Here is a 144179-nt window from a genome sequence, read left to right as displayed (position 1 = left end):
CTTTCTTTATAGAAGGGGAGACATGTTGTGTATAACGGAACCCACCTTGCGAGTCGTGACAGATGACAGATGTCGAGGATGAAAGGCAGAAAAGTGCGCTTACTTCTTGGTTTTTAGGTTAAGAACCATGTATCTCTTGTAATCTAAAATAAAGTCAATTTCATCATAGTACGCTATTTAATTCAATACATATCAGTATGGATTTTTAATAAACTCCTCTAAAGCCTTTTTCGTTTCTTCATATTTTTTCTGTACTTGTTCGTAATAGTTAGATGTAAAATATTTATCATCTTTTGAACCTTTTCCTACAATTTCATTATGTTGTTCCGCAAAGTCATTCCACAATTCTTCAACTGTCTGCCGCCTTATGTTTAAATATTCTGTAGTACGCTTTTCTTTGTTCAGTTTTTTAATATTAGTCAAGATTTTTGCAATTTCCTGTCCAAGTTTTTCTTGTTCTGCGTATAATGTCTTCATGTTTTAAATATAAACTTGACCTATATTCAAAATAATGTCTCAGCACAAAAAACCTTTCTCAATAATAAACCAACGACCTCAAAAAATGCTGATTTGTACAATGAAATAATTTCACTTTTAAACCCGAGAAATAATATAATTCTTTATAAAAAAAAATGCATGTGCGACATAAATATATATGGAGTTGAATAAACGCAAGATTGTAGTATAAAAATAACTTGATTTATTAAATGTGTCAGTATGTCAAGATTTTATATATGTGTAGAAAATCAAATGTTTTAAAAGTTTCAAATTATAAGAATCAAAATTACCAAATATACTTAATATCCAAATAATCAACTGTTAGATTTGAATTAGACAAATTATTGCCAGTAAATATTTTAAGTAAATAGATATACAGTATACAGAATAAATATTTCAATAAAAATTTGTAAAATTCGATGCTTAAGTTTCTTTAATAAATTTTTTACTTTATAAAAAAAATGCACTGCCCTAAATGATAATAAATATTCAAAAACTTACAGTTTTATCCCGACGTTCACTTGTATGTCACCGGGTGGGCCTGGAATCTGCTGCGCTGCTTCTTTCTTAGAACTGCAACTGGAACTGGTGAGCTGGATCTCTGGATGCCGCTAGATTTTTCACCTCCAAACAGCTGGAACCGCAGACTTAAGGACTGCTACTCAGGTTCTCTGGTGCTCAAAGGTTCTCGAAGGCTTCTACTTCTAATTTCGGTGCCTTTATATTTTCTTTTCTCCACACTTCACAATTCGATCGTCGATCTTGTACGGAACTGGGGAACAGCTATTCAGGTCGCTAAGGGTCGTCTCCTTCGAAGCTCCAATCCAATTAACGCCCTTTTGATGTTGTTTTGTCGAAGGACCAATGGACAATTCGACGTAGATCTCAGGATCGAATTGCTTTGTGATGCCCCTTTTTCCGCTTCTTCTCGATCGACGATGGTAAATAAATGTTTGAGTGTGGAGTAAAAATATGGTTTTATTGACAGCTATGTAATTACACTATAGATGATGTTCAGGTAACTTTCTATGATAGACTGCCTTTAATGACAGCTACTGATAATAATTACACTCGGCGTAACTTCTAACAACGACTTACGCACTTGTTAACGAGGTAACTATTTCAATTAGACTGCCCCCAAAATATTCCCTTTGGTTAATTTATAATCTCGTCAAAATATACAATTCATCAATAAGTTGCATGACAACCGAACTACGGACTTTGCATGTTGAAAGATTGCAACTATAGTTTAACGGAAGCTATTGCAAAACTTATAAAGTTCAATTGGAAAATAAATTATTTGGCAATTTACTAAGTTTGCAGGTTTAATGGACTCTAATTATTAAAATATTACTCGATGTTTCCCAATGTTTCAATTATACATGGTGAAACTATAAAAGTTTAGGAAGTTAAGAAAAAATGTGAGATTACAAATTAAGGGACTAATTTGAGATTGAACATAGTGACTTAAGCTGATCAGCGTATTAGGATGATAGTGTGACTGCAATAAGCAGCTAGTAGATGTAAATTTATGTCATGTTCGTAACACTTTCCAATCAGTTGTGTTAGTAGGTGAAAGGCGTCTATAGTCGATTTTCCTTTTCTGGAACCTCTTTGGTGTTTCTATAGTATATTTTCGGTTTATTTATTTTCTTATATATATTCAACAGTAATTTGTTATTCTTGTTCTCATGATCATTTTTCAGTGCGTCACAGTTTTTCGATTTCTCTCTAATGCATTAAGTTTGATGAGACGGAAAAAGCGGTAGCTCCGTGATTAAACACAAAAATAATGCAGCATTACAATGGTTATATACATAAGATGTCTATTCCTAACCTACGTTTGATTCGTTGATATTTAGAATGCGCGTTTTTTCTAGCCAATCAAATACACGTATTACGAACATTTGACGAAAACTTCGTCCATTCTGGCCAATTTTTAGAAGTGTCAAAGAGTCAAGTGACGGTTATTATTCAGGTCAGTATTTTGTGTACCTATCATTTTGAAATTCGAATTCGACTTCCCTTGTGTTTCACAACGTTTTTGTGCATTATTTTGTGTTTTGGTTTAGAATTTAGTTCGTTAAAAGTTAGTTTTGTATTTTGGTTTAGAATTTAATTCGTTAGAAGTTAGTTTATACTCCAGGTTATTATGCAAGAAAAATATCCATAGTAAGGAGACGTAACTCATGGCTGAAGAACCTTAGGAACTGGTTTGGATGTAATAACAATGAATTATTTAGAGCCGCAGTTTCAGAAATAAAGATCGCTCTGATGATTACCAACTTTTGAAGCGGAGACAGCACCTAGAGAAGAAGATAAAAATACAGTTTATGGATAGTTTCGTGTCATTTTTGAATGTTTCCATATTTATAAATTTAATTAACAATATTGTTTACTTTCTAATTTTATTCCCCTTTATAAAAAATACCTACATGTTAACATATTGTGCAAAAATAAAATCTACTAAATTACTAATTAGTTTAATTCCACAAGCTTTTCACCTATGGCGAAGTACGATTCTGGCATCTGTCAGATTCGTCAATAATTACATGAAATAAGTCTCGACACACCCAATACAGTATATGACGTCATAATTAATGACGCACTGAAAAATGATCATGAGAACAAGAATATCAGTCGTGACATTTATCTGTTAAACCCGGAACTTACTCGAGGTTTTTTTTTTGGAAACCGTTTGTTGTCCTGAAACCGGTCGTATCTTACGGCTCAGGTTTTAGTGTTAACGAATAATAATGTATCCAGGACCAACCACTTTACGTGTCATCCGAAGGACGGTGGCGGCTCAGTTAAATTCCAAGGCACCAGGAATTGAAACATTTCTGGTGCCTGTACTGGGGATCGAATTCGAGCCGTCCGGCTTGGTACTCCAGTACATATACTGTTCTATGGCCGTCACTGATGTCAAATTCAAAAGAGTTTGCATATATATATATATATATATATATATATATTTATGGAGTGTAAAAAAACTTCAACAACAAAAAAAGAATACATATATTATTGTTTATTTAGTTCCAATGCGGAAAAATATTAGTAAATTCAATAGGTACTGAATCAACTTTAACACATTTCAAAGGTATTGAAACCCTCAACATCTTTTCCTTTTCTTCGATATAGCTTCTAGCAAATTGAGTCGCTAATGCTTCTAATTCTCTTAGAGCCTCCGAGGGTTTTAAGTCACATGTTATCAGCCACATTTCATGATTATTGTCCAGCAAAAAGTATCCTAGAATTGTATTTATTGAGTGACACCTAATGAAACTAAATAATTATGTTAATGTATATATTACTGAATAGAGAATTAAATAACCTTTCAAATGAGATATCACATGACCCCTATTCTCATTAAAAAATCATCGATTACGTCATCACGCCCAGATGGATGACGTCACTAGTATATATGATATATATTCCAAATATTAAAAATAGAAATCGACCAGTTTCGGGATTTATTTCCAAAAACGCCCATTCATGAAAAAAATGAATTTATTTCGCCGCCTGCACTGGCACATATTCAAGTTTAGGTTTTATAAATCAATTTTGTAATATAGTGAATTCTAATAACCCTGATTAGTATGGCCATACTTATACAAAAGTTTTTAAAAGAATTGATGAATTTAAAGGAAATTATAAATATTTACAATATTTTTACCAAAAAAAGTACTCAGTTTTAACGTTGGTTTTAATAAGATTTTACTAAAATTTACAACTTTTTACAAGATTTTTAATAAAATATGAATACCTTACAAGGTTTGGCGAGATTTTTTAATTATGTTGTTAAATTTGTCTACATTTAACAGAAAATCACTGTTTTCTTGCCACATAATTTGTTTTATAAAATTTTTTGGGAAGAATCTACACTTACTGTAGTGTAAAACTGTAGCTAGAGATTCAATTTCTTGTGCAATCAATAAAAGCAGTTTTAAACGTTTTAGATTGTTTGTAATGTGAAAGTTTAAATTGAGCGTTTTTTTAGGCATATTTCAAATGCCTCATATTTGTTGCCAAAACTCAAAATCGAAATTCCATGTTACCTATAGGTTTTGTTTAGAAGGTTAGACTCTAACAACGGAAATTCCATAGCGATTGGTCAATGGAAGTGATAAATTATATTGATCTTAGGAGAATCGTAAAAAATGGCAAAACTCGCGCAACTTTTAACAGCTTTATAGAAACTAACTTCATTTACGGCAAACACAAAAGTTACATACGAAAGCTGCTCTCTTCACACATTAAAACGCATTTTGATTTTTGTCAATGGGACAACTCTAATCAAAAGATCAAATTTTTACCGTCGAGTTGATACAAAGGACACCACACACACATCTTATGGAAAATATAATGTCACTCAAATTCAATAAAATTTATATGAATAGATTCGTTTCAAATTAACGGTCATTCTTATCATTGCGCCAACTCTTAATTTTCAATAATAAGAGCAAAAATTGATATAAATAAATCTGAAATCAAATATGGGCACGTAGGTGCATAAGTTAGAGAGAAAAAATATTTTAAAATACCCAAATTATCGGTACTTCATAAATCTTCTCGGGCTATTAAGCATCTTATTATACTAGTTTCACTAATCCGCTTAGGCCCAGAGGGGTTTAAGCTGTTTTGAATAGCACCCAGAGCAAAAGTGATTGTAACTGACACTTTTATAGACTCCAAAAATGTGATTTCGATAAACTTTAATTGCAATTTGCGCCGTAAGTAATCATAATTAAGAGTTAGCGCAATGATAAGAATTGACCGTTAATTTAAAACGAATCTATTCGTATAAATTTTATTGAATTTGAGTGACATTATATTTTCCATAAGATGTGTGCGGTGTCCTTTTATTTCAAACAAGCAATTGGACTTCGTAAGTCCTATGTTGTCACCCAATGTGACCGGAAGTGGAACAGCAAGTCGATATTTGAACTCTTCGTGTAACTTTGAGTCGATTGATATACGGTTTCACTAGTTTTAAGTCATCTTTGCAAAACTTCCGGTCATAAGTTTTTAACCGGAAATTATATCAAAACCGGAAATAAATGTTCGAGCTCGACTTTTCAATACGCGATGACTTTATATCCCATGTACTATTTCCGCGACTAGAGTGTGGCACTTCCGGTTACATATTTTTAACCGGAAGTGATATAAAAACCGGAAGTATATATTTGTTTTCGTCTTCCTAAAGTGCGTAGAATAATATATTGCTTATACTATTTTAGTGACTTTAAAACAGTACTTCCGTGAACACTAAAATCGGAAGTCTCAGGTCAAATAATTTCTCATCTTTAATGCCATACACTCAGTCCTCTTGGACAGGGAAATGGGCAGGGAAGTGGGTAGCGTGAATGTGTAAATAGCTCACTCGCGCTGCTGCTGCTCATGCTACTGCCATTGCACGGCGCTCCCTCAAAAGTCGGTTTTCGAGATGGAAGTCAAAGGACTGACAGCGCGAGCCCAAGTGAGTATTCACATTCAACTACTCTCTCTCTCTCTCTCTCTCACTTGCCGCTGGCAAGGCGGCAAAGTGAGTAAGGGAGCAAGACGATGCTGTCGTCACATTCCATTCTTGAGAGTCGTTCGGTAAATGAGTTGTGAGGACAGGCGAGGAACTGATGTGAACACTTCACTCGCGTCGATATCGTATTTCGGGCAATATTTCCGAATATAAGCTTTCATTCGACCCCTCATTTGTCAGTCTATCTGTTTTAATAACGGAGGAGTTATATTCGCGGACTGACTGAGAGACAGGCATGAAACCGGAAATATATATTTGTTCTGACTTGCTAAGGAGCGTCAAAAATAATATACAGCTTGTACTATGTCGGCGACTTTAAAACAGTTCTTCCGGTTACAATTCGAAAACCGGAAGTCCGAGGTCAAATTTCTCACCTTTAATACCATCCTTGGATTATAAGCTTTTATTCGACACCTCATTTGTCATTCTACCTGGTATAATGACGGAGGAGTTGTGTTTACGGACGGACAGACGGACGTGGATAATTCAACGGTTTCACCTTTTTTCAAAAGAGGTGAAAACAAAATGGATTTCGTAACTGACATTTAAAATCGCCGTTCGGTTCAAGCGTTGATTCAAGAGAACGGTTCATTCTGCACAAAAAGTGCTAATAAACATTTTTGTTTAAAATCACCTCATAGTGTAGGAAACAGAGGTTGAACCTCGCAAAATGGACACAAGTCCGGTTTTATTTTTTTTTTCTAGTATATCAAGGGGTGCTTATTATAAGACTAACTTTTTCTTAAAAAATTTCGCCCCGGACCCCCTTTTCATCATATGCTTTCCATCATATACATATGCTCCATCAATAGGGTTTTTCATAAATATATATGATTATTGCAACATCCCTGCGGAAACTACCCCTATCCTTGAAAATATACTGCAGAAACTACCCCTACCCCTTGGAGAGCAGGTTTTGACGATTTTCTCATTATCTATGCATTTTTTTTAAAACAAAACTTTTACAGAATTAAAGACCACTATTTTCTCTGCAAATAAGGTTCTATGCATTTTTTTCGTATAAGCAACCGTTACGGCACAGTGGCGCCGTAAACCTCAGAAATGTTTTGGCGGGCTCCAGTTTTTGTTGTTTTTTATCACCTATTCATTTTATGGATAACGTGTTTAAAGAAAATAAAAGAGCACACTGCCTGCTACGTTATTTGCTTGCCTGCTTTTTACTCTAGCATAGGCGGTTCAGATGGTATAAAAAGGGTTTTTCTAAAATGTAACACCCTGTAATTAAAAAATTTGCAATTGAGCCACTTATTTGTGATTAATTGCCGCAGGGCTTCTTCTTCATTTTCATTAAAGTTAGGAAAAATATATTTTTTTAAAATATCTTTTTAAAAATTTGTCAACTTTGGGGCGCCACCCCCGCTAAACTGTGGGTGATAGACATATGCTGTCGGGAAATAAATAGTAGGAAATATAGTCCTCTTATCATTTTACTATTAAGTAAATTTTTTGCAAAACGTACAAGAAGGGCTACGTTTCGCAAAAACCACAAATTACCCCCTTTAAAGGGATGAAAAGGGGGTTCCGGGGCGAAATGTTTTAAGAAAAAGTTAGTCTCATAATAAGCACCCCTTGCTTTACCAGAAAAAAAAAAATAAAACCGGACTTGTGTCCATTTTGCGAGGTTCAACCTCTGTGTCCTACACTATCAGCTACATTTCTTGTTTAAAACATTTTTTTATACGGCGTACAGATTTTTGTTAAATCGATGTTTTCCGTTGCCCTAACCCCCGCACGAGGCTGGTTTTAGGGGGAATCCTGGGGGTAGGAGTAGCAAACATTTTTGTATTTTTTGGGTCCCAAAAATGGCATTCTCAGCAAAACTCAGCTTGTTTGTATGATTTATAGGCCCGGTTGTACAATCGAAGTTCAACTCCGGCTCAGCGCCATTACCGAGTTCAGGGCAAGAATAAGTGCGTTGTATGTACCGGGTGTCCCAATAAGAATGGCTCTCGGCCATATCTCAGGAACCGTTTATACTACAGCTTTGGGAAAAAAATTTTTATAACAAAAGTTGCCCCGAGAAAATCCTGGAAATTATTTTCGTAATTGTAAGTCCACCGCTAGAGGGCGTAATTGAGTATCAAAAACTAAAAAAATTGAAATTTTACAAAATTTGCCTAATGAATGGGCACTGGAAATCCAATCATCGTATTCTTCATACAATTCTGTGCATATTTTATTTCACAAGTTTAAGTCTACCTGTGCAAATAAGAGGTGGGGGTGAGTGGGAACCTTGTTACGAAAAAGTCCGGTTCTGCTTAATCCATTTTTATAAACTTGGTCTTGTTGAAAACAGCCCTTTTTCGTCAATGTAATAGTTATAATTTGGAAACAGCCTATTACGTAATATGCCGGCTAGAAGGCGCTATTTATTGTTTTTTAGAAATCTAGTTTTCTTTGGAAAATATTAAATACAAGTATGTATGTTTTTCCCTGTATCACAAAATTAGACTAAATTAGCAACAGAATACCGAAAACCGCATGTCGATACCTTATTTCTATCTCGAGATATCTTAAGATACGTGTAAATTTTAAAAATAACTTTTGCTGTCATATAAGTGGAAATATATAGAAGCACGTAGTGTGCTATGAAAAAAAAACAAAGGAACATTGTCCAGATATCACCGTATATAATGAATCAAAACAACAATAAGACAAATAACACTATAAAATATAAAAAAAGGGTGTGTGTACTTTGTACGCGAGTAAGAAGTTATACTTCTACTATTATGATTTTAACGAAATAAATATATTTTAAACATTTTAATTTTATTTTTGTTTAAATATTACACTAATTTTAATACTTAAAATAATACAAAAAAATTACGTTAATATGTAAATTTTTATGAATTGTTGCCTCCGCGCATTTGCGTTTCTCTCGATGAATCGTAGAAAATATAAAAACGTCAGATTTTCTACACAAATTTTTTTATTTTTATTTCATTATATTTTAATATCAATTATCCTATTCCCAACTAAGATAAATACATAACTGTTATTGTCACCGGTAAACTAAGTTAAGGAAGTCAAAGTGGAAACAAGTAGTGTGCTATGGAAAAAATAGAACTATAGGGCTTTTCATTTACAGTCATTTGTTTCGAGCTTCTGTCAAATGTCGTATAATCCGTGTATATTAATATTATACACAGGTTATACAACATATGACAGAAGCTCGAAACAAATGACAATCGATGAAAAGCCCTATTAGAAGTATTAACTTCAAAAAGTCATCATGTGTCAAATTATGTGTCAAAGCAGTAAAACATAAAAATTTGTTCATTGATGGTTTGTTGCGGTTTGTTTCTATTAAAATTTATATAAAATTTATACAGAGTGAAATTCAAGATTATTCTTACAAACTAAGAAGCATTTGACATGATAGCCACATTCTTTGAATGCATAAGAAATGCAACTGTTGCGGCTAGAATATATGCAATGAAATATCCCCAAAGACGTCACCCCAGTAGTAGAGTTTTTCATATTTTGTTTTGATTTATTATATACGGTGACATATGGAAAATGATTCTTTGTTTTTTTTCCAAAGCACACCACTTGCTTCTATATATTTCCACTTATATGACAGCAACATTTATGTTTAAAATTTACACGTTTCTTAAGATATCTCGAGATAGAAAAAAGGTATAGACATGAGGTTTTCGGTATTCTGTTGCTAATTTGGTTTAATTTTGTAATACAGGAAAAAAATACATACTTGTATTTAATATTTTCCAAAGAAAACTAGATTTCTAAAAAGAAAATGAATAGCGCCTCCTAACCGGCATATTACGTAATAGGCTGTTTCCAAATTATAACTATTACATTGACGAAAAAGAGCTGTTTTCAACAAGACCAAGTTTGCAAAAATCGATTAAGCAGAACCGGACTTACAGCGATTTTTTCATAACAATGTTCCCACTCACCCCCACCTCTTATTTGCACAGGAAGACTTAAACTTGTGAAATAAAATATGCGCAGAATTTTATGAAGAATACGATAATCGGATTTCCAGTGTCCTTTTATTAGGCAAATTTTGTAAAATTTTGATTTTTTAATTTTTGATATTTAATTACGCCCTCTAGCGGTGGACTTACAATTATGAAAATAATTTCCAGGCTTTTCTCGAGGCAAATTTTGTTATAAAATTTTTTTCCCAAAGCTGTACTATAAACTGTTCCTGAGATATGGCCGAGCGCCATTCTTATTGGGACACCCGGTACATACAAGATTCGAGATTCAGTGGTATTTTCGTCTTTGACGACTGGACTATAAAGAGAAAATATAGTGGGTGCATTCAGCAGACACAATCGCTAACTAATCGATTAGTGATTTTCTGCTGAATGCCACATAAATTGTGACATTCAGCATGTAAATCACAAATCGATTACTAATCGATTAGTTAGCGATTGCGTCTGCTGAATGCACCCAGTGAGTCTGAAAGATTTTTGGAACAACTGACAACATAACCTCAAAATTCAAAAAAAGGTTACCAAAACAATACAGAAATGTAAGATGTAAGTTTAATTTATTGACTCAGTGCTCAGTAATCCCCAGAATTACCAAAAATATAGTACCTACATACTTAGAACACTTACCTGGCACATCGTCAGATATAGATAGATGAGACTGTAAAAATGGAAAAGCTGCCACACAATCTTTACTCCGTAAAGGATATTCCACTTCTGTAGCTGAGAAATCCCCAATAATTGTATTTAGAAAGAACAATTTCGGTGAATAATTACACACTTCCTTAACGTGCCAATATTCACTAGTATCTCCTTCAAACAAAATATCCTCTTCAGTTTCTTTCATCTCTAATATTTCAAAATTTTTCCAGGAATCTACATAATTTCTGACTGTATTACCCAAACATGCTCCTTTGACTACTGCATCTAGCTCATTTGTAATCTGTGAACCTTTCCAAATATATATAATCTTCTTTTGTGGTACTGCTATAACAAACACTCCCCTACTTCTTAAGTTTTTCTTCATAAATGATACTTCATATAAATGCAACTCCTTGGAAAGTTCACCAAGTACAATAAATAAATGTGGACTTGAAGGATCAAAATTGTCTTCGAAGACGACCATACGTTTTTCTTCCAACAAATGGAAAAATACTGGAGGTTCACTCCATTGGACGATTCTATTGACAATAGCAGTCTCGTTATCAACATCTGGAGGCAATGGAGAAAGCCCTGAAACAACATACACCTAACATATTATACGGTAACTTAAAATTAACATTCACACACCTTTGGGCGCTTTGGATCCCTTCCAATAAAAGAACACATTCTCTAATATCAATTCCATTTGTTCATAGACCATGGTAAAGGCCCAATGAACTAGATACGTATTAGTATTATCGAAAGCGCCAATAGATTCTACTGGTACCAATTTATCGTCAACAATTTGTGAAACAGACAAAGAATGGGTCTGTACTATGTAGTTAAGTATTTTTTTATCTTTGGGGTCCTTTGTAAATCCTCGCCCGACGTTAGTTGAATCGATGTTAAGGGAATTGACCACAAAGGAAGGCTCTTCATATTGCTTATTTAACAGTTGAACAATATCACAAGTATTCATGTTGGATTTCGGTATTTTTACCTACCCACAGTACCCACCACCTACTATTAAGTCAATTATATTGATTTCGCAATAATATGAAATAAGATAATAAATTAAATATTTCATTAATTTAAAATATCACATTTCCTACCAATGGTAGGCAATACTAATTACGAACGTTTCGTATGAACTTGTTTTTCAAATTATTTTATTATTATCAACAAATATGGTATTTAATTTAATTTAGAACGTTTTTATCAATGATTATAAATAATAATATATATGTACATTATTAACTAACTTAATTATCTAATTTAACTCTATATAAAAGTCAAAGAATACATATCTCCCAAGAACCGACACAAACGGATTATCTATGAACTAAATTTTTATGCGCATGTGCCAGATCGGCCATTTCTCAATTTGTATGAATAGCAAATAATTTTGGTGGCATTTGTCTTGTACAGGATCGGCGTCTGTTATCACAGTTGTTTGTTTGGCTTGGCTTGGCGTTAGTATTTTGTTTTTGTATCAGTTTGTAGCTCATAATATTTTGTATAGACTTATTTTCTATATATATTTTCTTATATAGCCTACAACTATTAATTGTTATTTTCCAACATTTATACAATTTAATTCTTTTTGAGATATCTTGATTATGTGAATTAATTATTTTAAGCTTTTTCATGAACTATAAACTATCGTATAAAAAATTAATTTTGTATTTATTGGGATTTCACAAAGAATTTGAATCTAAAATATCATACAAATTCTCTAACCTTTCTTTGACCTCTACTGTACCAAATGCATCTGCAGGAAGAGCAGGAAGTTGAGAATCCAATACTCACAAAAACTTCCATAAAGTACTTTTATCAGCAAACCTAAATTAAATTTAATAAACTATGTTTCATTAAATTGTTTCTGTAGTTTGTATAAAACAATAACTTAGGTCAAATATATAAAACAATTTATGACTGACTACTTGAAATTCAGGATTTTCAGGAGTAACATTATATAATTTAGCTAATTCAAAAAGTTTGATCCAATATCACTTGAAATTGTTTCAACATTCAAGTAAATGCTTGATAATTGACAATACACTCTTCATAATAGGTTTACATTCTCTTGATTATACTTGCGTTCCAACAAAAAAAGCTAAAGGCTGCTTTCATATGGAATATAAGCTTCTGACCATAATGATCAAAACGTTTCCATATATATATATATTAATTAAAAAAATTACTTTTTCTCTTTTCTCGATTGCTTATTAGTTTTTATTGTATATTATATATATTTTTTCAGTTATTACATCTTTATATTTATAGAAATAAAATAGTACAATACTTATTGGTTTTTTATTTATTTACCCCGATATTCGACTTTAAAGAATGTACTGGCTGCTTTTGGCTGGAATGTACGGAATGTTTTGGCTGGTTTCCAAGACAATAAAAATTGAAAATATTGACATTTGTCATCCAAAAAGAATTGGATTCCGTGACGGTTACAACGGCTGTTATTTTTCGATTATTTTACGAAATAACGAATATAATGAATGAGGAAATACCTCGACAAACAAGTAATTGGTCCTAGGTTTTCACCCAAAGTAATCGAAAGCAGAACTGGAAGTCGATATTGGAACTCTTCGTGTAACTTTGCGTCGATTGATCTACGATTTTACTAAATTTGTCATCTTGTTCTACATTCATATCATATTTTGAGTGACTTTAAAGCAGTACCTACGGTTGTAACTCTAAAACCGAAGTCCGATGTCAAATTTCTCATCTTTAATACCATCCATGGGTTATAAGCTTTCATTCGACACCTCATTTGTCATTATATCTGTATTAGTAACTGAGGAGTTGTATTCGCGGTCGGACGGACAGACAGTCATGAAACCAGAAGTACATATTTGTTCTCGTCTTGCGAATGCGCGTCGAATAATATATCACTTGTGCTATTACGGTGACTTTAAAAGAGTACTTCCGGTCGCATTTCTAAAACCGGAAGTCCTAGGTCAAATTTCCCACCTTTAGTACCATCCATGTATTATGAGCTTTCATTCGACACCTCATTTGTGATTCTACCTGGTATAGTGACGGAGGAGTTACATTTCCGGTCGGACGGACAGACAGTCTAGGTCAAATGTCTCACCTTGAGTACCATCCATGGATTATAAGCTTTCATTTGACACCTCATTTGTCATTCTACCTGGTATAGTGACTGAAGGAGTTATATTCGCGGTCGGACGGACAGACAGCCTATTAGGTCACACCAAGTCGTTCAAATTCTCACCAACTTGTTCACACTTTTTCAAAATTGGTGAAAACAACGAATTATATTTTGTATCGTTGTATCAATATAAGCCAAAAAGAATAATTAGTGAATGTCACGCCACTATAATATATTTTATTATTGGTCTTTCAATGCTAAAATCAGGATAAAAAAGGTATTTTATCCATGGTTTTAATCAATATAATTCTCACCATTACTTTGTGTTGTATTTGCAACCTTCTGTAAATCAAAAATAATTCCACCATATTAAGAATGTCAACAAAAGCCGGCCCTGCATGCAACCTTTCTCTCAGTGCAACTAAAATTTTATTGATACACGCCAGAAATGTGCGAGACTTTTCTCAGTGTACTCGCGTGTACACTTGCCAACTCGATACTAAAATTAAGTACATGCTAACAACAAAAGAATCGCCGTCCGTGTCGGTTCTTGTGAGAGATATGTATTCTTTGTAAAAGTTAACAAAACACTACTGACTAGGCAACACTAATTATATAATACAATAAATAGTTTACGTAATATTATATTATTATGTGGATTAAAAATCCCGTTAATTAATTATTATTGATTTGGTGCTGTTTTTACGTTAAATAGTTTTATAACACTTGAATACACACAAATTAATTTATAAGTAGCTAAACACCCACTGTAGCAAAAGGCCAGAGATGACATGACAGCTGACAGCAAAACAACGTGCTGAGAAAGTGAGGTTAAAATAGTTTATCTGTTTTCGTATTTTTCTTAAATTTAATTATTTTATAATGGAAGACAGCAGATTTGCTCATATTAAAACGGATCCAAAGTTTCGACGGATACCAAAAAAGGAAAGGAAAGTTAAAATCGACAAGAGGTTCCAGTCTATGTTTAAAGACAAACAATTTAAAGTGAAATATACAATTGATAAAAGAGGCAGACCAGTAAATCACACATCTAACGAAGATTTAAAACGCTATTACGAACTTAGTTCTGAATCAGAAAGCTCCGTAAGTGAATCGGAAAGTGACGAACCAGCTGAGGTTGGTAGATATGTGAAGAGGCCTACAGATGAGGAAGACACTGAGCTCAAAGTAAAAGATAAATCAGATAAGACTTTAACGGATGACGTGAAAAAGAAATTGCGCAATCTGAGTGTAGATTATGCGAGAGGAGAATCAAATTTACTCTCTGAAAGCTCCTCTGATGATGAAGAATCAGACGAAGAAGTCTCAGAAGCTGAAGAAATTGACCACAAATGGGGAGAATTAGATGCCGATGCTGAAAGTACAGATGAACCGACAACAAGATTGGCAGCCTGTAATATGGATTGGGACAGAATGAGGGCAATAGACTTGATGGTTCTTTTCAACTCCTTCCTTCCACCCGGAGGAGTCATAAAATCTGTAGGTATATATCCTTCCGAGTTTGGCAAGGCCCGAATGAAAGAGGAGGAGATTAAAGGCCCTACAGAGCTAGTGCAGGCAAAAGTAGATGACGAAGTAGAGGACGATCAGGAAGAAGGATCGAGCTACCATATGGAGAAGTTGAGGCAGTATCAGCTTAATCGGCTTAAGTATTACTATGCCATTATATCATTTGATAATACTGTTTCTGCGAATAAAATTTATACTGAATGTGATGGTATGGAGTATGAATCAAGTGCTATAAAGATGGATTTAAGATTTGTGCCAGAGAATATGGAATTTGATGATGAACCAAAAGAATATTGTGATAAATTGCCAGAAGTTAATAAATATCAGCCAAGGTAGGTAATTACAGTGGTACCTCGACATACAAGGGTAATTCGTTCCATAACCTTGCTCGTATGTCAAAGCAATTTTCCCCATTGAAATTAACTGAAATGTCATTAATCCGTTCCAGTCCCAAACAAACCACCTCAGTAGTTACTCATACACCTTGCTCATGTTTTTCAATGATTTCACGTTTTAATTAAATTGACATCATCTTCTTCGAACCCATGGTTATAAAACTAAATGTGAAACAACTTTATTAAAAATACTTCGAAAACAAGCAAAGCTGACAGACTAAGGTCTACTAGGTCTATACTAAAAATTTACACAGTGTAAATTACGCAAAGATCGAGAGTGCAATATGGTTGGAAAGGGAACGCGGAATACGAATTTTTGTCAGATTTAATTTACAATGTCTATTTAATTTGTTGGTCCAAGTAATAGTCAAGTACAGACCCATAAAATGATCTTTATGGCAGGGCCGTAAGGATCTATTATTTACCAGCAATACTACCTTTTATTTTATAATACAAGTTACAAGTAGGTAGTCAAAAAGGGGCATGAATTTTAATAAAAAGCGGTTCCTTATATCTCAAATTTTGCTCTCATCTCAAAGCAAAACATTGCTCGCTCGGCAGCTCATATCTAAAATCACTCGTATATTAGGGCGCTTGTATATCGAGGTACCACTGTACTTTTAAACTTTTGGGTCCACTATTTTTTGCCATTCTTCTGTTTTCATATTTTTCTCCCAGTCTGATATTCTTATGGTTATGGTACATCAGGGCAGGGCCCACTTATGAGCTCTTAAGACAGTTAGACCTCCTACGGTGGGTCCATTGTAGCACCCCTGTCTTACGGCGAGAGAGAAAATTGTGACTTAACACCCAAGTTTTCACAGCCACACATAACCAAATGGTGCACAAAATGGTTTTGTAAATCCTTATTTTTGTACTTCTAGCTATTAACTTAGAATTTATAATTTTGTTAGTGTTTCTACAGATTTACTGCCTTTAGTAATTATTTTTTTCTATTGTAGGATCTTCTTCGGCTCTATTTGTAATTGTCACTCAGAGGTATTCAAATTTATCTAATTTTTCAAAACAATATTCTCTACTTCTGCTACTTATTCTTAGATTAACTTCAAGCTTCATTTTCTTTGCTCTCATTTCAAAGTAATTTTGTTTTACTAGTTTCAATATTGTTTCCATTCTTTTAAATATTTTTTTAGTTCTGATTTTGATCATGTAATGATATATCGTCTGGAAAAGCAATAACTTGTTGGCTCTAGCAGTATATTGTACCAGTTGTCTCCATACCACCTTGTCATTGGATAGCTTTTAGGGTAAGCTTAAATACAGTTGTGAACAGTGGATCTCCTTGTCTTAATCCCTTCTTTATCGTAATAGACTCTGATAAACTTCTTTTAATTTCTTATAAGATTATTTCCACTAACTGAATAAGTTTTGTACATATTTTTAACAGACTTATATTATTAAGGCTATTTGTTAGGTTTTTTTTGTGAATTTTTCTTTTATGCCATACTTTTCACTATAAGAACCATCACTTGATTCATCTTTTACTTCTTTTCTTATTTTTATAAAATAAAAAAACTGCTTCTGATAATCAACTGACTAAACTACGTTTTTCCTCAATGAAACTTTGAGAACAACTGAATAAAATTGTATTTTATTTCAAAATTCTTTTTTTTTCAGATTTTTCACTACTACAGCTCTACAACAAGCAAAAGTGGACCTTACATGGGACGAGACTGATCCTAACAGAATAGAAGTCACAGAGAAATTAAGTTCCGGCAAATTAGATGACCTATCACAGAAAGACCTACAAAATTATCTCGCCAGTAGTAGTGGTGAAGAAGACAGTGATGTACAAGAAAAGGAAGAGTCAGAAGATGAAGAAGAAAGTAAAGAAAATGTTATAGACAAATACAAGGCTTTGTTATTAGATATAGAAAACAAGGATACAAGTAAGAATAATAAGGATTTAGAAATGGAGATATCTTGGGGAATTAATTTGAAGGAGAAAACTGATAAGCTAGCTAAAGATAAGAGTTCTGAGGACAAGACGCCATTCCAACAATATTTAGACAAGAAAAAGGAGAAGAGGAAAGAGAAGAAAAAGAAGAAAAAGGAACAGAAGCAGGATGATGAAGATTCAGATATGCCGTCAGACATTGATGTTAATGATCCTTACTTTGCAGAAGAATTTAACAATCCCGAGTTTAAGAAACCTAAAAAACAAAAGAAAAAAGTGTCTAATAGTGATGATGAAGACGATCAGAAACAGTCGGAACTAGAGCTATTATTGATGAACGAAGATAACAAAAATCACTTTTCCTTGAAGAAAATACAAGAGAGTGAAAACGATACAAAATCGAAAAAGAAAAGAAAGAACAAAAACAAAGATGATGGAAAGCCTGGAGAAGATTTCGAAGTTAATGTTAAAGATGAAAGATTCTCTGCTCTATTTACTAGCCATCACTACAATATTGATCCTACAGATCCTCACTTTAAAAAAACTAAAGGTATGGAAACATTAGTGAACGAAAAGTTGAAACGCAGGGCTGAAAAGGGACAAGAGGAGGTAACAGTAAAGAAGCCCAAATATAAAAATGCTGAATTAAGCTCTTTGGTGAAGTCAGTTAAAAGGAAAACAACTGAATATATGAATAAATAGTTTAAAAATACTGTGAAGTTTTATTTATTATCCTTTTGCGTCCAAAGTTGCACATAGGCCTATCCTAATTTATTATTATAAAAGTTGCAAAGTTGATTTTATTAAAACAGTTTAGGGGAGGGATGCTGAGAAAAATGCACAACAAAAAAAAATGATGTGAGGTGGTCAAGAATATTATTGGGCATTCAAATATGCAATATTATCAATTATTTCTTCAACATTTTTCAGCTGACTACCAAAAATAATGTTCCTACAATTTTATAGCCTTTCAGTCGTGGAAGAAGAACAGTAAAAAACATTAACCCATCTAGATCTGTAATATTAAACCTGTCTTTGTAATTGTTTTGGTACCAAACAATCGTTTTGTTTGCTTAGGAGTCTAAGTTGCTAAAGCAAGTCCCAAACTTCATTATGCCATGATAAAAAAATCATAAATAAAGTTAACATAAGCGAGATATTTTAAAATTTTCTTATATTCAGTTAAGTTTAATTTTCAAATTAGTGCCCCCTTATTTTTTCCTCAAGTTTGACCTTTAGGTCATTTAATAGAACTCTGTGTATTATCCCTATTTCACGCTCAACAACACCCAAGTTTTTTTTTAATTAAAAATCTTTACTTTTAGGGTTAATTCGATGAAAATGTTAATAATTTAATCCAAAAAACAAGTTTTTCGGTTTCCTCTTTTTTTAAAAAAATTAAATGGTGTTACCATATGGTAACGCTGGGCGCTTAAGGAATTTTTAGGATCGTTGAAACCAAAATTTTTAATTTTTTAAAATATTTATTTGAGAATATTTTCATCGTCTGGTCTGGTATCCTATAAAACAATTAACAAACAAACCAACGTTGCATTTTTTTACACATTGTTCGTCCAGATCTTTTACATCTGTCTCCAGCACATCGCCTTCTACTGCTTGATGTAACAAATGGTCGAAACGATCAAAACGAAGATCTAGCAAGTTCTGTCTATGTAGACTAGGTCTTCCTGTATATAAGGGACGACTTCCATATCTTGCGAGAAGAACTTGGGCCAATTCTCTCCTAAACGATAGCAAGGATATATTTTTTATATATAAATGCCATGAATTATGGACTGCAACATCCAACAACCATGTTACAATTTGCCAGTACCATTTTTTACTGCAAATTGCTACTCGGTAGGTTGAAACACCTTGACCCATCCAGTCGGTACCCACCATATTTTGTTGTATTCAGCAATATAGTGAGGCCGACTTACTTGAATGTGGCCTTTTTCTTCATGAGAAAATCTTTTTACCGTGCCCAATGCTGAACTATCACAACTCGTAGATGCTATTGTAACAACAGAGTTATCTTTCCATCGCACCAGTAACACTATCGCTTCTGCTAACAAAAATCCACGACTGAAAAAAAATAAGATTATGACTCCGTAAGCGCCCACCGCAACCATATGGTAACGGCGTACTTTGACTATTCCTACCGAATTCACTACATTTAATTGTTGATAAAATATAACAATTTATAATAAGTTGGGGTATAATTAGTGTGACCAACTCCAATTCAGTCGAATTCGGGACAAGGCTGAAAAAATATACCTAAAATCCGGGACGTTTCGAAGAAAATCGGGCCATTTTTTTAATATGAAACTTTAATATTATCATTTTATTTATTATTTAACATTTTTGTGTTGACACTGATATTTTTGATGGGATTCAGCCACAATTGAATGTTAATTACATTTTTGTTAGTATTTGACGTTTCGACTTCCAATCCGAAAATTGTTCTCAAAAAAGGAAAAATTAGAAAAAAAATCAACTGATGTTGGATTTCCATGTAAATATAATATAACCTTAGGTTAATATAAAAATGTATTTATATCATTACAAATTACAACCAATGGTGGCTTAATCCCATCAAAAATATAATTTTAAAACATGCCAAAGGAAAATCGCTCCAGAAGATTTTTATGTTGATTACTTCTTACTATTATATGTTGTTTCTTAAAATTATATTTGTCTTGCGATGAAATATAATACCACCATTTAAAACGTAGGTATGCATTTTGGATGTGGTATTAGAATATTACACTCTAGAAATTGTCGACTTTTTTCGTCTCACCAATTCAATTTGAAATGAATTCTTAGAAGAATAACGTAGTCAAAATTTGAAAATAAAAGTTTACCAAAATGTTGAAAATTCGGATGGCCCGGAAGCCTTGTCCGGGACGCCGGGACACGACTTCGTAATTCGGGCTATGTCCCGGATTTTTCGGGCTAGTTGGTCACACTAGGTATAATAAACTGAGTTTTTTTAAAAATATGCAAATATAGTTACTTGAAGACTATCAAAAATTGCTTACGCAAAACGGACGTCCACCTTTTTCTATAAATTTAAACCACACTCTCATATGATTATCTCTCGACGGTTGAGAAAAGGCTAAAATACGAATCCGTTACGTTTTATAGGTGCCTGAAGTATTCCTAGAAACGATAGTTCGCAAAATATGTGGCTGACTATATAGTTCCATGGGCATACTGCAGAATTTTTAAAAATCATGTGTTTTACGTTACCATATGGTAACGCTGGGCGCTAATGGGTTAAGTATAATTGTATAAAAACAAATGATTCTTCTTTTGCCATCATAACCCTGGATGGGTCTTTGCCTGTCTGGCTATGTCCTTACATTCAGATCCCTCTTACGCCCTTTTCTTTTTCGCCGTCCCACCGGTTTCCACTGTAATATCTTTGTCGTTTTTGTATCTTCTTGTCGCTGAACATGCCCCAGACATGACAGTCTTTGACTTTTCACAAATCTTACAATATCATACCCTTCATTCAGTTCATTAGCCTCGTCGTTTCTCCTGATTCTCCATGTGTCGTCTTCCTCTTGCACTGGGTCATATACTTTTCTCAATATCTTTCTCTCGAATGTCCTGAGTTGGTCTTTTTTCGTCATTACCCAGGTTTCGCAACAATAGGTTATTACGGGTCTAATCAATATTCTGTAGATATTCATTTTTAGTGATGTAACGAATGTCATTTTTTTGAACATTCGCGAATACGATTGCGAATATCTGCTACCGACATTCGCGGATGCGAATATTCTGTTTTTTTTTATTTGTGTCTATTTTTGACATGTTTTCTAAATTTATAATGAAAATTTAATTGATATTTAGTGTAAATCAGTCTGGATCTTAAGCTTTACTACATAATACCCAATACAGTAGAACCTCGGCATAACGAATCTGAAGGGTTCGAAAAAAAAATTGTTATATCGGGAATTTTTCAATAACGGGGTTCGTTATATCGAGCTTAAATGCGGCCAATATTCGTTAAAAAGGGGTTCTTAAAGCTGCATTCAAACCTGTATATAACGAATTTCTCATCGCTTAACCTTGGTTTAACAAATTAGTTACAGAATAACTGTAGACCTGCGTCTTATAAAGTATGCTATCAAAACAGGGGAAAAACGTAAATGTTTTTGAGAATAACGTAATTTATTTGACACCACACATGGAAAACTATTAACAATTTTAAACTGTGTTTGCAAGACAGTCGAACGATCTTTGCTGTTTTTGCCCCTGTTGCAAGGGTCTTCTTTCAACGCTAACTATTTTTCCGGTCCAGTAGGCACCTAAAAAATCCCTGTCTCATCAGCATTGTAGATTGCATTGTATCCACGGGTCAAGTCTGGCAATTTAGCTTTCCAATCTTCGCAAGTTACTTCATCCACGGCAGCACTTTCATCACAAACTTTTTTGAAATTAATTTCGTGCCTCTTTTTGAACCGATCCAACCAGTCATTACTTGCTCGAAAGTCTGCGTGCCCTAATTGTTCTGCAAACTGTTGAGCATTTTCTTGGAGTTTGTGACCTCCAATGGGTACACATTTTTATCCCGGCACTGGATTGTTTGTTGGGTAGGGGGGCGGAAAGCAGGTCTGATTGTTTTCATGTCTGGACTTGTCTGTGAGTCGCCACTCTATACTCAACTACGCTCAGAGCCGTGCGGTACATCTTTTCAATATGATGCAAGTCTTCGAAATGCCGCCCCGAAAATATTATTGAAACTTACTTTTTATTTTTATTAAATGCACAAAATAAACGAAAACTTCTATTTTAAAAACAAAACATACTTTAAATTAAATGAAACATGTATTAACATTAAATAACATATACAAAAATTACAATTTTACCCTTCTGACTTTAATTTTGGCAAACTCGTCAATCAGATTGGTGTATTCTAAAGTAGCTGTTAGTGATTACTATTGAAATGAGTGCTAATTTTTTTAGTTTGTCTTATGGAGATTCCTAAATAGTTTTTAATAATTTTTAATTTTGAAAATTTCTTTCTCCACTAGCTACCGAGACAGGGATGTTAATAAAATTCTTAGTGATACAACTACATTTGGGTATAAAGAAATTAGGTTATTTTGGCACAAATAGTTCAAAACCCCTAAAGGTTTCATGGGGTATGGTCTCATTTAGGATATATCATTCAATTCTTCTAGACGATCATTTGCCTCTATATCCGATTCTTTTTCTGTTGAAAGTATTGAATGAAGAATCATACAATATTTTTCTAGCGTTTTATCATTTATTTCTCTCAATTTAAAAATATCATCAAAAATTTATTTATTTATGAATTTCTAGAAGCGAAAATCGATCAATCAAAGAATTAATGGCAATATCTAAAATATAGATGAAAAAATTTATTTTAAATTTATATTCCTCTGATAAGAGGTCATCCACAGATTTTTCGTAATCAAATTGACGCTTTTTCTCCTGGTTATATAGCTTATCGAGATTTTTTGCCATTTCATTAGCAAAAATTTTTGTTTGGTCATAGCCAATTTTTCATTTTTAACTTTTCATTTTCTCAATAGTTTCTGACCGCATTTTTACACAATCTGACAAATTCATATTTAGTTACATGTTGCAACATCTTCGAGACTGAATTTATATGAAATAAAATATCATGCCAAAGAACTACACCGCATATTTTATAATTTTTAATATTTTTTGCTTATTCTCGTGCTTTGACTTAAGTTTCTGAATCTTTGTCGACTTCTTCTATTATTTCGAATAAGGCATCATGTATTTCACAAAATTGAAATCTGAAATGTTTCAATGCATCTATTCGACTTGACCATCTAGTATCACACCCGGTTTTAGAGTTAGTTGTGAAACATGTTTTTCAAAACTTCCTAACGCTTTATAGAACCAGAAAAAAGTGTACAGTTCTTGTATGATACAAAAAAAGATTGTTGTTTCTGTAGAAGACAATTTCTTCACTTTTAAAACTAAGTTTAAAGAGTGGCATGCGCAGGGCACGTAAAACGCTCTCAGATATTTTTCAAGTATTCTATTTTGCACACCGCACACCCTTTCTTATTCCTATATTATTTTGATGTATTTTGATTTTACTGATTATGCCGCCCCTTATGATGCCGCCTGATGCGACTGCCTCACCGCATCATAGCACGGCACGGCCCTGACTACGCTAAACCGCGGTTTGGAATGGAGAAATGCGTAATACAGGGGTTTCGTGCATTATATAGGGGTTTACTACCCCTTAATATTCATTATACAGGGGTTTTAATTTATCTCCGCAAATCGTAAAAATTCGTTATATGGAGGCTTAAACTCGAAATAGTTCATTATATAGGGGTATTTTTTACATTGAGTGTTACGGACGTTTAAAGATTTAAAAAAATCGTTATATCGGGGAATTCTTTATATTGGGGTTCGTTATATCGGGATTTCATTGTAATAAAATAAAGTGAAGGCTGATAATGTGATTATACAAGGTAAAGTTACCATTCATTAATATAAAGAAGATAAGAAATTAACAGATTTTGATTTTGTCAACCTAATATTATCTTCAAATTATTTTTTTTTCTGATATTTATATTCGCAAAACATTCGCACAAATTTCTTTTTTTTTTTTAACATCCAACGTTTATTGCAATCTGTCTGATCACAAACAATAAGCAATACATAATATTATTGAAAAATAACAGATGGAAGCCGCCCAGTGGCGAGCACCCAGTAAGACATATAACATTATAATTTTAAAATAAGACATAACAATTACTTGGAACATAATACATAGATAAAATTTAGTATAGTGGACAGTTCAGACAATAAAAATATGATTATTAAAAGTCTAAGGAACATGAATAAAAATACGAAAGAAGTTTAAAAATCACTAAAACTAAAACATGATTATTTCACTGCACTATGACACTGCACTCTGTTGTTGCTCTGATGTCCAGATGTACTAGAGGTCCAAAGGGTCAGGTCTTTTTAATCGTCTTTCATGAGAAATGTTGAGCAGGTCCGTGGCGAGTGGATTTGGATGGCAGGATAGTCTTGTCTTGTATCTAGAATTTACAGCAGATATTGCTTCGCTAACTGTTGGTAGCTGTAGGTCGTGGTGCAATCTCTGGTTCGTAACATACCAAGGGGCATTGCAGATCTGGCGCAACACTTTTGATTGGAACCGTTGAAGTTTTTGAATGTTGGTATTACTAGCTGTTCCCCATATTTGTGCTGCATATAGCCACACCGGTTTTAAAATACATTTATAAATCATAATTTTGTTCTCCAGGCTAAGATTTGATTTCCTACTCATGTACCAATACATTTTCCTGTAGATTAAGCAGAGTTGAAGACGTTTCTTCCAGATGTGGGTGCCCCAATTAAGTTTACTATCTAAATGAATTCCCAGGTATTTTACGGCGGTATTACTGGTAGTGGAGTGTTATTTATAGAAACCGGAGGCGCGACACCTTTTTTTTTAAAGTAAGTGTTATTTGTGTGGATTTTAAACTGTTGACTTGTACTCGCCACAACTTAAGCCAGCTCTCTAGTTCAGTCAGATGATTTTACAATACCTCGGATGCTTCTGTTGCTATAGGATTTGAAGCCATTATAACTGTGTCATCCGCATATGTAGCAATTGTTGTATTAATGGTGGTTGGAAGATCCGATGTGTATATTAAGTAAAGTGTTGGTCCTAATATGCTTCCTTGTGGAACTCCAGAACATATTGGAAACAGGTTAGTAATTTCCCCTCCTCTTTTGACTTGAAAAAATCTATCTGTCAGATAGGATCTTAATAGTGAACTTATGGGATAAGGAAATATGGATTTAATCTTGGAGATAAGACCTACATGCCAAACTTTGTCGAATGCCTGTGTGAGACATCTAGGAATGCAGCTGTACAGTAATTTTTGTGTTCGAGCGAATTTCTGATAGTTTTTACTACCCTATGAATTTGCTCGATGGTACCATGTTGTTTCCTAAAGCCAAACTGATAATTAGGTAAAACATTGTTGCTGTCTAATGTAGGCTCTAGTCTTCTCAGGAAAAGCCGCTCGAACACTTTAGATATAATAGGCAACAAATAGACAAATTTCTCGAATGCGAATATTCGTTACATCACTATTCATTTTGGTTCTTTTGTCTAATAATTTCGATGTCTTCAATCTTTTATTAGCATAGTATGTACGTGCATTATGAAATGAATGCAATGAAATACGTGCATCAATTTCGCTACTTACGGAATTCTGATTGATTTCTGTACCCAGATATGTGAAGGCATTCACACGTTCAATAGAATAGTTGCCTATTGCCATATTATTTTCATTCTCAGGTGTTCTTTTGATGGTCATATACTTAGTTTCGTTTATTTTAAGCCCTCTTTTTTGTGCTTCAGGATCAATTTCCTTGAACGTTTCCATTAGTCGTGTCTTGCTTCTAGTAATAATGGCGACATCGTCTGCATATGCAGTAATTTGTACTGTTTTGGTATTTATATGACCGGTTACATTAATTTTTCTGATGACTGCTTCAAGAACTTGGTTGATAATGCGTCTCCCTGTCTCACTCCCACGTTGATGTCAAACAGGGGAGACAGTTCTCTATCTACTCTAACTGCGGCTTTTTTAATGACAATAAAAACAAATGATCCTCCTCATTCGTTTCCTAATCGTGATTTCTTATAACACGAGCAACTATCTCTTTCCATCGGCTTCTGTCCTGAGCTTCCCTCATGGATTCAGAAAATGTTTTTCCACTGGCTTTCTGTACTTGATCCGTCCATCGAGTAGGTGAGCGACCTCTACTTCTACGCCCTTCAACGTTTCCCGAAATTATAAGCACCGATAAGTCTCAAGATTATCATCACTTCTTCTTGCAATATGGCCGTAAAATTTTAAGACGGTGGAGAGGCAAATAGAGGAAAGTCGAGTCTGAATATTAAGCTCTTAGAGGATTGAGTGATTTGTTGTGTTCCGTCCATGAGATCCGAAGCATTCTTCTCCAGCACCACATTTCAAAGGCGTCAATCCTTTTTCTGTCTTCCGATTTCATTGTCCATGTTTCGGATCCGTAATTAAATATGGGAAAAATTAAGGCACGTACTAATCTTATTTTGGTGTTCTTCGACAAGGAGCGATCTTTCTAGATTTTCGATAATCGACTCATAGCGATGAAACAAATGATAGAGCAAGGAAAAATAAGATCCAAAAGACATATTCTCCATTTTATTACAACACAGTAGATTGTAATGTCGAAACATTAAAATATATACAAAATTTTTATACATTTATAGACACAGTGTCTAAAAATTACATTCAAATAGAAAATAAATCAAAAAAACATTTATCCAAGCACACGAATATTACTATTGTAACAGATTAATAAATATTTTGCGTCCTTTTCGGTTTTCAGCTCACCGGAATCTTTCTGAACTCGCTTTTCTTTCGAGATTCCAACGAATTCCAATTATTGCCCCATTAAAATACGTTATTAACTATAATTAAGGATGTCGTATGGAGTTGAAATGATGAGAATACGCCTAATTAAGCTAATTAGAACGTAACATTGTGATTTGTCTAGTGAGATATGTCTCATATGAGCATTATACCACATTTCAACTACATTTCGGTTATTTTTGATTTAGATCAACCAAAACATTTAGCAAACACATAGCAAGGTGATGATTGCTCGTACTGAGAGACGAGAGACTGTCTAATACAATCAGTCATTATATCTACTTGTTAAACATTCAAGAGACCTGCTAAAATCTTACTGGTTTGATTAGAGTACAAAACAATCATGAAATATGAATATGTAATAAATGAATACCTGGAATTTATAATTGGCAGGGATAATCAGACTCATGCACTGAAGAGAAGAATCGGTCTTGGGTGGGCAGCATATGGAAAGCTGAGAGAAACTTTTAAAAGTGAGCTGCCAACATGCCTAAAAAGAAAGGTATTTATCAGTGCGTCCTAGAGAGTGCAACGACAACAACGATGTCTCAGGTACTCGACCTTCCTATTTATATCTGTTATAGTTAAAAACAGTGCCAATATGTATGACCATATATGGTGAGGTACTATACGTATATTAAGAATGACGTGTGCTTTCTTTGCAGTATTTCAAATGAGTTCAATACTTGGACTTTGCTACTATCGTAATAAATTATACAAATTGCAATTATAATATTATGACCTTATTTTTATAACAAATAAATTAGGAAAATTCCGTGAGGGTTGTCATGTACCATCACGTCTTGACATACGGCGCAGAAATACGTACCTTAACAAAAGTCTTAGCTAGCAAACTGAAGTCGCACAGAGAAGAATGAAGCGGTCAATGTTAGGAATAAGTCTGCGAGACAGAATAAAAAACTAAGAGACCAGGAGAAGAACCAAGGTGACTGACGTCATTGAAAGGATGGCTAGACTAAAATGGAGATGGACAGGACATATAGCCAGAATGACAATGGGCGATGGACAAAGAGGTTATTTCTTTTTTTTTCCTTACCTTTTACCTTTCTGCAAAACCTTTCTTTTGCTGCTGATTCTGAATTGCCAAAATCAGCGTCGTTTGGTAAATATGAATGGCCTGGAACCAAAAACGTTTGATCTATGACGTGGATTTTAGTCTCATCACACTGAATAAACCTCATTAAGAGCACAAAGTAGCGATCAACAGGTAGCAACAAACGCGGTCAAAGATTGCGAAAGTTCTGCGAACTTTCAAAAGTGAGGCAACAGTGCGTCGGTAATACGACACTGACAGTGACGTTTATACTATCAAAAACAATAATTTTTATACACATCGGCGCGAAATGTTGCCAAGTCAGTGACGTTCGATTTCTTGTTATAAAAAAATCGATTTTTAGTAGTTCCAATGTGACACAAAATCTAGGTACGGGATAAAAGTGTATTTTTTTGTGTTTCTTAATGGCGGTATAGGCTCCTTTTTTCAATATTTTATTTAGTTATAGAGTAATTTCCACATACTAACATATTTCTGAAATTGGGCTCTGTACCGCCATTCTTTATTATATTACGAATATGTGTGCCAAATATCTCGACAAAATATTCAAAATTAGAGCCGCAATCTTGGAACGCGTTTGTTGCTACCTGTTGACCGCTACTGTTTGCTCTTAATGCTAAACACTAATTTATGTTGCGATTTTGACCTCCGGGTATTGCAGTAAATAGTGTCATGCTTTTTAATGTTTGCATTAAGTTTCAAGTGCCTTATGTAGTGTGACCAACTAGTCCGAAAAATCCGGGACATGGCCCGAATTACGAAGTCGTGTCCCGGCTTCCCCGATAAGGTTTCCGGGCCATCCCAATTTTCAACGTTTTGGTAAAATTCTACTTTTAAATTTTGAATAGGTTATTCTTCCAAAACTTACCTACATCAAATTGAATTGATGGGACGAAAAAAAGTCGGCAATTTCTAGAATGTAATAAGTACATCCAAAACGCATGCGTTTTATATCGAGGTATTTTAGTTCTACGAAAACTTAAACTGTTTACTTTTTTCGTTTCTGTATTTTAATTATCGTCTTCTGAAAAGACGATCATTCAAGACAATCAAAAATTAATTTTTAAGCAAATTCAATTGTTCGACAAATATGATAGTAAGAAGTAGGTAATGTCGAAGCGAAGATCGGTTTGATATGTGCATTTTATCAATGAAATTCGATATTTTTAAGATATTCCAGAAGCCGCTACAGCTAAAATGTTTTAACAACCTATTAATCATTCAGAATTACTCGACGAATATTAGTACAGTTAAAATAATTAAGACGATAACCGGACAATAATGATTTAGCGAGTGAAATTTAGTTTTTTTTACTTTAATGACAATAAAAAGCAAGCCCATTAGCAGAACCTCATTAAAAATTATTTTGCACATCATATTTGAAACATTATTTGCTTGAAAAATCTCATTTTTGTTGGCAAAAAAAAATATATTAATTTGTTTCGACTAAATTACAGTTGTGCTTATCTTAAAAAGGATATGTTACTATCAACTTTCACACAGTGTTGCCAAACTGAATTTTGTTATTTTGGGTGTAAATTTTTTCCACGGATCTCCGAGGGTACAATACATACCTAATCAACATAAAAATGTTCTGAAGCTGTTTTCTTGTGGCATGTTTGACAATTATATTTTTGATGGGATTAAGCCACAATTGGTTGTAATGATAATTACATTTTTATATCAAGTTTATATTTACATGGAAATCTAACATCAGTTAATTTTCTAATTTTTCCTTCTGTGAGAACGATTTCCGGATTGGAAGTCGAAACGTCCAAAACTCACAAAATTGTAATTATATGATATTAAATTTCTATATTTAAACAAAATGGCCCGATTTTCTTTGAAAAGTCCCGGATTTCAGATATTCTTTTCAGCCTTGTCCCGAATTCGACTGAATTGGAGTTGGTCACACTACTTATTAGTCATGAAGAAATGAGTCTCTTCCGGCTGTGGTTTTTTTCACACATAAAAATATCCAGAATCTTTTTCAAAATCATGTACTCCAAAATTGTAGCAGTAGTGGTTTCGTTTTTAGTAGGCACCTACATGAGAGTAGGAATGGTAAAATTTTTCGCAAATCTATACTGCAAGCGTAACTTTCTTGATTGTTTTTCGAAATTTCTTCATCACCTTTAATGCCATCTCCAGCTAATTCAGCTTTCATTAGGGTTCATGATCCCTTTTAAGTATCCTCTTATCTTCCTTGCTCAAATCTGAGTTACCTAGCTATTTTACTTTTGTATTTGTGTGTATCTTTCTAAAGAATATAGAAATGCAAGTAAAAATTTTTATTGTATTTAAAATTTAAAAAATGGACTCATTTTTTGAAATATTATGACTTTGATTTCTCACAAAGCAACTTCGATTCTCACAGGGTCAAATGATCAACAATCTTTTTTAAAAGTTTTTCACTTATAGTGAAAAACAAGTAGCAGTGAACTGGAGTTTTTCTTTCCTAAAATTTGTCAACATTTGGACAATTAAAGCATTGTAACACTGCTAGTCGTCATATTGGTTAATATATTAATAAAAACCTTTGAAAGTATGTAAAATCGACATTATAATACTTAATAAATGAAAAGCTTTTCAGTTTATACTATATACACATTTTAATAGGGCAATATAATAGTTTTCAAATAAATATACAATGTCATGCTGCGTTATATTACTAGGATTATTCACATTAACTCGATTATTTATATAAATAAATTAAGAAATAAATAAATAAAAACGATTATTAGACTAAAAAGCACAATTCTTTGCCAATTACAAATTAAAGACTTCGACAGTTATGGTGGCAAATTTGTACAGATACGTTTTATATTTTCAACACTTTTTTATTTGATACCTAAGCTTACTTTAATTGATTTGAATATTATAACTATAACGAAATTGTAACGATTTGATGGATCCATATTTTCGGATTATGGATACTGAAAATTCTTGATCTGTAGTAAATATGTAAATATCCGACAAAAAGGCGAAAAACATAACTTAGTATTGTTCTGAAGCTATTTTTTTGTGGAATCTTACTATTTTTTTTTGTAATTTACTATTTTTGTTGGTAATAAGCCATAATTTTGATTTAAAATTAAGTTTATTTGACGTTTCGATTTCCATTTCGGAAATAATGATCAAAATACAAAACATTTTGTTTTTGTTACTTGGTAAAAAATTCTTCTAATTTAAAATTATCTGACTCGTCCATATATTCAGACATACATTATGCATTTTAAAGTAGGCAGACGACTTTAAAATTGCCAATATGTTTGAGTTGAGTCCATGGGACGAATTTATTGGAAGATAGTTCATTTGATTATATGAAATCAACTGTAACTTAAGAATATCTGTCAGAAAAATCCTACTATGTGATCTGTCTTTAAAAAGACAACCATATGCAATGATGACAGTGAAATTTTCCTGTTAGTGATCCCATAGTAAATAATGAGGAAAAAATCTTACGATACTATCTCGACATCGTAAGTATTTTGTCTTACATTTAGTTTACTCTCAATATTAACATCAAACTCTGATTTTATATGTATGTTATTTTAAAATACAAACGATGTATCCTAGATATGTTATTGACTTACTAATAGTGGTATTTTCTTTCTATCGATTTTCTCTTTTAATATATGATAACCACATCCTACTGCATTCTGCTGAGGAATTTGCGACGCAATTGGTTTCATTTAACTTCCTTCTTTGATTTTTCTCTTTTTATCATCTCTTTCTTTCAGAACTATACTTGAATCTTTCCACTAAACTATATGTTCATTGTCCCATGCGTGTTTACATATTTGAGATCTATCAAATTCTCTATTTTTAATATATTGATGTTTACTTATTCTAACGTTTAAATGGTCTTGATGTTTCACCTAAATAAAAATGTTCGCATTCACAAGGTATTTTATTAAATATAATCCTTTGTTCTTTCTTGTTCATTGTCAGGTTTAGTTTTAGATAAAATCGATCTCAATGTGTTTGTTGTTTTGAATGTTGTTAAAATGTTGAATTTGCTTCCTATCGTTTTTCGTATAATCATTTTATGTGTGGTATTGTTATGTTCGGACGCGGATCTAGAAATTCATAATAGGGGGGGGGCAGACTTACCTCAAATACAGTGATGCCACAGCTACCGATTTTTCGGTAGACATACCAAATACCTGTTAAATCTACCGATGTACCTAATTCTCCTTTTTTTCTACCGAAAAATCAAAATTATTAGAAAAAATTTTTTAGCGGATAGATTTGGCAACAGAGTTTAGTCAATTTTCAAGAATTCTTGAATTGCTTTTACTAGCTTGAGACTAAATATTATATTTTCCAGATTTAGCCATACCACTCACACTTCCTCTAAGGATAAAATACACTATATAATCCCAGATACCTACGGTATCAAAAGGATTGATAGACAATTCACGACTATTAATCTCACTGGTCGTTCTTTACCATAAAGATTAACCTTTCTACCATCAATGGGTAGGTACGCATGGATTATCTAGTAAAATACAAATTTTTATATCTTTATTGTATCGCAAATTTGAAACGTGACTTTTCATGAGATAAGGTTTATACACAGTGTAATGTATTTGCATTTTAAAATATCATTTTTGTTATTCCTTGAATTGAGAAAAATATTTCCGTTGTTTATGGTTCCACCGGTACCCAAACAAATGCGCCTGCGGATTATTTTTCAGAGAAGGGTGTTTTATTAGATTTTAAGGCTTCTATCAATTCTTTGGAAGCGGTTGTCGTATAATTTAGTGTTGTACTGATGGCTTAAAGTTTAGAGTTAACAGAAAAAAAATAATAAATAATAAAAAAATACTTATAGACTAAATACAATAGGGGGTCCATGGACCCGTTGACCCCCCTGTATCGCGCCTGGTTGTTCCTCGTATTATTTCTTGTGAATGTTAAAATTGTAGCTTATTCCCTATAAAAATAGTAAAGATAATTTATATGTAGATAAAAATATCTCATTTTTGAAGCACAAAAGATTATTCATCTGAATGTGAGAATATTTATCTGAATATTACTAGAGATGGGCGAAACGAATGATTTACTTAGTGATTCAGACATTTAAAGAACTTAGTGAAGAAGACTATATAGATATTGATATTCATGAACGAGATACATAAGAAAATCAGTCAACAATTTGGATTAAAGATAATTTGGTTATTAGTTATTGATATTTCAATTGACTGTTTGACTTGACTTATCTAAATTTTCGGACCACACATAATAAACCTATTTTTGAAGCATCACGAGCAATTGTCGAAAGCTGTATTTGTTGATTATTTTTACTAGAGATGGCTCAGATATAACTGAGAGAATCAAATCTTTAAAGAACTGACCGATTTCGTATTTATGTAAACAATATAAATTCATGACCGAAGTGAATAACGCTTTAAGAAAATAAAATTAACAGGTACACGACGCAATAAAATGATTTGATTGGTGAAAGGTTAAGAAGTTTCCGAGTCTCGGTAATTGCCTGACATCTGAGCGCGCATATTATGAACAACAGTGCATATTCGTGTGATGCGAAGTTGCCGCATTCAAATTAATGCCCTTGCTAGCTACATACTCGACATCCGGATCAATGATCAGATGAAACGGATCACCGTTCCTAATCAGTGATCCGATGAATCGGATCACCGATCCGGATCTATACGGTTTAAAACAGTTAAAATTATATAAACATATATATTAACATGTATAATCCTGTATATGATAAAATCTAGATGAAAATAACTCAACTAATAATATATTCTGAAAAAATACAACAATATGAACGAAATATTTGTGAAAGTTTGTAATTTTAGGGCACAATCCGTTTAAATTTGACTCACTTTCTATCAGAACAGATTTGTGTGATGTTTGAACTGAAATTTACACAGATTGATCTCAAAGGTGTTTCTTATCTTGTCTATTCTTAGACACTACAAACTGTGCGACCTATATCCAAAAATGCAAGTTTATTTGATCAAAATATACACCGTGAAAAATTCAAGTCGTGATATAGAGTAATAAAATCACAGCCAAGTCTAAAAACACTATATTTATCAAAGATTTAATTGCAATTTATAATACATGATATTTAGCTATCATAGTTTATGAGTAAATGGGTTTTTTTATTATTCGTCATTAGTGTTTTGTACCTGTTGTAGTTTTGGTTACACTAATACATCAGGAAACGAAGTATTTAAAAATGGAAAAATTACTGGACGTTATTTGCGATACGGGTCGTATTACCCGTATGCACGTCAATTTATGTCAAATTGTATGTCTTAATTGTATGTCAAAAAATGCGCAATAACTACCTCTTAAAACCAACCAAATTTCTTTTGCATATCTCCCGTATCTCAGCAACGAAGCATTTGCGGATATATGTTTATAAAGCAAACGGTCATTATTTTTTCATGCAGAATTATCCCTAAAGTTTGTCGCACTTATTTAGAAACACCCTGTACTGATGAAGAACACGTGGCTTAGATAAATTTTGAACATATTTAACAACAAAATACTTGGATCGCAGAATATATCCTGGTATATTATCTGCTTGGATCTTCCATAAATAATAAACAATAAATAGCTTTTTACTAATTTCACGTCTTAAATTAATTATTTATCAAATACACTATCAATATTATTTAATAAACAACTCGAAATATTCCTGAAACCGTGTCAAATATTTAGTAGCCTTGTTTGTCACTGTCTTGTCATTACATTCTGTTCGACTGAGTGCGTTGTATGATCAGGATAGCGAATGTTCGATTTGAAAAATATCACCACGGACATGGTGTTCATTTTTTTCGAATCCTGAAAAAACTAATAAATATTTTTGAAAAGTTTAAACGCAGAATGAAAGACTACATTATTATCGAGGGCCGAAACTACCTTAGAATAATACAAAGTTTCTTTTGAAAGAGATATATGAAATTCAAAATCACACTAAATTTTCTCTTTTTTTTACCCCTGTAACTTATTAAAATAAACATTATAGAAGTTTTCAGGGAATTCTGACCCTAGGTAATAACATAACCTTTCATTCTGCGTTTAAATTTTTCAAAAATACTTATTAGTTTTCTCAGGATTCGAAAAAAATGAATGCATTTAAATAGCATTGGGGCCGAAATTTTGCGACTATCCCCTTAAAGAGCACGTATTTTCAAGACAGTCGTATCTTGAACGTTCTTCTCTATAATGCGTAGTTTATGTGTAGTTATGCGTAACCACGACGTAGAAAAAATTTCGATACCGACGAGATGGTACCCCTTTTCTATTGACTTTTACCAGATATGCCAGTTAAAAAATAGCGGGCAGTAATTTTTCGATTTTTCAAGTGCTTTTTCAGCTTCGTTACCAGAAGTATATTGCAACAGAATAAAGGTAAAATTATTTGTTAAACGAATAACTCCAATAACCACCATTTTCAAACTTCCACATACATTTCTCGATCGAATAAACCAAATAACCGAAGAAACATTTCGAAAATAAAAAAAAACATCAACAGCAATAAAATTTCTTAAGAACCAACCACTTTGCTAACCTCTAACGAAACCGTACCTATCGAACTCGTATGACGGTCCTAGAACAAAAACGAAATCGTAAGTATCAGATCCCGAGACTCATCTCAGCCAAAGTTTGAGCCTCAAAGCGTCAACGCCGTTCAAATAGTACCTGAAGAGTCGTTTGTCTCGGACGAAACCGAGTTTTTCGTACAGCTGAAACAAAAAAAAAAAAGTATCGATAACTTCATATTTTAAGAATAATTTACAAATTCGTCGATGATTACTTGTTATACACGTAGTTTCAAAAATTATGCATCACCTAAAATTAAGCTCATTTTTGTAGTTGATTTATTCGTGAACAGATTAACGGATTCCGCTATTTTTTTATTATTTTAGATTTCCTTTGGTATTTACACAGTTGGGCAAAGGTTTACTCAATCTTATTTTTTGAACTTCTACCGGATGGAAGAAAAGATGTTTTTTTGATGTTAAGTTTGAGACACACTTAGCTTCCATTCGTCGTGGTAGTCAGACGTGCGTAGGAAAGAAGCTTGTTTTTTAAAACCGGTGTCTATAAATTAGATATTTAAATAAATATTTTGTGAACTTTAAGAGTAAATTAATTACACCAAATAAAAAAGCGAAATCGGAATAAAAATATTAAAAAGTTATGAGTGCAGTTAGCGGGGGCGACGCCCCCGATAAAAATGTTTTAGAAACCCAAATGGATACAGAACATGCAACATCTTCAAAGGAGGAGCTGTTAGGATTTAAAAATCTTGTTCCAGTTACACAGATAAGTACCACAAAGGACCTTTTTACGCATATTTAGAAAATAATTCACCCGATTTTAAAGGCAGATTAAACGCGTTAAGGATAGGTGACATTATTATCACAAATTTTAAAGAAATTGATGAAAAAATTGTAAGCATTGACGCAGTAGGAAGAAATAAAATACGTATAAAATTTAAAGATTATAAATCGGCTAACTATATCATATCTAAAAAAAATGAAGCAATATTTATAAAAAAATAATCTAGACATATACATTCCTAAGTTTCTTTTAGTTAGACAGGGCGTAATAAAAGATATTTCCACAGAATTTTCAGTAGAGTATGTTAAAAACAGAATAAAAATGTACGATTTACACTGTAAGTTTGAAGTCCTTCAAGTCACAAGATTAAATCGAAGGCAAGTAGATGAAAACGGTACTCAATACATTCCAACAAAAACATGCGTGGTTAGTTTTAAGTCACAAGTGCTACCAAAATATATAACAATCAACAAGGTACTAAAGGAAGTCGAACCATACAAACAAAAGGTGCTGTTATGCTTTAATTGTCTTCGATTTGGACATACAGGTGGGCAGTGTAAGAGCAAGGCTAGGTGCGATAAATGTCAAGAATCCCACAACTCAAAAGAATGTAAAAAGACCGATCTCACTCCAAAATGTTTTAAATGTTCGGGGGATCATTTTACTAAAAATTTAAGCGCGTGTCAAGAATTTCAGCGTCAAAAACTTATTAAAGACGCTATGTCTTTCAATAATATTAGTTATCAAGACGCAAACAAACAGTTCCCCAGAAACTCCTATGCAAAAGTAACATCCATAAATACGGAACAAACTACAAACCTCTCCTGCCTCAAAACTTTCCCTCCATTAAATCCCAATAATTATACACCCACCCAATTCCCATCAAATCCAATTAACAAAATGTCAACTAATAATATATTCTACAATAATAATTCAAATAGTACAAATTCTCGAACATTCAAAAGACAGAGACCAAATAGTCCAGATCCAACATTAATTTTGCATAATGAAATTAGATCTTCCCCTAGATCTCAATTACCTACGGGAGGAATATTAGACAGCATTAACTATAAGGGAAATATTAATAATAATCCAGTTGCATCTCCTTCAGACTTGAGCATGATAAATTCAATATTAGAATTAGTTATAGAAATTGTCACAAAAGTTTTAGTAACAAAAAATATAAATATAAATAAGGAAGAACTCGAAAACTTAGTCAAATTAACTATAAATGGAAACACTTCATCACATTCTCAGACCTCAACCATGCAATAAATATTCTTCAATGGAACTGCCGTTCGGCAGTTTCTAATAAAAATAACTTAGAATATCTACTAGATAGGGGCAACTACTCCGTTGCACTTCTATCGGAAACATGGTTTAAAGCAGAAAAATACTATAATTTTAAAGGCTTCAACAATATTCGCTGTGACCGGGACGACGGGTACGGCGGCTCTGCCATTTTATTAAAATCAGACTTAATATACCAAGAAGTCTCAATTCCAACTACAATCAGTTTTGAGCATACTTGTATCTCGGTAAATTTTCCATATATACATAAAAAAATTTACTTCGTTTCAGTATACCTTAAACCGAGAACTAGAATATCATTACAACAGTGGATTAACTTTTTGGAACAAATTCCAAAACCATTCATAATTGGGGGCGACTTTAAGGCACATAGTTTGGCATGGAACGATGGATATGACGATATCTATGGCAAGATTCTTTTGGAAGCTATCGAACAATGCAACCTATTAATTATAAACGACGGATCACCTACATTAGCAAACAATAAGAAGTCAGCTGTAGACTTGACCCTCTGTACACAGGATCTGACACAACTAATTACGTGGTGTACTTTAGAAGAACCTTATGGCTCTAATCACTTACCAATACACATACAATTTGGAAGGAATATCCCACCTGCGCAAATTAAACAGACAAAACATAATATATGGAGACTCAAGGCTGCTAATTGGGATGTATACACCGCTACCCTTAAAGCAACAGAACCAAAATCATCACTAATGGGCATTATCGACAATATTAACAAAGCTGCCGACAAAGCAATTCCGTTACGAAAATCAAACGCACAAAATAGAAATCATTGCTCAAAGGACTGGTGGAACGAAACCTGTAACATAGCTGCTAAAGCAAGAAAACAAGCTTTCTTAACCTACACACAGGCTCCAAATCTTAATAATCTAACAGAATATAAAAGACTTGATGCAGTAGCTAAAAAAACTTTTAAAGAAACTAAGAAAAAAAGTTGGATAAATTACTGCCAAAATCTAAATCAAAATACACCAATTAAAGAAGTGTGGAACAAAGTAAACCGATATAAAAACCGAAAACAAGCGAATAAACCCCTAATGGACCCCAAAGAAGACTGGATAAGCGAATTCCACACAAAAATCTCACCTCCATGGGTCGAAAACAACATTACTCAACAAATAGCTACTGTAAATAGGAACACTTCTTTCCTACAATCGTTATTTCAATTATGGGAACTCGATCATTGCATTAAATCAACAAATAATAAATCTCCCGGGGCGGATAACATTTCATACAATATGTTGCATAAAATGCCCTTAGACCATAAGAAAGCCCTGTTGGAATTGTTCAATTCGATTTGGATAAATAGGATTCCTTTTCCACCGATGTGGAAAGAATACATCATAGTACCTATCAAAAAACCTGGAAAACAGAATGGAAATGCAGATTCATATAGACCCATAGCTTTATCATCGTGTATATTTAAAACCATGGAAAGAATGATAAAGAACAGGCTTGAATATTGGCTAGAAAATGAAAAAATATTACCTGACTCACAATATGCTTTTAGAAAGGGAAGATCTTCCTTGGAACCCCTAACGATACTAGTAAATGACATCTATCTAGGATTCACACACAAATACAGCACTTTGGCCACATTTTTGGATATAACTTCAGCATATGATAATGTTCAAATAAATATACTAGAAGAGAAGCTCATCAATATTGGTCTACCAACCTCCTTTGCCAACTTCATAAAATCAGCTTACTCTAATCGATCAGTTTCCTTAAAGATAAATCAAGAAATTTCGGAATCAAGAATATGTAGATCTGGATTACCACAAGGTAGTATCCTGAGCCCAATCCTCTACAGCCTGTACACAATGGATATAGAAAATGTTATATCACAAAAGTCTAAAATTATTCAATACGCTGATGATGTTGTTATTTACACCAGTAGCAAATCAGAGGACAAATGTATAGAAAATATCAACACTGAATTTATAAAAATCCAAAAATACCTAGACAACATGGGACTTTCCATATCAGAGTCCAAAACCAATATATGTATTTTCTCTAGAAACAGAAACAACTATCAAAGACAATTAACAATAGGAAAATATAAACTCTGTATTAGTAACTGTAAAATATCTTGGTCTGCATCTAGATAGAAAACTATTATGGAAGGACTGTATCCACCAAATTATCAAAAAAACAAGTAATTCTATAAATATCCTAAGGGCGTTTTGTAGAGCAAAGTGGGGAGCAGACCCAAACACGGCTTTACTATTCTACAAAACAATGGTACGATCAATAATGGATTATGGAAGTCAACTCTATGGAACAGCAGCAGATACACATCTAAATAAAATCGAGATACAACAAAATAAATGCTTAAGAGTTTGCCTGGGATATCTTAAGTCAACGCCCATAAACATTATACAAGCTGAAGCCGTGGAACTTCCTCTTAAACTAAGAAGACAACTATTGAGCAGAAAATTCATAATAAAAACCATTTCAAAAAAAACTTCTTACCTCAATAGTGTACAGTCACTAACAGTTCAAGTTTTGACCCATAGATACTGGCACTTCAAGAAAACCCCCCTCATAGTAGAAACTTTCTCAGAAATAGCTGACATTACAGATATACTCTATTCCAACCAACTCCCTCCAGTTTTAATTTACTCACCTGAACAAATTTTTTCACGTGAAATTAGAACCTACTATTTTGAAAGTGAAGAAGTAGCAAGTATCAATCAAACAAAGTTCAACGAAACAAAAAACAAATACTGGCCAAACTATGATTCTATATTCACTGATGGATCAAAGTCAAAAGAATATACCAGTTGTGCCTTTTACCATTTTGAGGAAAATACTGACAAAAAATTTATTTTACCAAAGGAAGCTTCCATATACACTGCAGAACTAACAGCAATAGTGCAAGCTATGAAATACGTACTCGGCTCTAACCACGACAAATTTATAATATGTACGGACAGCAAAAGTGCAGTAGATAAACTTAAAAATGTTAAAATAAATAGATCAGTTAATCATATTGAAGCAAAAATCCTGTATTTACATAATGAGATACACATCAAGAATAAAGTCGTCATATATCTATGGGTAAAGGGACACGCAGGCATAACAGGTAATGAAATGGTGGATGCCTTAGCAAAAACAGCTCCAACATCAGGAGAAGAACTAAATCTTAAACTACCCCCGTCCGATTTATTCTTAAATCAAAGGAACAAAATAAATGAGATGTGGCAAAACCTATACAGTGCATCAACAACCGGAACAAACTTTTGTAAACACCAGCCAAGGATCCCCAGAAAACCATGGTTTCACAAAATACCAAACAGAAACTTTGTCGCCACAATAAATCGAATACGTGCAAACCATGCACTAACACCTTATTATAAGCACAAAATAAAAATTACAGACGATCCACTGTGTAGTTGTGGTAAAATGGGTACATTGGTACATGTTTTACTTGAATGTCCAATAAATATTGTAAACATTAATAATCTATATAAAAACTTAATTCACTACAAGATAAACCTTCCAATAGACCTAAACTGTATTATTTTTTCAGGAAATAATAATATACTTTATGTACTTCATCAACACATCATAAACTGTAAACTAAAATTGTAAAATTACTAACCAATTTTGTAAGCAATTCTGCAAAACAAACTAAATGTAAAGCATTAAAGAAAAAAAAGGTGAATACAAAAAAAAAATAAAAAAAAATAATAAAAAAAATAAACCAATTAAAAAAAAATAAACCAATTAAAAAAAAACAAAAAAAACAAAAAGAAAAAAGAAAACAAAAAAATAAAAACATACACACAAAGAGGGCTAAAACCTCCGCGGCGTTGAACCGGGTTGATGCTCTAGCGCGGAAGAAAAAAAAATTAAACACCTTACACTTTACTAATGCTACATATGACTAACAAAACAAATGAATACATCATGCTCAAGTTTGATACTATGAAACAATTTACACAAACTATTTATACAATCTAACATAGTCTGGCTAATTGGTTCTCACCAAAGCCATAAATTCCATAGAAAAAAAAAAAAAAAGTTTGAGACATCCTGTAGGGAGGACAAGGTATAAGTGTGGGTATACACATCGAAATCATATTGTAGTCTTATGTTTTGTGAACATTATGTACTTCAGTTCTGTGTGAACTGTCATTATTTTTGAAGTTATACTTCTTTAGGCGCGATTGAGAGTAAAATTTCATAATACTGCGCGCATGCGCACACAGACAGTAAGGTATAAACGTTATACGGGATACGATTGGGTGTTAAAATCATCTGTCAATATTGTTCAATATGGAGATTTTGGATAAACAAATTAATGTTGTGTATATTAGTTTTAAACGTCCGTTTAAACGAATGAATCAAAAAACAGAATGTTAAGCAAACCTGAGGCTATAGTTATGTTTTAATGTCAGTAGTTTATAAATGATAGAATATTCCACAGGGTGATGCGAACTTTGAGAAAAAAAAAACACAGTTTGATTGGTACACCCGGTATACCATGAAAATTTACCTGTTTAGCAACAAATACGGTATTTTTAAAGAATCAGGCTATAACAAATTTAAAAAATCACTTATATCGGCCAACAGGTTTAGGAAATACGAGACATAAAAAATGAACTAATTTTTAAGTGGGCGGATTTCTATGCACGTGTTTATATTTCACTCACCTGAAGAGCAGGTTTGTTGGTAACCTCCGTCTCTAACACGACCTCGTCAGCATCGCCTAGAAGCATTTCATTAATGGCCTTTTGTACAAGATTAGAGCCGATTCTGAGCTTGCGGTACTTCTGGTCGACAGCTAACATGGCGATATAGCCTCTTTTGATGACCTTACGGTGTATATCTAATTTACAAACTATTGCTCCTACACATTCATCCTCACACATTGCCTAAAAATGTTATTTTTTTTTACTGCAAAAACAGTATTTGTGGTGTGGAAGATATACAGTATGTCCCTGTAAGTTGTATCCATATGGAAAACTTTTTTATTATTAATTTTACGAAAAAAAGTTATTCTTTATAAAAAGTTTTGCATAGTCCAAAACCCAAGATTCAACCATCAGATATCAAATTTTATGAATGTTATACGAGGTATGTCAAAAAGTTTGAATTTTACTCACAAGAGTAAAGTAGCTTTATTTTTCACAATATTGTAAATTGCTATTATGAAAAGTTGTTTGAAATTAAAAACTATATTCTAGTATGCAATTACATCCTTCTAATTGAATTTTTTTTTTGAAAAATTATGGATAACAACATTATTTTCGGTTATTTCAATTTAGATAACTCTTTTATTATTAATTTTACGAAAAAAAGGGATTCTTAATAAAAAGTTCTGCATGGTCTAAAACCTAAAATACAACCATCTTATGTCAAATTTTATCAATTTTATACGAGGTATGTCAAAAATATGAATTTCGCTCAAGAGTGAAATACGTTTATTTTTCACAATATCAAAAATTGTTATCATGAAAAGTTATTTAGAATTAAAAACTATGTTTCAGTATGTAATTACATCCTTCTAATTAAAATATTCTGAACTATAAAGGTACTTTGCTTTTGATCTAAATTTATCTTTTTTGACATACCTCGTATAAAATTGATAAAATTTGATATAAGATGATTGTATTTTAGGTTCTAGACCATCCAGAATTTTTATTAAGAATCACTTTTTTTCGTAAAATTAATAATAAAAGAGTTATCAGAATTGAAATAACTGAAAATAATGTTAGTTATCCATAATTTTTCAAATTTTTTTTTCAATTAGAAGGATGTAATTGCATATTAGAATATAGTTTTTAATTCGAAACAACTTTTCATAATAGCAATTTTCAATAATGTGAAAAATAAAGCTACTTTACTCTTGAGTGAAATTCAAACTTTTTGACATACCTCGTATAACAATCATAAAATTTGATATCTGATGGTTGAATCTTGGGTTTTGGACCATGCTGAACTTTTTATAAAGAATAATTTTTTTCCTAAAATTAATAATAAACACGTTTTCCATATGGATACAACTTACAGGGACATACTGTATGGGAAAATATCAAACTATGTCGGCCAGTGTAACAATTTACTCAATATATTTTGACAACTTACAGCATCTAATTCTACCTTATTCATCAACATCCGTACAAATCTTATTCCCTGGAACATTAAAAAGTAGGTAAAACCTACTTAATTGAAAACAAATGTGGTGTTTGTTTTTCTAGGACATTTAAAAATTAAATGACTATGTGTTGCTCTTATTTTTGGATGCTGATAATCCTGATACAGGGGTCATGTGCTAGCTCATTTGAAAGGTTATTTAATACTCCATTTAATAATATAAACCTTATCATAATTATTTATACATGACGGCAAAAAAAATATTTTTTGAATTAAATTAATTGACGTAAAAAGAAGTACCTATTTATGTAATATATTTAATCAAAAATACATTTTTCTGCTGTCAAAAAATAGAAAAAAAAAATGTTTATTTTACAAATAAACATTGCTTTTCGTTACAATTAAATGTTCAAATTAGCAAGAGGCAGGTGGATGGCAGCTTTAATATCGAATTTAAGCAAAAAACAATATTTATTTGTCAAATAAACATTTTTTTCGGTTTTCTGACAGAAGTAAAATGTATTTTGAATTTAATCAATTACATTCTTGTATTTGTCTCAATTATTAATTTAATTAAATTTATGGTAATGTTTATATTACTGAATAGATAATTAAATAACCTTTCAAATGAGCTATCACACAACCCCTACTCTCATCTAAAAAAATCATCTATTACGTCATCACGCCCAGATGGATGACGTTACTAGTATGATATACAGTGAGGACATTTGTTTGCATAAATTCATTATCTCGAGAATGGGCAAATTTGAAGAGAAATCCTCAGAGAGGTCGATTTTTATTTTTAAATTAGGACTTTTTGGCATATATATATATATAATACTAGTGACGTCATCCAATGTATGTAATTTCTTTAATTCAAAACACATTTTACTGCTGTCAGAAAACAAGAAAAAAATGTTAATTTGGAAAATAAACATTGCTTTTCGCTTAAATTAAATGTTCAAACTGCTAAGAGGCAGGTGGGTGGCAGCTTTAATATTGAATTTAAGCGAAAAACAATATTTATTTATCAAATAAACACTTTTTCCTGTTTTCGGACAACAGTAAAATGTATTTTGAATTAAATAAATTACATACATTCTTCTTTTTGTGTGAATTAATATAATTCAAAAATTATTTTTTTGGTCACCCTGTATAAATAATTATGGTATTGTTTATTTTGCTGAATAGAGAATTGAATTACCTTTCAAATGAGCTATCACACAACCCCTACTCTCATTTAAAAAAATCATCGATTACGTCATCACACCCAGATGGATGATGTCATTAGTATTATATATATGCCAAAAAGTCCTACTTTAAAATAAAAATCGACCTGTCTGAGGATTTCTCTTCAAATTTGCCCATTCTCGAGATAATGAATTTATGCAAACTCAAACATCCTCACTGCCAAAAAATCATAATTTAAAAATAAAAATCAACCTGTTTCGAGAGTTCTCTCCAAAATCGGCCATTCTCGAGAAAATGAATTTATTCCAACCTAAATGTCCTCACTGTATAGTGTATAGTATTCGTTATTCATAGTTCAACAAATATACTCTGAGGAAATCTTTCAAGAAGCAGGTAAGGATGTTAAATCTAAAATTCGAATTAACAGAGAATGTTTCAATAACATCAGATACAACGATGATGAGGTATTCCCTGACAGTTATGAAGCCCTCCACGAGTTAATGAATAGGATCACTAGGTTAAAGAATAGGTCACTGGTGACCCCACGTTGTGTTTCTAGGGTTAAACAGGATAATAACATTACAAAAGCCTTTATTACATAGATATGTATAATGGATTCCAAACCCTTTTTTAGTGCGTCATTAATGTTGACGTCATATAGGATTTTAAGACTGTCACAAATCATTACATGACATTTTAGTTAAGTCTGACAGTTGTCAGAATATTTATATTTGTATCAACATCAATATTTATATAAATATTTGTCAGAATATTAATATTTAAAATATTTTAATGTAAAAATGTGTAAGTGTGTTTTGTGTTTTATTGGCACTGGTTTTCACAACCAACTGGCCAGTCAATTTCATAATGATTTTTTAGACTATAACTTATCACTAACTCAGGTGAGTAATGTGTAGTGTGTGTGTTGAGTAAGTGTCTTATTACTTTGCAAAGTCGACGTCATTGTCTTTGCAAAGAGACGCTAATGTAAAAATAAATAAATATAAAATCAAATTTCACTACACAATGTCAGAATATACCAATGACATTGACAATGACTAGAAATTACGATTGTTATTTTACCATATGATCGATTATTTTTGTGTCAAATTATCTTTACTCGCCTCATTGATTGGTTATCTATTTAGAGTTTATTGTAAGCGCCAACCAATTATACATCTATAAGTATAAATCCGTTTTAATATGCAAATACCCGTCAAGGAATACATAATTTTCTAAGTTCTATGTATAACAATCACAGAGGTATGTTTCTTCTGTCACTTCCAACTGCAATAAGTTAGAGAGAATTCGATAATCTGTGACGCACTGAAAAAAGGGTTTGGGACGATCTATGACACAAATAATCAAGTTTCAGAATGTACTTACCAGGAAACAAAGTTTTGGCCAGTTGTGAATGAAATATCTATATGTGTAAATGGAATAAGGTTCAGACAGATCCTTTTGGATAATCTTCATTATCATTGGCATCTGCAATTCAGATTCATATTGTATAAAATCTATTTTTGGCTTAACAGCTAGTGCATTATCAGTTTCGATTGAGGATACACTTTCATCTTTACTCTCTAAACTAATGTTTTTCAAACTATCTATATCACTGATATCCACTTCACTTGAACCTGGTTGAGCGTCCTTTAGAGCTTCTAATAGCAGTTCAGGGGGAGGTTTATCACAAGAAATGTTTTCATTTGAGTCTAGACTTGTTTTAGAGCCATTTTTACTATCTATACTATTTACATCTTCATTTAGAATGTCATCCGATTTGCTTTGGTTTACCTGCGAACAAAAATATTGTATGTAAGTCAAAAAAGGCTGATAAAATCAGCAAATAAGTACAAAGTTTTCCAGAAATAAAGAAATTACACCCATAAACACAAAAAAATATATAAAAGAACACCCAAAACACATAGAAAATAAGCTAAAAGAAATAGAAGAGATCTACAGAAATAAAAGAAATAAAAACCTGTATCAAGGTGCCAGAAATGAGAAAAGGAGATATCAGCAAAAACCCATATTTGTTAAAAACAAAGCGGGGAATGAGAATAATATAAGTGGTGAAACAGAATTAGTATAGAGATGGAAAGAGTATTTTGACAAATTACTAAATGGCAAGAATAAGTCAAACCAAAGAGAATCCATGGAAGCAGAGGTAGGAAACGAACATTTAGAAGACATAGAAGATAATTCATCCAGCAAAGAACATATCAAGGAAATCATTAAAAATCTGAAAAACAACAAATGCCCTGGAAGTGATACACAACAGCAGAGATGATGGAATATGGTGGAAAATTGCTAAATTAATGATTGGATATACAAGATCATAAAGGACATATGGCTAAAAGAACGAATACCAGAGGACTGGAAGGAAGCAATTATTTGCCCATCACACGAAACAGAATGCAGTAATAATTACAGCATTACTAAATGCCTTATATAAAATCCTATCAAAATCCATAAAACATAAACTTGAAAAAAAAGTTGAAAATATAATAGGCGAATATCAGTGTGGATTTAGACGAGGGAGAAACACAACGGACCAAGTATTCGTAATCAGAGAATTACAAGCAGAAAGCTATGAACACAACCTGCCAACGATTGCGCTATTCTTCAACTTTCAGCAAGCATACGATAGAATAAAGAGAAAGAAATTAAAAGAGACGCTTGAGAAATTTGGAGTTAGCAGAAAGTTACGTAACATGATACATCTTACTTAATAGAATACAGAAACAGAGCCAAAATAAACAATCAATCATCTGACAAATTTATAGTAAACGAATTATTAAGGCAGGGCAATCCTTTGTCATCACTACTCTTTAAATTATGCCTAGAAAATATAATGCGAGAAGCGAAAATCAATAGAGAAGGACTCCTATATCAAAAAAGACACCAATTTTGGCATTTGCGGATGATGTAGTGTTGCTGGCAAGAGGAAAAAGAGCTACAGGAGATGGTACAGACAGGAACAGTAAAAGCAGCGAAGAAAATGGGACTCTATATAAATGCAACTAAAACAAAATGTATGGAGTGGACCAGGGCCGCCAGTAAATGGTAAATGCGGGACCCCGGTAAAAAGTGAAGGGCGGGCCCCCAGCAAAAAGTGAAGAGCGAAAAAAATTGTTTAATTTTTATAGAAATAAAATTATTAATAATAATAAACATTTCAAATATAAATTTGATTAAATTTTGATTATATTTATAATAGTGAAAATATTTATAATACAGGTGCTTTTCGAATTGTCTAATTGGCAAAAATGTCTCTAATTTTCGAAAAATCGCATGATTTTGCCAAATCATTCTCAATTCACAAACTTGATAGACAGCTACCCGATCCTGTTTCATTGTAGCTACCATTACCTCATAGCATTTTTTATGCGAAAAAGAAAACTAAAGGATCTTTCTGCTTCTGCGATTGTCACTGGTAATGTGCAAAATATTCTAACACAATAACAATTCAAATTTGAGATGTTTAATTTTATTAAGCAAATCTATTGGAGAAAATTGAGATTCACCAATATTATCCTTGTACATATCTCGCTCTCAAATGAAAAATTTCATCTATCAATTCTTCACTGATATCTTCTTTATAAAACTAGCACAATACATAATCAATTTTTTTCTTAATATTGTCGTCATCTTTATCTCGGAATATCCATAAAATATTAAATAGCGAATGAATTTTATTTTCCGCATTAAATCTTCTGGTTAAATTGTTTATTATATGACAATATTAAAGAATATTTCCCAGCGAAATATTGCATCAGACTCAAAATTTTTAGTCGCATCACTACTAACTAGGCTCAGGCAAATTATCAAAAAATCTCATAGGCTTTTTGAGCCAATTTTCTTTATTTGATGTAAATTCTGGATTTATTCCATAATTGCTGGTAACTAATTTAGATTCTTCAATATAGATTCTTCTGCTTTTTTGTAAATATTCTAGAAACCCTGTATTGCTATTAAAATTTTAAACAAAATCGACTAAAGCTCATAATATTAAATATAGCCGAGTGTTATTTAATTAAACACAATATGGACATAAAGTAAAGAGCAAAAAAACGGGAAAAAATATGTCTTTGATCTGGTCGACGCCGGGCCCCTTACATCGCCGGGCCCCGGTAAAATGTACCAGCTGTACCGCCCCCTCGGCGGCCCTGGAGTGGACAGATGGTCAATTCAGGAATGGACAAAAGTTTAAAGTAGAAGTAGAAGAAGGAACATTACACGAATTCGAAATGGTAGAAAGATTTACATACCTATGACCAATAATATCATGTAAACCTAACATTAAAGAAGAAATACAAGCTAGAATAATGGCAGGCAATAGAAGTGTAATGTTGAAAACAAGTTTTTATCAAGAAAAGCACAAATACAGTTCTTCTCCTCTTATTCTTCTTTTTGTGTAGACATGACTGTCTGGAGTTTGTAACTAAATTATTGTAATTGTATAAATAATGTACCTTTAGAGGCACCTAATAATAATTAAAGATTTGGTACACAGTAAAATCTCCGTTAACCGAAACCTTTTTAACCAAAACAGCTGACAGTTTCAATAATTTCGTCAATAAAAAGTATATTTTTATCACAAAACGGAAACAGTTCCATGTTAATGTGTCAACATCATCAACATTGTTTTCATACAATGCAAGGAACACAATTAAATATACAACACATTACGAAAGCACCTCATAGTATTTTTTAATACCGACTTTGACCAAGAATACTATGATAATAATTTGATACAAATACAATACACAATGTTATTTTTAACCAAATACAAAAAACAATGTTATTTTTAACCGAAATTCTTGTTATCCGAAACGGCCTCCCCCCAATTATTTCGGTTAACAGAGGTTTTACTGTAATTTTTTTCTTGTCCATTGATCAGCATTTTTTTCATCACTGTAGTGTAGCATTAGAGTGGTGCCTCACTGTCTCAAGAGTACAGTTTAGTGAGGCATCGTATTGATGCCACCTGGGGGGCTGAATGGTAATATTACATTAGAGTGGTACATTTGCAGTTTTCTGATAGTACTTTTATCTTGTTTTAGTACCTATATCGAAAGATTTACTACAAATTTTTCACAGTCTGTGTGAATTCACATTACTGGTTCATTAGTAATTGGACCCCATGAGCTGTAGTCTTATGAATCCCTTAATATCACAATCCCCTTGCTGTTTCCATTCAAAAACAGAAGCCTTGTGGTCGTATGGGGCTCATCAAGGATTACTGGTATTTTTTTAGGCAGAAAAACCAAAAAAAAGTCTGTATAACCAGAAGATATTCAAAAAAACTGTTTAGTGTTTAAAATACATACAAAATCTAATATGAACATTATCAACAAAAATCAAATTGCAAAAACATAAGTTAAGATAATTGAAAGAGTGATGTTCAAGCAATGGTACAAAATCAAGATTATAGAAGTATTTGGCTTGAAGTATTTATAAATAGACTTCATTTAAGAAATGTCAAAACTGAATGAAAGTGCATCCATGAATGAATGGATATAAAATTTTGTATCACCCAGTAAAAAGACAGCTAATAAAAGAAAATAACACTCTCAACCATTAAAAACTGAGTAAATAAACCACAAATAAGCACTCACCTTCTCATTGACAATGCAGTTCTCATCTGTTTCATGAATATGTACACCATCTAGTATATGATGAGTATTCCTTTTTTTCTTGGCATTTTTCTTTGTTCCAGAAGAATTATTCACATTGACTATTCCATTTACAAGCCCGTTCTTTAGTTCTAGTGGTTTCTCGTTTAAAATGCACTTGTTTGATACGTCTTTAACCTTATCATCACCTAAAGTTGAAGGACACTTATCAACTTTGCTATTTATTGGGTGAGTCTTATTCATTTTCTAAATCGAGGAGATTTCACCTTAAAATCATTACAATGTCGATTTCCTAAGGAATAAATAAACGGCGTGTAGAAAAATATCTTCGATTAGGACATATTGACGTAAAAAATTGAGATGAAGGGAAGACAGTACAAGAACTTTCAGTAGGGATTTTTAGGTTATTTGCTTCCTGCTTCAGCGCGATGTTGAATGTCACTCTGCGGACATTTTGCTGAAAACGAAGAGAAATTGTTAAATTGAAACCTTTTCCAGGAATTAACTGAACAGTAGGTACGTATAATCTTTCTAGAAATAGTTAATTTTACTTACACAACTTGAATTGCAAAACTAGTGATGAATCAAAACAAAATCTAACCTCACTTTATATTTTTGGTAAAGTTGTGAAGATAGTTGCATAACTAATTGTTCCTGTTTCTTTTTTGCTGAGTAAATTTAAAAGGTTCCATTAAATTTTCCACGTTTTCCACTCAGGGCTGCTTTATCCATTAGGCAATAGAGGCAGTTGCGTAGGGCGGCGAATTATGAGAGAGCTACAAAAATACTGTACAAAAAATATTTGTATATAAAAATTAAAATCGAATATCATTTAAGTACATAGTACCATCAATGGAATATAATGTGGCCATTCATTTCTAGAAAACAAATTGCATTTTCTTAACACTATTCATTCAAAAAGGATAGAAGTCGTACATTTAGGGATTATTGCGCCGTTGGCAGCACCGCAAAGGTGGCGGGCGCACTGTACTATAATTTTTTTAAACTGAATCCTTTTGGGTTATTCGTGGTTGAAAATTTGCCATTTTCATTGAAAAATGTCGCCCTTTCGGACGGTTTTTTGCGAATACCTTAAAAATTATGCTTCTAACGAAAAAAACTATATAAAACATTTTTGTAGCTTATGAAAAATCAAAGAGATTCGTTCCTTCATAAGTCTTCTAGTGATACCATAAAAAGAGATATGGTACCTAGGTGAAAAGAAATTTTTTTTGTGCATGCTCAAATGGGTGTGTTCAACTTAATAACAGAGAAATGGCCGATTTTAAGGGTATAATGCTATCAATATCTTTTGTAAGTATGTACTGCCTGAAAGACCTTTCAAACGACCGCACTGTTAAATTTCGATTACATTCAAACTAAGCAAGATGATGCAACAAAAAAGGAAGAATAATGTATTTTAAGATACACAGATACACAGATTTAAATGCATCGTTTTGCTTCTACAATACCTTTTACTATAGTTTATTTCTATGTTCAACAAGTTGGACGAGTTTAAAATGTATGGTTTTTGAAAAAAATAAGATCAAATATAGAAAGCATTTTTAAATTTTTTTTTAATCTTCCTTTAAATGAAAGAAAAATAAAATTGTTATCTAAATGAAAACCTACATTTTTGTAAGGTATTTTTTTACGTATCTCTTTATCACTTTCGAATTACATGGAGAAAAAGGAAGATTTTTAAGAAAATTTAAAAATGCGCTCTATAATTTGATCATATTCTTTTAAAAAACCATTTATTTTAAACCCGTCCAACTTTTTGAATATAGAAATAACACTATAGTAGAAGGTATTCTAGAAGAAAAACGATGCATTTAAATTCTGGTGGATGAGGGGTTAAATATACTTCTCATTTTTGCTTAAAATACATTAGTCATAAGTTTTTTGCACCATACTTCGCTTAGTTTGAATTTAACCGACATTATTTAACAGTTCTCGTTTTAAAGGTCTTTTCAAGCACTACAAAAGGTATTCGTAGCATTATACCCCTAAAATCGACAATTTCTCTGTTATTTTAAGTTGAATAAACCGGTTTGAGCATGCACCAAAAAAAATCTTTTTTCACCTACTATCTCTTTTTTTTATTAAAACTAGAAGATTTATGAAAAAATGAATCTCTCTGATTTTTCATAAATTACAAAAATGTTTTATATAGTTTTTTTCGTTAGATGCCCAATTTTTATGGTATTCCCAAAAAACAGTCTCCGAAAAGTGTAATTTTTCAATAAAAATGGCAAATTTTTAACCACGAATAACTCAAAAAGTATTGAGTTTTCAAAAAAATTTATAAAACAGTTATTGCTTAGCATTAGGTTCTCTGGCCACTTCCGGTGTTAGTTTGACAAAAAAAATTCCACCCCCGAGAACGGGTGGAAACCATCCCTAAGTTAAAATCTAAAGGCGCATTTAAATCAAAGCGAACACGAACGAACGAACGAATTCGTTCGTTAACTTTATTGTATTTGTACAGCGAATCGAGCACGACCGAACGAATTCGTTCGCATTCGCACATGTTCCAACCGATGTCGGTAAGTTAGCGAATCATCAAAGGATATCGTTGTTCAATGTGGACAGTGGATAGACAGTAGCGAACGAATTCGTTTAAAGTACTGATTTAATTTATTTACAAACATTAGTTTGAGAGGGTTGTTTATTGTGTAGACGTGAAAACATAATTTTGCAATATGGAATGGACCAATGAATAGATACTTCAATTAATTGAGTTATATAGAAATGAAGAATGCATATGAAACCCGAAATCGAAGCTATATAAAATAATAAACAGAAAAACTGATGCTTGATATAATATTTCTATAAGAATGGGTTGTGATGTCTCTGAACTAAAAAAATGAATTAGCTTCTGGCATTATTTAGACGAGAAAGACAAAAAAGAGGGTTCAACGTAGTTTGCTTTTAAAAGCCTAATGTTTTTATTGGATAAATTTCAACCCAGAGAGACTAATGAGGTAAGCAAATGAAATTAATTGCTAAAATTAATTAAAAGCAAATTTATTTTGATACACCAATTTTACAATTTATTATTTGAACATAATATAGTCATAATACCAAGAGCAAGCAACTTTTTCGAGGAAGGATTTTTAGGAAAGCTGGTTCTTTAATATATTATTCTCTATGCTCCCTCAAACAGCGTATAATACCAACTACCTGTCTCCTGATACAGATTGCGTGCATTAGTTCGAAGCACATTATACAGGTACTACCTACCTACCTAGATATGTTGAATTCAAAATTATTTTAAGAAGGTAATTTTTTTTGTCATTACTTTTGTCATTATTAGAAATATGATTACAAATCTTTTGTCAGTAATTTATATGCTAAAAAGTGTTACATTTGACCTGTGCTCTTGTGCGGAATGGAAGCATGGACGTTAAAGGCCAATTCCATTAACAAATTTGAAGTGTTTAAAATGTGGTGCCTATGTCGAATGCTTAGAATATCATGGACGGACAGAGTCAGAAACGATTAAGTACTAAGAAGAGCGGGTTTACAGGATAGGGAACTTTTTAATTATGTTAAAAGTAAGAAGACTGCATACTTGGGGCATATATTACGAGGGGAACGATACACTTTTCAGCAACTGATATACAAAGATAGAGGGTAAGAGGGGTCTGGGAAAAAGATGTCATGGCTGCGTAATCCCCAGTGGACAAGAATCCACGGCTATGAAATGCTTTGCAATGCTAAAAATATAATATTTTAATAAATTACAGTAATATTTTATAAACAAGACAATTTACAGTGGAAGCCTACGCAGAAATGCACGGCATCTTAAGAAGAAGAAGAAGAAATATGAATTTATAATGGCTAGACATTTTTGGACGTTTTATTTATTTCCAACTTTAGTTGATAATGCCAGATTTAAATAAAATATTAATAAATAAAACTTATCATCAAAATTTTCAACAAAATAATAAAAAATACCTGAATAAATTATTTTTGAGTCTGGAAATAATTTTTATTTTATTTTAATTATTAAAATCAAATTGTTTAAATTAAATACATAGATAATTATTATAGCATAGAAACAGAACAAGATGAAATTATTGAAGTCGTATCAAAATTTTTACTTATATTTATGAATATGACATATTTTTTTCCTTACAGAACACACATTGCATTTTATAAGCTATTACCCAACAAGATTAAAATTTACCCAGCAAGAAACAGGACAATAAACTTAAAACACAATGTGACTGGCCCATCTATACATCTGCGGGCAATATGCACTTCGGATCATCAACGAATGCGAACGTTCGCTTCAATGTAAATGGCCCTACTTTGTAGCGAACGAATGATCAAGCGAACACCTACGAATTCGTTCCTTCGTTCGTTCGTTCGTGTTCGCTTTGATTTAAATGCGCCTTTAGACAAGGAAAGAGAGAGGACGAGTAATCCTATGACCCAAAAGTGAAGCCAAACCGTCACCAGAGATTTTGATCATCGACGTATCTTTGGGGTATTGTTATGCATTGAGTATTTAAAATGAAAACATGAAATGTATTTAAAATGAAAACATGAAATGTATTTAAAATGAAGAATTTGTGTACGGTAAATGTTTTATTAAGTTGCTCATATTACGTACATATGTTTCAATACATACATATGTTTTTATTACGAATTTTAGATGAGAATTTACTTTATTTTTTATGAAATTTTAACCTTCAACGAACACTCACCACTGGCAACCCATTGTTATATTTGACGTGACCGCCATGTTTTTGGTGACAAACAAACCAAAAACTGGCTTCACTTTTGGAACATGTGTATTAAATGAGTGTTACCCGTCCTCTCTCTTTCCTTGTCTAAGGTTAAAATCATCATAGGATATAGCGTAGACTTTGTTTCTTGAGCTATTCGGAGAATTCGGAGCCAAATACCCTCACTGACTGCACTAATAGATACCTACATCATTCATACATGAATGCATTCACTTAAAGGTTCATTTGGATACCACAATAAAATCACTAATCGCCCATAATTAACATATCTAAATATTTAAAGAAGAGTGGATTGAAAGATATTTTGCCTAATTTTGATATTGCTTTGCGCATTTATTTGTGCCTCCCAGTTGCCAACCAACGTGTCCGCTGAAAGGTCATTATCGAAAATGTCAAGAATTTAAAATAGTCATGAAAATAATTTCTGATCAAGTATGACGCAAGAACGCCTTAACAATTTGTCGATTTTGTCCATAGAAAGTGACGTAACAAAGGCGATACATTATGACGACATTATAGATGATTTTTCCAAAGAAAAATCAAGAAAGAAATCTGGTGTGATCGAACTGGAATGGCAATTTTTATGTATTCTTATTTAAATAAAAAAATCTGTTTGCAATTTTTTTTTTCGCAAAAATGGTACATGCTTGAAGGGCGGCTACTAGAGAATTGCCTAGGGCGTTAATTGACCTAAACGCGGCCCTGTTTCCACTATGTGTATTTACAAGTTCTTATGAAAAGTTATAAAAGCAGGTGTTAAAGTTTATAGCCTATAAAGTTTTTTTAAATTTACTAAGCAACAAAATTCCCACTTTAAATAATTTTTTTTATATCGGGACAGTATTGATGTTTGACGTTATACAGTGTGGCAAAGCCAAATGGAATAAATTCATTATTTCGTGAATATGCGATTTTGGAAATAAATCCCGAAGGTTGGCGACCATCAAATGATATGGTGTCTCTCTTTTGTGCCGTATGTAGGTATTACATTTTGCAGCTTCTGTAATTTCGAACCATTCTAAGTTTCTCAGCCATGATTTTTTTCTTTCTGCCCAAACCACTTCTACATTTAATTTTGCCTTCTACTACAATCTGTAAAAAGGTAGTTAGTAAAAATATGAGAAATGTCTGTGTATAAAACACAAAAGTCGGTTTTCGAGATGGAAGTCAAAGGACTGGCAGCGCGAGCGCGAGTAAGTATTCACATTCAACTACTCTCTCTCACTTGCCGCCGGCAAAGCGGCAAGTGAGTAAGGGAGCAAGACGATGCTGTCGTCACATTCCATTCTTGACAGTCGTTCGGCAAATGAGTTGTGAGGACATTGGCAAGGAATTGATGTGAACACCTCACTCGCGTCGATATCGTATTTCGGGCAATATTTCCGGCAGCGGCAGCAGCAGTGGCAATGGCTGAGTATAAATCCGGCATATGTATTCGGGCGAACGGAAAAGGGCCAAAATCAAGTTTGCAACGCCTTAAAATTGGATCCCGTCAATTACGGGAGATAACCCTAACAGAAAACATGAGACTAACCAGGGAAACCAACCCATTAGGTATAACTTTCAGTAGAAAGATTATGAATTTGAGCGACGTCGCAGAGAATCTCCGATTGAAACAGCACAACATAAAGAAAAAATTGGTTAAAGATATGTTAAACAATATTTTCTGCTCTTTAAGTTTCTGCTGAAATTTAATGTGAACGTCCCAGCTTGCGTGCAGGAGGAGTTAGGAATTAAGTAGAAGATCTTCTGTATTTCGCGGAAGATTGACGGACGGGGAAGTCATTAATATCGATTATAATATGGATTATAATATGGAATACAGATAGAGGTTTTAATAACTCTGGAAGAAGATAGACCTATCGCACTTCTGTTAAATTTGCTCAACTGTATATATAAGACAGGAATTATAGCTAAATACTGGCTCAAATCAACTTTTGTTGCAATACCAAAAAAGGCCAACAGTATTACAAAGAATACAGAACAATTAGTTTAATGAGCCATGTGTTAAAGTTGTATTGGGGGGCCAGGATGAATCATCGTAAATTTGTATTGGGGCCAGGCCGCATGTGTTAGGGTTGGGAATCAGTGCTCTGAAGAAATAAAAATCAAGCGTGGACTTCGACAAGGCTGTATATTGTCACCACTGTTGCTTAATCTTTACACTGAAACGCCTGCATAATCATTAATGGCGTGCTTATGAACAATATCAGATACGCAGATGACACCTTGTTAGTGACAGGATCAATTGAACATCTTCAAGCATTATTGAACCGAGTGGTAGTAGATCTTTAACCGTAGATAATAATAACTATAACGTAACAATTGGTAATGACTCAGTTGAACGCGTAAGTTATCTTGTATATCTGGTTACTCATATTAATGAAAGCTGGAACCCTAGTACAGAAATAAAAAGTAGAATTGCCAAAGCAAAAACAAGTTTTTATAAAATTTAAGAAAATCCTTTGCAGTCATGATCTCAATTTGGAACTTCCCATAAGAATGGTTCGATGTTATATATTCCCAGTATTACTTTAGGGTGTTGAAGCATGGACCCTGACAGAATCGCTTTTGAAGAACCGGAAAGCATTGGAGATGTGGGTCTACCGCCGTATTCTGAAGATCAGTTGGGTAGAAAGAGTCACAAACGAAAGGGTTTTGCAACATTTGAATAAAAGTTGCGAAGTAGTGAACACGGTTAAAAGGCGCAAATTGGAATACTTTGGTCATATAATGCGTCACCCAGAAAAATATGACATACTTCACCTTGTCATGCAAGGTAAAATATTGGGAAAAAGAAGTATGTGTCGCCGTACAACTTCTTGGCTTAAAAACCTACGCCAATGGTTTGGGAAAACTATTTAGTAATGAACTATTTCGTGCGGATGTAAATAAGACAATGATTGTTAATATGCTGGGCAACATGAGAGCCAACGATCGACAAGCGATCTCGGCACCTGAAGAAGAAGAAGTGTTAAGGTTGTTCCTAAAAAACGTTCATTCAAGAATATATACCAAATGTGAAGAAAACATCAGCAAATCTCAGTTTTTTCAAGAGTGGTTTCGGTACACGCGAGGCGCTGTTTAGTATTCAGGTTCTTATACAGAGATGTCGGGATGTGTATGTTGATGTATATGCCTGCTTTGTTGACTATGAGAAGGCATTCGACACTGTTCAACACGATAAGTTAATGAGTATATACTAAAAGATAGGCCTGGATGGACGAGACATTCGGATTCGGATAATAGCCAATTTGTACTGAAATCATACACCTGGCATCATAATTAACAACCAGACATCTGAAGAAATTTCAATTATGAGAGGAGTTAGACAAGCTTACGTGCTCTCTTCGCTTCTGTTTAATTTGTATGCAGAAAAGATCTTCATAGAAGCAGTAGAAGACAGAACAGAAGGTATAATTGCCAATGGAATAGTCATCAACAATCTGAGATACGCTGATGACACAGTTCTGCTAACAACGGACAGGGATGATTTTCAGGCACTCCTATATTCAGTGAGGAACCATAGGCAACAAATGGGTCTGAAAATAAATATAAAGAAAAGCCAATGGATGGTCATCAGCAAAAACAAAAATATAGCTAATAATTTGGCAGATATTAGAATAATAAAAATGAAAATGAAAGTGAATGAAAACTGGGACTTATCACAGGAAATCAAATGCAGAATAGAGCAAGCGAGAACTTCATATAGGAAAATGCAACAGTTAGGTACTAACCAACAGAGAGCTAAAAATTACGCTAATAATACGTTTATTACGCTGCTATGTGTTCAGCATTTTGTTCTATGGAATGGACCCTCACGGAAACAATGTGCAAAAGGATTGAGGCTTTTGAAATGTGGACTTACCGCAGAATATTGAGGATATCGTGGATTAACAGAGTAGCAAATCAAGCGGTAATGCAACGGATAAACAAAGAAAGAGAAGTACTCAATATCATAAAACGAAAAAAACTAAAGTAGAGGAAAGGCGCCAATTATGGAATACCATTTTGTTTTGGGGACATAAAAAAATAACTATATAGAAATGAAAACAGTTTAATGTTATGACACATCAGTCAAACATTTACATATCGTAATTAAAAGAATTCTATGAAATATCTTAATTAACAAAAAAAAATAAGCAAAAAAACAAAATCACATTTTAGTATCCAAATATGGAACATATATGGAATACAAGCATAAATCAACATATATCAATAACAAAAACAAACATAACATATATGAGATCAAATAAATTTAAATAAAAACGTTGTGAAAAATAAAAGAATACTTAATTCACTTGCAAAAATCACAGATCCATGTATCAAACTCTGGACCAGCACAATCATAATGAGTCCACTTACACTGAATCCGCTATTCCATAATTAGGCACCAACGACTGTCCATATTTGGATTTGTACATTAGTTCAAACTAGTATCAACATGTTTTCAAGTCGTAATGTTTTAATTACAGAAGGTCATAAAATATCAAAATAAAGGTACTATTGATATACGCAATAGCATAACAAGTCTGTATTCATGCATAATAACCAATAATACTCGTTGAATATGTTTACCTTTGAAATTTTCTGCGAGACGATTAAACAAAACTCGCCTGCCAGTCACGTATCGTTCGCGCATCTGACCCAGAGGTGTGAATACGATAATAAAGAGAGCGACTGAAATAGAGGATGGTCTTGTAGTGTGCTTCCAACTTATATTTTCGGAGAAATCAAGGAATTTCATATTAGGGCACTATTCCATATTTGGTTACTTTCCTCTACTTTGCTCACGTGATGAGAAATCCGAAATATGAAATGCTGCTTATAATTATCCAAGGAAAGATAGAGGGAAAGCGAGGCCCCGAACGCAGAAAAACGCAGTGGTATAGAGTGAGACACCATGACACTATTTAGGTCAGCTGTGGACAAAGTACAGATCATGCGACTGATCGCCAATGTTCTGGGTGGACAAGGCACTTAAAGAATAAGAAGAATAATGAAAGAAAAAATAGAAGGGAAACGTGGTCCTAGCAGGCGACAAATGACCTGGCTGCGTAACATCAAGGATTGGACAGGACTAGACCTTCAAACCTTAATAAGAAAAGCACAGGATATAGGTGGTTCTTGAGTCCAAGAGAGCTCTGGATCATGTTGCTATAACCAAGAGGGTTAGATTGGTAAGGGTACCTGGACACACAGGTGTGGAAGGTAACGAACGGGCTGACGCCCTTTCAAGACGGGGCTCATCCTCTCTGCCTGTGGGACCTGAACCTGTGATTGGGGTACCCTTCAGTACTGGTTGGGGTAGTCTGAGGGAGCTTCCTCTGCGGAGGTTCCAGGACTCCCGGGCCAGTTGTGGAGGTTTGAGACAGGCCAGGCTCCACATAGTGGTGCCATCCAAGAGTCTTACAGCCCAACTGCTTCTTCTAGATCGTAGAAAATGCTCCCTGGTGGTCAGTATGCTCACCGGCCACTGTAGACTCCGACGGCACCTTCATCTACTTGGACTGACGGATGGCTCACAGTGCCGTCTATGTAATGAGGAGGAGGAGGAGGAAACCTCTTCACATGTCCTCTGGGAGTGCTCGGCATTGGCCTATCGGAGGTGGCAGATCCTGGGATTGCCATCTATGCAGCTGAGCCAGGTGAGGGAGTTATCTTTTAAGAGACTTGTGGCTTTCTGTGAGGCCATAAAGTTTCTGGGGGACTAGTATGGGAGCCCGGTGCAGCCTAGGCCCCACAAACGTCGGAGACCAGGTTCTTATGGACCTGGTCCGTTAGGTAGGGGTGATACAATGGGCCCGCCGTAGGAGGTCTAAGTGTCTGAAGGGCTCACAAGTGTGCCCTGCCCCGATGTACCATAACAGGATATAGATGAATTTTCTGAAGTGATCACCAACCTCCATTAGAAACGAACACCCAAAGAAAAAGAACAAGAAATTTAATGGCTTTGTTTTTTTAAAAACTTTCCAGAAATTACTGGGTCACCTCGAAAACATCAACAAATCTTCACATCACTATTTATTAAATATGTAAATATAGCCCAGTAAATAATTTATAACATATTTTGCCATCGCCTAAAAATAAAAAAATCTCCACGCAATGACACGCGGCAAATAGCAACACATTTTTTTGCATCTAGCGAAAATATGAAAAATATTTAAGTGAGATCATAGTAGGAAAGAAATGAATGGGGTATTTATTTTGCTAAGCGATATAGATAGATAAATACGATTAAATGTGGAGTAAATTTCCTTAAAGTAGACGTGTGCCAAAAGTGAGTTTATTTTTAGATGAAAGTTTTGATATAATGGAGTCTATATTGGCTTAAATTTGAGTTGCATTAAAAATTAATTGATATTTAATGAGGATGGTGTAATAATTTAAAAAATGCAGTCTTGATTTTGTAGACCTTGAAACACATTTGACAGTGCTTGTAGGTGAACTGTCTGAATATGTCATCATCATACTGGATTTACCCTATTATTATTCCTCATACTACTAGATATCAGTTTACTGATACTTAACTTACTGATACTCAAAACTACTAGATATCAGTTTACTGATACGTAAACTGATATCAGTTTACTGATACGTAAACTGATATCTAGTAGTTTGTATATGTGAAGACTCTATGTACTGGGCCTGAAGATGAGGCATAAATATTGTAAGCCTCGAAACCGGTTGCCCCATGATTGTATAACAACTATTAAAAACATACAAACTCTAAGATTACGAGTATTGACTCATTTCCTATATCCAAAAGTAAAAATTGACGTGTTTTTTTTTTTAATTTTGAAGAAGCTCTTGGTTTCTGAGTTTCTGGGGGGGGGGGGGGGTCAAATTTTCGTTGGAACAGACTGTATATATTAGTTTGGTCCTTTTGTAGTTTTGTGTATGGTCCATTGGTGATAGTTCTTGAATTTTCAACTGATATTTTGTTCATAATTACAGTTGTGTGTTACAAATACGTTACCATGTCAAGAGCCACTCTTAGGATAAAAAAACAGAAAGTACATCACAGTAGCGGCTCGTGATTTTTACAATAGGGGAGGCTATAACCAACCTATAACTATAAAATATCTAGATAACTTTGTACTAGCAAAAATTTTTTTTTTGTAAGCATTTATTAACAATCAGAATTACATATTCTATGAGTTAATTTGATAACAAGTACAATAACTTATATCAACTATAGTATTGTAAACTAAAATGGCGTTATGAGGTACATCACCCAGCGGTTTCATCTCAGTTTCAGTGAAGATCTATGGGCCATAATCTTCGCAATCTTCTGTTGTTTAGCCAATAATTTCTTTCACTCTCAACTCAATTTGTTTCTTCTTCTTTAAAATGTGTTGTTTCCAGTTTAATTTAGAATCAAGATGAAGCCCCAGGTATTTGACGATATTCTGTTGTGGTATGTCGACTTGATTAAGGCTAATATTTGGGCATTGGTCTTTCCTTAGTGTGAAAGTTATATGTGTTGACTTAGTTTCATTAGCTTTTATCTTCCATTTCTTTAACCACTGTCCAATTTGGTCTAGGTGTTCTTGAAGTTTTAATACTGCAGCTGTTGGATCCTCTTCAGTTGCAAATATTGCTGTGTCATCAGCGAAAGTTCCAATGGTGGTTTGTGGAGAGGTTGGTAAATCGGATGTGTACAGTACATAAAGAAGTGGACCCAATATACTACCTTGTGGGACTCCTGATTGAATTTTGTTACGGTTTGATAGTTCATCCTCCACTTTAGTTTCAAATTCTCTGTGATTTAGATATGATTTTAATAAGTCAAAGTATTTGTTGGGTAGAGATTAAAGTTGTTTACATTTCATAATATCATCATAATTCATAATTTCATATCATATCATTTTAAAAATAGTTAGTCTAATTGTAATAGTGTAATACCAATGTTTGTGTTGTTTCTTTGTTAACAATTTCATCTTTGTTAGTAAATATGCATGTAATTTTATTCTTATTTTGCTCATACTTTTGCTTTAATAACATTGTAGTGCACATCTGATGAAGCGGGCAACTAGTTGACGAAATATTAAGTGACAAAAAAATAGAATTGTTTTAATACAATTAAATACAATACAAATAAATATAATTTTAATAAATTTAATAATAAATTTATATATACACATATACAATGTGTCGCATTTAAGATGGAAACAGCCATATATTTCGGCTATCAAAATAAATACAGAATTTGAAGTTTTGCACTGTAACTAGTACAGGTTGAAAGTACACAGTTTTTAAGATACTCAACTGAAATTTAAATTTTAAACGCGACCTACTGCGAATCCAGAAACAAGGTAAATTTCCGATATTTTGCTTCGCGTTAGAGATATCGAAACAAGTTATTTGAACAAGTTGTTGCAAATATTATTCTAACCCCACATACAAAATTTAATCACAAAATTCGCACTTTAGTTTTTTCATTATTTGTAGTCAGGATCCTAAAATTGGTTGTCCAAGAGCGGAGGCTGCCGTCCAGCCTCCCTTGCTAAATCTCGGGGCAGCGTGTGCTTTAAACGATAATGCAGCGTTAAGGAGACCGGGTCTCTTTAAACGCTGCTGCGCTGCGCGGAGCATTAGCAAGTGAGGCTGCCCGGCCGGCAGCCTCCGCTCTCTCGACAACCAATTTTAGGATCCTGACTACAAATAATGAAAAAACTAAAAGTTCGAATTTGGGATGAAATTTGGTATGTGGGGTTAGAATAATATTTGGAACAACTTGTTCAAATAACTTTTTCCGATATCTCTAACGCGAAGCAAAATAGCAAAGTAAAGAAAATAGTGTAGCATGTGTAAAAATTTTATGAAATAGAAAGCCTCTGAATAGCCGTCATGAGTACATCATTACTTATTTTTGTATCTTATTCTCAATCAAAATCATATGATCCGTTTGCTTTTCTGCGTCAGACTACATTCTTTAACATATCACCCCATTTGGAGCACCGTCTTCAAAGAAATTTATAACGTTTTAATAAAAATTAAATCGCAAAAATAATAAATACATCGACTTGTATATTAGATACCATTTTTTAAATAGACAGCGAATTAATATTTCAGAGGAAACGTATTTTTAGAAAAAAAAAATTAATATATCGACCGGCAGATATAAGTGTTCAACACGTTGTCGACGGTGACAACCTCTTCCAGATAAAAATACTATTAGATTTGTCACAGATCTCCAATATAAATAGATGCAATAAGGTTGTTTGAACAATGTATCAAAGTGAGCGGCGTTAAACACATATTCTGGCAGTTTTGAGGAATTGAGGAAACTATTAATCTGATATTATTTTTGCCGCCAGGATAGGATTATGGATTCCAAATTTTAATAAATAGATACCTCCTCAACGGAGGACAACTATATTTACGAGGATGTAATCAAAATTAGTATGATAGGGGAGCAAAGTATGCTAAATGTGCAGTCACTCGAGCGTTATGGGGACCTATTGGGTTGTTAAGAGTAGGTCCTAAAACCAAAAAAAGTTAAGTAAAGTTTTCCAGTTTAGTGGGAACAAATTTTGTTCTTTGTCACTGTGTCCAAAAAAATCTTGTATTTTCTTTCTATTGACTTCCTCTTTCAGTTTGGGTAACCACATCCTACTGCATTCTACCGAGGAATTTGCGACACAATTGGTTTCATTTAGCATAATTAGAGCCGCTTCTTTGATTTTTCTCTTTTTACTATCTGATTCTTTCAGGACTATACTTGAATCTCTCCACTGAACTCTATGTTCATTATCCCATGCGTGTTGACATATTTGAGATCTATCAAATTCTCTATTTTTAATATAAGACTGATGTTCACTTATTCTAACGTTTAATGGTCTTGATGTTTCACCTAAATAAAATTGTTCGCATTCACAAGGTATTTTATAAATGTAATTCTTTGTTTTTTCTTGTTCATTGTTAGGTTTAGTTTTAGATAGAATAGATCTCAATGTGTTTATTGTTTTGAATGTTGTTGAAATGTTGAATTTATTTCCTATTGTTTTAAGTTTCTCGGATAGTCCTTTTATATGGTATTGATATTTTCGTCGTATTATTTCTTGTGAATGTTGTAGGATCCCGTTCTAAGTTGTTTTGTTCCATTCGATCCAATCTTGACAATTCCTTATTTATAAACGATAAAGGATAATCATTTTTTAATAAAACAGATTCTAACAATTGTTTTTCTTCTAAAAATGAATTTTCGTTAGAACAAGTAATTTTGGCTCTATCATATAAGGATTTAATGATTCCCTTTTTAACGTTGATGTTGTGATTTGATTTTTAATTGAGATATCTGCTGGTGTGTGTTGGTTTTCTATACACTTGAGTCTCATATCCAGTATACTTCTTTGAGACTAAAACATCGAGGAAAGGCAAAGTGTTATTGTATTCCTTTTCCATTGTCTTTTCTTGACAATTTTATTGTCTCTTCTTGATCGTTTATAATATTCAGATATGTATCCAACAATTCTAATCTATGAGGCCATATTGAAAACACATCATCTACATATTGTCCTTTTCATGAGCATTTTTCAGTGCGTAACAAATGATAGGAAAAAGGGTACTTTCGTGATAATACACATTTATGACATTTATTCTAACATGACATTTTAGTTAAATCTGACAGTTGTCACATTTTATTTTCAATTTGGAATAAAAACAAATCAAATGTGTTTCTTGCATTTATAAAATGGTATTTTCTTTGATATGTATAGTCTTATAAATTATACAGATTATATTTGTAATATTATTATCTAATTAAAAAAAATATTTTTTTTATTATGGCGCCATCTATCGACAACTAGAATAACTAGAATAAATGTTATAAATGTCACCGACGAAATGTAATCGCCGACGTGCCTTTTTTCTGTCACATACAATTTAATGCGTTAGAAAGAAATCGAAAAACTGTGACGCACTGAAAGATGATCATGAGAAAAAGAATATCTCCACCATACTACATATGCAAATTCCTCGGTAGAATGCAGTAGGATGTGGTTATCCATACTGAAAGAGGAAGTCAATAGAAAGAAAACACCACGATTAGTAAGTCAGTAACATATCGAGTTAGTACATATTTTATATTTTAGTATTACTTATTGTATATCAGAATTTGGTATTAGTTTTTGAAAGTAAATTAAATGTAAGACCAAACACTTACGATGTCGGGAGAGTATCACGAGGTTTTTTCCTGGTTTTCCCTCGTGATTTACTATGGAATCCCTAACGCGAGAATTTTACTGTCATCGTTGCATTTGGTTGTCTTTTTAAAGACAGATCACATGCTATGATTTTTTTGTGACGGATATTCTTGAGTTGGGATTGATTTCATGTAATCGAATGAACTATCTTTTAGTAAAGTCGTCCCAGAAACGCAACTCATAAATATTGGCGATATCATTTTAAAGTCTTCTACTTTAAAATGTATAATATACGTCTGAATTGCCAATATAAATGAGTCAGATTAAATAAATTATTAGAAGAATTTTTTTACTTAGCAACAACATTTTTGTTTAATTTAGTAGTATTTTGTATTTTGACAACGACACCCGATTTGGGCGTCGAAACGTTAATAAAATTATTTTTTCAATTTAATTGTGGCTTATTTCCCATCTTAATAGTTAATCATGTACTCCAACATTTGGAGTATAAACTACATGCTCATTTTTATTCATACGAGCCATTACGTTGTGGATTATCAGCTATGTGAATGCGCTCCTGTAGGTATACATATTAAAATCATCCTCTAACTTATTAACCACTCCCCGTACACTCCCAACCCATTCAAAAAAACCTTTTTTTAATCTCCGATTTTTTTCAGCCTGCCAGTCCAAGCTTCGACTCTAGCCAGTTATGTCGTTTCCTACGCGAGAGGAACGCGCCAAGTGTTGGGACGCCCGGGACCAGTATTGGGACTGCCTGGATAAAAATTCGGGAGCAGCAAAAGACCAAAAGGATAAGAACAACGTCTGTGCCGGATTCCGGAAAGTGTACGAAGAGTCGTGTTCCGCGCAGTGGGTGAAACATTTCGATAGGAAGAGGAACTATCTTATTTTTAAGGAAAAGATTGAGAAAGAAGGGTATGAACCGTTAGATTCTGCGAATACTCGAGGGAAATAAGCAAAAAAAAGACCCTGTTCGGGACTTTGGATAATCCAGGTATCTGACAACTTTTTTAGTTATTGTAAACTTATAGGAAGAAAACCTACCTGTTTTCTGCGAAGAGTTCGGGAGACATTTTTTAATTATTAACAATTTAGTGCAAAAAACGAGATATTTTAGATGTTTTGCACCCCAATTAAGAGCTAAATAGTTAATATAAAATTACAAAATTTTGAATTTTTAGTACATTAAGGGCCGGTTGTTCGAACGCTTATCAACAATGATCACTATCAAATATTTAATTACTGTCACAACTGTCAATGTCAACTTTGCTTGGGTTGCTGAAAACATAATTGATTATAATTATGAGATCAGTTAATCAATTAACATAACAATTATTAACATAATTGATTAACTAATTTCATAATTGTAATCAATAATTATGTTTTCAGCAACCCAATCAAAGTTGACATTGACAGTTGTGACAGTAATTAAATATTTGATAATGATCATTTTTGATTAGCGTTCGAACAACCGGCCCTAAAAGAACTTCGAAATGGCGATTGTTGAAAGTTAAAAAGTCAATTTATTGCTACGTAAACTGCAAAATAATTTACAAAATCGTTATTTCTTATTATCTATTATTAAAATTACCTAGACCTTTGGTATTTTACTCAACAAACTCTCAAAATTTCAGAAGAATCCATCAATTAGGTTAAAAATTATATTCTACAGTAAAACCTCCGTTAACCGAAACCTTTTTAACCGAAACATCTTTTAACCGAAATGGCTATATAATAAATATAGCTACAAAACATCGTTGTCAAAGCAAAACACAAAAGAAAATAGAAGATTTTTATTGCTTTGTTCTGTATTTACATATTAGAAAACATTTACTCCAGGAACCGAAGCTTTTCACCTCGCAATTTTTACAGAATGGATCGATTTGCTTGAAAATTTGAGAATACAATACAATACAATACAAAAAGTTTATTTTGCCAAAAAAACAGAATATTACAATATACAACAGAGAATATACAAAACGTTTTTAGACAAAAAAGGATCTTCTCACGATTATAAAACCGATTACAAAAAGTCCACCACAAAGGTAGACCTTTGCGAAAAGACCCCACTGAGAAGTAATATTTACTATAAGACAAAAGAAAAAATTAATAAACTAAACCAAAACTGAACTGTGTTGAAGGAGAAGGGCATTAACAAATCAAATACGATAATATTTATAATATAACTTCTAGACCCAACGAAAAAGTGCCAAGGACGAGAAGCCGGACAGTGTGCAGATTCTCGACAGCTGGATAGATGGTAGAAAAATAGTTGTTAATAATTTAATTTAGTTAAGTTGTTCTTGTAATAACATGTTTCTTATATACTTTCTAAATTTAACCAGAGACAAGTTTTTTGTTCTTTTGACAGCCCGTTCCACATTTTGACAGCTAGATAAGAAAATGATTTTTGGAAAGCCGCAGTTCTGTGACGCGGAAGAAGAAATGTTCCAGTGTTCCGTGTAGTATGTATTCTAGACAAATCTGAAAATTTTTCATTTAAATATGGAGGTTTCCCAGTCTTAACAATTTTGTATATAAAATTATACATATGTTGCCTCCTTCGATAAACCATTTTGAGGATGTTATGTTGATTAAGGTAAGGTGTTACATGGCGATTATACGGAATTCTATATGAAAATCTTACACAACTATTTTGGATTTTTTGGATTGACTTTTTAAGTAACCAAGATATAGAGTCGCCATAAACAACGTCACCATAATCAAACAGGGACAAGACAAGAGTATTGCAAAGATAATATTTTTGTTTAGATGTTAAGTATTTTTTTATTTTATATAAATTTTTTAATCTGAGATATCCTGCAGTTAACTTTTTCTTTACATGTTTTTGGAAAGAAAGTTCATTATCAAAGATAATACCCAAATTTTTTGCATGTTTTACAATGGGGATTGGATTGTTATTAATGTTAATTTGTAATGTATTTTCGATAAGCTCTCTGGCATTTTTATTCTCTGGCAGAATAAGTAGTGGATAGTCCAAGGATCAAAATCTATAAGATGCCGAAAGGCGCTTTTACCATAGGGGTGGTTGCCACCCCATCTCGGGGGTGGAAATTTTTTATTATATTTTCACCGCAAAAGTTGATAAAATCATTCATTCTAAGCAAAAATTGTTCTATACATTTTTTTTGATAAAATTAGTAGTTTTCGATTTATTCGCTATCGAAAGTGTTAGTTGTATACCTGTCTAAAAAATCAATCTTTTTCGATATACTCATTTACGATTCACTCAATTTTTGCCGTAGAAAAAAATTTTTCAACCATGTTCTTGGGAATTAAATAACCTACAATTTCATATTTAAACATTTTTTCGTATCTCTGATGCTAATCTTTCTATTCTGAAGAAAATTGCATTTTTTACCAAACTACAAAAATTCGTTATTCGCTTTTAACTCCAGTTTTTTTTAAAACTAATCATTCTAAGCCAGTCAAACTTCTAGAATCTATTAATAATACATAAATAAAGAAGACTGAATAAAGTCAATGACTAAAAACACCGCCAACTTACATTATTATGCTTCCAATTTAATTTCTCCTTTTTTCTCAAAAAATATTGATTTTTTAACTTGTAACTTTTTTATTTTTATCTTAGAAAGTTTGCTAAAAAATAATTTTGTAGGTTTTTACAAGATCTATAAGGCTATTAATATTAAATCCTTTTAAAATCCTCAGTCGCAAAAAGAGGTGACTTTGAAAGGGTTGGTAAAGGTGGTTTTTGTATGTTATTACAAGTTTTAGTTGTCAATAGCTCACTCAATTTTTGCCGTAGAAAAAATTTTTGCAAACCATGTTCTTGGGAATTAAATAAGCTACAATTTTATATTTAAACATTTTTTCGTATCTCTGATGTTAATCTTTTTATGATTAATTATTTATATGGGAAATAAGCCACAATTAAAATGAAAAAAATAATTTTATTAACGTTTCGACGCCCAAATCGGGTGCCGTTGTCAAAATACAAAATATTACTGTAATATTTTGTATTTTGACAACGGCACCCGATTTGGGCGTCGAAACGTTAATAAAATTATTTTTTTCATTTTAATTGTGGCTTATTTCCCATATAAATAATTAATCATAAAAATGCCACAAGGAAATAGCTTCAGAACAACGTTAATCTTTTTATTCTGAAGAAAAGGGCATTTTTTACTAAACTACAAAAATTCGTTATTCGCTTTTAACTCCATTTTTTTAAAAACTAATCATTCTAAGCCGATCAAACTTCTATAACCTATTAATATAATACATGAATAAAGAAGACCAAATAAAATCAATGACTAATTTTAATTAGGGTGGTGATTAGGGGGTTGCCTCCGATCACTTTTTCGCAGAAAAAAATAGGGACTGACATTCCTTTCATTATAAGTCACTTGATTTTTGAGCTAGGGACTTTTTTTATTTCTGGAGATAGATATTTTTAAATACTTTAAATTAGCTTAAATAAGCTTTCCTCGAAAAATGCATAGTTTTCCCGTCTTTTGACTTTGAAACTACAATACCTAGCATTTGACCAAGAAGAGCTAGCATATAATAAAGTATAGCCCGATTACTATTGATTTTAAAGAATATTAAAAAAACTGTTTTGTTTATTTTTCAAAAGGTACATTGTTGTTAAGTAAAGTTGTTTTGATAAAACGAAAACTTTTTGAGCTATTAGCAGAAAACTGATTAAAAACATTGATTTTTTCGATATAAAAGTGACACTTTCGATAGCGAATAAATTGAAAAATATTAATTTTATCAAAAAAATTTATAGAATGTTTTTTGCTTAGAATGAATGTTTTACGAACTTTTGCTGTCAAAATGTAATAAAAAATTTCCACCCCGAGATGGGGTGGCAACCACCCCCATGGTAAAAGCGCCTTTCGGCATCATATAGATTTTGATCCTTGGACTATCCACTACTTATTCTCAAATTTTCAAGCAAATCGATCCATTCTGTAAAAATTGCGAGGTTTTGTCGTATTTTAAGCTTCATTACGTGGACTAATAATTACGAAATCACCTCATAGAATTTTTTAAAATCAACTTTGACCAAGAATACTATGTACTTAATTTGATACAAGAAGAATACAAAAAACAGTGTTACATACTTTTAACCGAAATTCTTGTTATCCGAAACGGCCTTCCCCCAGTTATTTCGGTTAACGGAGGTTTTACTGTATTTGTTTATCCCAAAGACCTTTTTTGCAAGTCAGAAAATAATAAAGATACGGTAATTATACGCATGTCAAATAAAAGTTTAAGAGTTAAAAAGTCAATATGCATCAAAAAGTGTTAAAAACATCGTTTTTATAACAAAAAATCGCTTTGCAAAATTATTGTTATTTTTAACGTATAAACAATTATTAGAATAACCCATGAGCTATTATTTGTAGACGAAATATTTTACCATATCTATTTAAAAAGTTGACAATTTTTCACGCATTTAAACACAATACAAACTCACCCTAGAACGATTAGGGAAAAAGTAGGGATGAGATAATATTCAGTATTGTCTGTGACTGCTAAAAATGAGGCTGAAATTAAAATTAGTTGAACCATGTTAGAGGGAACTAAAAATGCAAGAGTCCAAAAATAGTAATGATCTTCAAAATACTGAAGTTTCTTTTTATTGGGTTCTAGTCGATAGATTTTGATCTTTTTTAATTCGTATGTACTTTTTGCGTACATTACAAATATGCAATGTTTTAATAATATTATTAATGAACAAAAAAAAATAATTTGTTTAAACAGGTAAAAAATCATATTTTCTCAAAAACTTCTATTTTTTTATTCAATTCTAATTAATCGTCTACTCCTATAAGGATAAAACATGTCTGTATCTTTAAAATTAAAGTAACTTTTTTTAATTGTTGTAAACAAATTAATGGAAATTAAAAAACTATTCCTACTTTTTGTCTAATCGTCCCAGAATAACTATCCATTTCTTTCATGTCATTAAATAATTTTAAAACAAAATTTTTGCATTAGAATTTTTAAATAAAATAGTTAATTTTTTTTAATATAAGTATGTTGAAGTATAAATCTTCTACTTTCATTTGGCTTCCGTAGAATTGTATTATTATTATGTTATTGCAAAAAAGATATCTGGGATAAACAAATGGAATAATTTTGAAACCAATTGATGGATCTCAAAGGTTTGAGATCCAATTTGCGGGGTCTCAAATTTTGAAGGTTTGTTAAGTACTCCAATACTCAGCTTTGGGTGAAATACCAAAATTATCAGTTAATTTTAATAATAGTTATTAACACATAACGTTTTTGTCTTATTATTTGAGAAGCAACAAATTGACTTTTTAACTTTTTTAAGTTTTTAAAAAATCAAATTTTGTAATTTTATGTCAACTATTTAGCTTTATAATGAGGCGCAAAATATTATTATTGTGTATTATTGTGTATTGTATAATTATGTATTATTATGTATTAGCAACGCTATTAGTAATTAAAAAACGGCTCCGAACTATTGGCAGGAAACAGGTAGGTTTTTTTTCTATAGGTCTACAATAACTAAAAAAGGTGTCAGATAACTGGATTGTTCAAAATCCTAAAAAAATCTGTTTTCCCTGGACTAGAAGTAGTTTGACCGGAGGTTGTTTGTTGTAGAGGTTAAAGAGTGAATGTTGTATTATTTGAAAAATGTGTTTATGTAGTTGTTGCTGTACCTATCGCTAATATATTCATAATTTATTTTTGTTGTTTTTACTTTAAACCGCCTTATATGGTTCGAAAGCTATTTTCTTGCGCCATTTCTATGTTGTCTATTATATTTCATGTGAATTGACCACAAGTTTAATTGATCCTACATTTATTCGATTTCCACGTCGGAAATCGTTCTCAAAATACTTTTGATTTTCGAAGTGGAAATCAAAACTCACATGAAATACATATAGGGTGTCAATTTAAAAAGTTGCCACCCCTATAATTTGGTCCCTATAGAAAATCTAAAAATACACAAAAACACGTCAAATTTATTTGTGAGGGGGACATTTTATAGACCAGTTTTCAACTAAATTACACTAACCCTCTAGCGGGGGCGGACACTACCCCCAAAATCTTTAATGGAAAGGGGGGTTGAGTGATACCTCATTTTAAAGGTCGTTCGATTACCTTTTCAAAAATACCACATACATTATATTTCTTTTCAGTAATTTTAATTTTTTTATAATTAATTTTAATAATTAAATATCGAGTTCAGAACTCCAAAAATTGTTTTGGAGTATTGAACTCCAAATTGAATTTTTTTTGGGGTGTTGAAGTATTTAGAGTATTTTTTTGAAGTATTTTTTGGAAAAATCAAGTAAAACCGTAAAGATATTAAGTATAGAGTTGAGAACTCCAAAATTTTTTAGAGTATTGAGTCCAAGATTTTTTCAAAAGTACTGAAAATAATATAAGGCATGTGGTATTTTTGAAAAGGTAATTTAATGACCTTCAAAATGAGGTATCACTCAACCCCCCTTTCCACTAAAGATTTTGGAGGTTGTGTCCACCCCCGCTATAGAGTTGATGTAATTTAGTTGAAAACTGGTCTACAAAATGTCCCCCTCACAAATAAACTTTACGTGTTTTTGCATATTTTTAGATTTTCTATAGGGACCAAATTATAGGGGGTGGCAACTTTTTAAATTGACACACTGTATGTGTATAGTAGACAAAGCGGTTTTAGAGAAATACTAGTCCATAGAGTCGCCGATGTGTTGTTCCAAATAGTTTTTTTGGGTACCGTATCTTTTTTCTTAGGGCTTCTGTATACAGGGTGAGTCACGAGGAACTGAGGAACTGTTGGTACATACTCCTACCTTGTATGGAGGACTAACAAAAGACCTTTAAAAAGTGTCTGCTCCCATTGTTTAATAATTAGAGAGATTTTGCACCTCCTATTTTGCAATTCCGTTATGTTTATCGTTATACTACGTCTGCGCAGTAGCGAATATATTATGATCCGTTATCGTTATTAAACATAAGGGATTCTGTAATTTACGGAGGTTTAAAGTAGTGCTTATCGTTATCGTTATAGTAATGGTTAAATTGCTTTGTTGCCAGAATGTAAAAAAATCAGTAAAATTACATTTACATAGATTCTAATTTTGATGACCTATAAATTAAAATATCAAAAACTGTTCAAATATATGCTTAAAATTACAATAACGTTGTGAAGTGAGGTTATGTTTAAATAACGATAACGATGACACGAAAAACCTACTTGACAGGCTGCAAAAACTTTGCTTTTTAACGTTGCCGTAATCGTTATGCTTAATAAAGTTAACCATAGCGGAACCAAAATCAGCGGTTAAGAGGTGCAAAATCTCTCTAATATGCAGGCGAGTTCTGAATTTTGACGGAAATTTTTATTAGTCGTAACATTTGAACGGTAAGTTCGATGTGTCTCATATTTTGGTCAAACGTTATAATATAGTCCATTCACTAACGGTAAAATATTGCAAAACCTCTAAAATTTAAAGAACCGCTTGGATTGATATGAAATTTGGCGAACTTACACATAGCTAACATGTCAACAAAAATTATATTGTGCCGATGTGTGCTTTTGCACTGTGGGTGCGTTTCACCCCTTCTCGGGGGTGAAAAAATATAGGTCCTACGTTCAAAATAGGTCCGGAAATGGATAAACTGACTAATTCTAACCAATTTTTGTTCTATAGCGATTTTTCAATAAGTTAGTACTTTTCGAGCTATTTGCGAGTGAATATGTTCATTGTTCAACAAAATAAAAACACATTTTTTGACTCTCTTTCGCAAATAACTCAAAAAGTAAGTATTTTATCGAAAAAAAAATAAATTTGGTAAAAATAAAGATTATAAAAAAATTAAAAAATCTTCTATGTATGAAGTCTCTAGACCTAGCAGAAGCAGAGTTGTAGCTAATGAAAAATAAGTTCATATTAATTTGTCAAATTCCAAATAAGAAAAAGTAGATACTCAACCTTTTTAAAGTGTTTAAAAAAAGCTTTATTTCTGTTTTTAAAAAGGTTTCTAGCGTCAAAAGTAAGCAAGTTACTCTCATAATAAAGCTGGTCCCTTTTTTTTTGGTAAAAAAATCGTGAAAATCACCCCCAAATTAGCATCATAAATGACGTTGTTCGTTACCGCTCCACAAGTTGCTTTACTCCTTTATGTATTGTTCATCTAATCTTTAAGTTTCATCGGTTCAAAGTGCTTATTTTTGAAAGGGCTGTAGTTGAAAGGGCTTTAAACGAGTCTCTAATCACGAGTGTATGCAAATTTTGAACAGCCATATCTTAACCAATTTTGGTCTTAGAAAAACAAAAAATCCCAAATATTCAGAAAAAGGAAAACTTCATTTTTTTACTGTTTGTGATTTTTGATAGCACTAATAATTTTTAAGTTATTTTGAAAAAAAATATTTTTTTCAAAATTAAAAATTAAAAAAAAATTACTTATAAAATAAGCACTTTGAACCGATAAAATCAGATCATATAAATAAAACATAAGTAACGTGTGAAGCTTTAACTATTAATTTAATTTGAGATGCTAATTACGGGGTGATTTCCCCATTTTTTTTTACCAAAAACAGGATCAACTTTATTTTGAACGTAACTTGTTAACATTTGATGCTAGAAACTTTTTTAAAAAACAAAAATAAAACTTCTTTTAAACATAAAAACAAAACTTCCAATGAGTTTTTCCCAAAAAGTGCTTCGTTTTTTGGTTATTTCACGTTGAAATATTCGATTTGGAATTTTACGAATATAAACCTATATCTTATTAGCTATAACTCTGCTTCTGCTGCGTCTAGAGACCTCATGCATACACCATTTTTTTTTTTCACTTTTTTTATGCTATATTTCTGCTAAGAATTTTTTTTCGATAAAATACTTACTTTTTGAGTTATTTGCAAAAAACCGTTTAAAAACGTGTTTTTTTTGTTGAATAATGAACACATTCACTCGCAAATAACTCGAAATGTATTGACTTAGTGAAAAACCTTAACAGAAAAAAAGTTGATTAGAATTAGTCAGCTTATCCATTTCCAGACTGACTTTGAACGTAATTTTTTTCACCCCCGAGAAGGGGTGACATTCACCCCCAGGGCAAAAGCACACATCGGCAAAATATAAATTTTTTTCTTTGACATGTTAGCTATGTGTATATACCCTATTCCACGAACATACGCCTGTTTTGGATTACTTCGACAACGAATATTTTACTGTGCAAAATAAGAAGAACGAAAGTAAATTGCAAATTACAAATTATAGGGAATGGCCCATACCATATTATTTCATGTCAATCCAAGCGGTTCTTCAAAATTTGGCGTATTTTAGGTAGACAATTTAATTGGCGTATTTATTTTTCCCCACACGATGACGTAATTTTTAATTAAAAAAAAAAAGAATGTGTGTGTACTTTGTACGCACGTAAGAAGTTATACTTCTCTTATAATATAATCTAACTTCATATTACGATTTCAACGAAATCAATATACCTATCTACTTTAAACAGTTTTTTTGTATTGTATTTAAATATTAAACTAATTTTAGAAAGAACAAAAAGAATACCAAAAATAAAAAAAAATTAAAAAAAAGGATATGACTTTGTCCGGATTTGAACAGGGGAATCTAGTTTTTGAAACCTCTCAATCTCTAGGCGAATGCTCTACCGATCAGCTACCACCGTTTTTGTATTCAGTCGATCATTTCTCGGACATAATTACAATCACGGTGACAGATACATTAATTGAAAATAAACATTTTCAATAATACTTATTAGGAGGAAGACAAATCCACAGACATAAAAATTATAATAAATATATTTACTAAAAACACTAATATTATATTCTTTTCACCCACACCTTATTTGCGCTACATAACTTAAAAGACGTAGCGACTAATACCATACTGTCGGTGTTCGCATGCGCCAGGGAATGTAAAAATTTACCCTCGTGTCTAAAGATATAACTTCAAAAACTAAGCGTGTGGGAAAAAAATTAATATACCATTTTATTTGCCTTTTTGTCTAATTTATATAATCTTTGCTACAGTTTTTAAAAACCGTATAAAGGGTGAAATTTTTTTTATTAACAAATTTTTTAGACCTGTTTTTTTTCTAGTTTGAGTAAATCAGCTTATTAGGTGGTAATAGATAGGAGTATGTATAGTTTCTCATGACTCACCATGCAAAAGACTATCGAAATCAAATTCTAACAACTCTTGAACAAATTTTAATTTATATGAGTAAAAAATTCGTAGAACATATAGAATACCTATGAAAAAATAAAAATCCGTACACCATGTTAAAAACGGATGATCTGACAACAACCAAAATAATATGTAAAAAACAACTTTTTTAAATAATAATTAATGATCCTATTAGCCTTTCCTGAAATGATTTAAGCATTCTAGATTGTCCATTACATTGAATGTTTAGTAACATAATATGTTAATATATTATATTTATTTCACAATGTAACTGATTTTTTTTGGATAACGCACTCAGTAGAAGACGTTTTGCATATCTATAAACGCAGTCTGCAGTCTTTATGATGGTCTTTATTCACAATATATATAGGTATATTACTTTTGGACTGATATTTCTCCGAATATTCTTTAAGCAGTGACGTCATCTCTTATTTTGCAATAAAATACCAAGTTAGTATTTGTAAGTACATATATATACAATGATTTCTCTTCTCAATTTGTTACATATAAAGAAGAAATTAGTTTTATGTATATACTGTAGGTATATACATATATAAAGAAATAGTCTCATATGTGAAATATACTTTTTTGCAACAGTTAAATTATTTTTTACAAAAAATATCGAGACCTCAAAAATAGTACCTAATGGATGTACTGTAAAGACAGTTAATTTATGAATGTACATATTCTGTGACGACTACAAAAATGTATTTTTAGTATTACGGAAGACCAAATTTTAATAAACTGTTAAACAAATTTTTGATTTTTTTAATGTTCATAAGTCCTTTCTATCCTACCACTATCGTCTTTCCATGGCATCATCCATCCATGATCTTTGGGTTCTGCCTCTTTTTCTCTTTCCTATTGGGCTCTAATCCGAAATCTTTTATACTCATCTTTTATGATCTGCCCTTCTCATGTGTCCATACCAAATTAAACTTTTTTCGTCAATGTAGCTTAGTGGTGTGTCTTGGTCTACTGCCATTCTTCACTTTATATCCTAATTTCTAATACGATCCAGTCTTGTTACTATACAGCTTCTTCTCATGAATTCTGTGGGCTGTAAGGCATTGTATTACGCACCAAGGTGTCTTCAATGTAGCTTAGTATTAGTATGTCTTCTTCTACTGCCTTTTTCACTTTATCTCCTAATTTCTAATACGACCCAGTCTTGTTACTCTACAGCTCTGCTTCTCATGAATTCTCTGCTCTGTAAGTCATTACACTACGTACAGTTGAGTCCAGGAATCTTTACCCGTACGTCATCATTTAAAGCATACGAAATAAGTCGATGATAAGTCGGAAATTGAAATTTACTAAACGTGATAGTAAGTAGCTACTGCTCCTATCATGGGTTAAAATTTGAGTTCTCAAATATGTGTTTTATCTCGCCAGGTATTAATTTACCCGACGCACGGGTAAAGATTCCTGGACTCAACTGTATCAAGGTACACATTCACGTATTACCTTCTTTGTATTTCTGATAATCTGTCTTATCTCATAGTATGAACATTCTCCGCTCTTGCTCAGTAGTTCCATTCTTTGAGATTATGGATCCTAAGTATTTAAAATTTTCAGTACCGTTAATGCCTTCGGTGACTTTCAAGTATTCGGACTTTTGTAGGTTTTTTCCAGTCCATTTTTTGTGTATTCCTCTTCTAGTTTTCGGAGCATATAGGATAAATATGTTCTTCGTCTTGAGCCGTTACCACTTAGTCATCTAGTGTATACAAGAAGTCGTCCCGGATTGGTATTCTCATACCTTTATATTTTCTTTTCTATAGCTTTAATATGTGTTCTAGGTTTATCTTGAACAGCGTCGGAGATGTAGAGCATCCATGCTGTAAGCCCTTTGTGATGTTAAATTCGTTTGAGTATTTTTTTGTCGATTTTAACTCCTGCATGCGTTTTTTAAGCATTCAATTAAACTCTTAGTTATCCCGATTTCCTTCATGGTTTTCCTTAGTTGTTTTCTGGGAATCGTGTGATACACCTTTTTAAATCGCGGAATGTCATGTGTAACCGGTCTATTTTTTGCCATTCTTTTCTCAATTAATGATTTCAGTGTATATGTATAATATGTGGTCTATGTAGAACCTTCCTGCCGTTAATTATGTCTGTCAAAGGAACAAACTATACTATATATTGGCTGAATTGGCAATACCACACAAGCTAATAAGACTCATTAAAGCCACAATGGATGAAACTCAGGCATGTGTACGAATACAAAACCACCGGACAGACTTTTTAAACATTTCGCAGGGACTAAAGCAGGGAGATGGGCTGGCCCCAACATTGTTTAACCTGGCACTGGAGTATGCGGTTAGGCAAATGCAAACTGGACGAGGAAACCTACTGACCAACCGAACGGCTCAACTGGCCGCTTATGCCGATGATATTAATATTATGAGTAGAACATCAACAGGAACACAGGAAACATACGCAGAGTTAAAAAGACAAACAAAAATGCTAGTTCTGGAAATTAACACAGAAAAAAACAAAAATAATGACTCAGGCGAGAAGAAATATAGTCCCACAAAACATTATACATGAAGATGGCATTGAAACGATTGGAAAGTTTACATACCTGGGAGTAGAAATATATGCCGACGGATCAGAAGACGGAGAAATACGGAAGAGAAAAACGCAGACAAACAGAGCTTATTTTGCCCTCTCCCATATATTTCGGTCTAAAAGTGTCCACCGAAATATAAAGATGAGAATCTATAAAACCTTAATTCGACCAATAACATGCTATGGCAGTGAAACCTGGGTCCTGAAAAAAACATCCAAAAACAAACTCGACACATTCGAAAGGAAAGTACTGAGGAGAATACTAGGACCTGTGAGGGAAAACGGAATCTTCAGAAGTCGATATAACAACGAACTTAATCAACTTTATAAGGAAGCACCCCTGTCAGACTTCGTTAGAATACAAAGATTGCAATGAGTCGGACATGTGATAAGAATGTGAGAGGATAGGCTACCAAAAAAGATCACTGAATGCTAGAATGCAGGGAAAGAGACCGGTTGGAAAGCCAAGAAAACGCCGGGAAGACACAGTAAACAGCGACGCACAAGCCCTTTTAGGAGTCCGTGTATGGAGAAGAGCAGCCACAGACAAGCAAGGGTGGAGGCAAAAAATAAAGGAGGCGGAGGCCAAGGCTCAATTTGGGCTGTAGTGCCGTAGAAGAAGAAGAAGTTTACCATAGTTGTTCACATGTTCCCTCCCATTCTTCATTCTTTTCTTTTACTCTTCTGGCCTGCTTCTTCTGTCTTTTTCAACATCCTCCCTCCACCTGGTTTTCTTCCTACCTTTCTTATTCTGTCTTTTTCAACATTCTTCTTCCACCTGGTTTTCTTCCTACCTTTCTTCTTATTTGCTCCTATTCCTCACGTTAATATCCTTTTGGGTAGTCTCGTGGTTGGCATCCTTTGGATATGTGGTATGTATCGCATCCATCTAGTCTTTGTGGTTTTATGATCCATACGATATTCGGTTCTTCATACATCTCTAGTTTTATATTTGGTCTTTTACCCATATTCCGTTCCGTAGCTATCCTCCAAATATTTTCCCGAGGACGTTTCTTCGCCACACTTGAAGCATGACTTGGTCTGATTTGTTTATCGTCCATAATAACTGACATAATAATAAAACACTGCCCTATACCTACATATATTCCTATTTTAGCCCTTCTAGAGATGTTTTTACTTCTGAATGTCTTGTTTAGAACAAAGATCCACCAGCAAAGAAAAACGATTACGAGCCATAATTTTCGCTTGGATTTTTTTCTTCATATTTAGTGGGGTTCTTTCTTCATATTTGGTCTCCTGGTGAATGTTGCTCTTAGGTACTGGAATCTTTCTATTTCTTCGAATTTATATTTCTTTTGTGATTGTTGTTAGGTATTGTCCTTGTATGTATACCTACTCGTTCTGTCCATTCAATATATTTGATCTTTTCTTCGTTTATGTATATCCCGTTCTTTCTCGCTTCGCTTCGTCTTTTTATATAATATTTATTTTAATTCTTATTTACTTCTGGCTATTAGTACCTACTATGTTATAGTCGGTTCGCTAAACTCAGACACAACTGGCTAGTGATTTTAGTAGCCAATTTTTTTTGTTTTTGGCCAATTTTGCCAAAATTGGCAAAATTATTAACTATTTAATAATTATTTTTTGCCAATTTTACCAAATTGGCAAAACTACTTACTAAAATCACTAGCCAGTTGTGTCTGGGTTTAGCGAACCGACTATGTCAGCGAATACTTAGGCATTTGTATTTTCGTTAATAAACAAATTCTGTGATGTTGATTCCGATTTTTTGACGACCATTTCAAGAAGGATACTGAACAACAGTGATGACAGTGTGGGTTTCCTTTCGCACCCCCTCATTGACTTCAAACATATCTGTTTATTTTCTATTTATTTTAACCCTATTCTTTGTCTTTCTGAGTGTGACTTTTATTACTCTTACTAAATTTTCACTAATTCCCATTTCACGCAGTGTCTTTTATATTTTTGCCAGCTTCACTCTGCCAAAAGCTTGTTTAAAGTCGATGAATAGGTCCACTCTAGATTTCTCATAGTCGTAGATTTTTATTGCTTGTATTTCGCGAAGCAGGAAATTTTATCTGCTGTTCCTCTTTTGAATCCACATTGATATTCTTCTATGTCATTATCTATTCTTTGTGATATTTTATCTTACTACAAGTATTTTATATACAACATTTAGTAACGCTATTCCCCTGTAATTATGGCATAAACTTCTGTTGCCTTTTTTGTTATTTGGTCACAATGTAGCTTCTGTCCATTCTTTCGGTATGTGTTCTTGTCGTAGATATATGGACATAAATATTAAGGATAGACAAGGCCTCGCGAGCAAAATAGTGAAACGCGGAGTACTCGATTGGTCGCCATCTGTTTCACCTCTTTTCTCAGAGCGGCCCATACTTTACCTAGTCTATTCTTATTATGTCTATGGTTCTTGTTCCCTTATTTCTTTCAGCAACTTTTCAAAATGCTTAATTACTACTGGTCCTCCATATTTGAACATTTCAGCTGTTACTTCATCCTTTCCTGGGCTCTTATTTTTCATTTTTTTTCCTGGAAGCCGTCTGTTGTGAACCGGTTGTACTGCAGCCACTTGGCTTATTGTACATCTTCCATTCGTTTATGAAACCCATTCCAGAATTCTGGAACCATGTACCAGCTTGTACAGGTCTAGTGGGTGGGTGCCATATAAATTTGGAGTCACTTCGATGTCTCCGAAAAGTGTTTGCCGCCTCCGATCCAATGCCTCACAGTCATGCAAAATATGGTTGACTGTTTCAGGTTCTCTGTTAAAGAGTCTGCAGCTCAAGTCTCCATGAAACAGCTCCATTGTATGCAGGTGACCCTTAACTGGCGCATGTCCAGTGAGGAAACCTGTTATGACTATGAGCTGATTCCTGCTTGTTTTGAGCAGTAACTCAGCCCTACTAGCACATGTCCGTCCGATATACATCTTGCCATGCGTTTGACCGGGTACACTCTCCCAGTGTGAGTTGTGTTGGCTTCGGATCCAGGCTTTTTTTCGTTCACGGGCGGTGCTTTTTGGCACTCCCACGGCCGGCTCTGGACCCATGTATTTTGTAGCTGATGCTCTCTTGGCAAGTGCATCAGCTCTTTTATTGCCGTATATGCCCCGATGACCTGGAACCCATACCAGTATAACACTGTTATGTTGTGCCAGTCTATCAAGTTCTTGTCGACATTCCCACACCAGCCTAGAGTTCACCTTAGGGCTTATAAGAGCCCCAATGGCTGCTTGGCTATCTGTGCATATGTTAACCCGCTGCAGTTCGAATGCCCTCAGGTTGTTTTCTCTTGAACACTGCAAGATTGCAAAAATCTCTGACTAAAATACGGAGATATATTCTCCCAGTGGAATAGAAATGTTGAAATTTCCACCACTACAGAATATTCCTGCGCCCGAACCGTCTGCAGTTTTAGACCCGTCCGTATACCAGGTGCAACCCTGCTGTCTGGGTCGAGAGTTTCCTCTGTCCCATTCGTCTCGTGGGCAAATGATCACTTGAAAAGGTACTTCAGGCTTGTATCTTGATGTCATATGGTCAGAAATCATCATCCATTCGGCATCATATTAGTCTCATTCGTTATTCTACTGTGTCCTGATTTAACTGGTACGTTGCTCAGGTTTTCTCGAAGTCTTATTTTTCATTAGTTTCCCTATTATTTCCATTTCTTCTTCATATTCGGTTCTGGTTCTGGATATTTCATTTAAAACAATACCTTACAACAGTAACTTTATCTTAAACATTTTGTTTAAGTTGTTTTTTTTTCGAGATCTACATTGTAGGTAGTCTAACTGTATTTAATAGTTTCGTATTGTTTGTCATCAGAGTTCATACCTGGATAGACACATGCATTGATGTAGGGGGAAAATCGGACATGCAGTGGCTGATTTGTGAAAAGATTATCGTGAAAGATTATTTTCTTTCTCTGATTCTGGCCTTGGTTTAGAACTAGAACCTTTAGCCACGTAATTCTATAACTTATCACTAACTCAGGTGTAATGTGTAGTGTGTGTGTGTGTTTTGAGTAAGTGTCTTGTTACTTTGCAAAGTCGACGTCATTGTCTTTGCAAAGAGACGCAATTGTATCCGAACGTCTGCGGTCCCTCCGGTGAGTACCGATCCCACAAGGACAGAAACTATTTTCATTTGTTAATTTATAAAAAATGAAAAAATTCCTGACCCTGGTGAGATTCGAACTCACTACCATTCGGAACTTTCGATCCAAAGGTTAGGCGCTCTTACCGCTGAGCCACAGAGGGGAGAAAGATTATAATAACATAGTTTACTTTTGTCAAATGATTTAACAAAATCATAAGAATAATATTGTCTGTTTCAGAATCCCAAACAAAAAGGAAAACGATTCATCAATCTCACTTCCAAGAAGAGTGTACCATCAAATAGTATGCCCTTAAACACAAGAATCTTATGTTTTGGATCGGATCTGGAAGCTTGTGGGTACCTGAAAAGTCCAAACTGTGATACTCAATTAAACGTTTTTTGATATATTTTGTATACTATTATTTTGTATTATAGAAGTGTTTGTAAATAAATATTTTGATTGAATAATTTTTTTACGTTAATAAAACCATCTCATTGTACTTATTTCATTCACCACTTAGGCTGTGTTTATGTTTAACCCCTTATTTTGAATTGTTTTTCTGTTAACTACAACACATTTACTTCTGTTTCAGTGCTAACAGCTAATAACTTTCAGTGCTATATCCTTATATATTTTTAATAGAGGATCAGTTAAAGCATTTAGCACGAAGTACATCAGAGTTTTAGCTATATCTGTTTAGGGCATGAAATTAGAATAGGAAAAGACAATCAAACTTGTTAGATCCAGCGTCGTATAGGCTTGGGATGAGCAGCATTTGGTAAGATGCGACATGTTCGAAAAAGAACGCTACCGATTTTCTTAAAGAAAAAAGTTTAGGTACAACCAATGCATAGTGCCGGTAATAATATATCTCTGGCTCCTGTTAATAAGCACATAAGTCAACTTTAGTAAATTTTTCAGGAGAGCCCAAACAATGTTTACGGGATCGTGTAAAATCGCAGAATAACGTTGAAACGTTTAAAAGCACTTTTTTGAAGATAACAAGAGATTATTATTGGATAAAATATAATTAGTTACATTACATTAAATTTTAGAAGATATTGAATGACTTATCCGGATATTCACGGTTGTACTTTAGGTGCGAATTTGACATAACTCAAGATATCTTAAATAGTGATATATATTACATACATTTAGCGATGATTTATTTGCTTATATCTAAAATAATTCCACAACATTTTAATCAAAATATTTTATTATAAACCAAAGTAGCACAAAAAATATCTAAATATCATCAGGATCGACCTCTACTAAATCAGGATCGAGGTCAGGAACATCAGCTACCAACAACTCTTGATAAAATGGCCAAAACTGTTTATCTATTAAAGGGAAAAGCTCCATAAGGTTTTTCTTTTTCTCTTTGCTTATCGGAACTGGCTCATCATGCAGCTTTAGTAGTTGAAGCTGAGCTGATTGTTTTCCCCTTCTTCTGTAGTTGACAGACTTAAATTCTTCTTCATTATCAAGCGAGAACTTGAAATACGCAGAGTTGTAAAATTATCTGCAGAATAACGTGCCCACTGCAGATCATTCCAAAGAAACTTCTCACCACTCCCAGTAACTTTTTTTGTATCAAATTAGTTTTCAATAATGCTGCAAAATTATGGAAATCGTTGGATTCCATTACTTTTACTATAAAAGAATTCTTTTGTTTACAGCTTCTTATAAGCTGTACCCAATTATACGGATGGTTAATTTTCATCGTAGTTTTCTTCTTCTACTTTTCAATAACATAATGATCTGCATCACATTCCATATGTATATGACCACTTACAAGAAACTTGTAATCAATATACTCTATTTTACTTTTGTTTTGCCAAACGCTCATAAGCATTGCTGACACGTGACTGTTTTTATTCTGACCCTGGCATGTATCCGAATATAAACATACTCTTTTTATGGTTGATGGAAGATCCATAAGATGTCGGTACAAACATGAAGCAATTTGATTTCCTCCTCCCGGCTGAAACAGACTCATTCCAAATATGGCAAGTAGCTATACCAGTAACTAAATTGTGGACAGTTAGATTGTAGGTCCAGAGTTGCCGTTTGTAAAATGAAATGGATGTTTTCAAATAAGGGGTTGGCAAACATTGTTGCAAATCTAAAGCAAATACTGCAGTTGTCGGATCATTTATGGATCAAAGTTTTATCACTTGACTTTGCGTTATACGCTTCTTGAGCTGCTACGTAATGCTTTTTCTGCTCTAAGATTAAGTTTTCCTTTTCAGTTTCTTCTGCATATGATCTTTTAATTGCTAAACTATCGCATTTAAAACACGTATCTTTTTGGGGCTTTTTAAATTTGAGCCCTAGCATGGATCTGTTCTCTTTATAAAGGCGATACATTTTGGCGATAGTCAAATCAGATTGTAAGTATAATTTAGATGTTGTTTGTCTACAATAATAACTCATATGCAGGCAAGCTTCGGATATGTGCAACAATTTCATTTAAATCTTGTACTGACCATTTATTTTTGGGTGAATTCAGACCTCTTTGATCGTCTATAATTATCGTAGACACCGACGAGTGTCTACTATAATTTGGTTTATGAAGGCATTTGGTTTAGGAACGCTGTTCTCTTGTTCATTATTCCAATAATTATAAAAACAAACTGATTCAGGTATTTTCGAAATAACACAATATAATTCCAACTGTTATAGATAGACAGAAACTAAACAGATTAAATTTCACAGGATACTAAGTTCCATATTTTTTATGGCTTATGGCGTCATAAACATCTAGTTGACGATGGCGTGAGAAAAGAATGACAAAGAATAACATTTATAACATGGGTAAAATGCCTACTATTAATATAGAAGTTTCAAGTGAACCCAGTCCGATAAATCGCGTGGTGAATAAGCAAATAACTGTACTTATCGGCTTATTTCCAATTCGCAAAAATTTATTGAAACCGTATAAGACTAGTTATTGTGTTGCGTTTCATAATTTTCGAGATGTTTAAATATTCACATGCTCATAATTCTCTAAATTTAAAAATATTGAACTTATTTGTTTATGCATTGACCGGGGAATTACATTTTAACGGTAAGTACATAATATCGCAGTTTTGATAATTTGTTGACTTATGTGCTTATTCACAGGGGCCAGAGATATGGTTTCGAAACCATAACTTTGACTAAACATTCTGCAAATAAATTGAGAATAACCCAAAGAAAAATGGAAAAAGCAATGTTGGGAATAACAAGAGATATTGGTACCAAATAGTCAAATGGCACAAGCCAAATGGAGATGGGCTGGACATGTAGCACGCTTAAATGACAATAGGTTGACCAAAAGACTCATAGAATGGAGACCTAGAGAATATAAAAGACACCGAGGTAGACCACCAAAAAGATGGATGGATGACTTGAGAAAAACAGTGGGATATTGGATACAGAAGGCATAAGATAGAGAACAATGGAAGAATGTGGAGGAAACCTATATCCAACAGTGGATGCAAAAGGTTGAGCAATGCTGATGATGATGAGGAATGCTGAAAGCATTTGGCAGACTCAGGCTTTAATATAAAATTTATTTGGGTTAAAGCACATATTAGACTCAAAGATAATTCATATGTGGACTACTGAGCTAAGACCAGTGTAACATCAGGCACTGTATTGTCATATACCATTCTTTATGTGTAGGTATCAGATGCCATTACGATTTAAAAAGACAGTTATCGATATGGAAAATCAATGGAACCTTTACTGCTTCACAAACCATTTAGGATACACCACTTTAAAATCAGTTATTTCACAAATAGTCCAGAAACCGAAGCTTTTCACCTCGCAATTTTTACAGAATGGATCGATTTGCATGAAAATTTGAGAATAAGTAGTGGATAGTCCAAGGATCAAAATCTATATGATGCCGAAAGGCACTTTTACCATGGCGGTGGTTGCCACCCCATCTCGGGGGTGGAAACTTTTTATTATATTTTTACCGCAAAAGTTCATAAAAACGTTCATTCTATGCTGAAAATGTTCCATACATTTTTTTGATAAAATTAATAGTTTTCGATTTATTCGCTATCGAAAGTGTTAGTTTTATATCGAAAAAATCAATGTTTTTCGAAAATACTCATTTACGATTCACTCAAATAATAAAATAACCTACAATTTCATATTTAAACATTTTTTCGTATCTCTGAAGCTATAATCTTTCTATTATGGAGAAAATGGCATTCTTTACCAAACTACAAAAATTCGTTATTCGCTTTTAACTCCAGTTTTTTAAAAACTAAACATTCTAAGCCAGTCAAACTTCTAAAATCTCTTACTAATACATAAATAAAGAAGAATGAATAAGGCCAATGATTAAAAACACCGCTAACTTACATAATTATGCTTCCAATTGAATTTCTCCTTTTTTTTTCAAAAAGATAAAATATATTGATTTTTTAACCGTAAATTTTTTATGTTTTATCTTAGATAGCTTGGTAAAAAAGAATTTTGTAGGTTTTTACAACATCTATGAGCCTATTGATATTAAATATTTTTAAAATCCTCAGTCGCAAAAAGGGGTGACTTTGAAAGGGTTGGTAAAGGTGGTTTTTGCATGTTATCACAAATTTTAATTATCAATAGCTCACTCAATTTTTGCCGCAGAAAAAATTTTTGTAAAGCAGTTTTTTGGAAATTAAATAGCCTACAATTTCATATCTAAACACTTTTTTGTATATCTGATGCTAATCTTTCTATTCTGAGGACAAGGCCATTTTTCCAAACTAAAAAATTCGTTATTCGGTTTTACTTCCATTTTTTTTTAAACTAATTATTCTAAGCCGGTCAAACTTCTAGAACCTATTAATAATGCATACATAAAGAAGACCAAATAAGATCAATGACTAATTTTAAATATGGTGGTGATTCGGAGGTTGCTTCCGATCACTTTTTCGCTGAAAAAAATAGGGACTGACTTTCTTTTCATTATGTCACTTAATTTTTTAGCTAGAGACTTTTTTTATTTCTGGAGATACATATTTTTAAATACTTTAAAATAGTTTCAACAAGTTATCCTCGGAAAATGCATAGTTTTCCCGTCTTTTGACTTTAAAACTACAATATTTAGCATGTGACGAAGAAGAGCATATAATAAAGTATAGCTCGATTACTATTCGTCTTAAAGAAAATAAAAAAAAAAAAAAAACAAAATGAGTGAAAATAATTTCGACCACGAGTCAGTAATCTGTTAACCGAGATACAGTAGTACCAAGCGGCGCCGCTAGAACACTCCAATAATGCGTCGCAGATTACTTTAATGAAACGTGGTCATTTTTACTCTAAAACGGAGTAAGGCATAACAAAAAACAAAATAATCGTTCAAAGAAAAGAATCAAAACGAAACGATTATTTTGTTAAAAAAAAACAGTTTTGTTTATTTTTTTAAAAGGTACATTTTTGTTAAGTAAAGTTGTTTTGAGAAAACGAACACTTTTGGAGTTATTAGCAGAAAACTTATTAAAAACATTGATTTTTTTCGATATAAAACTAACACTTTCGATAGCGAATAAATCGAAAACTATTAATTTTATCAAAAAAATGTATAGAACGTCTTTTGCTTATAATGAACGTTTTTACCAACTTTTGCGGTCAAAATATAATAAAAAATTTCTACCCCCGAGATGGGGTGGAAACCATCTCGGGTACTAAAAATATTTGGTTTAAGAGTTTTAAAGCTACACGTAAATCTATAACCACTATATAAATCGACTACGCTTCTGACATGCGTGCTATCCAAATAATTTGGCTGACCAAAATACAATACCATTATAGATTTTTTGTCAGACACATGCACGGTTCTATAAGATTTGTACGAAAGCATGAAATTTTTCCAATATGAATTGCTAAGACTGATAATACAGGGAAATATAAGAGGACGAAGTAGTAAGGTAAGAAGGAGGGTGTTATTGTTGAAGAATTTAAGGGGCCGATTTAAATCCAGTTCTACAGAACTCTTTAGAGCAGCGGTAGATAGAGTAAAGATAGTGATGATGATATCCAACCTCCGATTAGGAGACGGCACTTGAAGAAGATGAAATTTTATATGATGTTTAAATTTGCATCCTTTGTTTATCCTAAACGTTATAACACTTTATCCGTGGTTCAGTATTGTCTGTCTACTAAAAATGTCTTGATGGGCCCCTAATAGACGAGAAGAAAGTGACCCCGTAATTTCCTTATCGTATTTTATTCTATTAATTATCCGTTATTTTGTATTACGGATAGAATTGTGTATTTGTCTGATTGGAGAATCTATTGCAACTGGCTGAATGACTAATGTTTATGCCAAAAACCTAAAACACACAATAAAGAATTTTTTTATTTATTGATCTATATTACTTTTTTATTAAAATACCCGCCGTGGTCAAGTTCAAAGCAACAAAAAACAGCTAAGCAAATAAACACAGACGTCTTTCATCGGCCATGACAGATTTATCAAACATTTTTTGTTGGCATATCGCCACACATTAATTCATATCCATAAAGACGTGATGTGCTAGTAAATCTTTCGAAATTTCGTTAAAGGACACCGCATACATCTTATGGAAAATATAATGTCACTCAAATGCAATAAAATTTATATGAATAGATTCGTTTTAAATTAACGGTCAATTCTTATTATTGCGCCAACTCTTAATTATGATTAATTACGACGCAAATTGCAATTAAAGTTTATCGAAATGCACATTTTTGGAGTTCATAAATGTGTCAGTTACAATCATTATTGCTCTGGGTGCTATTCAAAACAGCTTAAACACCGCTGGCCCTAAGCGGATTAGTGAAACTAATCCGCTGATTTATGGAGTACCGATAATTTGGGTATTTTAAAATATTTTTTCTCTCTCTAACTTATGTACGTACCCATTTGATTTCAGTTTTATTTATATCAATTTCTGCTCTTATTATTGAAAATACAGAGTTGGCGCAATGATAAGAATTGACCGTTAATTTGAAACGAATCCATTCATATAAATTTTATTGAATTTGAGTGACATTATATTTTCCATAAGATGTGTGCGGTGTCCTTTGTTTGGATATAATTTCGTAGACGTTAGTTTAGTGTAACCACCCTTTTAGATATCTGCGGAAAAAAACCAAATATGTTTCAAGCTGAAGACGGTAATTCTTGGAAGATACCAATCGGTAGTAAACTAGTATGTATAATAGTAGGGGAGCGTTATGGGGACCTATTGGGTTGTGAATAGTAGGTCCTAAAACCAAAAAAAGTTACGTTAAGTTTTCCATAAAGTGGGGGACTTTCCATTTCTTAATTTAATTTTCCATTTCCAACAACCGTTTTTTCCGATTATAGCGTCATCTATCCATAATTCAAAAAAATGTCTCGAATAAAAGGTACATACTTATTTTTACGTAAGGAATCCAAATCTGCAATAAAAAATGGGAGCTCCTATTTAATATTTTAAAGTAACCCCCCACCCCACCTTCGTAGGAGCTCGTGTTTGGTGCCATTCGAACAATTTTTCAAAAATATTGAATACGTGTATTTTTCAGTTTTTCAATCTGATGTTCATTTCGCGAAATATCGCGGGGTGCATATTTAAAATTTTAAGTTTGCCCCCCACCCCTCTCCGTGGGGGTCGTGTTTGGTATTATTCGATAGATTTTTGAAAAATATTGAACACGTATTTTTTAGTTTTTCGATCTGACGTCCATTTCGCGAAATATTTGCTTTTTTTTGTAAACTTTTGTGACTCACCCATTTCCTTACGCCCCGTCCAAATCGTCAGATTTTTGAAATATACACTGTTTTGCATGTACTTAACTTACTTCATCTTTATCTGACGATTTCAAGTTTTTCTAAGGATATATTCTTTTCGGACCCCCTTAACGAACTCCTCTGTATTAAGAGCCAATATATGGTAGAGGTACATTTACATGGTACAAGTTTTCTCCCCATGTAATAATCTGACGCGCTCGAGTAACTAAAAATCCCCGCTTGGCCTCCCCTACCATAAATAACATATTGCTCTCTTTATCAAAGTTTTCATTGTAGTAGGAGAGCGTCGGATGCTAAATTTGCAGTTACTAAAGCGTCATGGGGACCTATTTGATTGTGAAGATTAGGTCCTAAAACCAAAAAAGTTAAGTTTTCCATATTAGTGGGGATTTTCCATTTTCAAAAGTCGTTTTTTCCGATTATAGCGCTATCTACCCATAATTCAAAAAAAAAGTCCCGAATAAAAGTTTCTTATTTTTACGTAAGAAATCCAAATCAGCAATAAAAATGGGGGTTCCTATTTAAGATTTTAAAGTAACCCCCACCCCATCTCCCTGTTTGGTGTCATTCGATATATTTTTGAAAAATATTGAACACGTATTCTTTAGTTTTTCGATCTGACGTTCATTTCGCGAAATATTCGCTTTTTTGTGAATTTTTGTGACTCACCCATTTCCTTACGCCCCGCTCAAATCGTCAGATTTTTGAAATATATACTGTTTTGCATGTACTTAACTTACCTTATCTTAAAATCTGACGATTATGACGATAATGACGATTTTAAGTTTTTCTAAGAATAGATTTTTTTTCGGACCCCCTTAAAGAACTCCCCTGTATTAAGAGCCAATATATGGTAGAGGTACATTTACAAGGTACAAGTTTTCTCCCCATGTGATAATCTGACGCGCTCGAGTAACTGCAAAAATCCCCGCTTGGGCTTTATCAAAGTTTTCATAGGGGAGCGTCGGATGCTAAATTTGCAGTTAGGTACTAAAGCGTCATGGGGACCTATTAGATTGTGAAGATTAGGTCCCAAAACCAAAAAAGTTAAGTTTTCCATTTTAGTGGGGATTTTCCATTTTCAAAAGTGGTTTTTTCCTATTATAGGGCCATCTACCCATGATTCAAAAAAAGTCCCGAATAAAAGTTTCTTATTTTTACGTAAGAAAACCAAAACGGCAATAAAAATGGGGGTTCATATTTAAGATTTTAAAGTAACCCCTCACCCCACCTCCGTGTTTGGTGTCATTCGATAGATTTTTGAAAAATATTGAACACGTATTTTTCAGTTTTTCGATCTGATGTTCATTTCGCGAAATATTCGCTTTTTTTGTGAAACTTTGTGAGTCGCCCATTTCCTTATGAGCCGCTCAAATCGTCAGATTTTTGAAATATACACTGTTCTTCATATACTTAACTTACCTTGTCTTAATCAGAAGTTTTCGAGTTTTTTTAAGGATATGTATATTTTTTTACGGACTGCCAGCCAACGCACGCCCCTATATTAAGAGTCCATATAAGATATGGTAGGGGTACATTTACACTTACAGGGTACAAGCTTTGGTTGGGCTCCCCTACCATTATGTACTAGTTTTTACTAGAAAATATCTGGTAAATAATTGAATCTTAGCATACAAAGAAATTGTCTGTTTATAATTTTTCTACGTTTTATAGGCAAAACTTTCTTCACAGTTGTTGGGATATTCTTCCATTGTTCGGAATTTTTATTTTAATCTCTGACCATCGATGCTTTTGGTTCTTCAACTATCGTTATTTTTCTTTCTGTTGTCTCTTACTTTGAATGTAATGTACCTATGACCTATGATGGGTGAACATTTCCCTTCCAATAGGTCCCATTCAGCTGTTTTCCTCCTCATCGTCGCTAGCGTAACGTCTATATGAGTCTGGATTTTTCCTCTAACGATAAGGACAGCTATTGCCGTTGTTAAGGACCAATAGATTCAATGCAATGCGTGGATCACGTCATCCCACATATCTTCTCTATCATTGCTCTGTGGTAACATATACATATTTCGCATTTAGGTCACCCACAATAATTATTCTCTTTTTTCCTCTTTCATAACTAGCTTCCAGTCTTCCACGACTTTCTTCACTAGATGTCAATAAGTCAACAGATATTTTCAGCTTATTTTTAATAGAGCTTTTCAACACTTCTCATTTGTTTCATCAACTTTTAATATGTTGTAGCTAAAATCTGTGTATGTACGACATATGGCAAGTGCCCGAAGCAAATGAGAAGGGTTGAAGACGTTAAAAATTGACATGCTTCACTTGTCAAATTCAAAATGTTTGTTCAGCGCCACCTACACCTTTTTGGTGAAAGGCTTTTTCATGAAATTAAAAAAAATATTCAAAATATAAGAATTTTAGTATAAATAAACAAGACATAATAAATTGTAAAGTCAAACGGAGAGTTATAGTTAAAGCAAGAATGTTTTTCAATATTTTTAATGTTTCTATTATGTTGAAAACTTTGAATTTCAGTTGCCAGATACCTAGGTATAAACGTCAGTTGCAATGCGTGGATAAGCTCTCGAAGTTTCGTCAACTTGGGATGCAAACATCACTTGGAGCAGAGAGCAGCAAACCTACGCCTCTCTGATGATGACTCCAAATAGAGTCGAAAATCGTCGATTTAGAGTGCTGGTTTGCGCTCTCTGTATTAAGTGAAAAATAAGCCAGTTTTGCCTTAGCATTGCAACTGAATAAAAATGGTATACATTTTTATTTCATTTTATATTAGTTTTACTCCTTTGAGTAACTAGGTCCAGTTTCCGTTGGAATTTACCAGCTGAACAGACGGGCTCGTGAATTGTAAGTTTTTGAATTCCCTCTTATTTTCTTCGCTTCAACATCCATCTGGCTTGCAATTTTTAGAAGCCATGGAGGTGTTACCATGAAAATGGTCCAATAAGTTTTCAATTAAATAACAGACGGGCTCGTGAATTGTAAGTTTTTGAATTCCCTCTTATTTTCTTCGCTTCAACATCCATCTGGCTTGCAATTTTTAGAAGCCATGGAGGTGTTACCATGAAAATGGTCCAATAAGTTTTCAATTAAATATCTTTTAGGAATATTTTTAATATTTTTCAATATTTTTAATGTTTCTATTAGGTTGAAAATTTTGACTTTTACTTAAAGTAAGTATTTATAAAATAAATAACATAAATCATGATAATAATAGTATATTAAGTATGGAGAACGGTAAGGGTTTTATACCGATCGAAGACAATTGTTTGTCCAATTATTGTCTGAGATCGGTTACCCTTAACGTTCGACATGCTTATAACGTTTTTTGCACGATTGATAGCATTATAAATTATAAAATTAAACATTTTCCTCATATTGACTAGTTTCATTCATTTTATCAAGATAGATACTTTGGTTGTTAGGTAGTAACTAGGGTGCATAACAACAATGGAGAATTGAGTTATTATTTAGTTGTCAATAATTTTAAGTACAATTTTGATTATTATAAATTAAAATATGAGCGAAAGTGAATTTGAAGAAATTGAACGGGCTTGGGAAGAAGGGTGTTCCGCAATTATTCCCGAAAAATCCAAAATCCGTTATCAAAATACCTACCAAAGTTTTAAAAAATGGTGCGAAGGCAAGAATTTAAGAATCGAAGAAAAGACTCTATTGGCATATTTCGTTCAAAGACATATGAAGTTGAAAGCTCCTGGAAGCCTCTGGGCAGAATATTCAATGATTAAATCCACCGTTTTTTCTTTATGATAGAATAGAAATATGCTTTATTGTCATGAAAAATTTAACAATTTTATAGACAAAGCTTACAAGAATCATAAATAAGAACAATAACAAATAACAAATACAATTTACTAAAATGATATAAATCGTCTATATAAATAAAAATAATGAAGAGAAACAAAAAAAAAGAGTAACAATCTATTGCAAAATTTAAAAAAAAATTTGCAAATTGCATATTCTACCTTAAGAAATTTAATAAGTTAAGTTAAGCTGCTGCATATGACACTCAAATATAGATTAAGATTATACTTATAAATAAGAATACTGTACTTTCTTAGTTATTGGTTAAGAAACTCCGCTGTTGAATAATATGGTCTTTCAGATAAATAGGCTTTAGTCATTTTACGGAACTTGGGGAAAGATGTTGCAGATTTAAGTTGTAGACGGAGATGGTTGTAAAGTTTTTTTGCAGAATATAATATAGATTTCTTTACTAACTCACTGGACGGAATCGGTAAATAGATGTCAAAAGTAGAATTTCTGGTGGAATAGTCATGTCTAGGTCTTGCTGGAAAGACATGTAGATGTTTATGAATTAAGCAAACAGTTTCTAAAATATATAAAGAAGGTAGTGTTAGAATCCTGTGATCTTTGAAGTAGCTTCTCCAATGTGTTGTTTTTCTGAGGCCAAACAGATATCTTATTGCTTTTTTTGTAATTTAAAAATAACATCAGTTTGGGCAGCCGTACCAGAACCCCAAAAAGGGAGACCATATCGAAGATATGACTCGAACAAAGAAAAATATGTTATTTTGGAAGAGGCTAAATTCATTTCCTTCGAAACAGATCTTATTGCAAAGCAAGCTGAGGATAGTTTCTTGCTTAACACATCAATATGAAGGGACTATTTCAGATTGCTATCTAAAAAAATACCAAGAAACTTTACAGAATCAACGATACTGATCTGGCTGTTATGAAGAGGTAAGGGTTGAAGAGCTCCTTTATAGGACAATGCTACTGTTTTATCTCCGTTAAAAGAGAGTAAATTTGAATCGGACCAAGATTTTATTGTAAGTAGATCAGAAGTTATAGTAGCATGAAGAGTTACGATATTTGAGTTGCTCCAAGTGATACTGGTATCATCAGCAAAAAGAAAAACTTTTCCATCGATTTTTAAGCTAGTGATGTCATTAATAAAGATAAGGAAAAGTAGAGGACCCAATACTGAACCTTGTGGTACCCCACATACAACATTTTTGAGACTAGAGTCTGTACCATTTGCTCTAACCAGTTGTTTCCTATTATCCAAGTAAGATTGAAACCAGTTCGAAGAAATACCTCGAATTCCGTAGAAATCTAGTTTTTTTATCAAAATGTCGTGATTCACACAATCAAAAGCTTTGGCATAATCACAAAAAACAGTGGCAGTGTGCAGATTATTGTTTAATGCTTGATAAACCTCATGTAGTACAGAAAACATGGCATCGGTGGTACATTTATTATTTAAAAAGCCGAACTGATTTTGTGATAAAATATTGTTATCAACGAGAAAGGACATAAGTCGGGCTTTTATGAGTCTCTCAATAATTTTGGAGAGTACCGGTAGTAACGCAATAGGTCTATAATTGCAGGCATTTGATTTTTCACCACCCTTATGAAGAGGAATAATGATGGCCGTCTTTAGGCACTCTGGAAATTTACCTTTCTCAAAAGAATCATTAATTAGAGAGATAAGGACTCCCAACACACTGTCTGGGAGATTTGAGAAAATTTTTATGGATAGTCCATCGGTACTACAGGAAGATTTGCTTTTGATATTATTGATTGTCTGAATCAGTTCAGATTTATCAACCGGTCTTATAAAGAATGAATTCGAGACCTTTCCTGAATTAGGGAGATAGGAAATGGGATCTTGTTGTGACACAATAGTTGATGTTATATTTTTACTCACATTAACAAAGTATTCATTTAGATTTTCTGGGTCTGGAAGGGAAAATGTTTGAGCTGTGTGAGTTTTATTACGAATATCGTTTATTATGGACCAAGTTTCTTTTGCAACACTTTTAGAGCTTCTCAGACGATTTTGATAGTACAATTTTTTAGTTGATTTTATAAGTTTTAAATAGATTGCCCTGTACTTGGTGATATATTCAGTAACAGAGACGTTGGTAGTAAATTTCTTGATGTACAGTAGTGAACGCATATTTTTGGCTGATACGCGGACACCTTTGGTAGTCCAGGGTTTGTGATGTTTTGGCTTAATTGTGATTAAAGGAAATGCTTTATTAAAGATACATTGATATTTCCAAGTTTTCAAGTTTGATCGCGTATTTGAAGAGAAAAAATGTTGGCTATGGGCCTAAGAAAGCGAGCATTTTTACACGGAAGCAATTTGAAAAATTTCTGATGGAAGCACCGGATGAAGAATTTCTAGTTCACAAGGTAATATCAGCTAGTTTAGGTAAAAGAAATACTCTAATGAAGATTTTTTCATAATTTGTAGGTCGCAATGATATTGGGAATATCTGGTGCCTGTAGAAGAGAAGAATTATATTATAATATTACTATGAATGACATCCAACAAACCGATGGTTTAATGATTCTAAAAGTACCCAATACAAAAACGAACATCCAGCGTACTTTTACAGTCGTTAATAAACCAGACGATAAAATTCCATATTTAGAAATTCTGCAAAATAATTTAACAAATTGTACCATAAGTTTCAATATTAATAAATAATTCGTTAATTTTCTTTATTCTTTCAAAAAATAAATTAAAATTAAGAGATTTTTTAACTCGACGGTAAGTGAATTACTTACCGTCGAGTTGGAGTACTTACCGTCGAGTTCGATTACTTACCGTCGAGTTGCTAGTAAATGTCACCTACTGACGTAAAATCTGTCACGAGAAACAGTCAAAAATGATCAATCGTGCAAAAACAATATTTATTATTGGACAACAAATAATAAAACATAACTACATGATAGTGTATTAAGTATGGAGAACGGTAAGGGTTTTATACCGATCGAAGACAATTGTTTGTCCAATTATTGTCTGAGATCGGTTACCCTTAACGTTCGACATGCTTATAACGTTTTTTGCACGATTGATACCATTATAAATTATAAAATTAAACATTCTCGTCATATTGACTAGTTTCATTCATTTTATCAAGATAGATACTTTGGTTGTTAGGTAGTAACTAGGGTGCATAACAACAATGGAGAATTGAGTTTTTATTTAGTTGTCAATAATTTTAAGTACAATTTTGATTATTATAAATTAAAATATGAGCGAAAGTGAATTTGAAGACATTGAACGGGCTTGGGAATGTTGATGTCCTCGGATTAAAGCGTCATGGAGGTTGGCGTTCATCGACAGTGGCAGAAAGCTATGTAGAAGATTCTCTTCAAAATAAAACAGATTTTGCCGAAAAAATATTGTGCAATACTAGTAATACTACTAATGTATGCGATTCTACAGCTCTGATATTCAATGATTAAATCCACCGTTTTTCTTTATGATGGCATTGATATTTCCAAGTTTTCAACTTTGATCGCGTATTTGAAGAGAAAAAATGTTGGATACTACTAATGTATGCGATTCTGCAGGAGTTTCTGTTAGAAGTGAAACCACAGCCCAAACAAGTGGGATTTCATTAAATAATTTAACAAATTGTACCATAAGTTTCAATATTAATAAATAATTCGTTAGTTTTCTTTATTCTTTCAAAAAATAAATTAAAATTAAGAGATTTTTTAACTCGACGTTAAGTGAATTAAGTACTTACCGTCGAGTTGGAGTACTTACCGTCGAGTTGGATTACTTACCGTCGAGTTGCTAGTAAATGTCACCTACTGACGTAAAATCTGTCACGGTAAACAGTAAAAAATGATCAATCGTGCAAAAAAAGTTATAATTTAAGATAAATAAATAAATACTTCAAAAGTGAAAAGGCACTTTGATATACCTATATACTGGGGTAAAGGTCTTTAAAAATCATGATAAAATATCAGTTCTAGCTTGTATTGAAATAACTGCAGGTAAAATTGGTATGTCCTAAAAAGATTTATTGCAGTAAGTAGGGACTGTCCAATGCACCCAATCCTATCATTACACCACCTTCATTTGCTGTTGCAATTTTTGATCTGACCATATGACCGGTCTGTATGTTTGTAATAATCGTTTTCGGAGTCCTAAAAATGAATTTTACAGTTCAGTTGACTTAAAAAAAATTTTTACTTGACAGAAAAGATTTAAAAATTATATATTCTCGATAAACTTAAAAATAAATCTTACCCAATGATAATACCGAATATTCCCAATTCTAGTATCATTTCTGATATGGGAGGCGGGTTTGAGCCTCCAGGTTTTACCATATATCCGCGTATTATAGGAGGAATGATCCTCTCCATCATTATCCACGATTCTCTTTCTTTGCTGTTTGCCATTCGTTCTAAATATTCTTTAACGTCTTTCCCATATACATTATTTCCACCTCCTTCTCTTTGTGGCTTTAAAACATATCTGAAAGTATTTTTTATTTTTTTATTAGATAATATAAATATGTACATAAATAACGTACTAAAAGTGGATTATACATTATTATTACATTGTAGTGTAGTATGGATTGTCTGTGTCAGCGATCATTATAGAAGATTAAAAATAAAAAGATCCATTTAAAATTCAGTTAGATCGTAGACCTTCGTTTTACTCATATTTGTTATAAACAATGATAAAACAATGCGAAATAAATAATTCTTTATACAAGCACTGATGCCATTCACCTTTCAGGCGTCTTTAATGCCATTCTGACCGCTTTTTCCCCATCATCGTCAAATTCTAAACCATATATGCCCACAAATACATCTCTGATGAGTTCAACTTTTCGTCTATCTTTAATAAATCTGTCAATGACTCCAGGTTTGGCTAATTCCTGTTGAACTTTTTTCGTTCCCGCTAAGTGATATTGGATGTTCGGGCATTTGATTGCTTTTGACCTAAAAACACAATATACATATGTAAGTTAAAAATCTGCGAAAATTAACACGTTGACGGACAGTGCGTCAAATGTATAAGCAAGTGTTTTGACACTATATGTATTGTGCAATGTGCAAAGTAGAATAGGGAAAAATGCAACGTCTATAGACGTTGTGTCACATTACATCAATGGAAATTAGACGTCTATAGACGTTCTGTCCGTCAACGTGTTAATAGGTACATAAACTTTGGGTAGTAAGACAGGAATAGAAGCTGTTAACGTGAAATAGTTCATTGGGGCTAGTTATTTTAGCTTTATACTATATAGAGCATGTTTAGTTTAGAGCAGGCGAAGACATCAAAAATAATGTTGAGAAATATGTAGAAAAGAACGATAACAGTGAATATATCTTTTGCTTAAGAATATAAAAAATTAGGTAATTTATTTTAAAGTGACAGTTAGGTCAGCCTATTAGTTAGCCTGTATTATACAAGAGTTATTGTTGTTATGAAGCTATTTCCTTGTGGCATTTTTATAATTAACTATTTTCTATGAGAAATAAGCCACAATTTTACTAAAAAAATGAATTTATTAACGTTTCGAAGCCCAAATCGGGTTTCGTTGTCAAAATACAAAATACTTCTAAAATAAACAAAAATGTTGTTGCTAAGTAAAAAAATTCTTCTAATATGAATTTCCAATATAAATGAGTAAGATTAAATAAATTATTAGAAGAATTTTTTTACTTAGCAACAACATTTTTGTTTATTTTAGAAGTATTTTGTATTTTGACAACGAAACCCGATTTGGGTTTCGAACCGTTAATAAATTCATTTTTTTAGTAAAATTGTGGCTTATTTCTCATAGAAAATAGTTAATTATACAAGAGTTAGCCTACATATTAATCTTAGGAGCACACAATTTTATGACCATAGTGACAAGGGGGAAAGTGAAATTAAAGACGTGCTAGAGCTAAAGGTTGTGACAAAAATCGTTAAAAGAAAAGAGATTTTATTGAGGTTGAGATGATGATGATTAATACTTGAGATAAAAATTACCTTTCGATTAATAATCGAGCTGTCCATTCATTTTCAGTAGGGTATTGGAGAGGGTTGTAGCCACATCTGAAGTAAACAACAGATACAACATCGTTTCCCCTAAAACGTATGATATTACTATTAGCAAAATATTAGCTTATAAATATACAAAAATATTAAATATTTTTGTAGTGGAGAGTCGGCTAATGGTGCGCGTCGGGTAATTGTGCGCATCGATTTTATATTTAATATTGCAAAAACTATATTGACACGGCATCCATTAGCAGCTGCCAGATATATCCCACACGATCGAACTTCGGGAGATACTTTACCGGTTGGCAGTTATCGTTTACATATTTTCGCGCGGTATGTGTTTTTTTGTGTGTCTGAGAGAATAAGCAGTAAGATTTTTTCTTGATAGAAATATAGTCTAAAAAGTACATAATATACATGTTATTTATTTGCCATTTTACACTGGTATATGTAGTTAGTTTTATTATTATTATTATACAATAATATCGAGCCAAAACAAAGCTTATATGGCTCAAAGTACAAAATAATTGTAGGTCTTAAACTAAATAATATAACATGAAACAAATTCTTACAAAATAAAAATTAAATTAAAGTAAATATTCAAAAGAATTCGTTTTTACACGAGTTCTTACAACAATAGCAAATTAAAAATAGATACAAAAATTAGAAAGCAGGCACGTATACCTAAAAACTAAAAAAATGTTTTCTCATAAAGAAAAAAAAACAAAATATATCCTTACATTTCATAACAACTATTTTAACAAAAATTACTAACATTACACATACAATGTCCAGTTAGTTCTCATCAAACCTGTTTTTGAAACTATTTAAGCTAGTAGCTCCTACGATGTCATCACTTAAACTGTTCCATTTATCAAAAACTCGATTTACCAAAAAGTTTTACCTCACAGTAGTTTTAAAAGGTTCCTTTTTCAATTTATATTGATGACCTCGTAGTCTAGCATCTTCGCTGATATTAACAAATTCTATGTTCCCCAAAATTCCCCCCTAAGAATTCTATAAGTAGATATTAAATCAGCTCTCTCTCCTCTACGAGTCAATGGAGACAACTTAAGCTTTCTTAATCGAGTTTCACAGCTTAATCTTGCATAATTAAAAGGTAGCTTAGTAGCTCTTCGTTGTACTCCTTTTAATAAATTAATATCTCTTTGTAAATGAAGTGACCAAACAGATACCGCAAATTCCAGGTGATGTCTGACATAATTTTTATAGAGTTTCAAAAACAAATCTGGAGACATTCTAGAAAAAGCTTTAATATGATGTATAAAGCAGAGTTAGCTTTACCGACTACTTTTGCTGTTTGAGTAGACCAACCTAACATTTGGTTAACCGTAACGCCCAAGTCATTCTTCCTGTACAGATTTCAGAAGAGCTCAATCAAAAAAATATGTTATATATGGATTATTATATCCACATCGAACAACACAACACTTGCGCGTATTTATTGGAATAGCCCATTTCATGCTCCATTCTGATAGCTGGTTAAGTTCACTCTGAAGAGTATTAACAATATCGGGACAGTAATGTAACTTTAAATCGTCGGCATATGAAACTGATTTTGACTGCCATCCGCACGTTAAATCAGATACGTACAACAAAAACAGAATAAGCCCAAATATTGATCCTTGAGGGACACCACTGGCAACCGCACGTGGAACACTGCAGTCATTTTCCACTTTGACCGAAAAAGTTCTTTCAGAGAGGAAGTTTTCTAACCACAATAACAACTCACCACGCACGCCGTAATGTTCTAACTTCAGCATTAATTTTTTTTATCTCAATTATTTTTTGTTTTTATCGAATTTTGTGTTATGTGGCGAAGTGTAAGGTCGTCTAATTAGCCGACAAGGTATATAAAGGCAGATACATTCCAAGTACATCTAATAGCAGCAGTGGCGCACCTAGAATTTTCCTCTGGGGGGGGGGGTTTTGGTTTCCTCTGGGGGGGGGGGGTTGGGCTTGGGTACAGAAATTTTTTTGTATAGTTTGTTAAAGACAAGTTACATTTTCCTACTATCCTTTATATGCCCTGGGAGGGGTTTTAACCCCCAAAACCCCCCTGGGTGCGCCACTGAACAGCAGCATTTTATAAAATCTAAGTTCGCTTCCGAAACCATCCCAAACAAAAAATATTTGCCGGAAAAAACAAAAATTTTAGATATTACCAGAAAGGCCTAACAGGGAAAACCACGAAATTGAAATGAAGTACAAAAAGAAAGATTTTTGAAGACATCAGCTCCGAAGATATATGAGAAGTGAACTCTGCTATGATGATGAGTTGGACGATCTAGTGTAAAATGAAAATGACTTCTGTATATTATGTGGTGAGTGGTGATGGTAGCAAAAACGACGAGGTATGGTACAAGCAATTGATATGTTGTCAATGGCCACATGCCATGTGTACATAAGAGGATAGTTCAGAAGGATATGTTTGTGACTTCTACGATTTTTAGATTTTTTTAAATATATCTGTAACTTGGTTTATTATCTATTTCCGTATATTTGTTCCTCTAATATCTATGGATGTTCAATAAACTACATTTTCGAGGATCATTTTTAAGTTTTAATATTGCGCACAGTTATCCGACATAATGCGCACCATTAGCCGAATATGTCGGGTAATTGTGCGTGCTATACTAGTTATAAATTTCATCCGTCACTGCGTCACTGTTCAACCATTTATTCAATGCGGTCCCTACCAATATACCTAGACCTCTAAAGAATATAAAAATCCACAAGGAAAAAGTTTTCCTGTAGTTGGCTGTATACCATGTGATACAAAAAACAATAAATCCTGTATAAAAGGTATATTTAAAAAACCCTCAAAAGGGCCACATCAAATTCACATAACTAGTTTTCGACTGGTTTACCAGTCATCATCAGTGCTTACCTAAAACAATTTCGAACATTATCAAAAGATCAGTAGACAACATCCAAATTTCCTTTAAAGTATCCAAAAACTTAGGACAACCTCTATCGAATTCCAAAGATAGCATCAATTACATGAATCGTAGTGGTGTTTATAGACTACAATGTTCTGACTGTGATGATACTTACATAGGAAGAACTTTGTAGATCACTTGCTTCTCGCTCTCTTGAACACACCAAAAGAGAGAACACCTCTACCTTTTCACAACATCTTAAACAAAAAAACCATACGTTGAATATCCCAGATGATGTTGCTCTACTTCACAAAATCCCACAGAAAGACTTCTTAAAATTAGACTTGTACGAGAACCTAGAAATAATCAAAGAAAAACAAAAAAGTCCGAATTGTGTCAACCGCCATGTTTCGTTCAATCGGGACTTCCAACCACTGCATCGACAACTTTTTTCTTAATACATTTACAATATTTCTTTTCACCTCACTTCAATAAGTGAGTTGAACAATCACTAACTAGTTCCACTTACAGTTTACGACAACTAGTTTAATGAATTTTAAATGATAATTTTCACATTAGGTGTGTTGTTACATCATTTATAATTTCAACAATCTGTATACCTTACTCTTAGATATGACAGGTTATTTTAAACTACCTGTGGAACTGTCGTTTGTCTTGTCATCGTTCCGAGGTTCCCAACCATTTCATTTTCACTTGCCGTCTCACTTCCAACATGTGAACAAGTCATATCCAGATCTCAGATGTTACCTAGGGCAAATTAGATAATATTTTAAACATCCAGGCTTAAGGTAGCATTTTATACCTATATATGTTTTCTTGACGGTCTACTTCTACTGGGCTTTGACCCACATATTTTTGTATAATACTATCTTGGAGGTTAGCATGTACATTGCACGTGAGTATAGCCTAATCATTTTTTTTAACCCTAGTCAAAATTTCAACATCTTTGCCTTTTTTATCTTCTTCTTCTTCAGGTGCCATCTCCGCTACGGAAGTTGGCAATCATCATAGCTATTTTAATTTTTGAGGCAGTAGCTCTAAATAGTTGTTTCGAGCTGCATCCAAACCACTCTCTCAGGTTCTTCAACCATGAAATTCGTCTTCTTCCGATGCTTCTTCTGCCATCTATCTTTCCCTGCATTATGAGTCGTAGGATGCCATACTTCTCGCCCCGCATCACATGTCCGAGATACTGTAGCTTCTTTTCTTTAATTGTAAGTTCAACTTCCTTTTCTTTACCTATTCTTCTCAGTACTTCATTGTTTGTAACTCTATCTACCCAGGAAACCCTCATAATTTTTCTATAGGTCCACATTTCAAAGGCGTTAAGTCGTCTCATTGTCTCTACATTTAACGTCCATGATTCCACTCCATAGTATAGAACACTGTAGACGTAACATTTTGTTAGGCGTACTTTAAGAGCTAATGTTAAATCTTTGCTACATAGGACCTTTTTCATTTTTATAAAATTAGAACGTGCTTTTTCGATTCTGACTTTTATTTCTGCAGTGTAGTCGTTATTTTCTGTTATAAGTGTTCCTAGGTAAGTGTACTTTTTTACTCTTTCGATCTGCTGGCCCTCTACTATCAAGATTTCGTTAGTATTATGGTTGTTTTTACTAATTTTCATAAACTTCGTCTTTTTGATATTGAGAGAGAGTCCGTACTCCCTACTACACCTTACTATTTTACTCATGAGTCTTTGCAGGTCTTGTAAACTATCGGCTATTATTACTGTATCATCTGCATATCTGATGTTGTTAACTAAGACTCCATTTACTCTTATGCCGACTGTTTCATCTTCCAGAGTTTCTCGCATTACCTCTTCAGAATATTGTTCTGAAGCTATTTCCTTGTGGCATTTTTATAATTACGTATTTTTTATGGGAAATAAGCCACAATTTTACTAAAAAATGAATTTATTAACGTTTCGAAGCCCAAATCGGGTTTCGTTGTCAAAATACAAAATACTATTAAAATACACAAACATGTTGTTGCTAAGTAAAAAAATTCTTCTAATAATTTATTTAATCTGACTCATTTATATTGGCAATTCAGACGTATATTATACATTTTAAAGTAGAAGACTTTAAAATGATATCGCCAATATTTATGAGTTGCGTTCCTGGGACGACTTTACTAAAAGATAGTTCATTCGATTACATGAAATCAATCCCAACTCAAGAATATCCGTCGCAAAAAAATCATAGCATGTGATCTGTCTTTAAAAAGACAACCAAATGCAACGATGACAGTAAAATTCTCGCGTTAGAGATTCCATAGTAAATCACGAGGGAAAACCAGGAAAAAACCTCGTGATACTATCCCGACATCTTCAGAATAAGCGTTAAATAATAGAGGTGATAGTATGCAGCCTTGCCTGACTCCTCTCTTTATTTCCATTTCTTCAGATGTTTCTTTTTCAATTCTTACTATTGCTCGCTGATTGTAATAGAGGTGTGTTATTAGTCTTAAATCTCTTTCATCTAGATTTTTATTTTTTAGGATTTCCATGAGTCGATCATGTTTTACTTTATCAAACGCCTTATTGTAGTCTATAAAACAGACGTAAAGAGGATGGTTAACATCCAAACATCTCTGTGTCAGCACGTTGAAGGAGAATAATGCCTCTCTGTTACCATGCCATTGCGGAACCCATATTGAGTGTCACTAATATCCAGCTCCAGTTTAGAGTGTATTCTGGCGTGGATAATTTTCAATAGAATTTTCAAGGTATGTGACATTAAGCTTATGGTTCGGTAGTCATTGCATTCTTTTGCATTCACCTTCTTTGGCAAACACACAAAGGCTGATGTCAACATTTCTCTAGGGATGATTCCTGTAGTATAGATAGCGTTGAACAGTTCTACTATTATGTCCAGGTTTTTCTCATTGACCAACTTTATCAGCTCGCTAGAATTCATCTGGACCAGCAGATTTATTGGTTTTCATAGAGTTTATTGCCTGACTAACCTCTGCTTTGGTTATCTCTGGGCCTACATCTCCCGATTGGCTATCTACGGATGTACTAGCTTCTCTCTGGTCATGAAATAGTTCCTCGATATACTCTTTCCATCGTCGTAGTTTTCGTTTTGTCTCCATTATAATATTTCCATTTTTGTCGAGCAATATATTTGAGGTTCTTCTATTTCCTATTCCGGCTAGTTCTTTGACTTTTTTATGTAGGTTGAAGTTGTCATATGTGTGTTGCAGTTCTTCTATTTCTTTACATTTTTCAGAGAAGTAGGTTTCTTTAGCCTCCCTAATTTTTCTTCTTATTTGGTTTTGAAGCTGTTTATAGCGGGTCTTATTAATGGTTTTGTTTTTTCTTCTTTCATTCATCAACTCTAGAATTTCCTCCGTCATCCATTCTTCTTTCTTACATTTGGTTGTAGTAAGTACTTTCTTACTTGGTTCTAATATAGAGGTTTTGAAGAATTGCCACTGCTGTTCTAAGTTGCAATTATTTCCTGGGTTTCTGTCTAGATTTGTGTTGATTTCGTGTTTCAGATTTTCTTTTGTTTCTTCTGACTTTAGTTTCTGTATGTTAAGTTTATTGTTGTTGCGGTTTTTTGCGTCTTTTTTAGTTGAAGTTTAGTGTCTGCTCCTGGATATACCTTTACTGCCTGAATTGAGTTTCGATATCTGTGCTTTATTAGGATGTAGTCAATTTGATTTCTGACAATTTTGTGCTCTTTGTCAGCTGGTGATTTCCATGTATACAGGCGTCGCTTAGGTAATTTAAAGAATGTATTTGCGGCTATAACATTATGCTCCTGGCAAAATTCTATTAGGCGATCTCCTCTGTCGTTTCGTTCGCCAAGCCCATATGATCCTACATTAGGGTAGCATTTTCCTTTTTTATCAGGTTATATTAATTTTAGGTTAGCACTGATGATGACTGGTAAACCAGTTATGTGAATTTGATGTGGCGGCTTTTTAAATATACCTTTTATACAGGATTTATTGTTTTTTCTAAAGAATATCTTCACAAAAGTTGGAAACTGAAATGTTTCAAGCTTTTGCAATATCTTAAATTAGCCTTAGGTGCGCACCAATATCCGACTCTCCCCTATACTCACACTACAAGTTCTTTCTTCTCGTTAAGCTTCCCGGTTTTGTATATTTCCGTCAAAGTCCTTCTAATAAATTTAACTTGTGGATTTAGCTCTCTAAATTTAAACTCATGGTGCCTTTGATCACAAATATTGTAGATTACGTCTTCAACTACCATTAAAATCACAGCTTGGCAATTGCCATATATTTTCCACGCTTCCAAAAAGCTCTTACAAAATTCCGATAAACAGTTGTTCTCTGGCAGCTAAAACAGCGTAAAGATTGTCCGTTAAAAACAACAATACATGTTTTCCTTGAAACACGTGTAATTTTTATCTGAGAGAGAGAGAGAGAGAGAGAGAGAGAGAGAGAGAGAGAGAGAGAGAGAGAGAGAGACAGTCTTCCTTGTGTTTTTCGCTCAGGTTGCTGCCAATCCAATATTAACTTGATAGTCTCTCATTCTCTGTGCATATCCGTACCAAATAAGCTGTTTTTGCTGTACTTATTCTAAGATAGTGGTTGTTATGTCCATGATCTGCATTATATATATTATATACCTGCTAATCTGCGTCAACAATCCATTTCCAGAACAAGGAGTTTCGTTTCTATCTCTTTCGATCGTAGAGAGCTTCAAAGAGAGTGAGTTTAGCACACCTATTATTTTCTTCCCTTTTATGATTCCTTATTATTTCTGGCAAAAAGGTGCTATTTTGGTCTGCGTAAACACAAGAGAAGTAGAAACAAGCCAGAAAATAAAAATAACAATATACAGAAACCCTTATACAGTGAGCACGTAAAAGTTGGAATAAATTCATTTCCTTGAGAATGGACAATTTTGGAAAAAAATCCTGAAACTGGTCAATTTTTATTTTTAAATTACGACTCTTTGGCATATATATTATACTAGTGACGTCACCCATCTGGGCGTTATGACGTCATCGATGATTTTTTTAAATTAGAATAGGGGTTGTGTGATAGCTCATTTGAAAGGTAATTATATTCTCTATTCAGTAATATAAACATTAACATAAATATTTATACAAGGTGTACAAAAAAATTTTTTTTGAATTAAATTTGTTGACATAAGAAGAAGAATGTGTGTAATTTATTTAATTCAAAATACATTTTACTGCTAACAGAAAACAGGAAAAAATGTTTATTCGGCAAATAAATATTGTTTTTTGCTTAAATTAAATATTAAACAGCCACCCACCAGTCCCGTGACAATTTGAACATTTAATTTAAGCGAAAAGCCATGATTATTTTTCAAATAAACATTTTTTTCTGTTTTCTGAAAGCAGTAAAATGTATTTTGAAATAAATAAATTACTTACATTCTTCTTTTTATGCCAATAAATTTAATCAAAAAAAAATTTTTGGACACCCTGTATAAATAATTATGTTAATGTTTATATTACTGAATAGAAAATTGAGTTACCTTTCAAATGAGCTAGCACACGACCCCCATTTTCTTTAAAAAAAATCATCGATGACGTCATCACGCCCAGACGTGTGACGTCACTAGTAAGATGTATATGCCAAAAAGTCGTAATTTAAAAATAAAAATTGACCAATTTCGGCATTTTTTTCCAAAATCGTCCATTCTCGAGAAAATGAATTTATTCCAACCTTTACGTGCTCACTGTATATTGCCAGTACTCGCATATGGATCGGAAACATGGACCATCTCTAAGATAGATGAAAACAGCTTGCTTATAACATATGAACGAAGAATCTTGAGAGGAATATTCGGTGGTACTCTGTGAAAACGGTATTTGGAGGAGTAGGAAAAACTATGAGCTCTAGCAAGATCACAGCATAGCAACTCTCCCAGACTAATTATCATGTAACAGCTGTTAGTACGTAGAGAGAGAGAGAGAGAGAGAGAGAGAGAGAGAGAGATAGACAAAAACTTAAATGGAACAATGATGGTACCGATCGTGATGATTCTTCGTACATAAATCACTAAAGATTGTCTTTTCTAGTTTAAGTTTTGAGTTTTTTGAGTCTCTACTTAGTTCAACAAATAATAGAGTAGCAAAGTCGGCGAGAGACGGTTCCCCAATAGGAAGACGATCAGTGGGAAGACCACGAAAACGATGGAACGACCACTTAGTGGAGGCACATTCAAAAAGAGACAGAGTCATACCTACGCAAAGAGAAGAAGAATTAGTTCGAAGTAACTCTTATTTTCTATAATTATTATCCCTCATTAGATCCTTCTGTGATACAGTGCTCATTGGTCTGCTATGTCAAGGCTAAAATTGTCGACGTAAAGGTCTCAAGTAGGACAATGGAAAAAAAGTGTAAAGTATTATTCTTATAAGTTACTTACGTTGCTTGATTTGTCATATAGATTCATTTCTTGTAAGATATATCTATAATGAAAATAAATATTAGTTTAACTAATTAAATTAACTAAATAAATGTTAGTATGAATGTTATTCAAGGATATGGCATTCAAGGATACCTTCCTTTTTTTAACGAATTAAGTCTAAAACGTTATTGAATTTATTATTACCCATCATCTTCGAGTTTTTTTTTATCGTAGTTTTCCAACTTTTTCACATTTAACAGTGGCGTTTTGTCTTGGCTTATTTCAGATGCCCCTGAAGATGCTCTAGGAGTGAAAGTATACCTACTTGGGCAAGATTTTTTCCGTAAAAATCATTTATTATTATGACCGGTCCAAGCAAAAAGAAAGAATACGCATAATCATATTTAAATAATTATCCATAAAGTTGAACGAATAGCGTTTGAATTTACCTGTGTAACAAACCAGAGGCTGGTCCAAGCCATCCAAAGCCAGCAGCTATATTGTTTATTTCTACTAATTTCCAGCTGAATGGTGGAAATCCATTTTCGTGACATTTCTCTCCATTCAACTTTTCAGTCTCCATCATATAATCACATCTTAACACACCCACACTGATTGGCTAAAAGAATAGTTTTTTGCTTATTTTTATTTGCAAGAAACATACAAATTTGGAAGGTAAATACAGTACGAGTATTTTAACTAAGTATATAAAGTTTATTTCCCAGGTACTTGCACCATTTTACTACTATTCATTATTTTTTTTATAAGCTCTGGGAGGGGTTTTAACCCCCAAATACCCCCGCTGGGTGAGCTACTGCGTCCGTGTTCCATTTTCCGTAAATGCAGCTAAAGTGTTAATTAACTCTGTAAGCTGTAGCTGCATTCACGAACACTTCCATCCGAACGTTGTCTTTCTCATAACTAATAAATCTATCTTTTGTTTCACATCACACTTCTGCCTTCAGGATCCATTCCAATACACTGTGTTTTGACCTACGAAGCATGTCCACCTACCCAGTCCTTCACCTAAATATCCTTCTTCTTCTTCTTCTTCTTCTTCGCGCGACTAGGATTACTCCTGTTTGCCTGCCTCTTATTCTGTTTCAGTTGTTGTTGACTGTACATTGTCTTTCCACTTTTTCGGCGGCCTTCCAACGGGTCCTCTGCTATACGGCTTGTTGTTTTTACAGATGTTCGCTAATCTATCTGGTTCCATTCGGTTTACATGTTCGTTCCAGTTTTTCTTTCTTGTTTTTATCCACCTGTTAATATTTTGAATTTTGCATCGTTCTCGTATACTTCTGTTGCTTTGTCTATCTCTTAATGATATGCTCGCTATTGATCTTAATATACTTTCATTTCGATATTGTTGATTTGTTGTTTCGTCTTTCTTGTATCGGTCTTTTATTTTGCTTTCCGTGGTCAGATATTTGTTTCTCCATACAACGGCGGATCCAGCAACCTTGCAAGGAGGGGGCAATGAAATAAAAATTTTCTCGTCAGGATTCTTTTTCGGAATAGGCTGTTACTTTATTTTTCTTCATGCACCATGTCCTTTCAGAATGTTTGTTACCATCATAGCTATCTTAGTTTTATTCATTGCCACCTTAAATCAACCACGAAGTGCTTCTTCGTCCTGGACTGCGTTTGCCTTCTATTTTCACTTGTATAATATTTTGTAGCAACCTATATTTGAAACTTCCAATTGCATGTCCAAAATACTCCACTTTTCTCTTCTTGATGCCTTCTTTAATCTCAGTAGTCTTGCTGAGACGTTCTAGTATTGTGGAGGTTCGAATTTTTTTCACCCAAGATACTTTTCAAATTTTTCTATAGATCCACATTTCGAAAGCCGCAAGGCGATTTAGGCTAGTAGATCGATTTTATTCACAGTCCAAGACTCGACACCATAGAATAAGACCGAGAACACGTACTTTGGAGAAGGAATTCTGAATTAAGTTTCATTCCGTTATTCAGTTATCAACAGAACACAAAACCCACTATTTATTTTCAATCGTAATTATCTCTTTCTTAAAAAAAGGCGACACCAGGCGAAGTCTCAAGGAGGGGGCAATTGACCCCATTGACCCCCTCCCCTTGGATCCGCCCTTGTCTCCATATGGTTTCTCGGAGGCAACCACTTACTCTTGCCGCTTTTGTTGCTTGTGTTGTGATCTCTGTTCTTATATTCCTGTCACTAGTGATCTCTACTCCTAGGTAATTGAATTTCATTACTTGTTCTACAATTTTGCCCTCTATTTCTAACTTGCATCTACGCGGCTCTTTACTTATCACTATACATTTAGTTTTTTTCTACTGATATTCTCATATTAAGTTAGTAGTTATCCTACTAGCATAATCTGGACGTTTAAACATGTTACTGGTGAACTTACAAATCATCCCTTGTAACGGCATGTAAGTAGATAAAAATTTAAAATTTAATTTTAACTTAACAAATAGTCATAAACCTCATGCTTCTGTGTGCGTGTGCGTGCTTATGAGTACTTGTTTGCTCATGTGTGTGCATACGTATGCATTTTTTTGTTGTTATAAAATGTCAACATTTCCATACCTTTCAAAATTTTGGCTTTCTCTTAACATTTTGATACAACCAGCCACTGTTCTAACTCTGGCTTTCTTTAAATTATAGCATTTAATCACTTGTAACGCCGACCTGAAGATGATGTCTATATTGTAGGGATCGAAACTGGTCGTCGAAGTAAATTAAATGATTGTGAGTACGTCTGTGTTTCTTTACTTCATTTTAAATCAGTGGCGGCTCGTGATTTTTTACAATAGGGGAGGCTATACGTAACTGTAAAATACCTAGACAAATTTGCACTAGCAAAAAAATGCGCCAAAAAATGTAATTTAAGGCCCCATCTTTTGACCATTTTTTATTTACATTTCATAATATCATCCTAATTCATAATTTCATGATATCATCATTTTAAAAATAGTTAGTCTAATAGTAAAAGTTTAATACCAAAGTTTGTGTCGTTTAGTTGTTAACAATTCCATCTATTTGTAAATAGATACCTATGCATATCAAAATAAATACAGATTTGAAGTTTTGCAGTCCATACATAATGAAGCTTCAAATTTTTTAAGATACTCAACTGAATTTTTTTAATTATAAACGCGGCCTACTGCGAATTCAAAAACACGATAAATTACCGATATTTTGCTTTGAGTTAGAGATATCGGAAAAAGTTATTTGAGCAAGTTGTTCCAAATATTATTATAACCCCACATACCTACCAAATTTCATAACAAAATTCGCACTTTTAGATTTTTCATTATTTTTAGTCAGGACCCTAAAATCCGTTGTCCCGAGACGCACCCAACCACCCAACGGAGCTGAGAAGCTATTCTGCCTCCCTTGGTATATCTCCGGGCAGCGTGTGATGGCGCCGTAGATGCCACTGTTAGGAGACCGGGTCTCCTTAAACGCCTGCTGCGCTGCACGGAGCATTAGCAACGGAGAATGCTGGGCTTCTCGGCTCCGTTCGTGCATCTCGGGATAACCCAGGGTCCTGCCTACAATAATATGTAATAAAACTGAGACGCGATCATGCGTTCTAATGCTAATGCTCCGTACGTATGGATAATTAGTGATAATATGGAATTTACACGTTGTATAATAGTGAGAGTAATTGTTGTTTTCGCGATTCATGATAAACAAAACAGTATAGAGTGTGTAAAAAATTTATGGGGAGGCTAAGCCTCCCTTGCCTCCTCTGACGAGCCGCCACTGTTTTAAATAGAGTTAGTTTAAGGTAGAGTTTGTAAAGTAAACTTGTATAAATAAATTAATAAAGTCGTATATAAATACGAACCGCTCGTTTTATTGTTACAATAATATGCTGTATAAAGCCACGGACGTGTAAGTAAGATATTCTAGATCCATAACCACACAATGTCTACCTAAAAGTTTCAATATTTTTTTAACTCTTGGTCTATAGACCAGTAAGGATCTGCGAAAAAACGTCTATTTTTGGATGTGGGAGGTGGCATTCGGATTTTTGCTGATAAAGGTAGGTGACACCTTCATTATGCTCCTTCTCAAATATGCCCGGAACATTAATAAAAAAATTAAAATATTTAAAAATTTCGAAAAACATTGATTTTTTCTGCTTTCTTTGCTTATAACTTTAAAACGATTCGTTTTGGAACAAAGTTGTAGAGAAATAAAATAAAGATAATTGAATTTTGTATGATATACGACTGGTAAAAAATGTCTTAAGGTATTACCTTTTCTGCAATATAGCAATAAGCACTTAGAACCTTAGTAATTCGCTTAGGAAATTCTTTGTAACATACTTAAATCGTGTACCAAATTTCATTAAAATCGACCTAATAAATTTTGCATAATAAATTTGCAATCTAAATGTTTTTAAAAAAGTTCAAATTTTTAAAAATCTTTCTGAACAAAAAGGAGACCATTTAGAAGTTGGCTAATTTTTTTACATATAAAGAGGTGCTCTACCTATCTAATACACTTTACAGAATTAAAATCGGATTATTTAAGGGGCCCCAGCAATGTTTTAAATTTATAAACAATTTTTTGGCTTTTAAACAAATAGCTTTGTTTAATAATAAAAAAAATTTATTTTTAGCAATGCAAATAACTAAAACCGGTATAGTTTGACTTAAACTTTCAAATGCTGTCAGCAGAATTGCTATTTTATTTTTTAATCAAACGTTATTCGCATTCAAAAATTGCAATTTCTCGATTTTTTGAAAGTTCCACCGCGTTTATCTCGAAAACTATGCATCCTACGAAAAAAACTTGTAAGACCATTTTTTGCTTAGAATTACCCAAGAAATACAAAAAAATGTTTTATTTTGCGAAAAATATATTTTATGTAATTCCTCAAATTCTTTGTTTATAACAATCTTATCGACATCCGGATCAACTGTTACCCAAAAAATTCGTGTTCTACGGGTCAAAATACATAAAAAAAACTTGAGTAAGTCCATCTAAATAAAGAATCCCGTAGCACCCCCTCCTGGCCACAGCACTAATTTGTTTATAAGCCAAAAAATTGTTTATAACTTTAAAACATTGCTGAGGCTGCTTATATTAAATAATCCGATTTCAATTCTGTAAGGTGCATTAGATAGGTGGAGTACTTTTTTATATGTAAAAAATTGACAAATCTTTGTATGTTCTAGTTTTTGTTGTGCAAGATTTTAAAAAATTTTAATTTTTTAAAAAAAGTTGAGATTGCAAAATTATTATGCAAAATCTAGTAAGTCAATTTTAATGAAATTTGGTGTACAGTTTTAGCACATTACAAAAATTTTCTAAGCGAATTAGGTAATATAAGTGTAACCTAAGTGATAGAAAATCATTTAATAAGGACAGGCTTGTTTTGCCCCCTTATTTTGAAGCATGGGTGATAAATTAAGGCATTTTTAGCTAATCGTATCTGATAGAAAATTTAATTATCTTTGTTTTATTCCTATAGGACTTTGTTCTAAAATGAATAGGTTTTAAGTTATAAGCAGAAAAAGTAGAAAAAAAAACGAAATTTTTTGAAATTTTTAAATATTTTTTTTTATTATTGTTATCACCTAACTTTATCCGCAAAAATCTGAATGCCACCTCTCACATCCACCTAAAAACAGATCTTTACTGGTCTACTATTTGGTATTCAAAAATACATATTTTGACCCAAGTGCAGATTGTAAGGTGACAAACAATAATAATAAATTATACATAGTCCACAGTACATCGTTCTCTTTGGAAGATGTTAGCAAAATTTTTAAAAATGGTTTTAGCTGCTTCGGTTGAGCGAGTCTAAAACTTTAGCCCTAAACCTGTAGCTCTAACGCGGTTAGGTTTTGTTATTGCAAAACTATAAAATTTTTATTTTATAAAATTTATAAAATATTAATTTTAATTAAAAGATTATTCGTTAAAACAAAATAAATCATTTTTGTCGGACAAAATAGAGGGCGCGATCATAGAGGGCACACGCAAGATGTCACTCTAGCGCGGTAGTTTGTTATTACAAAACTCCTAATTTTCAATTGAAAGTACTTATATTTAATTAATAAAGATTGTTGATCACTTGTCCGACAAATTTACAGCCTCGTTTCGTTAGTCCGACAACGTAAATAATATGTTAATGACGCGGAACGCGGAAACGCGTCCAACTTGCACTCTGAAATTGTTCAGATAGTGGTAGACTCGCTCAAACGAAGCAGCTAAAACCATTTTTAAAAATTTTGTTAACATCTTCCAAAAAGAACGATGTACTGTCACTGTGGACTATTACGGACTATCAATACTTTAGATTTCTGTAGGATTTGACAGTGGCGGCCGGTCAGGGTCGGCAGGGTCGGCAGGGTCGGCAGGGTCGGCAGGGTCGGCAGTGCCGACCCACACATTTATAGATATAGATTTTTTTAAATATTTGTATCTCTGAAATAAAAAAAAATCTATCAGATAATACAGACTAAATTTTATCCATGGTTTTTAAAAGAATTTGATCAATCCGAGCGTTAAGTGATCCCTGCGCATAACAGACTTCTCAAAAAACCAATGATCCGAGCCATTTATCTGACTTTTCGGCTAGCCGTCCCTAACATCCGTAGCTTGACAATTTACACGTAAAACTCAACGACGACGTAACAAGTCGATGAGCAAGCGAACATTACTTTTCTCCGTGGGCAATAGAAGATACGGCATGGCAGGTTACGCGCCAAGTACGGCACATTTCGATCTGCCGGTCGGTGTTTCATTTGGAAGCATGCATCGGTAGAAATTGTCAAAAATAATCACGCCGTTTTACGTCGTTTAATTGATATTGTAATTTTTTTAAGTTGTCAGGAATTATCCTTTAGTGGACATGATGGATCGAAGCATTTGTTAAAAATCAAAGTAATTATAGAGAATTAATAAAATTGTTTTAGAAATACCTATTTACTTTCTGATTCGAAGTGTATTCGTAATACAGAATGAACTACATAATACATATTATAATCAAATAGTTAAATTTTTAATAACGTTGTTGAATCTGAGATTTAGAAAACCATTTGCTTTTCACTGAAAGTAGATGAAACTTCTGATTATCATGTCATTCACAATTATTATCAATTATTTTGTTCGATACGCATTACGTGGTAATATTTATGAGAGGTTTTTAGGTTTTAGAGATGTGAGTAAAAGCAATAAGGCAGAATATATTTTTGGTGTTTTAAAGAACAGATTCAAATTTTTTTATACCAAAAATAAATAGGTAGGGCAAACTGGGGCAATCTTATGACGGCGTTGCTGTGATGAGTGGTGAATTGAATAGTCTCCAGGCAAAAGTTAAAACTATTGCATCACAAGCTTTATTTACTCACTATTATGCGCATATAATGAATTTAGTTTTACATGATACGTGTAAAAAAATAAAGAATATCGACTTTTCTTGCCAGTTTAGCTCACCTAAACGGATTACTGCTTTAGAACAAATTTGTTTCGAAAAAAAAGCGAACAGTTTGTCAGACGCGATGAAATTTTAAATCTCGATTAGTTTTATCTAAGCAGATTATCTCTTATAGTTTTAGTATCTGTAGCAGATTTTCGTGAACAGCTTTTGGAAGTTTTTGATTTTATTATCGAAGGCGATGATTTTGAAAGTGGCGATACCTCGATCCGTGAAGCAATCGGTTTGAGAACTTTATTAAATACTAATGACTCTTTCAATATTTTTTAAAATATTTTTAAGACAGAGTTTGCCCAAAATATTCCTTGTTGTTCAAAATCAGTCAACTGACCTTATTTATTCTAAAAATAGAATACGAAAGCTGGTGCAAAATCTCAGAGATTTTCGTAATGATAGTAGTTTCCAATATATACGCAGTGACGTTTTGGATTCGCTTGATATTTCCGAACCACCCCAAAAAAAGACAACGACATGATACATATCTCGAAAAACGAGTAAGTATATCTTGAAATTTTGGATACCTACTATTATATGCAAATAGATACTCGTTTTTCGAATTTTGAAGATTTGCAAATTTTTGACCTCTTTGACGATTTAAAATTTAAAAGTTACGTTCGCCAAAGAATTTCCAAGATATTTATTATTACAAGTTAGGTACTTAAAAATTATGCTGGTCCAAATATTTTCAGAAAGTGGGATAAGTTGCACAATATGTATGTATAATTCTATGTAGTAAGTACTGCAATTCATTACAACAAACTGTTTATCAATTTTCTTATTACCACCAATTTCTGCCTAAAAAACGGGATTTACCTTGTCTCAAAAGAATCAACACGTATTGTCGAAACACCATGAAACAAGAAAGAATGTCAAGTACATCAAATAAAAAAAAAGCAAAAAACAACAAAATCTCCTATGATGAATTAAGCCTTTTAGTTTGATGGTATACCTATATGAGGAGACAAAAAAACCTTGCCGACCCTGTCTCCAAGGCCACGAGCCGCCACTGGGATTTGAACCAACGACAATTATTATATTGATATGCAATTACAACCTTGGTAGTACGTAAATAAATAAGATTTAACAGCGTAGACTCAAGAAAATCTGTAACACAATACTTTGCTTTAAGATTATATTTACTTTACTTATTAATTGAATCAGTAGTAGTCGACTTGATTAATCCATATAAAAACAATTATTATTAAATTAGCCGCGTATGTAACGATATATTAATGCCCTTATTGATTGTGTGGTAATTTAATATCATTCAGATAAGAAGAAGCGTGTATAGTGTATTTTCTATAATAAGAAAATATCAGAGATATTTATCAAATATTTTTTTGATGAATTTTCTCCATTCTTTGTTACAGTATAATTTGAAGTCATGTAACCTTCATTATTCGAAATTAATTCGGATAAAGAAAGAAATTTAATAAAATGTATGCGTGGGCATTCTATTTTTTCCATTTAATAATGAAGAAATGTATGCAGTTTATTTTGCAGAAAAAGAAGGGATGTTTGTGTAGGTATATGACATTAACCTGAGGTACAAGCAATAAGGAGAATTTCATATAGTCAAGAAAGCCCCTGCGCATCCGCTAGGAAAAATATTCCGATTCGGATTTTTTGCACAATCTTACTCAAAAAGGACCCCTTTTAACAAATTTGCATGTTGCCAGGACCAAAAGTAGGTCAAAAATTTTTTATTTTTTTTTTGGTTTTTTCCTAAAATTATTTTTCTTGCATGGAACAAACTTTTTTGGATTTTTTGGATCATTCCAAACAGAAAAGGTCTTTAGTGACTTTTCTCCGAAGGTGATAGTTTTTGACATATAAGCGATTAAAAATTGAAAAATTGCGAAATCAGCCATTTTTAACCTTCAAAAACTATGTGAAAAACCTAAAATTGGAATGTTGCCAAGGTAGGTAGATATTCTTTAAACATCGATTGATGAAATCCCGAAGAGTTTCTTGCAATACAATATTCAAAATTCCTTTGTTTTTTAATTGCTAATCAAGCGTGCGCAACACTATTTTCCATCGTTGCGTGTGTATACAGTATGGTGCAAATGAAAGGAATAAATTCGTTATTTCGTAAACCGGCGACTTTAAGGAAAAATCCCGAAACAGGTCGATTTTTATTTTTAAGTTATAATATTGTGGCATATATGGTATACTAGTGACGTCATCCATCTGGGCGTGATGACGTAATCGATGATTTCTTTAAATGCGAATAGGGGTTGTGTACTAGCTCATTAGAAAGGTTGTATCAATTCTCTATTCAGTAATATAAACAATTATATAATTATTTATACAGGGTGTCCAAAAATTTTTTATTAAATTATTTGACAAAAAAAGAAGTAGAAGAAGTATAAATAATTATGTAAATGTTTATAATTACTGAATAGAGAATTGAAGAAACTTTCAAATGAGCTAGCACACGACCCCTATTCTCATTTAAAAATCATCGATTACGTCAGCACGCCCAGATGGATGACGTCACTAGTATACCATATATGCCACAATATCATAACTTAAAAATAAAAATCGACCTGTTTCGGGATTTTTCCTTAAAGTCGCCGGTTTACGAAACAACGAATTTATTCCTTTCATTTGCACCATACTGTCGTTATAAAATAGTGTCGCGCACGCTTGATTAGCAATTAAAAAACAAAGGCGTTTTGAATATTGTATTGCAAAAAACTCTTCCGGATTTCATCAATCGATGTTTAAAGAATATCTATCTACCTTGGCAACATTTAAATTTTCAGTTTTTCACATAGTTCTTGAGGGTTAAAAATGGTCGATTTCGCAATTTTTCAATTTTTAATCGCTTATATGTCACAAACTATTAACTTTAGAGAAAAGTCACTAAAGACCTTTTCTGTTTGGAATGATCCAAAAAACCTAAAAAAATTTGTTCCGTGCAAAAAAACATAATTTAAAAAAAACAAAAAAAAAACGTTTAAAAAATTTTTGACCCAGTTTTGGTCCTGGCCATATGCAAATTGGTTAAAAGGAGTCCTTTTTGAGTAAGATTGTGCAAAAAATCCGAATCGGAATATTTTTCCTAGCGGATGCGCAGTGGCTTTCTGTACTAACAAGTTGTTCCCAGAACTTCGCAGACATATTTTACAATGAATTTAGAAAGTTTACGCATGTTCTTATAACCTGGGTGGGAGAGGTCGAAGAATATATCATATTATTTTACAATTTAAGTAAATTTTTAGATATCCATTTTTATTTGCATCGTCGCGACTAGCGATAAATGTAACCTGCTGCGTTCTGAACGCTAAACAAATTATATCGCTGCGATCGCAGTCAGAACGCTGCTGATCGCCAGTAGATCGCAACAAGTATGTGCTGATTGACTTGTTTGCTTCAGACGAGTTAAATCACGATCGCCGTCTTGAACGCCATCGCGTCGAGATCGCGTTGGTATGTTTTCCGCTTATAGTCTTCTCGAAAATGAGGATTTAGTTTAGTTTCTTGTTAGCTGTAGTAAAATTATCATTTCTATCTTTGTATAATACCTATATCTTCTAGAGTAGGTACAATTAGGTACTAATATTGAACAAAATGTTGCTTCGGATTATAATGATCCACTTACCTGTGTCTCCCCTTCTTCTTGCACAGTTTCATAAATTTCAAACAATTTCGCAGTAAACGAATCAACCTCGATAATTTTAGTCAAACATTTCGTTAAAAATTCTCTGTCGTTAGCAACGTAATGTATCAGCTCCTGGAATGCAGTCTGAAGACTGACAACTTGCTCAAAGTCTCTTCTGGGCATAGTGGAAGGAAGCAAAACGAAAGGAGCGAAATTTACTGAGTCTTCTGAAAAGTTTGTTTTCGATCGCATACAAGTACCATTTGTGATTGCCCAGTCTTTACCTGGAAGAACATTTTGACTAGAAATCCAAATCAACATATCTACTGAATTGCAGTGTTTCAGTAATAAATATTTTTGGCTTTATTTATTTTATGCTTTATATTATATGCTATTATCGTGACCAGACACCTCGTAACGCGACAGTTCGTAACCGGACAGTTGGTAACGGACAATTCGTAACAGCGACAGTTCGTAACGGCGACACTTAGTAACGGCGACAGTTCGTAACTAGAGAAATTCGTAACGGACAATTCGTAACGTCGAAATTGAATTATTCTGTTTATTTTTGTTAAGGTGGAAACTAACTGTTATCACAGTTATAATTGAAATTATCTTTATCAATTTAACGAATCAGTACGGGGATAAACATGTTTAACACATTTTATATTTCGTGTTTCAGAGTACCTATATTAAAAGTCTTTAAACAGAAACAAATTAATATTTAAATACATACAAACTTTTAACAATATTCTTAAAAGTTTATTCCTCTTTTGTTCCTTAAATTTGCGTAACAGTAAAACCTGTGTTAGCGGCCACTTGCCAAAAACGGCCACCTGTACTAACGGCCAGTTTAAAAATTCTCCAAACCAATTACAGTAAAACCTGTGTTACCGGCCACCTGCCAAAAACGGCCACTTGTACTAACGACGAGTTTAAAATTCTCCAAACCAATTATATGTAGATTACAAAAACTGGCAATACCGGCCACCTTTCTATATCGGCCAATATATATTTCATTTTTAGTGACCATTACTGACAGGTTTTACTGTACCTAGACAAAGGAATAATGAAGTACTTAATTCCTAAAATCATTAATCTGACAATCGTTTTTAGACAGTCCCAACTTTTTAAATAAACATTTTGTAAAGGAAAGATTATAATTACCTGTTATTATCATAAACCCTTTGATTAGTTATAGCTTTGGGACATTAAATCAACAGTTATATAGTAAAACCTGTCAGTAAGGCCACTAAAAATGAAAGAATTATTGGCCGATATTGAAAGGTGGCCGGTATTGCCAGTTTTTGTAGTCTACATATAATTGGTTTGGAGAATTTTTAAACTGGCCGTTAGTACAGGTGGCCGTTTTTGGCAGGTGGTCGGTAAAACAGGTTTTACTGTAGTTGATAAGAGGGATGGCTTTTATTACTTTAATACTTGGTTTAAATACTTTTATTATATTGCAATGATATGATATGATTTCGTGTTATGAAACACGAAATATGAAATGCCTAAAAATGTTTATCCTGATACTGATTCGTTAAAATGATAAACATAGTTTCATTTATAACTGTAATAACAGTTAGTTTCCACGTTAACAACAATAAACAGAATAATTCAATTTGGACGTTACGAATTGTCCGTTACGAATTTGTATAGTTACGAACTGTTGCCGTTACGAAGTGTCGCCGTTACGAACTGTCGCTGTTACGAATTGTCCGTTACCAACTGTCCGGTTACGAATTGTCGCGTTACGAGATGTCATGGAACCGCTATTATACACTCACGGACAAAAATATTGCATATTTTGAAATTAACGTGTGAAATGAAATTTTTTGTGCTGTCCCCGGTTTCATGTAAATAGGATTTCTTTTCCGAATGCGATGTTCTAAAGTATCATATAAATGGTATAATCGGATTTTTTGATATGAAAATGGCCAATTTTGATATGAAAATTATGATGGCCAATATAATTTTTAAATTGAATCTTATCAAGGTAAGTATTCAGTATTCTACCTACATGAAGACCTGCGTTATGGTGCATTAACAATAATTTATTATCCAATATGGCTGGCAAATGGCAAAACATGATCTTCTAAAATGTTTTTAATGTACCGGGTGTCCCAATAAGAATGGCTGTCGGCCATATCTCAGGAACCGTTTATAGTACATCTATGAGACAAAAATATTTGTAACAAAAGTTGCCCCGGGAAAAGCCTGGAAGTTATTTTCGTAATTGTAAGTCCACCGCTAGAGGGCGTAATTGAATATCAAAAATTAAAAAATCAAAATTTTACAAAATTTGCCTAATGAAAGGGCACTGGAACTCCGATTATCGTATTCTTCATAAAATTCTGCGCATATTTGATTTCACAAGTTTAAGTCTACCTTTGCAAATAAGAGGTGGGGGTGAGTGGGAACCTTGTTATAAAAAAATGGCTGTAAGTCCGGTTCTGCTAAATCGAATTTCTCAATCTTGGTCTTGTTAAAAACAGCTCTTTTTCCTCAATGTAAGAGTTATAATTTCGAAACAGCCTAATGAGTAATATGTCAGCTAGGAGGCGTTATTTAATTATTTTTAGAAATCTAGTTTTCTTTGGAAAATATTAAATACAAGTATGCATTTTTATTACTTTATTACAAAACTAAACCAAATTAGAAACAGAATAGCGAAGCCCGCATGTCAATACATTTTTTCAATCTTGAGATATCTTAAGAAACGTGTAAACTTTAAACATAACTGTCAAGGTCGATTCATATTATAATGCACGTTGCGTTTTCGGCACGTAGCGTAGCGTTTCCGAAAAATATTGTTTTTATGGTTTTAAATATGAACAATTCATACTATACGGAGCGTATCGTATCATACATTTCTTTGTTAAAGCAGGTTTTTATATTTTTCCGAAACGAAACGCTACGTGCCCGAACGCATAATATTAATCAACCTTTACTGTCACCGGTAAACGAAGTTAATGAAAAGTGGTGTGCTATGGAGAAAACAAAGAAACATTTTCCAAATGTAAACGTAGGTATATAATTAATTAAAACAATAAGAAAACAACATTATAAAATATAACAAAGAAATAAAAACAACTACTTACTTAGAGACGACTTAAATGTTCAAATTGTTGCCTATCATTTTTGATGCAAGTATTTACTCTTTAAGAATATATATTGAACAGCAGCCTCAATTTCTGCTCTTGAAATGCTTTGCATGGCGTTTCGTATTCTCTGTATCATGATTTCTCGAGTAGTGGGCCTAGCGACAAAAACAAGGTCTTTAATTGGCCCCCATAAATAAAAGATAAAACAGTTAAATCTGGTGATCTGGCTAGCCAAAAAATCTCTCAGCGAATGACTCATCTAAAAAATCTCTTACTACTCTGGAAAAAGGCGCGGGACAACCATCGTGCTGAAACAACATGGACCTACGAACTGCTAGCGATACATCTTCCAGAAGAAGAGGCAATTCATTCCTTAAAAAATTAGATAGCGTTCACTAATAATAGCATTATCGAAAAGAAAGGGTCCAATTATCTGACTATCACCAGATTTAACTGTTTGGTATGGGGGCGGTCCGGTATTTCACTTTTATCTAGGTATGGGGAAGGATTAAAGAACTTGTATTTGCAACTAGGCCCACTACTCGAGAAAAAATGATCCAGAGAATACGAAACCCCATTCAAAGCATTTCGAGGGCAGAAATTAAGACTGCTGTTCAATCTACTCTTGAACGAGTAGATTGATCAAGAATGATGGGCAATAATTTGAACATTTAAGTTGTCACTTAGTAGTTGTTTTCATTTCTTTGTTATATTTTATAGTGTTGTTTGTCTTATTGGTGTTTTAGTTATGGTAGGGGAGCAAAGTATGCTAAATGTGCAGTCACTCGAGCGCTTTGGGGACCTATTAGGTTGTGAAGAGTAGGTCCTAAAACCAAAAAAAGTTAAGTAAAGTTTTTCATTTTAGTGGGCGCTTGCCATTTTTTTATTTAATTTTCCATTTCCAACAATCGTTTTTTCCGATTATAACGCCATCTATCCATAATTCGAAAAAATGTTTCGAATAAAAGTTACTTATTTTTACGTAAGGAATCCAAATTTGTAATAAAAATGAGGGCTACTATTTAAGATTTTAAAGTAACCCCCCACCCCATATCCATGAGGGTCGTGTTTGGTGCCATTCGATAGATTTTTGAAAAATATTGAATACGTGTATTTTACAGTTTTTCGATCTGATGTTCATTTCGCGAACTATCGCGGGATTCGTATTTAAAATATTAAATTTACCCCCCACCCCTCTCCGTGGGAAGTTGTGTTTATTATCATCCGATAGATTTTTAAAAAATATTGGGCATATATTTTTTAGTTTTTCGATCGGTCATTCATGTCGCGAAATATTCGCTTTTTTCTTGTGAAACTCTGGAACTCGCCCATTTCCTTACTCCCGGCTCAAATCGTCAGATTGTTGAAATATACACTCTTTTGCATGTACTTAACTTACCTTATCTTAATCTGACAATTTCGAGTTTTTTTAAGGATACATTTTTTTTTTCGGTCCCCCTTAACGAACTCCCCTGTGTTAAGAGCCAATATATGGTAGAGGTACATCTCCAGGGTACCAGGTTTCTCCCCATATGCTAATCTGACGCGCTCGAGTAACTGCAAAAATCCCCGCTTGGGCTCCCCTACCATTAATTATATACGTTGAGATCTGGAAAATGTTTCTTTGTTTTTTCCACAGCACACTACCTTTCCTTAACTTGGTTTACCGGTGATTGTAACAGTTATGTTTAAAATTTACACGTTTCTAACGATATCTAGAGATAAAAAAAGGTATCGACATGCGGTTTTCGCTATGCCGTTGCTAATTTGATCTAATTTTGTCAAAATGCATACTTGTATTTAATATTTTCCAAAGAAAACTAGATTTCTGAAAATTACGCTGTTTCGAAATTATAACTCTTACATTGACGAAAAAGAGCTGTTTTCAACAAGACCAAGTTTGCAAAATTCGATTTAGCAGAACCGGACTTAGAGCCATTTGTTCATAACAAGGTTCCCACTCACCCCCACCTCTTATTTGCAAAGGTAGACTTAAACTTGTGAAATCAAATATGCGCAGAATTTTATGAATAATGCGATGATCGGATTTCCAGTGCCCTTTCATTAGGCAAATTTTGTAAAATTTTGATTTTTTAATTTTTAATATGGAATTACGCCCTTGAAAATACTATCGTGGCTAAGAGGCTCCCGACAATGGACAGGGCTAAATTTTGAACAGCTAATAAGAACAGCTGAAGACAGAGAAGAGTTTACAATTGTAGTAGCCAACCTCCATTGAGGAAAGTGCATTTTAAGAAGTATTTTAGTGCTTTCAAAAAGAAAAGTATCGTCAATAGAATGAAGGTATAGAAAAATTATAAGCAGCAGAATGTAGGTATAACTAACTAAAAAGAACTTGTGAAGTATTACTATAAAAATTGTTACGTATTTGTTAACAAGAACATTACTTATTTGAAAGTGTATATATCTGCGAATATTATTTGAACTTTTAGTAAAACCTTCTCTTACCTTTAGTAACAAGGTCCTTAAGTACATCTTCTGGTAAAGGTAGCGGCACGACAGTTGGCGTATAGGAACTCATCTCTATATTACACTTTGATATTACCCTTCTAATCACGCGAATTCTACTAAAAATCTGCAGCATCTAAAACCATTTTGCTCTTACCGCTAATCTCGCAGCATAAAATACCACAGCGGGAGATAAATATCATTCAAAAATGTGCACTCCATGTCAGATGGAACCGGGTGAATTGATGACATTGCGAACTTTTGCGGTATTGGCCAATGGAGTGACGGGCAGAAAGTTATTGGTCGATTCTTTGAATTTAAATAAGATATTGCGTCTGACGTTTTCGAGTATTTTTTTATTTAAGAATTCGCGTCAAACATGTATTTTTATGACAAAAAGTGGAAGGAATCTTTCACTCAAATATAAAGGTATCAACAGCTACAAGCAGTTTTCTCAAATAATCCTTGGTATCTCGATGTCTTCTACTTATAGAAGACATAATAACAAGTGTTATATTAGAATGCGTACAGGTCTTCTTCTTCTTTTAGTTTTATGGCCTCCACCTCGAATGCGTACAGGTCATTGTTTAGTTCCAAATCACCTATTCAAAATAGGGGTAATTGGTAGGTACTTACTGTGAGGGTATCTTACTGTGAATGTGGTGAATTAGCAGACCTACAACATGTGATTCTTGAATACCCTATTAAGTAAAGCTAATATATTTTCAACTTGGTTCAAAAAAGTGAATAAAAAATGCATTTGTTAGTAATAAATAATTATGCAAAAGTATCGTAAATCTTTCCTTATAAACTTTTTATTTTGTTATATAAGAAATTATACATATTTATTACACTTTTTTATCAATTATAATATAGATAACATTACTTAGTAGTTGTGCACTTAAAACAGGGTAAAAAAGTTAATTTTTTTGGAAAAAAGTTTTCAAAAAGTTTATAAGTAAAGAAAAATTGAAGATGCTTTTGCATAATTATTTATTACTAATAAATGCATTTATTATTCACTTTTTTAAACCATGTTGAAAATGTAGCTCATGCTCTTTCATTTGACACCTGTGGAACGGTTCTAAGGTCATTTTTTTCTGACTTATGTTCATCATCATTCTCTTTGCCTTATCTCTATGCGGGGTCGGCTTCCCTAATTGCATTTCTCCACACAATTCTATCTTGGGTCATATCAATGTTAATCCCCTTTACCATAACGTGTCCTGCCTTAAGACGATAATTATCGTCTCCCCCCAGGTCTTCTTTGGTATTCCTCTCCTACTCCTTCCAGAAACCTGCACTTCAGCTATTCTTTGTCAAACAGCATTCGGCAAACTGAGCTATATACTCAGAAATCAGCAAATTCAACTACATCTTAGATCTAAAATTTTTGATGCATGCATTATTTCGATATTAACATATGGGGCACAAACATGGATAATCACAAAAAAGAATATGAGTCACTCAACACGCGATGGAAAGAGCAATGCTTGGCATATCACTTAAGGACAGGAAAACAAGCACATGGATAAGACAGAAAACCAAAGTCACCGATGTGGTACAAAAATCATTAAAATTGAAATGGGAATACGCTGGACATGTAGCTAGGAGCGATCTAAACAAATGACACAGAACAATTCTAACCTGGAGATCATACGAACACAAAAGACCCAGAGGCAGACCTCCTATGAGATGGACAGATGATCTGAAACGAACTTCCGGGAAAAATTCGCTACAAATAGCGTACAACAAAAAACAATGGAAAGGAAGAATTGAAGAGTCTTATGTTCAGATGTGGACGTAAATGGCTAGACGAAGAAGAAGAACAATTGGATCACAATTTGTTTTGCATTTTCTAAACCTTCCATGTATGATGTTTGATATTCTTTGCTGTGCTCTCTTTTCTTTGGGAACTTGTCCTCAAAGCTTGATCTCGCGATCTCTAGTTTTTCTTTTTTTATCTGTTAAACGTAGACACTTGATCTAATTATCTATATCTTTGCTGTTCGTCCCATTTTTGTTACTGACCTTAATCAAATTGTAAATATTTTCATTACGAAGCGATAAAAGAATTCGTTGCGAATCGTGAATGGTTATCTGCGGGTCACGCAAATTGATTAATTTATTAGGCAAAACTAGTGTCAGTGTTCCGAACAAAAATAAGAATATTTAAATATGTATATTATTCGTGTGTAAAGCCCACCTTACACTGTCAAAAAGCAAGGTCACTTGGGCCAAAAGCTTAAAATTATGACTCCTGAATAAAAATATTTGCCAAAAAATGTATTAATGACATTTTATTTGAAGGGCAAATGGAGACCCTTCATCGCAATTCGGTAAAAATTAACAACCAGGATAGATTTCACACCACATTATTATACACTTCGAATTCTAACTACAAAAGGAAATATGGCGCTTTATAGGAGGTCGAAGAACGGAGGTAAAGCAACTAATAAAACCAAAACACATAAAAAAGGATACGTGGACTGACTATCTAAAAAAGCTCTATGCAGAGGAAGAACAAATGACGCTAGAACCGAAAACACTAAAAATTACCACAAATGGACTCCATTTGTGGTAATTTTTGGTGTTCCATTTAATGGAGATGTTAATATAAATACACAGGAAGTTAAAAACAATTGAAAAGCAGAAGAACAGAAAAGCTGCAGGTAAGGACGGAATACCAAACGAATTACTGCAGTCATTGAAGCTTTTTAGCTCAGAAATTTTTTACTATGAACCGATTTACATGAAATTTTGTAATTAGGTTTATCCTACCCTTAACTTCAAAAGTGATATTGACTCGAACTCCGTTTTCACCCTGGGGGTGGTTGCCACCCCTTTTCGTTGGTGGATTTTTTTTCTTCAAAATAACCTCAGATATCGATAGAAGACCTAATTTTAAGGAAAAAATGTTGTATACAGTTATTTCAAAAACCCAATACTTTTCAAGTTATTGGCAATTGAAAATTCGGAATTTTCTCACGATTTTCAACAGTTTTTTGTAAATATCTCCAAAAATATGCACTTTAGCGATAATTGTAGCAGATAGAAAAAGAAACAAATTAGTTTTTTAAAGAGTTTCTAAGTGCAATATTAAGCGAGATATTGAAGATCAAAGCCGTTTTTTATTTTGTGTGAAATTTAATCGATATATTCAATCCCATCTAGCGGAGAGCGAATAAATTTTATGCATGCTAATGAGATAGGATTTTATAGTGTTTAAAATAAACTTTAAAAGGAGCACTGTTAAAAGTCTTTTGTACATATAATGAGTGAGCTGTAATGAAAAAAAAAATGAACATATAATGGTTTTTTAACCCTTAGTTGCCGGATTATAAAAATAATACAAACTTTTTAAATTTTTTGATGAAATATGTTCAAAAATACATTCAAAAAGAAGAATAATTTTTTTCAAAATTTTTCAAAACCTTTTAAGCAAAAAAACAGATGCGGTACTTTAAAGTACCGTCAGGCTGTGCAAAGTAATTTAGTGTGGTAGTAAGTTATTAGGTGACTAATGATAAATACAGAGAATTTTATTAATTTATTTGTAAAAAATACATCAACATTCAACATAGTGATATATATTAAAACAGTTCTTCTTCTCATTCGAACACAGATAAACTTTGCAGGTAGAACATGTTGAATGAGGTCGCGATTGAACACCTTGGCTGCTGCATACCTCACATCTACCTCTTTGGGCACCATATTTTAGTCAGTGGGAGCCTCTATTTGAAAGGCGTACATCGGATGGGACTGAATAATATGTTCCTCTTCTTCTTCTTTCAGGGTACACATCACTATTCGGTCTTAGTCGTTTTGATGGAGTTTTCTGAAGTTTGTGAGCCATCAGGCCCATAGCAACTCCTCTTCGAAAATCTAAAAGAGATTGGTTTTCTCGTATGTTGCGGAATATTATATAAGAATTAACGAATGCTATATCTATTAATCCCCAAAATAGCCTATGCCACCACTTCTTACTGCGTCTGTTTAGTCCATAAGCAGTTCTCAAACGATCAGCGTGGTCAACACCCCCCATGAATTTATTGTAATCTTTTACAACCATGGGAGCAACAATATCAGCCTTAGCACCATCTTTTTGGGTCCTTTGAACAGTTATTCCCTCACAACCGTGGTAATTACTAGCGAAGTAAACAATTTTATTGTCCTTCCATTTCCACACTCCAAAATCCATCGACGAAATCCTGTAATCAAAATCTCCGCGCTTCATGGATTTATCAACTGTCAAGTTCTTAGGAAGAAACTTTTTATTCGGTCTAATTGTTCCACATGCTAAAGTTTGTTCACTTTTTAACTTCTCTAACAAGGGTATGGAGGTAAAATAGTTATCGAAAAAAATCATTCTTTGCTTTCCCCATTCTTCTTCAGTAAGATGCAGAACTACACGGGCTCCTAGTCCAAAGTCCTTATACTTTTCTTCAACTATGCTGTTTTCCCTGGTAAATTTCATAATATATCCATATTGATCGGAAAGACACCATAATTTGTAGCCTTTCTTGATAGGTTTGAGAGGATTGTACTGTTTTAGAGAGCTCCGTCCCTTGAAAAGTATTATCGATTCGTCAACCGAAAGCTCACGTGTTCCTCTTGAAATTAATTTCTTGAAAAATTTTCGTTCAGTTTGTCTATCATTGGCCTTATTTTGTATAGTTTATCTTGAGTTTGTGTGTTAATATTAGTATTGTCGTTTATATGAAGATTGCTCAATATAGCATCAAACCTGTCTCTGCTCATTGCAGCTGGAACGATTGCAGTTTTTAGGTCTTCGCTATTAGACCAATAATGCCTCCAATTTGGTAACTTGTGATATCCCATGAAACTGTTTATTCCTAAAAATGTTATCAATTCATCTTTTTTTAGATTCATAACCTTATTCCTTTGGACAGCATATAAGTTGCTCTGATAAACTATATCATCAAATGGAACCTAAAAGGCAAATAAAGATGTCAGTTCCAGTTTCGCAACCGGCAAAATTATCCTCTCCTGTACGTGTTGGGTACATATATTCTGGAGATGCAGTAGTTATTTGTCTTTTACGCCACTTTCTATCTAAAATTGCCTCATTCTGCTGACTCAAGTCAATTTCATGCATTGAATTTACCTCGACCTCGACATCTTCTGTTATACCACTTTCTATGGACTGAGTCACATCTTCTACTTCTAATGTACTTGAAGGTTCTGGTACAGCATTGTTAGAATTAAGTAATGCCTCATCATCATCATTATCTGATTCTTCGTCAGTTTGGAAATTTAGGTCATCCGGTATATCCTCAAACAAGAAATTGTCAACAATATTTAATAATTCCGCATCATTTAGAGGTTTTTTGCTAGTCCAGTCTATTTTTTTTCCATCTAAAAAAAGAAACGGGTTAGAATATAATAAGAAACGATATAGTCGCGAAACAAATTTATGTCCAGTAATAAATTACTTCCAAATGCCTGACGGTACTTTTAAATCCGCAGCGAAAAGTATCAGTTTTCTCAAACACCAGTAATTATTTATCAAAAGTAAATACTTACGTTTGCACTCAAATGTTTCGTCTACGATATTATAATCAGTTATACCGAAATACGTGGATAATTTTCAATTTATTGGCACATGTGTTACAGATGACAAATCACAACACAATAGTTAGGTTATGCACTAATATCGTTATTGTTTTAGCGCTAAAACAATGTTGCCGGTTGATTGAAATTAACTTATATTATTCTCTATAAGGTACTTTAAAGTACCTATAGGAAAAAATCAAGGTAAAACTAAAGATGTGTTTTAGACGTATTTTTAAATAAGTGGTACTTTAAAGTACCGTCCGTCAACTAAGGGTTAAATCAATGGATTTCATAACTGCCATTTCCACCAAAATTAAAATAAATCGTATTCCGTCTAGAATCGACTATAAAGAGTTTGATGGATTCTAGCAGTTTCGCTGCTTTGGAACACATATTTTTTTAAAAAATCACGATTTTAAGAAAAAAAAAAAAGAATGTGTGTGTACTTTGTACGCACGTAAGAATTTATACTTCTATTATAATATATAATTTCAACGAAATAAATGTACTTTCGAACAGTTTATTTATATTTTATTTAAAGATTAAACTAATTTTTTCTTACTACTTTATAAAAAATTTTATTAGATTATATTACTTATCACGCATAAAATCCGCTCCCAGATCTTAGACTATAATAATAAGTTGCATAATAAGTAGCTACTAAAGTTTTATTATTCAAACGAATTCAAAGACTCAAACTCAGTGCATCATATTATGATCTTCAACTACATATTTCACTTATGGTTGTTGCAGCCATATAAGACAAAAATTTCAAATCTCCAAAGCTGATTCCAGTTACTAGAAATCGTAATGTGACTGTCAGTCGATCCTCAGGTGAAATGGCTTTACTAATAATCGTATTCTTTATTATATTAGTGCAACTAGGTGTTAAAACAGTTGTTCATCCATTATTAAAACATTTTGTAGTTACCTGGCTCACTGCGGAGTCCTCGAAGCAATTTCCCATATCGGCCATATCCATGACTCGACCTTCTATTTAACCAGTTTTTTATCCACGTAGTTCTTTGCCTCCTTTTTTCCTCTTCTTGAGAACCAAAGCAGATGCAGTGAGAAACTCTAGATCCATCCTCCTTGACTGCACAATTAAAACTGATAATGATAATGTATTCATCAATCTTATTAAGTCGTGTGAGGACTACCGTTGTTTTTACCATATATTGCGTCAATGTAATAGCGACGCTAAATTCAAGATTTGTTGAGAAGGAACGTCCAGCAAAACTGCACAATAATAAAACTGACTGGAATGAGTTCAGGGAAGAAATACATCAAAAAATAAACCTTAATATTTCTCTCAAAGCAAAAGATGAACTTGAGTTGGCAGTATATGAATTTACTACACTTCTCCAAGAAGCTGCTTGGAATGCCACTCCAAAATGTAAAGATACACAGAATAAAAGAAACAATCCTATTAATATAAGAAATCAAATTAAAGAGAAGATGAGACTAAGAAGGATATGGCAAAACACAAGGCAGCATCAAGACAAAATGAACTACAATAGAGCCGCAAGACAGCTGAAAAATACAATACTACAGCACAAAAACTGCTACATCGAAAATTATCTTCAAAATTAACACCAACAGCAGATACCGATTATTCACTTTGGAAGGCAACCAGGAAATTAAAACAACCCAGTAAACACATACCAGCATTAAGAAATCCAGATGGATCATAGTCGAGAACAGATCAAGAAAAAGCAGAGGTATTTCGAAAATATCTTAAAGAAGTTTTTCAACCTCTGCCCTCTGTCAGTGCTGAAGAAGATGAGGCTATCTATGAAAGTCTAGCAACAATCCAACAGCCAAGTGAGCAAATTAAACCAGTAACAAAAAGAGATGTAAAAAATACTATTCAATATAGATTAAAAACCAAAAAAGCTCCTGGCTATGACCTTATAACAGGAACTATCTTAAAAGAGTTACCAGATAAAGGTGTAGTTATGATAACACAACATATTCAACGCCGCAATAAGGCTGAAATTGTACCAACGCAATGGAAAATTGCTGATATAATAATGATCCATAAACATGGTAAACCACCTCACGAACATACCTCTTATCGTCCTATTAGTCTATTACCGGTACTAGCTAAATTATTTGAGAAGCTATTAGCGACCAGGCTAATGAAGATAATAACTGATAATAATCTTTTTCCGGAACACCAGTTTGGTTTCAGAGAGAAGCATTCAACAATAGAACAAGTTCATAGAGTCGTTGATATAGTAAATAAAACTTTTGAAGAAAAAAAGTACTGTTCTGCACTTTTTCTTGACGTCAGTCAGGCTTTTGATAAAGTCTGGCATGAAGGGTTGCTCTTCAAAACAAAAATGAACGTTCTTGATTCAATGTTTACTATACTAAAATCATATTTAGAAGAAAGGTACTACCGTGTCAAGCATGAAACAGATACATCAAAAATATACCCTATACGATCTGGAGTCCCTCAAGGTAGTGTTCTGGGTCCTATATTATATTTAATATTTACACACGACATACCAACAAACGAAAATGTAACGACTACAACATTCGCAGATGACACAGCTATGTTAGTCACAGATGAAAATCCCGCAACAGCTACCGAATCTCTTCAAAGGCATATTAGGAACATTGACAAGTGGACAAAGAAATGGCGAATAAGGATCAATGAATCAAAATCACAACATATCATATTTACAAAATGTCGTAAAATTTCGCCTATAATATAGAAATAAATAACAAAGCAATTCCACAAGCCGAAAGCGTTAAATACCTTGGTATGCACCTGGACAAAACTTTGACATGGAGAACACATACAGTATAAATTAAAGAAATATGGAACATAGCTTTTTAAGACACAGTGTTTGAACTGCATTTGAGATAGTGGACCAATATAAAAGTTCCAGACATTAAAACCAGAAATCATAGCAACATTAACATTGGCATGTAGAAAATATCTTTGAACTAGAACCTCCTACTTCTATCTCTCTTTTTGGGAGTTTACTAAAATAGCGAGCCCAGCCGAATGAGCCGAAAGTACATAATCGGACTTAAGGGTCCGCACCGCGCCAAGGAATAGAACCGAACCGAACCCGCTACCTACATGCACAGACAAGGCGATTGCAGATACGCGGTACGAATGGGTTATTATTTTTATAAATTTTTGGATATGTATTTAAAACATATAATTTAACCTAAAATATTTATTTTAATATTTATAGTGCTAAATATTTCATGTGTATCTATTTACGGATAGTGATGATTGGCATTATACATAATATTATGTATATTGTTCTAAAGCTATTTTTTGTGGCGTTTGTGTAATTTATTTTTATAAATGGGAAAAATTTAACTTAAAAAATGATTTTGTTAACGTTTCGACCTCCACTTCGGACGTCGTTGTCAAAATACACAGTATTAATAAATTAAACAAAAATGTTGTTGCTTAGTAAAAAAAAATTCTTCTAATAATATAATTTATTCTAACTCATTCATATCGGCAATTATTAGAAGATTTTTTTTACTAAGCTACAACATTTTTGTTTAAATTATTAATATTTTGTATTTTGACAACGACGTTCGAAATAAAAGTTAACGAAATAATTTTTTAAGTTAAATTGTGGCTTATTTCGTATTTAGAATAATAAATTACATAAACGCCACAAAGAAATAGCTTCAGACAATATTTTAGGTGAAAAAATATGTTTTAAATAGGTACGTATCCATAAACTTAAACTTATAAAAATAAAATAATCTATTCCTACCGCGTATGCACAAAAAGCTAGAAGGATCTGCAAATTCTGCAATCGCCTTCTGCATGTAGTCAGGTCGCCGGTCGGTTCGGTTCTATTCCTTGGCGCGATCGCGAGGCGGACCCATAGGAACCGGTCGTATAATAATTCTTATACCTGATTCTGACCTAGAGGTGGGCTAGAAGTATTTGCAATCATGTAACCGTAACCCATCGTAATTTTTATCTGTGATTTAACAGAGCAACAAAATAGTTATTATTTTGTCTAGAGTCTAGGTCATGATTATAAAATTAGGTCTGTTAGAATGAGAAACAATTTTATTCAAAAAGAGTTTTTGTAATGAAAATAATATTGCATTAATAAATAATTTCATGTTTTTTTCATTGTCTTAATTGTTATTAGAAAATCTAACAAGAGCATAGGCGCCAAATTTCGGGCCAATGCTTTCTCAATGCATTCATTTTTTTCGAATTTTAAGAAAATAATAAGTATTTTTGAAAAATATAAACGCGGAATGAAAGATTACATTATTATCTAGGGCCGAAAGTCCATTAGAATAAAAAAACTGTCATTTGAATGAGATATTTGAAATTAAAAATCACACTCAATTTCTCTTCTTTTTACCGCTGTAACCTATATTAGAAGTTATAGAACACATTATAGAAGTTTTCAGGGACTTTTAGCACTCGGTAATTATGTAATTTTTTATTCTGCTTTTAAATTTTTCAAAAATACTTACTAGTTTTCTTAGGATTCGAAAGAAATAAATGCATTTAAATAGCATTGTCCCGAAATTTTGCGCCTACCCTCTTAAAAACGAAATACAAAGTAAACTTTAAATACCAGTATTTGCTACAAATACTTATTAGTTAGTATTTGGTATCCGGATCTGCAGATGTTTTCTCATGTTCTAATAAAATTTGAGTCGTAAATCCTTTATCTTTTTGTTCCATTCCAAGTTTTTCTGCAATAAGAGCGATTCTATTTTCTGTGCTATTTCCGCATTTGTTGGATCCTTAAAAGGAATTAGTCGAAACCTTATTTTGCCAAGAAAAGTTGAAACAGTTTATCGACAGTTTAATAAAATACTCATACATTGTGGAACTAGTGTTTACGTACATATTTGTTACGCTTATAATAGCCGTAACAATTTCTTCTAGCTGAATAAATCTTTCCAACATATAAAATGTCGAATTACAACATGTGGAAACATCTTGCAGTAATTTGAGAGGATTCCCGTTTCCTGGATTTTTTCAAAATCTAAAAGTTTAGCAGTTGCTTGTAGAACTCTTTTTAAAGTGGCTAATGGTATTTTTTTATTTTGGTTAAATTTTTAATGATTTTCTTATATCACTTTTGATAACAACATCTGAGGTAGAAGTTGAAACGTCAATAAAATCATTTTTTTAAGTTAAATTGTGGCTGATTTCCTCATCCTTTAAGCTATCGTTCACAATAAATTTTATTTATTGTGTGTGCAAATCATCCAAAATGTTTCATTTTCACATAATTTTGTACCACCTTTAACATTTTGTGCATTATAGGAAACAATAATGTATTAAAATTTTGTTTTCTAAGTTCTCTAAGTTTGATAAGACAGCTTTATCTTACAAATATTGCATGATGCATAATTATCATCCACTTATATAAAAACGTTCCATAAACTACTAAATTTTTCTATTTTTGTTTTACACTAATGGCATGGTATACGTTCTAATAGCAAACCCAATTTTGTAATAGTGACCTAAACAAAATAATAACACGTGTAGAATTTTACGATGGTCCACATTGGTAACACTTTTTATTAGGAGTTTAATATACGAATATTTCGTTGCTCTGTTAAATCACAATTGAATCGGTCATTGCGAAAACAATCTAAGACAATATTTTGCGTAAAATGACGACGCTTTTCAACGCCATTAAATTTACAATTACATTATACATAAACATTTAAACTTGTTTTGCCTTTCAGAAAGATTCATTTATAACCCATAATGCTTATACAGAGAGCACGTAAAGGTTGGAATAAATTAATTTTCTCGAGAATGGACAATTTTGGAAAAAAATCCCGAAAGAGGTCAATTTTTATTTTTAAATTACGACTTTTTGTCATATATATATCATACTAGTGACGTCACCCATCTGGGCGTGATGACGTCATCGATTATTTTTTTAAATGGGAATAAGGGTCCTGTGATAGCTCATTTGAAAGGTAATTTAATTCTCTATGCAGTAATATAAACATTTACATAATTATTTATATAGGGTGTCCAAAAGAAATTGTTTTGAATTAAATTTATTGACATAAAAAGAAGGATGAATGTAATTTATTTAGTTCAAAATACATTTTACTGTTCTCAGAAAACAGAAAAAATGTTTATTTGGAAAATAATCATTCCTTTTCGCTTAAATCAAATGTTCAAACTGTTAAGAGGAAGGTGGGTGGCGGCTTTAATATTGAGTTTATGCAAAAAACAATATTTATTTGTCAAATAAACATTATTTCCGTTTTTTTCTGACAGCAGTAAAATGTATTTTAAGTTAAATATATTACACAAATTCTTCTTTTTGTCAATAAATTTAATTCAAAAAAATTTTTTTGGACACCCTGTATAAATAATTAGTTAATGTTTATATTACTGAATAGAGAATTGAATTACCTTGCAAATAAGCTATCACACGACCCCTATTCTCATTTAAAAAAATTATAGATGACGTCATCACGTACAGATGGGTGACGTCACTAGTATGATACATATGTCAAAAAGTCGCAATTTGAAAATAAAAATTGACCTGTTTTGGGATTTTTTACCAAAATCGTCCATTCTCGAGAAAATGAATTTATTCCAACCTTTACGTGCTCACTGTATAAAATATTATCGGAATATCCAACTATTAATGAAAATATTTTTACGTTTCCTTAACAGTTTACACATTGTAACATGAATTGTTTTCACAATGACTGATTCAGTTACAGACAAAAATCACAATGAATAAAATATCACTATCGTAAATTAGCCCACCTCTAGACTCGTTCGGTTGATTTAAAACAGAATGAAATGGTAAATGTAGGCGGGCTTTTGCATTTACGTAGCTTAGTTCAGAATCCAGCAGTCGACTGAGGTATTGTACTTGTATAATATAATAATTATTTGAAAATATTTTGTTGGCCAACCGCCTAGAGCCGAAATACATGTATTGGCTATGATCCGTTTAAATATCGCTGGACCTGTACATGGACCTGTATATGGAAAAAGCGCCAACAGTTAAATTTAAAATTTCGTAAACATTATTGGATACTGGGCAGAACATCGAAGTTGTCTATATGTAACAAACTGTTGGTATACAATACAATACTCAAACCGGTCTGGACCTATGGGATCCAGCTATGGGGTACAGCAGCAAAATCCAACATATCCATAATGGAAAGATTGCAATCCAAAGTGTTACGCTCTATAACAGACGCCCCATGGTTCGTGTCAAACAAAGACATTTATTGTGATCTAGAAGTACCTACGATCAGTGAAGTGATATTTCAGTGCAGTGTTCGGTACATAAAACGCCTAGAAAGCCATCCAAATGCCCTGGCAATAAACTTGCTTGATAATAGTCAACAAACTCATACGACTAAAGCGTAAAAATCCACTGGACCTTATTTATAAATAAGTTTTATACCTCACCGTAATTGTGTTTATATTTTAGATATATGTATTGTTTGTAAATGTAAAATGTATGTTTGTATGTAGCATATTATCGGAATGTCATGTTTGTTCCATACTAGAGTCCAATCATTGGACTGACCTCTCTAACGTCAATTCTTTTTTATTTCAAACCCCAAAGACGCTTATTGTTAGAATTTTTATAACTAACAGATTGCTGAATAAACGTTTAAAAAAATATATATTGCGTCAATAATATTGACCGTGTAAGGTATGCTTAAGTTTTTACACTAGTCTGCTCCTAATGTAAGTTGATAAACAAAACTATTAGCACGAAATATAATAAAAGTTTATTGTGCTATTTATAGCAGCTTGTTAACCTAATATCCGAGAATTACGAAGAACTTTTTAATAAAGTATGTACATCTTCATTATCAATCGTTTGATGATTATCCCAGCTTAGGTCAGTATGAACGTGAAATACGGCGATAACGTGTAATTTTCCGTATCACCATCGAATTGCATGAAAATTTGGATTTAGGTTCGTCTTACCCTCCATTTCACTTATGGACTGGTGCCGTTAGTTGCTTTTACTTTTTTTACCTTGGGGGTGAAAATATACGTTCAAAAAAAAATCGAAAAAAAATGATATATGTATGTATGAATTTTGTAGACCCAGTAGAAGAGTTGCAGTTCATGAAAAGTAGGATCTTATTCGTCAAATTACAACTCAAATATTACAACGTGAAACGGGAAATAACCAAAAAATAAAGTACTTTTTGGGGAAAACTCATCAAAACTTAGTTTAAAAAAAAGCTTTATTATTGTTTTTTTTATAAAAGTTTCTAGCAACAAAACTAAGCAAGTTACGCTCCAAATAAAGTTGTTCGTTTTTTTGGGTAAAAAAATTGTAAAAATTACCCCCTGAAGCATCCTAACTGAAATTAATCGTTACTGCTTTACAATTTACTTGGCTTGTATACCTACTGATTATATGATCTGTAAGTTACACTGGTCCAAAGTGCTTTTGGGTTTTTAAAAAGGTCGTAGTTGAAAGGGCTTGAACGAGTCGCTAACCACGAGGGAATGCAAATTTTGAACAGGAATATCTTAACTAATTTTTCTCTTACAGAAAAAGAAATAAATCTAAAATATTCAGGAAAGCCAAACCTACATTTTTTTACTCTTCAAGATGTTTCAATCCTTTTTAAGTTATTTTGAAAAAAAATACTATCTTCAAAAAAATAATAGCTTTTTTTTTCAAAATTTCGAAAATAATTGTTTTATTTTTAAAACCAAATTTTTTAAAAAATAAGCACTTTGAGCCGGTGAAACTTACAGATCGTATAAGCAATACCAAGTTGTAACGCGGCATAGTGCAGTCACTGAAGGTGAATATGAGCTATTACCTCCGATTTCATTGAACCTCTATCGATTTGCACGAAAATTGGTGAGTGGTTAGAGGATATCTCAAGGAACAAAGGTGACATGGTGCCAACTTGCGCTTTTAGCCTGGGGGTAGATGCCACCCCTCCTCGGGGGTGAAAATTATTTTATAAAAAATAACCCCACAATTCGATAGAGCGACAAATTATAAGCAAAATTTGTTATATAAAGTTATTAAAATAAATCAAAACTTTTTGAGTTATTAAAGATCAAAGATTTTAATTTTTCGTGAGAAAAATGCATGTTTTTGACCGATTTTTCATAAATAACTCAAAAACTATAAGTTTTTACAAAAAAGTTATTATTGTCAAAATTGAGGATAATAAAAAATCAAATAAGTTTCTTACTAGAAAAACCTTTCAATGTTAACTGAAAGTGAGTTATAGGTAATTGAATGTATATTTCTTTCGTCGAGTGATAACAACTTTAGCATGGTTCTGATTAACATTCGTTCTATAAGATACAAAACTGATGAATTGTTTTTGTTCCTAGAGGAATTAGGGTTTCCCCCGGTAGTTGCGGTTACAGAGCACTGGCTTGAAGTCAACGAGCCTTTGTTTGTAGATAAATACACCACAATTGCTAGGTATGATCGTCCAAGCTCAGCTTATGGGGGAACACAAATTTTGTCTACGAGTAATGATTTTTCTTTGGTAACAAAATATGACTTTCTGTTAAGTGAAGCCTCCTTTGAGTTTTCCTTAGTTTACAATAAGAATCTTAATCTTTATATTATTTGCATTTATAGATCACCTGCTTCTTCCGTGGAACTGTTTTTTCAGAACCTGCTAAATTTGTTAGATGACCTGCCCCATAAAAGTAGAAAAATTTTATGCGGGGACTTAACATTGATTATGCTGCTCCTTGTGCTACACGAATATCCTTGGTCAACATATTTGAATCGTATGGTCTAACAATGCACGTTGATTCTCCTACAAGGATTACAAAAACTTCATCTACCATAATTGATTATACAGCCTAAGATTTCTCACCACTTGATGTCCACTCTAAAATTATTAATGCTGGACTATCTGATCATGAAGCAGTTTATACGAAGTTTAATATCTCCAGCAAACCCTCCTCGAAAACCCGACGTTTAGGCAGGATTTTTTCCACCCGGAACTTTCGTAAATTCCAAAATTTATGCTTAACCTCTGAGTGGCGCTTTCCTGCCATGGACGTGAATAATAATTTCAGTGAATTCTTAGATAAGCTTATCTGCATCTTCAATAAAACATTTCCTTTAATTGCAATTAAGCCAAAACATCACAAACCCTGGACTACTAAAGGTATCCGAATATCTTCCAAGAATATGCGTTCTCTTCTCTATATCAAGAAATTTACTACCAACGTCTCTATCACTGAATATATCACCAAGTATAGGGCAACCTATCTTAAACTACTTATAAAATCAGCTAAAAAAGTCTACTACCAGAACCGTCTGGGAAGCTCCAAAAGTGTTGCAAAAGAAACTTGGTCCATAATAAACGATCTTGGAAATAAAACCCACACTGCTCAAACATTTTCCCTTCCAGACCCTGAAAATCTAAATGAATACTTTGTTAATGTGAGTAAAAATATTACATCAACTATTTTGCCACATATAACCCACAAGATCCCATTTCATATCTCCCTAATTCAAGAAAGGTCTCGAATTCATTCTTTATAAAACCAGTCGTT

General features: G+C 33.0%; 5 protein-coding genes across 8 annotated transcripts; 2 read left to right on the top strand and 3 right to left on the bottom strand.

Annotated features, from left to right (window-relative positions):
- Window positions 1-3502: 3502 nt before the first annotated feature.
- On the bottom strand, window positions 3503-11717 carry LOC114329108 (supervillin-like). Its single transcript, XM_028278124.2, has 3 exons — window positions 11308-11717; window positions 10648-11250; window positions 3503-3748 (listed from the first exon to the last, which is right to left on the bottom strand). Exons 1-3 carry the CDS (start codon window positions 11636-11638, stop codon window positions 3531-3533), a joined length of 1152 nt encoding a protein of 383 aa, XP_028133925.2. The 5' UTR covers window positions 11639-11717; the 3' UTR covers window positions 3503-3530.
- Window positions 11718-14461: 2744 nt separating this feature from the next.
- LOC114329121 (ESF1 homolog) lies at window positions 14462-18344 on the top strand. Its single transcript, XM_028278141.2, has 2 exons — window positions 14462-15651; window positions 17353-18344. Exons 1-2 carry the CDS (start codon window positions 14672-14674, stop codon window positions 18332-18334), a joined length of 1962 nt encoding a protein of 653 aa, XP_028133942.2. The 5' UTR covers window positions 14462-14671; the 3' UTR covers window positions 18335-18344.
- An 8507-nt stretch (window positions 18345-26851) lies between these two features.
- LOC114329109 (N-alpha-acetyltransferase 30) lies at window positions 26852-51053 on the bottom strand. The gene is made up of 4 exons (XM_050657396.1): window positions 50764-51053; window positions 46529-46936; window positions 42508-42729; window positions 26852-35907 (listed from the first exon to the last, which is right to left on the bottom strand). Exons 1-4 carry the CDS (start codon window positions 51022-51024, stop codon window positions 35812-35814), a joined length of 987 nt encoding a protein of 328 aa, XP_050513353.1. The 5' UTR covers window positions 51025-51053; the 3' UTR covers window positions 26852-35811.
- A 20-nt stretch (window positions 51054-51073) lies between these two features.
- Window positions 51074-85061, top strand: LOC126889282 (cytochrome c oxidase assembly factor 6 homolog). Of its 2 annotated transcripts, XM_050657401.1 has the most exons (3): window positions 51074-51297; window positions 67372-67630; window positions 84832-85061. In XM_050657401.1, the coding sequence occupies exons 2-3, from the start codon at window positions 67404-67406 to the stop codon at window positions 84905-84907; spliced, it is 303 nt and encodes a 100-aa protein (XP_050513358.1). In that variant the 5' UTR covers window positions 51074-51297; window positions 67372-67403; the 3' UTR covers window positions 84908-85061. The 2 variants fall into 2 exon arrangements, with proteins under 2 accessions (XP_050513358.1, XP_050513360.1); XM_050657403.1 differs by lacking the exon at window positions 84832-85061 and having other exon boundaries at window positions 67372-73428.
- Window positions 85062-99991: 14930 nt separating this feature from the next.
- Window positions 99992-134838, bottom strand: LOC126889276 (glutathione synthetase-like). Of its 3 annotated transcripts, none has more exons than XM_050657391.1 (9): window positions 134580-134838; window positions 122496-122779; window positions 111890-112059; window positions 111459-111501; window positions 109150-109388; window positions 102132-102230; window positions 100880-101092; window positions 100392-100619; window positions 99992-100288 (listed from the first exon to the last, which is right to left on the bottom strand). In XM_050657391.1, the coding sequence occupies exons 1-9, from the start codon at window positions 134821-134823 to the stop codon at window positions 100162-100164; spliced, it is 1647 nt and encodes a 548-aa protein (XP_050513348.1). In that variant the 5' UTR covers window positions 134824-134838; the 3' UTR covers window positions 99992-100161. The 3 variants fall into 3 exon arrangements, with proteins under 3 accessions (XP_050513348.1, XP_050513349.1, XP_050513350.1); XM_050657392.1 differs by lacking the exon at window positions 134580-134838 and adding an exon at window positions 128072-128270; XM_050657393.1 differs by lacking the exons at window positions 109150-109388; window positions 111459-111501.
- Window positions 134839-144179: the final 9341 nt, after the last annotated feature.

The sequence above is a fragment of the Diabrotica virgifera genome, chromosome 8 (assembly GCF_917563875.1).
Source record: "Diabrotica virgifera virgifera chromosome 8, PGI_DIABVI_V3a".
NCBI lineage: Eukaryota > Metazoa > Arthropoda > Insecta > Coleoptera > Chrysomelidae > Diabrotica > Diabrotica virgifera.
Note: the sequence above shows the minus strand (reverse complement) of the source record. Positions and strands in the feature narration are given on the sequence as shown.

Excerpts from the sequence above, each read along its gene's own strand:
- LOC114329108 (XM_028278124.2), bottom strand. The coding sequence starts at position 11,638 with ATGAATACTTGTGATATTGTTCAACTGTTAAATAAGCAATATGAAGAG. Across the intron at positions 11,251-11,307 it reads GGGATCCAAAGCGCCCAAAG|GGCTTTCTCCATTGCCTCCA; the intron begins GTGTGTGAATGT and ends ATGTTGTTTCAG. Across the intron at positions 3,749-10,647 it reads TATATCTGACGATGTGCCAG|GATACTTTTTGCTGGACAAT; the intron begins GTAAGTGTTCTA and ends ATACAATTCTAG.
- LOC114329121 (XM_028278141.2), top strand. The coding sequence starts at position 14,672 with ATGGAAGACAGCAGATTTGCTCATATTAAAACGGATCCAAAGTTTCGA. Across the intron at positions 15,652-17,352 it reads GTTAATAAATATCAGCCAAG|ATTTTTCACTACTACAGCTC; the intron begins GTAGGTAATTAC and ends TTTTTTTTTCAG.
- LOC114329109 (XM_050657396.1), bottom strand. The coding sequence starts at position 51,024 with ATGAATAAGACTCACCCAATAAATAGCAAAGTTGATAAGTGTCCTTCA. Across the intron at positions 46,937-50,763 it reads ACTGCATTGTCAATGAGAAG|GTAAACCAAAGCAAATCGGA; the intron begins GTGAGTGCTTAT and ends TTTTGTTCGCAG. Across the intron at positions 42,730-46,528 it reads GGCCAAAACTTTGTTTCCTG|GCAATGTGTGAGGATGAATG; the intron begins GTAAGTACATTC and ends TAACATTTTTAG.
- LOC126889282 (XM_050657401.1), top strand. The coding sequence starts at position 67,404 with ATGTCGTTTCCTACGCGAGAGGAACGCGCCAAGTGTTGGGACGCCCGG. Across the intron at positions 67,631-84,831 it reads GAAAAGATTGAGAAAGAAGG|AATCCCAAACAAAAAGGAAA; the intron begins GTATGAACCGTT and ends TGTCTGTTTCAG.
- LOC126889276 (XM_050657391.1), bottom strand. The coding sequence starts at position 134,823 with ATGGTAAAAACAACGGTAGTCCTCACACGACTTAATAAGATTGATGAA. Across the intron at positions 112,060-122,495 it reads AAGAAGAAGGGGAGACACAG|CCAATCAGTGTGGGTGTGTT; the intron begins GTAAGTGGATCA and ends CTATTCTTTTAG. Across the intron at positions 100,620-100,879 it reads GCATTAAAGACGCCTGAAAG|ATATGTTTTAAAGCCACAAA; the intron begins GTGAATGGCATC and ends AAATACTTTCAG.